The sequence below is a fragment of the Ochotona curzoniae genome, unplaced genomic scaffold (genome assembly GCF_017591425.1).
Source record: "Ochotona curzoniae isolate NIBS_2020 unplaced genomic scaffold, NIBS_Ocur_1.0 contig_3520, whole genome shotgun sequence".
Taxonomy (NCBI): Eukaryota; Metazoa; Chordata; class Mammalia; order Lagomorpha; family Ochotonidae; genus Ochotona; species Ochotona curzoniae.
The window spans coordinates 6,399,102-6,501,732 of NW_024465894.1; the positions used below are offsets into that span (position 1 = coordinate 6,399,102).

The following is a 102,631-nucleotide window of genomic DNA, read 5'->3' on the forward strand; positions in this document are numbered from 1 at the left end:
TGTGTCCCCTTGAGAGGAAGGCAGAGAGGCGCCTGGTGACCACAGCCCTACCTTCCCCCAGGGGGGCCCGGGCGTCAGAGCTAGAGGCCCAGGGAACACAAAGAAGGTGCCTGGATTCCCCAAGGCAGGGAGCTGGCCCCGGGGAGAAATCATCAGGGGTGGCACAGGGGACCTCCCTAAGCCAGAATCGCCCTCTCCTTGCCCCCGTCCTCCCTCACCTGTCCCAGGGAGGAAAGTGGGAAGGAGGCGCCCTCCGGCCCCACGATTTCAGTCTTTGGCGAGGAGCCGTGGGATGGGGAGCAGGCGACAAACCGACTGGGGAGAGACGCCTGTTCCCCCGCGAAGGCACCAGGCGGGGCTTCCTCGGCGGGGCGCCGGCCCTCTCTCTCGCTCCACCCTGGGGAGCGCCTCTCGCCTGTCCTGGCCCCAACTTGCATAAGAGGAGAAGCGGTGCGGCGGCAGCGTCTCTCGGTCCACTGGGAAGCTAATCCCGGAGACGCTAGCCGCTTGGCTCACTTCATCTCTGAAAGGGACTGCAGGCCGGGGTCGGAGCCGGACTGGGGAAGAAGCTAGGGGTGCGAGGATCAGTGCGGGGGCGGTGTCGAGGGGCCAGGACCACGACCCCCGCATGGGCCGAAAGCACTTTGGCCCTTCAACTCCAATGGACACGGACGTGCAGGGGAGCTCAGCCGCCCGGGGCCTCCACCTCCTCTGGACCCACCCCCTCCCAGCCGGGGGCAGCTCGACAGTGGCGCGAAGAGATGTCCGTTGTGTTTCCAGTCACGGAAATATGGGGACGTTAAAAATACACGCGATGTTTCCTGTACACTATGTATAGGCTCGGCCGGCTCTGGGCCCAAGCCGCCTCGGGCCGCCAGGAGCCAGAGGAGCGCGGAGCGAGGCCCGCAGCGGGGCTGGGAAGGGGTAGGGGCCTCGGGGCTGCCTCGGGGTTTCCAGAGGCTCCCATCGCCTCTGCTCCTCGTGCACCTCCTCCCGACCTGTATTGCAGCGTCTCCTCCAGCGGGGCGAGGCCGGGCTTGGCACCGGGGCGGCAAAGCCGGGGCCTCCCCTGACTCCCAGGGCCAGCGCACCACGCCTCTCCGGGCGTGGCCTCGAGCTTCAGGCGGTGGGGTAGGGGAGCCAGGGTGTGGGCACGGGGATCTGTATGTAAACGGTGACAGCTGCGGGGGGCGCGGGCCGGGCGTGCTTGGCCCGGCGGGAGGGGGCGCAGCTCCCGGCCCTCAGGAGTAGATGGTGATGACTTCACGGCCGCCGCCGCGGACCAGCATCACGCGGTCCAGGTGCTCCGTGAGGACCTCGAGGAATTCCATGTCTGCGCGGAGGTCAAGGACTAAGACCCGGCTCCTTCCCACCGCTGCTCTGGTCGAGGTGCTGATCCAGAGGCAGGCCCCGACTCCAGCCCCGGCTCTCCTGCCCCACCCTTCCTTCTCCTCCCCTGCCTCTTGCGCAGGATACAGTTCTCGTCCCCGTTGCGGTTGCGCGGAGGTCCAGGCATGTTGAGCAGAACCAGCTTGGCATCCCGAGACTTCTTCACGATCACTTCATTCAGCCGCACGGCCGTGTGCATGCGCCGCACGTTGGACTGGTTCCTGCCAGGTTGGGGAACAGGTGAGTCACCGGGAGAGGAAGCGTGGGACCGGCTGCACCCCGCTCCCCTGCAATGGCTGGGCTGCTGGGGCCGCGGGGAAGGGTTGGCTCCACCAACCCGAGAGCTCCAAGCTGGGCTGTTTAGAGACTGCGGAGAGGGATTCCCGGTGGTGTGAGCAGGGCAGGGACCCTGGCCAACCACAGAGAGCAAGAGAAAAAAAAATCTGGAAGCACTTACAGATTCTCCCACTCCCTTCAGGTGACAAGAGAGAAGCAAAGAGAAAGAAGAGAGGGAGAGGTCAGAAAAAGATGAAGAGGCTGGGTGGTGAGACCTGCATGTGCACTTGCTGTCCTAGCCCCTTCTCCCTTCACCTTCCCACTGCCTGCACCTGGGGGGGTGGGGGGGCTGACCCTTTGCTCCCAGGCCTGGCTCCCCATGGGGAAGCCAAAGCAATGTCTGGGATGAACTTCCAGCCTATCCCCCCTTCCCCAGGACTCGTTGTGCCATTTGCCAGGGTGAACAAGACCCAGTTGCCAGCCTTCATCCAGCCCCAAGGCTCGTACGGCTTCATGCTGAAGAAGTCCTTGATGCCCTCAGAGGAGACGGGACTGGGGCCCTTGTTCTTCTCTGCCACCGACTTGTCCTTGGTCCAGGTGAGATGCACCTTCTCAGGGTCTGCCTCCCCTTCCCCCTCGGGCTCCTCTCCTGGGGACGGAGAGCTGCTGGGGCAGCTGGGAGCACTCTGGTCATGGATCAGCTGCACCTGCAGGATGAATGAAGGGGCAGCAGGTAACTGCTTGGGTATGAAGGTCCCATACCCATGGGCTGGGGCCACCCCAGCCCTGGGGCTCACCTCTTCCTCTGGCTTCTCCTCACTGTCCCCTGCTGTCTCTTCTGGGACGTTGAGGCGGAGCCGGGTGTTGGCTGGATTTTTTCTCCGGATGGAACCTCGAGACTCGTCTGTGATGCTCTGGATCTAGGGGTGGGACACAGGTGGGCATCAGCTCTGGTTGGGGTCACCGACCAGCTCCTGCAAAGAATCCTCCCTGCTCCACCTGGGACTGCAAGCCAACTGTCTAGAAGCACACCTACTTCTACAGCAAGGCAAGGCTTCCAGACCTAATAGCTGTAGGTCAGCAGGGATGAGAGCCCTGGACCTCCCCATCATCCAGGAGCCAACAAGTTCATTCCCAGCACAGCGGGGCTCTAGGCTAGCACCAGGCTCCTGTGTCAGTTTCTTCCAACCAATGCACATGTCACTTCTGACTGTTTTGGCTATCACCCTTGTGTACTGTTCCCCCAAGGAGATCCATCCTTCCCAGTTCTATGGGGCATCCATCACTCATGTCCCCAAGAAACGTGTTATCCCCTGGGAAACCCATAACCTGGAATCTATCACCCTCACCCATTCACCAATACGACCTGCCACCTCACCCAGTCCTCAAAACAGCCCATCGCCCACTTAGAGCCCCAGGCGTCATCACTCATCCTACCAAGGACTCCAGTCCCTGGAGCGGGTTTTTTCACCATCCTTCAGGGGCAGTGGTCCCACGTGACCTACACTTGGGAGGTCTTGCCCTGACCCCCCATGTAGAACTCAACACCAGCACCCCTGAGAACCCGTCACCCACATCCAAGGAGCTCTGCCCTACCTGCCGCCTGTCAGCCATGTCCCTGAACACCCACTCACCTGGCCCACTCCCTGAGAACCCAGTCTCCTGCCAGGGCAGCTTTGCCCTTGAGGACTCTGCATCCACACACACTTAACACCCACTGGGCTCCCTGTGGCTCCCGCCTGCCAAGGCCCCTATGCCCCCCGATGCAGCTTGGGAGCCTGAGGTCAGGAGGAGGACCAGGGAGGATAAGAATCAGAAGGCAGTGGTACCAATGGGCAAGGGTTTCCACCCCCAGGGCCATCTGCTCCCTGTGCAGACCAGGGCTGGCAGCAGCCTGAGTCTCTCACAGCCCAGTCATGGCAACCTCACCTCCCGCTCCCGCTCATTCTTGGTTAAGTGCATCTGTTTGAGGATCTGAGAGCGCTGCTCCATCACCAGCGTCTTCTCGTAGGTGTAAGCCGAGATGTCGCTCTCGTGCTGTGGGGGTGGCAGGTGAGAGGGACAAGAGAGCACAGCATAAGATCTGTGCCCAGGTGCAAGGACACAGGAAGGGAGACAGACACCTTTCCTTCTGCCAGCCTTCGGCTTCCTTAACGGGTACCTGACCACCAAGGGCTGCAGGAGGCAAGAACAGAGCAGGACAGCTCTCCTAGAAGGCAGGCAGCTCACTCCCTGCCCAGTGCAGCACAGGACCAAGCTTGTGAATGGATGAACTAAGGCATGAGTGGGCTAATTAATCACCTGAGTGAATGGAGGAGGGGAGGAAGAAAGGAACAAAGGGATGAATGAGGACATGAGTGGATGAATGGAGGGGGAATGAGTGAATGAATGAAAACATGAATGGATAGGCAAATGAATGAAAATGCAGAGCTGGGTGGATGGATAAACAAATGAGAGATTGTGGCGCCACTGCCAGGAACAGCGACTTCAGAGTTAACCTGCCTGGGTTCCAACCAACTCTTGCCCCTTCCTGTGTGGTGTTGGGTAAATCCCTGAGAACTCTCAGTGCCTAGACTTTGGAATTTATAAAATGTCCTCTTGCTGGTTGTTGTGAGAACAGATATACATGAGGCACACAGATGAGTTCCCTGGTTAGAGCGAGTGCTGCTGGACAATGGCTGTTCCTAGGTGGAAGGGAGGGATGGAGGGAGGACCCCCAGCATGCTGTGTGATGGTGGGAAGAGATGCCTCCTGCAGCATAGGCTGCCCTGTCTGACGCTGGGGTCACCAGGGAGGAGGCCTGGGGAGCAGGGGTCCCCAGACCCTGAAGGACGGCATCCAGGCACTCACCATCTCCACCACCTCAACCTCCGCAGTGATGCGTAAGTGGTAGAGAAAGGTGGTCAGGTCCTTCTTCATCTGGATGCTGTTGTCATCCATCTGGGCCACGGTGAAGATACGCATCTTGCACTTGCGCCACACCTGTCAGGGACCACGGAGATGCACTCAGCCTCCCCACCTCATTGTCAGACACAAGCAGCCCTGAACTCCTCTGTACTGCAGACTCCCCATCCTGCCAAGACTCCCCGGCTCAGGTCTCAGGTCCCCCAGGAAAGCCCTGCTCCCCGGGGGGGAGGGGATGTTGCCTGCCTTCACAAGGGCACACAGCCAGTACCCCTGAATGGACGGACGGGGTCTAGCACCAACTTCCCTTCCTGGGAGCCCCCAGGACAGAAGGGTGTGGGGGGTGGCCCTGGCCCAGGGACAGGCCCACGTGCGGCCACGTAGGCACCTGGCTGCACACTCACCTTGTGGTGCCGTAGCAGGAAGGGTAGCAGCATGAGCATACCACCATCATGAACGATCCACCAGACATCAATGCTGCCCTCTGAGAAGCGCTCAGGGTTCCCAGGAAACATGGCAACGTTCTTGGTGACCAGCAGGGCCAGGTGGCCAGCAGTGGTTTCCCGCACTAGCTCTGGGAATTGGAGGGTGGTAGAAGATCAGGGTCACCTCAGCACCCCATCCCCCCTGGCTTCAGCCTTGGGCCGAGTCATCAGAAAGCCCGCACAAGCCAGGGCTTCAGCATATGGCAGTAGTTAGGCAGTTCATCTCTCCCTGTGTCCAATGTCAACCTGCCCTTGGGATGCATGACCTCACTGAATCCATCCACTCCCACTTCACCATGGGCTGTCTGTGCCCGAACAGAGGGCCAGACCCCAGCTGACAGGTGCCACTCCAAACCTAACACTCTCCCACTGTCCTGAACTCTACTCTTCTTCCTCCTTCTCCTCTTCCGACACCTCCTTCTCCTTCTCCCAGGCCTGCAAACCCACACCAGTGAAGACCATCTCATTCGCAACTGACTCCCCAGCGGCCAGCACAGCGGCTGCCACGGGTCCAGCTCAGCACCTCATGTGCCAAACCTGCACCGGTCAGTTGGGAAATGTCTCAGACCCAAGAGAAGCACCTGCCCTCCCACCTGCCAGCCAGGCATTACCGATGAAGTTCCTCCAGGTCTGGTGGTCCTCCTTTTGCCGCCAGTTGCGAGGCCAGCCCACAAGCACCGTGTTGTGCTGCAAACCACCGAGGCCTCCGGACTGGATGAGGTGGGACACACCGTCACGCAGGTTAGAGGAGATCACCACCTGGCAGAAGCCCTTCACCTTCTCTGCCTCCATCAGGCGCCGGATGGACTGGGGGAGAGGAGGGGCGCGGGTTGAGATGAGGAGGACCAGCTGGGGCCTCCCTGGCCCTGGCTGTGCCTACAGCCCCTGCCCACTCCCTCTCCTCCATCAGCCCCCACCTCCCCAAAGCTCAGCTCTGAGTACGTCAGCCTCTGGCATCAGAATCACATGTGGCTGGCTGCCTGCCATCCCTGATCCCCACTCCTTCTGGTCAACCAAGCTCTCTGCGACCTTCCCCCTCTGCAGCCCACCACTACCACGCAGCCCTCGGGGCTGACACTGTTGCTCTCCCTGCCCCTTTGTCCCCCTTGCATTCCACTTCCACTAGCCCCACCCAGACCAACATGCAATCAGGCTTCTCTGGATCACACTTGTTTCGACAGTGTGTAAAGGAGCGTAGCATAAGTATTTTCCAAGCACATGCACTGTGAAAGAGGCGGCATTGGGCCCCTTGCATTAGCAAGGAAACTGAGGCTTAGAGAAATGCAGACTTGTCTAAGTATGCACGGCTAGGGTTGCAGAGGGGGTCTGCGCCCAGGACCTCTTACCCCAGACCCACACTCTAACTGCTGCCTTGATTCTAGACACAAGTTCAAGTTCCATCTCCCAGTTCCTAGCTGCATGGCCTTGGACAAATTACCCAAACTCTACAAGGCTCAGCTTTCTGGTCTGTTGCATGGTTGCCTGTCAGTGGCCCTGTGCAGGTCTAGGGAGAACTGCATGGCTGGGTATACACAGGGCTCAGCACATCCCCCTGCCCAGAGCACTGCTCCTGCCAACCTTCCCACCCTGCATCATCCAGCCCCAGACCTTAGGACCACCACCTGCTTTTCAATATGGGCCCCCCAACACACTGGCCAGCCCTGGTACCTGGCACATGGGTGCCTTCCACCTCAGCATGCTGAATGGTGCTGATTGGTTTAGGCTCCCATCCCTGGGCCCTGACAGATTGGTGCAAGCAGGCCGGCGAAGCGGAAGCAGCAACTGTCACAAGCCATTAGGGGTGTTCCTCCCATGCCACCTCACCTCCTTCAGGCCCCTTTTTCTCTATCCAATTCTAGTCACAGCCCTGAGGCCCAGAGAGGCCTGCACAGCAGACAGGGCCCACTTTCTCAGCTGCCCACCAAGCTCCTTGCATCTCTCAATATGCCCGGTGCAGATGGCGGCCGCCGTGCCCCCCACTGGCAGAGCACATGGCCCCGGGATGGATCCCAGAGTAGGTGACATGGAGCCAGGGACTCCAGTGCAAAACCTAACTATGCTTCCAGCCAGCTGAACAGCCTTCTGCCAACCAGTGCCTCCCTGTGACAAACGTGGATACTCCCTACCTGCTAACTCCACACGAGACAAGGGTCAGTGGGGTCCTGTAAGATTTATACTGTAGCAGAGAAAAGTCTGCAGAGGGAATCCAGAAACCCTAACAGGGACCTTGACACTCTCCCTTGGACAAGCAGCCTGACTTGGCTCAGCCTCAGTTTTCTTCTCCACAGAATGGATCCCGCTGCTTCTGATGGACTTTGGCCCTGTGAGTTGAATTCTAAGGAACTTCCCCTTTGTAAGGACAGGATGCAGAAACCAGAGCCCTGTGCAGTCCCAAGTTGGCCGAGGGAGGAAGAGTTTGGAGGGCTCACTGGCCATGTCTTGGCCCTCTGCTCACCTTCCACGGGCTTCCACTCACCTCCTCCGCCCGCTGGGCTTGCGGATGATTGTCCAGGAAGGTGCCCTCAAGGACAGAGCCCACGATGGTCAAGCCCTTGCCTGCCTTGAGCTGGGAGGTCAAGGAGAGCAGCTGAGGGTGTACCACATTCTGGTCTTGGTCCACACGCACCAGCACCAGCAACTGGGGTCTGAGAGAGAGAGAGAGAGCAGAACTATAGCCCCCTGTCCCACTCTCCCTCCCACCACCAGTTCACCCCCAACCCCGCCATCCCATACTCCCACCAACTGATATCCACATCATTTAACCATCTCAGCATCCAGCCAGCCAACCCTGTCCCTGCACATCCATCCATCTGCCTACTCTCTCCATCCACCTCACTCATCTATCTATCCATTTAACCACCCACCCATCTATTGTATTCTTCAGTCATCCTCTCATAGCCATAGGAACTTACCTACGCTTGCATTATTCGCTCAATTACCCACACATCCACCCCCACCATCCATTCACACCCATCCATCTCTTCACCCAGCTGCCCTCCTATACAGATGCACTTACCCATTTACCCGTCCCGGAACCCACCCATTTCCTTACTTCTTTAAGCCACCCCCCATCCTGCTCAGCAGACCACCATCCAGGTGGTCTCTAAACACCTACTCCAGGCTAGACCCAGTGCCAAGCATCTGAGAAGTCATAGGCAAATCATGCACGGTCCCAGTGTCTGTAAGACACAGTTGAGTTGGCATCGGCAAAGGCCAGCCAACAGCGTCCTCTACACACAGTGCAGGGCTCCAGGCCTTCCTCTTGGGAAAGTGGAATGTGGAGAGATGAAGAAGGCACTAGGCCTGCCGGGCACTGGGCGAGAAAGTGCCCAGGGCTCAGGAATAGGGGGCAAAGCTTCGGGTTCCAGTCCTGTTTTTGTTGATTTCTGAGCCCCTCTCTGACCCCTGACATGCCCACTTTCTATGGAATTAATTAGAGGAATTGACACTGCCATAAAGCTGCCTGAGAATCCATCACACTTGCTATAGGAGTGATCCTACTCAAATTAGAGCCAGAGACACCAGGAGGGTGCTGGTGTGGCTCTGCATGGGCCTGTGCCCCCTGCCGCACCTTCACAGGTGCTCTGAACAGACAACAGGGTGAGTATGTGCAGAGAAAGGAGGCTGGGCTGGCAGCCAGGAAAGGGAACAAGTGTCCGGGATTCTGCTCAGCCTTGGTGTGAGAGCAGGGAAGGGATCAGACAAGGCTGCACTCCACAAAACACACAGTAAATGGGACGCATCAGACCCGGTCCCCCAACATGCACCCCATCTCCACTCACCTCCAGTTCTTGGTGTGTGGGGGCCCCTCCTCCAGGCGTAAGAGGGCATAACGAGCAGCACTGAGAGACAGACCTCGGATCCCATCGCCCCACTCCTTTTCTGCCCTGGGGACCAGGAAGGGGAACCATGTGATGCCAGGGATCCAGGAAGAACCAACTCCCTGAAGCTGCTGCCCCTGGGCAGTGCCATTCCTCTTGGGTTCTGAATGGATATGTGTGTGACTGAGGCCACCTAGCTCAGGCAAGGTTCTAGCTACATGGCTCCTAGATCCAGTCTTTCACCATGTCTTTCCGTTCAGGAGCTTCTGACCCTGATGGTGGCATCTAGCTATGTGCCCACTTATCACACAGATATACCAACCCTTATCACACAGTGCCTGCCAGCCTCATCCTCTCCCACTCCTTGCCTCGTCCCCACACCCACCACTCCTGGCACCCACTTCTCCACCCTTCCCACTTTCCCACTCTCCCTGCTCCCCAACCCCAACCCTACCCAGCACTCACTCACCCGCGGTACTCGATGTACTTATAGATGAGTCCAGCAATGAGCATGGCCACTAATGCATAATACCAGGAGCAGATGAACATGAGGGCGAGGCAGAGGCTCATGCCCAGGAAGGAGAGGGTCCTGGACAAGGAGGAGACCCAGCCTGTGAACCCTGCCTGGAAGCTCTGGTGCTGGAACCACGGCTCTGTCAGTGAGCATCGGAGGCCAGAGCCTGGGGGACCCATAGTAGCATCTCCAAGAGTAGGCAGCCATCACCCCACCACACCTGGCTCCTTCCTGAGTCACCGCGCTTTCCTGGCCCTATGCCTCAGACCCTGCCAACCAGCCAGGCCCATAGACGAGGCCTGTGGAGCAGCTAGAAGCTGGACCTCCCCCAAGCAGGAGCCCTGAGATGAGAGGCAGCCCTAGCGCTAGTCCCGTCCTGCCGGGTGACCTTGAGCCAGTCCCTCCTTTCTGGCTGAACCTCCATTTTCTTTCTGTAAAACAAAATGGACCATCTACCCCCCATGGTTCTTGTGGGCACCAACTGCCACGGAGCCAAAGAAATGCTGCGAGCATCCCCAGAGAAGTGTGGCGAGCATACCCATTCCACAAGGTGGGAAAACTGAGGTTTTGAGCTGCGATGTCATCCCCAGACAGTGCAGAGTCATGATTTACTGAGTCCTGCCCCACCCAGTCTACTGCGACACAGGGGTGAGAGAGGCGGGGAACAGTATGGGCAGCCAGGGCACCAGAGCTAAGCATGCTGGTGACTCTACATTTCATCTGGGACTACAAGGAGAACTCTCCCAGGACTTTTTTCATGCTGGCTGAGCTATCAGCTCCAGGGAGAACGGGATGCCCTATTCAGGTGTGGGCAGGAGACGGGCCCAAGAAAGGGAAGGACTGGAGCAGGGGTGAACGAATAGCTTGTCAGGGTGCAGCTGGGGGATGGACACTCACCAGTGGTAATATCGAAAGCGCGGTCTCCAGTTGGGGGTCCTCAGCAGAGTCTGCACTGCACAGGCCAAGTTCACAAACATGTAGCACATCAGGAAGAACCTAGGACACACAAAGGTCCCCGGAGAGACCAAGATGCAAAAGGGAGGCAGGGACACGGGGAGAAAGGAGGAAGGGAAGAGAAACGGGGTGGCTAAACCAGCCTTGGGCAGTTGGGGAAGGACTCAAATCCTCTTACAACACACCCTGACACACATAGGGTGAATCTGCGTAACAAAGGACAGGCTCCTGGGACCAGAGAGGAATGTCCCTGGGTTATTCGTGTGTGTGGGTGATGTTCTCGGGGGGGTCACAGTGGGGCTGATGGGGAGAGCGTGAGGCCAGGCACGCACATAGAGAGGATGGGGGCGACCTCATCGAGGGAGGCGATGAGAATGCCAATCTCACAGATGCAGGCCGTCAGCAGCAGCGCCCAGGTTGGCTCTCCATTGGCTTTGCCATGGCCAAAGACCTGGGGAAAAAGCCACCATCGTGGGGGACTGGTACCTTAAGGACTTCTCACTTCCCCCTGCCACCCCAGTCTTGGGAACACCTGGAGTGTGAACAGAATCCCACATCTATGGTGTGAGGAAGGCAGAGGATGTTCTAGTCCTCACTCCCTAGGAAAACTCAAAGGAGTAGCAGGCTCTGGCTGTGTCCTTCCCACCCTGACACTGGTGCCCCAGTGCACTGACGTTCAATGACCCCAGAACGAGAAAAGAAGCTTCAGCGGGACAGGTGAGAGAGGAGCCAGCAGGTAACCAGCAGCGAATATGCTGTACTCCAGCAACCTGTGCTTTCAGCACCATGGGCCATGGACAGTTCCACCCTTCTTGCCCTTTGGCTACCTCACTGATTCCCTGACCAACCACTAGGCCAAAGGAGGGCAATTTACTTTTTTCCCTGCAACCAGAGAGTGTTTAACATGCTCAGACAGCGCTCATGGCACTGGTCAAGGGCCAAATCCCAAATAAGGCCTATGGCTTCCCCCTCAGCATAGAGGAACCATATCCAGGAGGCAAAAGGCTGGTAGTGACCCTAGGAGGCTCACTGCAAGGCCTCCCTAGGCAGGGGTCTGACCACTTGGTTCACTAGAGTGGGCAGTACACCTGCTAAAACTGACCTGCAGGAAGGGCACTATGCCATCCCGAGAGATGGCCTGCAGCAAGCGAGGGGCCCCTGTGAGGCTCTGCAGCCCGGCCCCACAAGTAGAGAAGAAAGATCCAATGACAATGACCCAGGGAGATGGCCAGGCCAGTGTGCCCACCACGAGGTTGCCATTCACAGCTTCACCAAACCTGGAATGAAGCAAGAAGGGACAGGAGATGCCAGGTGAGCAATGGCACCGACTTTCCAGGGCAGGTCTCCCCACACCAACTGTAAGACCAACTCTGTCCGCCACAGAGTGAGGCTTTGGAGGGGCAACTCTCTAAGCTTTGGTTTCCTGAGCTGTACGACTAGAATAATTACACATCCTTCTCATATCATTAATGAGAGCATCAAATGTGCTAATGTGACTTTGCTAACATTATGTGAGTTGAGACAATCTCTTGGGCCAATAGATTCTCAGTGTCTCCCACTGAAAGATGGGAGTTCTGGCAGGAGGTTTTAAATAGCTATGTTGCCATGTGGGGTGCCTGATTCAAGGCCAAGCTACTCTACCCTCCAAACCGGCTTTATGATAACGCTCATCTTCAGAGGCAGCAGGTATGATTCAAATGCTTTAGACCCTGCCACCACCCACATGGGAGACCCAGATAGAGTTCTAGGGTCCTGTTTTAGCCTAGCCCTGGCTTCTGCAACAATTTGAGAAGTTAACCATTGAATGGAAGATTCACCTCTCTCTCGCTCTCATATAAGATTAAAGTAAATAAATAAAAATGGAAAACATTAAGAAAAGACGGGAATTTTGGCCTCATCAGATAATATGAAAATCAAAGAAAAAATTTTTTAACCATGACAGTGTCTTAAAATGGGAGATGATGCCTCAGCAGAAAGGGCTGTCACATGGGCCATTGCTGTAGGACCCCAGGAGCCAGAGAAAGAGCGGCCCTGGGGCATCTGCTACAAGAATCGTGATTAAATGACATGAAGAGACACTAAGTACCCCAAGCTAAAGGTGTAAAGTGAGCACTGTCTATGTGAACAGGGCACTCCCATGCCGAACTCTCTTCAGTTTCCTCTGTGCTCATGACGGCTCCAATCTCCTGAAACTGAAAATCCCATCTCTAGGTCTTGCTCCAGCCTAGGACTCCACCTTAATTCCCATGACATCATTTCACAGAATTCCAGGCAGTGTCACGGAGGGTGACTCTGAGGAGACTTTCCCTCCATCCTCTCACTGTATGTACACACATGGCTTGGAGAATGAGAGCTCTAGAACCACATCTACGCGCAGACACGCGCACACACATTCCCCACTGCCTGAGGTTCCCTTCCCCCTCCTCATCACCTAACTTCTACTCAACATGGACAACAGACAGGATAAATGAGATATGGTCCCTTCTCAGTGTCACTGTGGATTAGTCCTAGTCCACTCATGGATTCCAAAACCCATGGATGCTCCAGTTCTTTCCATAGGATGGAGGGAGATTGGATTAGCACAGAACCTGTGCACATCCTTCCCTGTCCTTCATCTTCTTCAGAAGATTTAGAATACCTAACACAACACAAATGCTATGTGAATAATTGCTGTTCCTCATTGTCTGGGGAATAGCTTGACAAGAAAAAAAAAGCCTGTACATGCTGACTACAGAAACAATTTGTTTTCAAATATTTTCCATCCGTGGTTGGTTGAATCCTTAGATGCAGAGCCCATGGTAATATGAGACACTTATAGCCTCACTTCCTCTGGGAAGCTTTCTCCCACCCAGAGGACTACACTCAGCCCCCTGGGTGTGCCCAGAGCCCCTGGACTTTCTTTTATGGCCGCCCTGTCACTTCACCTGCAGGCAGACTCAACACCCACAACAGGCTTCTCCTGGATGAAAACCACATGTTATTTATCTTCACCCTGGAGCCTCGGACAGCAGCCGCACAGACATCCAATAAATGTTAGATCAATTAATAAGCTACTAGACATTTAAATAAAAAGAAAGCATCATTATCCTAGAGGAAATGAGACTTTCAAGCTTCCTGACTTGGAGTGACATAAGAAAGATGAAGTTGTAGTGTAAGGAGGTGACTTTGGAAGCAACCCCAGTGGCCTCCCTCCCACAGGATCCTTGCAAAGGTTCCAGTACCTTCCCTCATCCCTCCAACAACCCTAATTCTACTTACTTGTCCCGTAGGACGACCCCCTCAATGCAGGCCCCAAATAGGACAACAGAGCTGATGTCTGCAGTACAGAATGAAGGAGAACCCCCAAGGTGGAATATTCCTCCCACACCAGCCAGTAAGGTGGCAACCTCTGCTGCCACCCCTCTAGCACTGCCCATCCAGGATGGTACCAGTGCCATAGTGAAGGATACAGACAGCAGAGGTGGTGGCGATGGCCAGAATGGTGCCCGTGGGGATGGACTTCTGAGCATCCCGCAGGTCACCAGAGCGGTTGGAACCAGCCATGATCCCTGTGAACAGAAGAGCAGCTAGCATGAGGGCCTAGGCCACAGGAGCCAGAGAGACAGAAGACTCACACAAACTCAGAGTTAAGATGCCTGGGGATTGATCCAAGCACAGTGACTTGAGTGCCTGGTTCCTGCTTGTGTGATTGGGCTGTTGGGCTAAGAACTTCCCAGCATCATGCAACCCTCCCATTCCTCCACTGAGTCTCCCCTTCCCTGAGCCCTCCTTCACCTGTCACAGAGGGGAAATAGATGCCAACCAGCAGAGTGAAGTAGGAGGTCATATCGCTGAAGACATAAGGATGGTCCATGTCAACAGGGGTGCCATCTGTCAGGCCCACCGAGGGCATCCCGCGCTTCTCCACAATCACCCCCTTGGTCAGGTAGGAGCTCCAGAGGTTCTCTGTGCAGAGAAGGGAAGCTCAAGAGGAAGGCCAGAAGTCAGGGACCAGAACTCAGGGTCCAGAAGGTGAGGGTGACCAAAAAGTCAAGGTCAAGGTCAGCCACGCCCAATTCCCCACTTCCAGCCTGGCTCCATGTCACATTTCCGAATTGACTGCTTTGGCAGGCCCCTTCCTCGTTCCCCTGCCCTCAACTGGTCCAGTAAAGAGACACATAAAGACTTACTTGGGATCTCCCAGATTTCTCTCACTACCCACCCACCCCACATCAGTGCTTTTCCTGCATCCTTGATCTCAGTTCAGATCTTGGCATTGCTCTAAATGGCTCTCTCTCCTTCCCCCCTCAAAACCACCCCAACTTCTGTCTGCATACTCTTAGCATTTCTCGATATGTCCCTTCCCTCCATCCTAGCATTTCTGCACCTTGGCACAGGCAACATCTAGGGATAGACAGTTCTTCTTTGTGGAGGAGCTACTCCATGCCCTGCAGGCTGTTTAGCAACATCCTGGGTACTACTCCACACACTCCTCCACTTCTATTGACCCAAACTTGCCCACCATGCAAGGCCTAATGCCTTCAGATGGAGAGCCGCTGCTGCACCTCACCAACTCCATCCCATCACCCTACTTTAGAAAATCATCTCTTCCAGTCTTGCAGCTACAGTCTCCACCTCCTTTCTCTGCCCCTTCATAACCCAGTCACATCAATAGCCAAGTCGAGCTTTCACTAAGAAAGGTTCAACCACGGCCCTCCCTTACTCAAGGCTCTTTGGTGCCTTTGGGATACAGTCCAAACTCCTTAGTGTGACTTCCAGGCCCCCAGAATCTGTCAGCCTCACCAACACCACCTTTTGCTCCTCCTCCCTTTGCACTTTATGCCCCTGTCATCCTAAATTACTTGTGGTTGGAAGGACACAATATGCTCTTGTACATCTGCAGGCTTTTAGGCAAGCTGTTCTGTCTGTAACTCCCTTATTCCCTAGGATAAGTGAAAATCTCTTACTTGTCCTTCAAAGCCCTGTTCAGCTGAGCCCGGGACACCTGGTGTTGCCATTTCAGGCCCATGAGCACCCTCTCCCCGGGAAGGTCTCTGAGGCCAGATCACTGCTCCATGAATGCATGGTCTAGACACATCATCCTTTATCTGCTGATACACCAGTCTCTACCCTCAGACCCCTTGAGGTCAAGGACTGTGACTTATTTATCTCGTGTTACTAGTGCTCAGTTCAGGAGGTGCTGAGTGAACAATTGTCAAGTGGGAGGTTTTCTCTCTGTGAAGGCTGAGACATATTCCTCCTATCATCCCTAGCCCTCTGTGATGCCAAGGACAAAATGCAGCCCAGACTAGATGCTCAACTAAAACCAGCTGCACTGAATTGAATGCCAGGACAGCCCCGACTTCCTGACCGCTTAACCTACAATCCCCACAGCACTCCCTGGGTGCCAGCCCTCTTCCTGCCCCCAGACCTTTGATGAGCCCACTGGCAGCGCCAGGAATGCCCTGGATCTCAGTGACATTGTTCCGGGTGAAGTACTCATCGCAGGTGGCATTGAGGAAGCGGGAGGAGCAGAAAAGGCCCCAGAGCCGTGTGGTCACGGTCTCGTTTCCTTCCCAAGCCAGCTTAGCACAGACATCAAAGCCATGGCGAGATAGTGTGCGATTCCCCAGGAGGCAGATCCTGGGGAGAGAAACAAGGGAGGAAGATGGAGGAGGAACATACCCTTGCCCTTGGCTCCATGATAGAACCATTTGGGGGAGGGGCGCAGAGGGAGAACTGTGAAAAACACAGATACTGGGGCCCACCCCCAGAGATGTGGATTTCATTTGGATGGAACCTGGCCATTGGCATTTTGTTAAAGCTCCCCCAGGCAATTCTAACACAGAAAGGCCATAGGAGGGCAAACCCGTGTTTCAGCACTCTGGACAGCAGTCCCTGGGTGCTGGCCTTCGGGTACTGGAATAAAGACCACTGTCCATAGCAGCAGGATCAACCCAGATCTGAGTGCCTGGGTCCTCTCTTTGCTGGCTTTTCTCATCACAAAGTTGTCTAGCACCAGGAGGGTGAGTCCTTTTAGGAGAGGTTTCCCTAACACTTGAGTGTTCACTCCAGAAGCCCTTCCCACTTTTTCTCCCGCAAGCCCATCCCATCAAGCGGTTAAGCCTTACAAGGGAAGTTGTTCCCACCCACCCTCTGCCAGAAGAGTTAGCCCTCCTCGCGCCAAGGACTCTTCCGCAAAATCAGGATGCTTCCCACGGAAGCTGGTGCCAATGGACCCCACTCAGAGACTGGAGTACAGGGCCTAAAAGGAGGTCAAGGCTCTAGGCTCAGAATGGCAGCACTCACGGGAAATTGGGTGGGTCGAAGGCCGACTTGATGACCCCGGCATAGATGGCCAGGATGGAGAGGATGACACATCCCAGGAAAACCAGAGCAAACTTATTGACGTACTTGACGCCCACAAATACCACGGTGGCCATGCAAGTGAGCACACAGGTGCCATACACTCGCATGTTGTTCAACATGGCGGCTGCCTCCCCGCTGGCATCTTCTGCCTTGAAGATGGCCATAGCTGGGAAGAGGTAAGCCTATGGGAAAGCGACAAAGAGATCAGGAGGGCGTGCAGTAAGAAGCAGCTGAGAATTACCCCTCTCCCACTGGGGAAACCACCTGCACGGGAAGGCCGTGGGAGAAGTAGATGCAGCACCCAGGGATGGCAGTGCCGCCTGGGGTGACCTACAGTGCTGGGGTATGGCCAAGGGAGCCAGAACCTGCCCTGCAAGGACTATGATGCAATCACTTTTTAAAATGACATTGCGGGGCTGGCATGGTAGCATAGTAAGCTAATTCTCTGCCTTTTGTGCTGACATCCCATATGGGCAGCACCCCCACGGGAAGGGCAAGGAGAACAGAGACCTCACCCAGCAGCCCTGTGCTGCCAGCACTGCCCAGCCTCTGCACAGGCCCCTGGGATGGCTCTTCTCTTCAGCCACTCAGAGAGGACTTTAGTCCCTGGCGTGCAGTTGGCAACACAGAATGGTAGCTAGCATCTGACGGTACTATCATTATCTCTGCCTCGACTGGAACTTTTAACCCACCTCTGTCACCACGTGCTAGCTGAGGGACCCTGAGCAGGTCACCTCAGCACTCTGAGCCTCCTCATTTGGAACACATCCCAATGATACTGAAACCTTGGAAGCCTTCAAGAGAACTGGAGAGAACGACTCTAAAAGCTGAGACCTTAGGGGATGCCTGGGGAGCGACAGCTGCTTGTGTTACATAATTGTTGTCGCCTGTCTCACCCACAGGACTGGGAAGCCTGTCAAGACAAAACCCCATCTGACTTTCTCTGTGGCTTTCCTGAATGGCCGGGCCTGCAGGGGGTATCCAGGGAACATGGCTCAACCAGCTGACTCCTCCACTCGTCTCACCAGTAGGATTTCGATGGTTCCCAGAATGTACATGGCCCCGGCAAAGGTCGTGCCCAGGTAGAAGCAAAGGCCCACGGCGCCCCCAAATTCTGGACCCAGAGACCTGGAGATCATGTAGTACGAGCCCCCAGCTGCAGAGAGAACCTGCAGTCAGTGGAGAGGGTGGAGGTGCACAGGGCTGTGGGGGAGGGGGAAGGCAGGGGGCTCCAGGACGGAGGTACAAGGGGGCTAAGGTCCCAGAGAGGAGCCTGCTGGCAGACCTGGTGTGAATGGCACAGCATGGACAACTGTGTTGCTGACTGCCTCAGTGAGGAAGGGGTCACACTCAGAAAACGGGAGCGTAAGAACAAGGGTCACCCCTGCCTCCACTCAATACCAGTGACTGCCTCCTCCCCTCCCCACCAGGGCCAGCCCTTCCAACCCCACAAGGGGCCACAGCCCTGATGCCGCACCCCGCCCCCGCCCCTCCACCACCACCAAAGACCCAGTCATGGTCTTATTACTGACCACTCCCCTTCCTCCGGGAGCCCCGGTCACCTACCAGGCACAACACCGTTGGTGGCAATGGCGCTCATGGAAATGGCCGTGAGCATTGTCTGCAAAGAGACACAGCGGGAATGAGCAGCGTGGCTGGGCCAGGGCCAGGCCTCAGACCCCGGAAACACCAGCCAGACCTACACAGTCTCCGCTGCTGAGCTTCTCCCTGGGCCCTGTCCAACATCTACTCCTGCCAAGTCTGCTCAAGAAAAAAACCCTGATTCACCAGGCATGTGGCAGGAGCAGAAGCCACAGCGTCAGAGCGTGCTGGGAACCCCAGCAGGGCCTCGGATCAGCCTCATGACCGGAGGCCACTCAGTTCACGTCTCCAGCCTCAGCTTTCCCGTCTGCAAAATAGGCATGATTCTTTTCACCTGGCTGCTACATCCCATGTGGAGTCATCTCAGGGTCGTGCATATGTGGGACCACAATTAGGGGTCCAGGAAGTTTCTGAGCTTTTAGAGGGGGTGGGAAAAGCCCACTTGCAATGTTGGTGGTGACACTCACTGCTTTATGAAGTCAGAACAGACCAAAACGTCAACCATTATGGGCGTTGCCCCGATTTTTTCTTCCCCACGCTTTTGAGTTTCATCAATGAACCTGAACTCCTCACACAATCTCTCTCTCTCTCTCTCTCTCTCTCTCTCTCACACACACACACACACACACACACACACACGCACACACACGCGCACACACACACACACAGATCCAGGTAAAACCTGCTGAGCAAGTCATGAGGCACAAGAGGCTCAGGAGGGGCTGCTTGGAGCTAATTGACTCTCAGAAGCCACAGACCTCCTGTGAAAAGCTCAAACCTCCTGCCTCCAGGCAGCCAGTCGGGATGTGCCAAGGGTCGGGTCACTCACACAGGAGCAGCAGATGAAGACCATGCAGAAGGCCTCCATGATGCCTGCGATGCCCACCACCCAGGTGAGCCGCAGGAAGAGGATGACTCCGAAGATGTTCTGCAGGCACGGCAGGTACACGCCCATGAAGGTGCCCATGCGTGGGGCCTGCCGGGGGGAGGGAACGGAGTCACCTCTACAGCCGCACAGCCAGATCTATTCCCCAACCCCCTTCCCCTGCCCTGAGCTCCCTGCCCTCCTGTGGTCCAGCTCCTACCCCTCTGCCTCCCTCCCTGCTTCCCCAACGGCTGCTCCCCCAGAGCCCCCACCTGCACCGGCTTCTTTTTTCCGCCCTCATTGTTCTCAGCTTCTTCATGCTCCCTACTCCCCTGGGGCAGGTTGGTGTAGTTGGCCAGGCCACTGAGGAGGGAGGAGACCATAGGGCTCGTGTCCATCTCCTCCTGCAGAGGGAAGGTGGCTACGTCAGGCTGGGAGGTGGGGAACAAAGGGGCAGACAGGACCGAGAAGGTTGGAATGAGAAGGGAAAGGTAGAAGAGGCAAGGCAGGCTGCAAGAGACAGGGGCGCAGGGTAGGATTAGGAAGAGCAGGGCTAAAGCTAGAGAGGAGGATGGGTCGGGAGGCTCCAGGAAGACAGTGGAGTCCAAAGCAGGGTGGGGAGGAGGGGCTCCCACGCCCCGGCAGCCCACCTCAAACAGGGCCATGTTCTTGCCATCATACTCCTTCCCCTTCTCTGTGTCGGTGCTGTTGATGAAAGGACTGCTCTCCTTGGGGTTGCCATCACCTGAGAAATCAGAGGAGTGAGGACTCGGGCCCTGCCAGTCGGCTGCTCCAGGCCACACACGGGCACATGCTTGTGTGTCCACTGGAGCTCCCCCATCCCCGAGCCCCAGTTTTCACCGTGGGAACATGTCGCTGAGTCCACCTTCCCTGCAAGATCTCAGTGGCCAACATGGACCAAGAGCCTACGGCACAAACACAGCTTGGCTTTGTCCACTAGAGCACCCCACCCTGTTCTTGGCCACAAGTGGTGTGTCAGGATAGAAAATTGTTCTCTCCCAGGGGAGGGGAGGCCCTGAGAACTCCCAGAGGAGTGACCCCCTCTCGCAACTCCTGTGCCCTTCGTTTATCATGTGCCACCGCGCATGTGCTATGCATCTATCAGGTGCCACCATGCAGAATAAAGCACAGAAAAGGCCACCGTCCCTGCGTCCAGGTGGGAGACAGGAGGCAGCTATCACGAATTGCCAATCCAGGGAGGTGCACCTAGTGGTGGAGGATGAACCTGCAGCTGTGGGGACACAAGAGGGGCCCTCAGCCCAACCTGGGAGGTGACAGAAGGCTTCCCAGAGGAAGTGACGTGTTGGCTGAAAACTGAAGGATGAGTAAGAACGAGACTGGGAGGGAGGCGAGCAGGGTGTTCTAGGCAGACAGCACGGCAGAACAGTGTGTTCAGTGGCCCCGAGGTGACAGTGAACAGAGCAGGTTAGAGGAACCGCAAGAAGTATCACCCAGGCTGAGCCAGGCCATCACTGCAGAGGTGGTGGCGGCCGTGAAAGGTATGGGCTGGGTCCTAAAAGATGGACCAAGTTTATGAAGTTGGACCTCCACTCAACGGGCAGTGGGCAGTCACTAAAGAATGTCAAGCAGAGCAGACATCTGCTGAGGAGCAATCATTCGGACCCTCAGCCACGGGAGACACCCAGGAATCCGAGACAGGACCCATGAAGACCCAGAACAGCGTGGGGCGCAAGTGATCAGTACCAGAGGGTTGGGGTGGCGAGGGTCAGAATCTGGGATAGTGTGTGGGGTGTCTCACACAGGCCGATGGGTCAGGGTATGCTGCTGGTTAACCAATGGGAAGAAAAGGAAGAATGTGAGCTGGGGAAGATACCACACTTAGGGAAGGTTAAGGCATTCAAGTTTACACATGCAGACCCAGGTGTGTGGGTCAGGACGACGCAGGAAGGACGCAGCAGGACAAGGTGGGGAATCCACATCAATGGGTGTAGACGGGTGTGGCGAGCCAGGCACCCAGCCGAAGTCACTCAGGAAGCAAGCCTCTTGGACATCAAGGGGAGAGAACTTTCAGCTCCCATGGATGCACTCCCTCCGCTCCAGCCATCACCCACCCCCAGCCCCAGGGCTCAGCCCTAGTTACAGACATCTCCCTGGGTCCTGAGTAAATTCCTCAGGGATCAAACACCAAGAGAAACCAAGACCCTGTGGACACTGGCTCTTCTGTCCCTTCACCCTGGTCACCTCCCCGTCTCTATCCCCGTCTGCTTGGCCAGGACCTGACCCTGTTAGGAATCCAATCCGATCTTGACAGCCAAGGCAGAGCAGGCAAGCGCATATGTCACCTGCTTCGGGAACTCCACCTCGACCATGGGGACCAGAGAGACAGGTGCAAGTCATAGGGGTACAAGCCTGTCCCCTCCACCGTTCCCCCCCCCCCAGGGAGCTCAGCACACAGTAAGTGCTCGGGATGGGAAAAACAGTGTTTTTAGTAAGTTCTCCACGGTTTAAAAACTCCCTAGGACCAGGGGACAGGAGGAAGAAGAGGGCGGGCGTGCCTCCCTCCCCTTACCTGTTTCCAGCACACCAGGATGGAGACTGCAGGGACTTAGGGGACAGGAGGAGCCAGGGAAAGGAGAGCCAAAAGAACCGAGCTCAGCGGATCTGGATTCGTTTTCTCAGTGGGCAAATGGCTAAACTCTGCGAGCCTCAACCTCCTCCTCTGTCAAGGGGCATGACCTGCTCAGCCGGTAGGGGAGTGGGGATTCAAGGAAATGAGGGGCACGCAATGTACGCAGCATGCAGAAGCAGCTACCGCAACCATTACCATTGCGATTATTAGTAACATCCGTGCTGCCCACACAGCTCGGGCTCACCAGCCCGCCCTGTTCAACAGTAACATTGAGGGCGCTGTCTCCCGTGGTGACCTCTCAGTGCGGCTCAAGACCAGAAAGAGTAGACAGGCGAGGCCCTTTCCTTATGCTTTCACACCCTCCCGCTTCCCCAGGCTCTGCCTCCTTCGTGGGGGCGGAAGACGCGTAGCGGGCAGGAAGGTGGGCGTCCTGGCCCGAGACCCCGCAACTTGCGGCCCCGCACCAGTCTCCATGGCGACCGCGCGGGCCGAGAGCGCAGCGCCGATCCGGCCACGCGCCCCGCAGTCGCTTATGTAACGCGGCGCGCAGCGCTGGAGCCAGACTCCAGGCCGGATTCGGGCCAAGAGAGGAGAGAAGGGGAGGGGGGCGGCTTGGTAGGTAGGCTTGTTCTGGGTCTCGCCTTTCCCCTCGCACCCGCCCCGCCCCCCGGGAAGGGCGCCAACCTCCGGGCCTTGCCAGCCAGGGCCGGTGGCATCTCCTCCCTGGGACAACGGACCCATTGGTTGAGGGGGTTGGCTACTGAGCTTCTGGGTGCTCAAAGAACTGGACAGCCGGGGGTGGGGTGGGGTGGGGGGGAGGGCGGAAACTCGCCCTGATTCCCTCGAGCCAGGAGCCAGGGTGATGGTGATGCGGGAGCAGCGCGCGCTGATGCGGTGCAAGACGCTGGGCCAGACCGAGGCTGGGCCCTCCCCACCCCCGCCCCCTGGGAACCCTCAGCCCGAATCGGCTTTCAATTAAGCTGCTGCGGCCAGAGCTCCAGGGAAGGAAACAGGGGAAAGAGGGCTGGGGAGCCTCTCCCCACCCCCAGGGCTTAGGGTGGGCCTGAGGGAATCCCCAGGCCACCTTGGGGTAAGGAGGGGGCGCATCAGATCCCAAGGGAGAACAGGGGCCTGGGGACCAGTGTTAATATCCTTGAGTTCCTCTGCAGTCCAGATGGGCCAGTTCCTGTCTCTGGGTGGTTAACCTGCAGCTCCTGTGGCATGTCCCAAGACACCAGGGCCTCTTGACCTGACTGTCCCTTTTCCTTTCAGGTTCAGAAGGTCCTTAGCAATCCCCACCCTCCCTGTCTTCTCTCTCCCGGCCCAGATCCTACACCCTAGCTACAGAAAGACTGTCTCTGGATGGGCCAGCTACCCTCAGCACCCAGAGACCAAGGGGAAGGAGACAGAACTGAAGAGTTTCAGTCTCTTTCTGGCTTCCAACACACAATAGCCTCCTGTTCCAGGGAACCCCAGAGGCCTGAGGAAGCCTTGGTAGAGGAAGTGGGTGCTGGGGGTTTGGGGCCATACCTTGTTCCTGGGGAGCAGAGATTACCCCAGGGGCTCAGCCCCTTCCTCAGGCATCAGGAGGGGAGGCTGGATGGAAATCCCCACCCCACACCCCAGCGCTGCTGCAGCACACTCCACTTTGGCAACCCCCTCCCCCTGCAGCCCAAGCTGATGGGGAGGAGGTGAGCCCAGGGTCACTGGGGAGGTGGATGAGTTGGCCAGCTGGTAGTTTGCCCCCCTCCCCAGCTACCGCTGGGCAACAAGGCGGCCAGGAGGTTGCGGAGGTGGGGGAGCCTCAGAGCAAGAATCAGGGACCTTGGTGTCCCAAGCAGCCAGAGGTCCCTGACTGAGGTGCAGGGTCCCACGGACCTCAGTGAAGGCTTTTGGTCCCTAGAAGATCTTATTTCTTTAGCCCTCGAGGGCCCCTCAGCCATTTCCCCGGGCTGCGGGAGTCTCGGCCCAGAGGGTCAAGGCATGCCCAGGGGAGCGTTTGAAGGCGCTGAGCGCAGACGGCAGGGGCGCAGGAGGTGCACTAGTGCGCAGGGGACGCAGCGCCGCCCGAGGGTGGGGGGTGGGGGGTGGGGGGTGGGGGCGGCTGACAGCCGTGATGGATGGCTGAGGCCGCTGGGGGGCGGCGGGGGACCTGGGAGCTCGAGGGGGTGGCTGGCCCCAAGACCTCGGAGCGGGGTCGGGGGAGGGGGAGGGGGCGGGGAAAGGGACGCAAGCGGCCACAGGACTCGCTCCTAACCCCTGGGTTTCTGACGAGTCTCCGCACCCACCGCAGCGCGTCCGCAGTGTCCGCGCCACGGCGCCGCTGGGACCCCGTTTCCCAGGCCTCCCTGGGAATGCTAAGCTGAGCTAACTAGCAAGACTCCCCCTGCCTTGCCCTGTAAAGCTCATGGTCACCCTAGGGTACCCAGAGGAGGGGGGGGGGTAAGGGGAAGAAAGGAGGTGAGCCTGCTTCCCGTCCTGAATTAGGAGCCCACGGGGAAGCTAGAAGGAGATTCCGCAAAGTAGCGCTGAAAAATCTGTTGGGGGGAAGGGGGGAAGAAGGCCCGCTTCCCATTGAGGTCGGTCCTTGAGAAGCTTTTGGGGGGAAGGGGAGGTCCCAGATTGCATCAAGTGTCCCCTAAAGAGATACCGCAACCCAGACAGGAGCTGTCATATGGTCCCAGCCCCCCTCCCCCCTTAGCCACCTTTCCCCCCACCTTTCAGCTGTAAGTCTCAGAGTAAGGCACTGCAGCAGACTGCGTCCCCCCACCCCAAGCGCCACTGGTCCGGGCTCTGCGCCAGGACGCCCGGGTCCCTTCCCGGGAGCAGGAGCCCTCTCCCCGCCGTCCAGCTCCAAGTCAGCCCACCCCAACCTTCCCATCCCCTTCCCACCGCTTCCTCGGCTGGGCTGTCGTAGATCTGACCCCCCAAGCCGTGGGCAAAGACCACCCCCAGGCCCCGGGCTCTGCCCCCCAGCGCGGCGCATTCCAGCACCTCGGACAGCGCCTGGCGCATTCCAATGGAGCCGGGCTCCAGGCCGCCGCCGCCTGCGCCCAGCGCGGGTTCGCTGGCAGCTGCCTCGCCTGTTACCCCACAGCTTGCCTGTGTGCCTGCTCTCCTCGCCGCCCCCAGACCACTGCTTACCCGGGTTGGCGCCCCCATCGCCGTCCTCGCAGTCCGTCAGGTTGTTGAGCATGGTGGCGGCGGGGCGCCGGACCGGGGATGGCTGCGCCGCCTCGCCCGCGCCCCTCTGCCCGCCTGCGCCGCTCGCCCGCTCGCTCTAGCTCTGTCGCTCTCCGCTCCACGGAGGAAGAAGCTGCAGTGCCCGCCCGCCCGGCGCACACACACTCGCACACGGACACACGCTCACACCCGCGCGCGCGCCCCCTCGCAGCGGCGGCGCTGCTCACCTCATCCCGTATGCAGGAGGCGTGAGCCACTGGCGGGGCTTTGGGGTGGGGGGGTGGGAAGAGCGAGAGGGAGGGGAAAAGGGGACGAGGGCGGCCAGAGCGCGCCGGGTGGCCCCTTCGCAGGAAAACTGGGGGGTTTGCGCGGGTGGGGTGGATGCAGGGTTGCGGGGGGCGGGGACCTCGCCTCCCTTGAGCAGACGCAGATAACCCCCCCAATCTCCCGGCGCAGGCGGGGCCCAGCACGTGGGCAGGTGCCATCCCGCGCCCTAAAAATAACGGCAGGGAACTAGGTCGCGGCCGCGGGGAGGCGGCCCCGCAGCGGCTGCCTGACTGGGGGTCTGGAGTGACCCCCCTGGGAAAAGGAGAAGAGAACTGAGGCGGCGAGGGTGGGGGGGGGGGGGCGCGCCATGGAACGTGGAACCCTGGGTAGTCGACCTAAAGAGGCCAGCCCTGAAGGGGGCGCCGAACCAGACCCCCTCCCGTGTAGCTATTCAAGAGGTGGGAGCTGCAGGCACGTAGACCCCAGGGACCGGAAGCGAAGCTGTGTACTCTGCGTCGGGGCGGGCGGGGGTGGTGGTGTCAGGCCCTTGGGTTGCCTGGTCCATCCCATCCTTTACTGGAGTTAGGGACCACCTCCTGTCAACTCAGTGACCCTGCGATGAGACGCAGTTTGGAGTAGAGGAGGCAGCAGTGAGGTTCCGGGAGCTCCGACTCCCCAGCGGGGATGCTGCAGCCCGGTCAGAGGCTGGCCAGGGATGGGGGGTTGGGGGGAGGGCCGAATGAGGCCGCCTGTTGGTTGGGGACCAGATTTCCTCCTGGGGAGGCGAGTGTCTAATCCTCTAATCCAGGATTGCTCTCTGAGGCGTCCAGAGCTGACGTGCTCTCTGCACTCCTCCCCCTCCCGAGTGCAGATACACAGAAGCTTGGGCACCCCAGGGCCCCACAGCACCCCTAGAACCCGCTGGAGCCAGCAGTGAACACACCCCAGGAAGCTGCACTGTGGAAAACTGGCTCCTTTGAGTCGCTGGGAAAACTGCCCTCCTATGCAAGGGTGGGAGTAGACATGGCCGTCAGACTCGCCCTCCCTCACAATGCTAGCAGAGGGGCAAGCCCTTGGCTTCCAGTTCCAGCTTCCTGCTAATGCATGCCTTGAGAGGCGGCTCAAGTCTTTGTGTCCCTGCCACCCCACATGGAAGACCAGGATTGAGTTCTGGGCTCCTGATGGCTCTGGTTGTTGCATTTGGGAAGTGTCCTCTGTCTTGTCTCTCTCAGATATATTTGGCACAGTAGCTTAACATGCGGCTTGGAGCATCCACACCCCACTGCTCAACACCTGGTTCGGGTCCCAGGTGGCAGCAGGTGAAGGCTGAAGTATTCAGGTCCCTGGTTGAGTGCCTGGCCCCACCCTGGCTGTGACAGGCATTTGGGAAGTCAACCTTCATGGAAGTAGATGAAATCTTTCTCTCTCTCTCTCTCCCTCTCCTCCCTTCCCTTTCTCTCTCCATCAGCTTTTCAAATGCAATGAAAATAAATTAATTCCAGGAGGCTTCCTGGACTAGATAATGCACAGTTTTCATTTTACAGATAAAAACGTAAATAATCAAGGCCCAAGAAATGATTGTGAAGACAATGGCAGTCACAGAATCCGATCAGGAACCCAGTTCACTTCCCTCTCGTGTGGGACTCGCCTTCATCAACTCTTTTCTAAACTGGTGTTATCTCCAGTAGAAGGGACAAGGACAAAAGTCCCATCCAAGTGGCCCAGCAGCTCCTGGTTCTGGGTTCCACAAGAAGGGAACAGGAATAAGGCCTGAGATGAGCTTTCTCCCTGTTCTGGCACCTGGGCCTCAGAGCTGTGGGCTGGCGCGGCCTCTTGGCTGGCAGCTGGACGTTCAGTGGTCCCGAAGAGCCATGCACAGCCAGCAGAGACTCCGTGGGACCCCTACTCAGACTCCCTCGGACACATCCATCAGTGGTTTCCAGTTGGCTCAGCTGAGTGACCCAACAACCAGGGGTCACGGCCACTCGGTTTTGGGGATGTCTCATGGACTCTCTCAGGTGGAGGGTGAACCATGCAGACCAGGAACAAGCACCGGTATTCTTAGCTGCCCTGAGACAGCTAAGTAAGAACGGTGGGCTAGATTTTGACTGGTGATAGGGCTTGAAGGGCCAGCAGGAGGGCAAGGCAATGTTCAAGAATTTCTGAGCAGCCACTACACACAGTGGTGGTGGTGGAGATGGGAAATGGTGAAACGCATGAGTGAGTGAGTGTGTGTGTGTGTGTGTTTTCAAGAAGAGGGTGAGGGTTTCCGGCAGCCCCAGCTCTGGCCTTTGTCCCTGCGTTTGTGGCCCACAGCTGGTGAGGTTCTGGGGTGGAACCTCTGCCCACTCATGGAGTGAGCCCACCCATAGGCCCCTGGGGACTGCAGAAAGGGTTCCTCCCCGAGTGCTCCCTCTGTCTACACTCACTGGAATTGCCTCAGGAGACAGTGGTTCTATCCTGTCCCCTGTCCCCAAATTCTCTGGGGAAGTCCAGGCTCCTCTCTCTCTGAGCCTCCCTGCCTGCATGATCCTCTCCTGAGCATGCAGTGTTCTCCACCAACCCCAGAATAACGCCACGCATCCAGGGACTACATCAGGACCCCAGACCAAGGGAGGGGATGCGCTCCTCTCACTGGCCGCCCTTCCTCTCCAGAGGATTGGAACTCAGCCTGACTTCCAGCCTATCCTGCATGTAAAGCTCATTGCAAACTTGCCTGATAATGCCAACTTGGTATTGGCCAGCAAGAGGTGACCCCAGCTCTGCGCCCCAGGAATCCGATCCCAGCTCAGTAGCCATCCCCACCCAGAGCCCTAAGGGAACCTTCTGAGGGCAGCAAAAAAAGATGAAGAGCCATTCAGGGGTCCGTTTTTGAGCGCAGAAACTCTCAAACTCATCCTCTCTCCTTCTGTGCCTTAAAGAGGGAAGAATAGAGAAATACCTCCTGGGTACTGGGGTTTGGAAACTGGAAGATAATCTTTCTCTTCCCCCACTTATAGTGAAATTAGAGTCCAGAATGGGAAGGGACACATCTTCTGGATGGGGTGAACCTGTGATCCAGCAAGACTCTAACTCTGACCTCCAGGGCTCCACCCACTGGATGAGGGGTTGTCTACAAGAAGCTAGACCCCATGACTAGGTCCTTTTTCCACAAGAGGCAGGCCCGGGGCTCCTCCCGTACAGTTCAGCCCACCCTGCCCACCCTTAGATCCACAGAATGCCCTGCAGAACCTGGCCACCCACTCCCAGCCTTGGCCTCAGGGAGCCCGACCCCCTCCTCCTTCACCCTCCTCCTTCCCCAGCTGCAACCCCCAAACCTCCAGCAGTGAATTGATGAGTCCAGCACATCACACACTCCCCACACACAGGGCTCGCTGCAGAGCACGTCAAACACCACCGTCTCCGTGGCAACCGGGGGCTTAATTAACAGGCTGCAGCCCCATCACCATGGCAACGGCACCCCCAACAGCCCCCTGTTCCCCTGCAGACTCAGCCCATCTTCCCTCTTTCCCAATCCGGACCCCCTTCTCTTGCACCCACTCCTTGCTCACCCCACCCAGAGGGCTGAGGCCTGCAGATCGCTCCGGTTCATTGAGAAGAGAGACGGAGAGTGGAGGGGGATGAGAAAGAGAGAGGCCTATCACCATAGCAACTGCAGCCCCGTTCATAACCAGTTTGTTGCCATGGAGATTCCTAGGGCTCACCTTGGGCTGAGGTACTGGGCAGTGGGGTTCTGAGTCCTGGCGTGAGGAAGGAACAACTGGAGAACTCCTTGGGCAGAAGGGGAATCTCCATCCAAGCCCATGTGCCAGTACCAGCAGCACTCTTCCCAACTTACAGGTGCAGAGGCTGAAACTTGATTGGTGGGCTGGGGAGGCCAAGAGCTTAGTTTCCATGGTGGGAAGGATCTTCCTGCCGACCTCCTTTACATGGGTAAATTGTGGCCCCAAAACAAGCGTGCCAAGGCCACACCTCAGAGGCGGAGCGCCCTTGAGGGTTATCTGGTGGTGCCGCTGCACCCCTAGGCATGTGTGAGCCCCTCACACTCTGTCATGTTAACTCTTCTCCCTGAGGCACAGCTGGGAGGGCTGGGGAGAAGGGATGATGGAGAGTTTCTTGGGTCGCACCAGCCACTCACAGCTCCATTTGCCTCTCAGTCTTCCCACGTTCCAGGTGAGGCAACTGAAGTGTGTGGGCTGTGGCACAGCCCCGGCCTCCTCTCTCACCTCTGTCAGTGGTGGTCCCACTGACAGCTCAGCCCCTGGGAGCCCCAAGTAAAAGATAAGGATTGCTCTCACACATGTGTGACCTACAAACTCTCCCTCAACCTTTGCTAGTCCAGTGCCTGCTGCCGTCTCTCCCTTTGAGCCCAGCTGACAACCAGAGGAGGCACAGCAGCTCTCTGGGTCCTGAGCGCTAATGTGGAGAAGGGTGGACATCTGGTCTTTCGGTTAGGATGCCAGTTAAGACATGGTGCCCGGGTTGCGTTCCCGGCTCTGGCTTCAGACTCGAGCTCATCAGAGAATTCCTACCCCCCACGTGGGAGACAGATTGAATTCCCATCTCTCTGTTGAGAACCCGGCCCAGCCACAGCCATTGCAGGCATTTGGGAAGAACCAGCAGACAAGATAACTCACTCATTCCCTCTCCTTCCCAAATCCATCGTTTTGGAAAGGACACCTGTGGAAATGAGACCACAGGACCATCACTGTCCCCAGAGAGTCTTCTCCCATGTTTGCATGCTGGGTGTGTAAAGCTGTCCCATGCGTCACTCCAACTATCCTCAAGGTTTGCCCAGGTACCCTGGTGTTCATGCCACAGCCAGACACAAGATTGAACACATCCCCATGGACACCAACAGGCCAGCAGGGCAGGGACACACAGATGAACTGATCCGCTGAGCACCCCACGTGCCAGCAGGGGTAGCATGGGGCATTACTCCCTTCAGACACACGCACAGCCTCCCAGACTCACATTTTGCACACAGCTCTGCACACCCAAGCCTGAAGGCTATATTTTGCTTCGGCTGCGCAGGAGTTTGAGTGGGAAGAACAAACAATCCCCTTGGGACAAGACAGGAGGCCTTGTTACTTCCCAGGCAGGGGCTAGAGCGTGGGAGGAGAGAGAGCAGTTGTGTGGCAGGGAGCCCACGGGAACGGCTCCTTGGAGGAAGGGCCACAGCGCCTCAGCCCCAGGCTCCAGGGCTGGAGCTCAGGACACAGAGATCCAAGGCTGAGGGGCTCCATCACTGCCTCGTGCCCCCCATGGTATACACAGCAGGCTGGGAGCATGGGGAAGTGAAAAGTATTTTGAATGGAGGCAAAATGAGTTGTATGTTACAGCATGAGCTGGAAGAAGGGGTAAACACAGACAGTTGTTGGAGCAGACAGGAAGGAGTTCCATTGACAATTGAAGAACCTGGCTAGGGCAGGACTGGAGGCCACCAAAGCAGCCAGGAGGCTATGGCCAGTGTCCCGAGAGGGACTTGGGAAACAGGACAGTGGCCACGTTCCGGTGAGGTTTAGAGGCCAGGGGCTAGGGGTTCAGTTGGATATGATGGCGTTGCTAACTGCCCATGCCTTTTTGACTTGGCTGTCTGAGAGGCTCTTAGAGCTATTCCTAAACACCAGACAAGAGGTAAACATGATGGCAAACACGGGGCGTGGAAGGGAATTCTGGTAGTCAAGGCCAGCCTATCGGGGGCACGCAGGAGCCTCGGCCCCGGCTTGGTCGCCTGCACCTGCAGGACAGCGGTGGCCACAATCCCTGTCCAAGACCACAGCGCTTGTGGGAGCTGGGGCGCCTGCAGCCCAGGCTCGTTCACCTGCGGCTCGGCAGCGACCCCTGGCGGCCCGGGGAGGCGGCTCCTCCTCCTCTTCCTCCTTTCCCCCTTCTTCCTCCTCCTCCTCCTTCCCCCAACACCCGGACCGCTCCGACCCGATTCGCTTCCTTCCTTCCAGACCCGGGGAGGGAGAAGCCCCAGCTGAGTGCTCCCAGCCGGGGACACTCGCGTACTGCCCAGGGGTCATTGCTTCCCCTCCTCTCCCCTTTGCACCCGGCGGGGTACCTTCCGTTACCAGGCTGTGCCCTGAGCACGCACCACACCTCCCCACCTACCCCGGCCCCTTCCGGAGCTGGAGCAAGAAGGGGGCTCCGTGCGACCGCCAGGACCAGGACTGCAGTCCCCGCGCGGGGTCCCCCTGGGTCCAGCTGTCCAGGCTCCACACTAACTTCCCTGTCTGGGAAGGAGCACACGGTGGCGAATCCAACAAGCACCCACGGACCTGCCGACCTCCCCCACCTCGGGCCCAGCCCCCACCCGGCGCACTGCCATCCCCCCAGGATCCTCCCTTGAACCACGCAGCCCGCGCCCCCTGCCCCGATCTCGCCCCTTACTCTGTAGTCCCCGTCGCTTCAGTGCCCACTCGGGTCCCAGCCCCTCCATCGCCAGGCCCGCCCCTCCGCCGGACGCCCCAACTCATCCCCTGGCCGCGCCCCCTTCCCGGGCCCCGCCCACCTGAGGCTGGCCTCTCCTCCCCCCCTGCACACTTGGGGTTCCGACGTCGGCGGTCTCGGGGTCTCCGCCTCCCGCCATGGGACCCCCCTGGACCGCGGTCACAGCCCCGCCGCCCGCGGCCTCTACCTTTGCCGTCTTCCCCGGGGAGGCGGCGGGGGTCGGCCACCGAGTGCCGCCGGGACTCCGCGTCGGGGGCGGCTCGGGCGGGCCCCGCGGCGGGCAGGGAGGTGACGGTGAACCTGCGGCTCATGGCGCCCAGAGCCCGCCCGGATCGCACAGTGGCCGCCGCCGCCGGGGCTCCGGGCGGGAGAAAGAGCCGATCCCCCCTCCACCCCCCAATTCTCCGCCCGCCGCCCCCCGCCGGACGCGGCGCGGCGCACGGTCCTAGTGCCCGCTGGGCCGCACTGCCCTGACCGCCCTGGCCGCTGGCCGCTGGCCCCGGCCTCCCAATCCCGCGGGCGTCTCCCAGACACCGCGGGGTCCGCTCTTGGATTCGTTCAACGCGTTGTGGGTGGTGCCGGTGTTTCAGGCCCCCTTGGGGGGCTGATCCAGGCACTGGGCGGCCGGAGAGGAGTGTGCATCCGATGGAGGAAAGGGGGCAGAGGGGCTGTGAGTAGGCAGGCAGACTCTGGACTGGGGTGTGCTGAGGGGATAGGGCTGTGCGCCGGAGGAGGACAGAGAACTCCAAGGCCTCCCAGAAGGTGGATACCTGCTCTACAAGGATCTTGGGGGCAGGGGGAGCAGGTGTTAACACCCCGAGGTGGGAAGGAACCAGGCAGGGGCCAGGCAGGGCGATTTCCCCTCTCCCCACGTCTGGAAGAAGCGAGGGACGGGAGACAGCAGACAGCACCCCCGGAGTCTCCAGGCCCTTTGTGGTGACCCCAGGGATGTGTGCCCGAAAGAGACTCTGTCCGTGCGTGCCTCTAGCCACATGCAAGGGAATGAGCGAAATTTACAAGACATCATTCATAAAAGCCCCAAACTGGAAACCACCCAAATGCCCATCAATAGTAAAATGGATCAATTATGGCACATTCACACAGTGGGACACTACATAGGGCCAAGAATGAATCATCTGGGGCCAGCTCGATGCTCCAGAAGGCAGAACTGCCACCTGCAGCACTGGCATCCCGTATGGGCATCATTTCAAGTCCCAGCTGCTCCACTTCCCATCCAGCGCCCTGCTAACAGCCAAGGGAAAGTGTTTGGGATCCTACCACCCACGTGAGAGATCCAGAAGAAGCTCCTGGCTCCGAGCTTCACACTGGCCCAGCTCTGGCCACCGTGACCATTTGGGGAGTAAACCAGAGGATGGAAGATTTCTCTGTGTCTCTCTCTGTAACTCTGACTTTCAAATAAATACATCTGTTTAAGAACAATCTACAATTTACAGGACACTATAGGTAAATTTCGCAAACCCAGCGTTGAGCAAGAGAAGCCAGACACAAAAGCCCACATCCCTCAAAACAGTGTTTAAGGACAGAACCGGCGTCTGTGCTGCGGGGAGTAGTGACAGGACATGGCTGCGGAGCAGCGGCCTGAGGGACGCCACGGGTGCTGAGGTCAGTCCCCCGATCCGGGTGCTGGTGACATGGCTGCATTCGGTTTGGAACAGCTGTTGGAATGTGTATTGTATTAGAGCAGTGGTTCTCGGTGGAGCCACGCTACTCGCCGGGGACATTTGCTAATGTTCAGAGACATTTCTGGGTGTCACACTGGAGGGGGTTAACTGACATCTGGCAGCTGAAGGCCACTGCTGCTGTCTGGGTTTGCAGCAAGGTGAAGTGGCCCTGAGTCACAAGTTGGCCTCCCTGTACCCTGCGCCCACGTTGGGGAGCAGGGAAGGGTTGATGCTGAATGGGGCCTGGCAACTCGCCCACCATCTCCTTGGAGGAAGACGCCTACAATGTTAGGATGGTCCCCACCGACCGTAAACAATTATCTGGCCCCAAGTGTGAGTCATGCTGACGTTGAGAAACTCTACCCAAACATCACAAGTGTAAAGTACCGACTCCTAGATTTGATGATGGAACAGTACTTTCTTTGGTTTGTTTTGTTTTGTTTGAAATTTTCTTTATCTATTTGAAAGAGAATGTCACCTGCTGGTTCTGTCCCCCAAATGCACTGCGCTGAGTGGGGCAGCAGCCAGGAGCTGGGAGTTCAGTCTGGGTCTTACTCATGAGCAGCAGGGGCCCACCAACTTGACCTCAACTTGACCCCAACTTGACCCTTCCTTCCCAGCTGCCTGGCCAAATCTTCAAGAACAGGAAGCTGGATCGGGAGCAGGGCCAGGACAGAGGCCCAGGCACTCCTGCACAGGATGTTTGCATCCCAACCGCTACGCCCAACGCTGGCTCTCCACTCAGGTTCAAGGTTCAACTGGGGCAGACAGTGTGGTCTTGCCTGCAGGAGCAGGTTTGCAGAGGGTTGGGTTGGGCTACGTGGAGTTCAGAGCGGAGGTGAGCACGGGGGGGCCGGGGGGGGGATGAAACCGAAGTCTTTAGCAGAAAGATGCTATTTAAGGTTGTAGGGCTAGACAAGATCACAGGGCAGGAGTGTACATGGAGAGGACTGGGATTGCGCGTAGAGGCACTCTGTCATTTAAAGGATAGAAACAGGAAGGCTTGGCCAGCCCCAGGGGAGGAGAGGGCAGCCAGAGGGATGTGGGGTGGAGAGGGCGTCCGAGGCACCAAGTACAGAAGGAGCATTTTGACAAACAGCATGCCCAGAGCCTGTTGCAGGAGCAGGGGCTGGGATGGGAGCGGCATGGAAGAGGGTTTACAGAAGGGGAGGAGGTGACTCCAGAGGTGTCGGGAATGGGGGGAACCATTGCAAGCCAAACTGGAAGTGGCTGAACAGAGAATGGGGGGGCTGAGGAAGTTGAGGCAGAGTAGAGACCCTGCTTTGGGGAAGTCTCACTGTGAATAGTAACTGGATGGGGGGATGGGGTGCAGGCAGACGGAGAGGTGGAATAATACTGAAAGGCAGAGGTCAGGAGGACTTTTACTGGCCAGTACAGAGGCTCAACAGGCTGATTTTCCACCTTGCAGCACTGCCATCCCGTGTGGAAGCCAGCTTGTGTTCTGGCTGCTCCACATCCTGTCCAGCTCCCTGTTTGTGGCCTGGGAAAGTACCAGAGGATGGCCCAAAGTCTTGGGACCCTATGCCCACGTGGGAAACCCAGAAGAAGCTCCTGGCTCCTGGCTTCGGATCGGTTCAGCTCTGGCTGTTGTGGCCATTTGGGGAGTGAACCAGTGGATGGAAGATCTTCTCTCTGTCTCTTCTCCTTGCTGTGACTCTGGCTTTCCAATAAAAATGAATAAATGTTTAAAACAAAAATGAAGGATTTTAAAGAAGCCATGGCAGGGCCATCTCGGGATGGGAATTTAACCTAGCAGTTGAGACACCTGTGTCCCAACATCCATGCCTGCACTGAATCCCCGACTCCAGCTTCCTGGGAAAGCAGAGGCTGGGCAGCAGCGGGGATGGGTCTAATAGTTAGGTTCTTGCTTCCCATGTGGGAGACCTGGATGGGCTTCCTGGCTCCTGGCTTTAACTTGGCCCAGGTACAGCTGTTATGGTCATTTGAGAGGTGAACCAGCAGATGGACATTCTCTCCAATATTTTTTGAAAGAATGTTTGCAAGCCAATGGGAACAAGTAATTTCTGAGCAAGAAATGGATGACTAGGGTGAGAGAGAGGCAGCTTGGGAGGTGAGCATCTGGGCTGTTTCTGATACTCGCAGAGTGACACGCCAGAAGCCTGGAGACCTGAGCTGGTCTCCTTCACCTGCCACCCTCATGCTTCAGTGCCCAGGCTGTCCTGTGAGGGCAGAGCCATCCAGCTTTGCATTCATTCGGACGTTCTCATCTAGCCCAGGCCGTCATCCCTCCCTCAAGCAGCCCCGAATCCACTCCCCTGAAATCCAGCTGCCACCTCCACACCCGTCTATTCCCCCAAACACTCGGTCAGGAACCCACTTTCCAATCACCAGTGTCCAGCTGTGAGACTTTGGGTGAATTGTGTCAACTTCTCAACTAGGTTTTCTTCTGTGAAATGGTGGGGGAAGACGTGATGACAGCACAATGCAGTACACAGCGGCAGCGGCACCAAAAGGGAGTCATGGAGTCTGTCTCATGGGCGTTTCACCACAGACCCAGACAGTGCCAGGCCAGCCACCATCATCGTGCTGTCTCCCCAATATTTGCTTTATCTACTGCCTTATTGTGCATTTGGGTAGTCCCACTTTCAATAATACTTCTGTCATCAACACCCTTCTATGTGCTGTTTTCCACACATAGAAACATAGCCCTGACTCTTAGGTTTAATGATTCTTCAGAAAACTCCTTCTAAGAAGACCAAGCCACTCGCACAAGAGGAAACTTTGGCTCATCTTCCCCAATTCAGTTCTAGCTCAGGGGTCACCTGGACAGGAAAATGTTCCCTGGCCACAACCACAACGTGGGGGTCGGGGGGATCACACATGTATGGGCACACATGTGCGGGGACATGGTATGTGCATGCGTAAACACTCATGCACATTAGTGTGGAACATCACACACTGGGTTTTGTCCAAGTATGACCCACTCGCCACCCCCTGGCAGATTCCTTGTCGTTGAACTCTCCCTGGGGATGGCACGTGCAGACCACGCTCCCAGCAAGCTCCCAGGTGGCTCCTGTGGGCTCTGAACTGTGCCAACAATTGAGAGGCTCCCGTAGGCAGGAGCAAAGTCCACTCAGCTCCCTCTCCCGGTGCCCAGCTCCCAGGAGGAGCTCCGCTACCCGGAGAAGCTCAACAATTGCATAACGAATGAACAAACAGGCTGACCGCTTCCTAGAGGCAATCGCATCAACACCTTCCCAACAGGAAGGCCCGGATGGGCTGTCGGCTGCGAGGTGCGGAGAGCACTTTAGGGAAATTCAGCACACACGTGTGTGCACACACACATGCACGCACGCACAGACTCCGCTCCAAACGGTTAAAGAATTGAGTTTATTAGAAACATTCCCTCAAACAAAGAAAGGTGAGAAGACAGGGGCCCAGCCCACCTCCACACCTCCCTCTCCTCCAGGACAAATGCCCAGTTTGTGTCCGGCACACTGGCTCCGTCCCCACCAGGGGCAGTCCCCACAGGGACTCGGCCCATGCTGCTGTAGCAGGGCCCCCCGTCTCAGTCCTCAGGGCAGTGCAGGATGTCAAAATTTATGTAGCCCACTTGGTCCACTTTGTTCACCTCGCTGCGGGCACTCACACGCCAGAAGAAGTGGTCCTGGCAGAAGTAGGCTTTCTCTGCAGGCAACACAGTGAGAATGGTGACTTCAGTCCTGCCCTCCCCACCCCCAACACAGACACAAACAAAACCTATGCAATCATTTCTTCTACCTGTTCTAGATCTGAGTTTTTTTTTCTTTCCCTTTTTATTTTTTCTAAAAGGAAGAGTGTCAAAAAGATAACACAGCAGATCTTCCATCCACTGGTCTGCTTTCTACAAGGTCACAACAGTTGGAGCTGAGCTGATCTGAAGCCAGGAGCCAGGAACTTCTTCCAGGTCTCCTATGTGGGTATAGCATCCCAAGGACCTGGGCCACCCTCTGCTGCTTTCCCAAACGCCTTAGCAGGAAGGTGGGGAAGCGGAGCAGCCGGGGGCTCTAACTAGTGATCGGCGAGGTTTGCCCGCCACATCTGCTTCTCCCCTGTCTGCACAGAGCAGTCGAGAACACACTCCACACGTCTTGTGAATCAGCTAACAAGAGGATGAACGGACGGATGATCTATCTCATAATTCATCAACGTCCTCTGAGAGACACACACACGGAGAACTGAAGGGGGGCACAGCAGCTGCCCAGGCAGGGTCTAGGGGGAAAGCAGCTGCCCTCGGCTAGAGATGACCTTGATTTGTTGTAAGAACAGCCGGTGCACAGCAAATAACACGAGTTGTGAGGGGACGGGACCCGATCAGGCTAGCTTCTCTGACCTTGGAACTGGCCTGCAACCACTCCTAACGCCACTGCCCTCCACTCCTAACACCCCTCCCCTCACTGGACAACGGTCGCAGCAGAGGCTGGGGTGTCCACAAAGGAGAGGTGACAAATGGCAGGTCATGTGCCAGTTCTGACAAAACAGTTTTGGTGGGAGAGTTAACAGTTCCCAAAGGGCAAGGGAAAGAAAGCCTAACCCACCTTGCAGAAGAGGAACCTGGGGGTCTACAAAGTGGCCACTCGCTGTGTCCCCAAAGGCAGCTGGGGGTGAAGGGTTTAGCACCTTACCGGGTAACTGTGGTGTGATAAGGGAATTAAAGTCCTCCAAGCCACATAGCCAGGGGGGCAAAGAGACCTGTGTCCAGTTCGGCTGTGCCCTAGCCAAGGCCTCCCCTCTGTGGGGACCTTGTCAATGCTTGGAGCCACACGCTTTAAGGTCCAAGAGCATCAGTCACTCTGCCCCGTTCCCAAGGCGTGTGAGGCCAGCGTGGACCACCCCACCACCACCCGCTGCCACACTTCGTCCAGCCCTCACCTTGGTACTGGAAGATGTCGTGTGTGTTCAAGGGCACCCCTGGGAACATCTGCTCCACGGGAGTGGCACTGCTGGGATCCACCGTCTGCGTCTTCACGTCGAACCTGCAGGCAGACAGACGCTGAGGCGCGGGCGGTGGGCGGCGGGCGAGCGCCCCCTGCCGGCGGCGGCTCTCACCTCCAGAAGCGCTGCCCGCTGAACAGCAGCGCTTTGCCCCCGCTGCGCGGGAGGACGCCAGTGACATGGGTCACCTCCCGGCCCAGACCCAGCTTGTCCAGACGCCTGGGGCCCAGCACTGATGCTCCTGAGTACACCCACACTTGGCGGCCTGCAGGGAGGAAGGATGCCGTCAGCCGGAGGGAGGAGCAAAAGGGAAGCCCTGAGTCCCCTTGCAAGGGGGTGGGGCGGGGAATGGATACCCAGCGTGGCCCCTCGGGGCTGCGCTTCTCTCTGCACCCCAGGTCGGAGCCGCAGGCGACTGCGCGAGGGTGCGGTGTGGAGCCCGGCGGTCACGCAGGCCTCTATCCTCGTGCACCATTGCATCTGCTATGACGGCTTTCAAGGCCCCCCAGTCTGGTGGGGCTGCAGGGGCTGGGGCGGGGGAGGGGCAGGGAAGACGAGAAACGGACCCGAGAAGAAGAAAAGCTTCTTGGTGAGCGGCTCCTCAAAGACGGCGTCCAGCTTGGCGGGCAGTGCGGGCCAAGTGTCTGTGATAAGGAAGGGGCCCTGCGACCGGCGTCCCCTGCCCTCGGAGAACTTCCAGTACCTCCTGCGCACGCGAAAAGAGGAAGATGCCACGCTGGACCCGATTCCAAGGCCCCCGGGGAGGGTGGGGGCACACAGGGACCCCCTCCCTCGCGCACGCGGCCCCACCCTACCCCCTCACCCGTCCTTGAAGACCAGCAGCTGGTTTCCGATCTCGGCAATGGCATCGAAGACGTCCACTACACAGACGTCATCAGCTGGGTCCCAGGGCGCTGTGGGCACAGCCGAGGGGCCGGCCGTGGGCGGCCCGGTAGGGCCAGCTGAGGGAGCACCGGTGGGGCTGGTGGTGGGGGGCTCAGAGGGACGCACAGTAGGGGGGCCAGTGGGGCAGACAGTCGGGGGAGCTGTAGGCTGTGGTTGGGGGGTGGTGGTGGTAGGCTGTGGCTGGGTGGTGGTGGCAGGTGGTCGAGGCTGGGGGTCAGGGTTAGGACCTGGAAGGAGACAGCAAAGGAACTGCTCTGGGGGGGGCTCATCTCACCACCCCCCTTAACTTAACAGGTGCTGTCTCCTGCACACACTTGCCTGGTGGCAGGGGCAGAGCCTGCCTAGGCCCAACCACTAACACTCATTTACCCAAACCATGGGTTGGATCCAGCCCCGGCCACACCCACAGGCAGGTGGGCAAGACGCTTTCTAGGGCTTTCATGAGAAATACAAGTGCCTTGAACAATGCATGCTGCTGGCTGCTCTGGCCTTCAAACGAATGGATGAAATAGGATCGAGAACCTCCTTGTTTTAAACCCCATTTATCTGTGTCTTTAAGAAAGTGAGCCCATTGCAGGTGCAACTCCCCTCACAAGCCTTGTGCCAGGGCTGCAGAGGTTCTGCCCAAAGCCGGCAACCAAGAGCTCACAGGGGGACCCACCTCCACACACCCCTGGCTGGCAGCTGCCATCCAGGGGGGCAGCACTGGAGGCAGCTGGACAGCTCCAGCTCCTCAGATGGGACGCCAGGGGCTCACTGAGGGGTCTGCCCCCTCTTCACTTCAAAATGAGGAATGAATGGGACAGTAATGAGTGACGAGAGCCATGAAACATGAACCCCTCTAGCATGCTTGCTCCATGCCAGCATCCTTCTAACTCACAACGCGCTCACATCTGGTGAAGCAGGTGCTGTGCTCAACCCCCCCTTATTGGTGCGGAAATTGACTTGTCAAACTTCTTCATGGACCCCCCATCTCCACTCAGACAGATGTTTCTGGCCCAACACCTGCAGCCCACCTCTGACCGTTCTCCATTCTCCAACACGGAGTACGGCCCTGCCCTTCCTCCTTCCAGGTCTCACCATACAGTTTCTGGATGCCGTCCACATCATCTGCGTGCAGTGGAGACCCTTCCAGGTAGCGGTACATGGGGTACATGAGCGCCTCTGGAACGGTCGAGTGGTCCAAGCCCAGCGCGTGGCCAAACTCGTGGGCTGCCACAAGGAACAGGCTGTACCCTGTGGGGAGGCCGGAGGCCGTGAGCGCCATGCCCACCGCAGCCCGCCGCCAGCCCCTGCCATCCTCATCATCATCACCGCCCACCTCGGTCAGGACAGAAGCCCCACTTCTTGTCATTGTCGAAGTTGGAGGTGGTGGCACACCACAGGCGCCCGTCTCTGCGGCCCTCGCTGGTACAGCTCGAGTACTCCTTGCCCAGGAAAACGAAGGGGAAGACGCACAATTCCCCAGCTGAGTTGCCCCCAATCACCGTAGAGTCCGCTGGAAAGGACGGGGGGGGGGGGGGTCAGGTAAGCAGAGGGGGTGTAGGGAGGACCGGGAAGAAGCTGCTGAGGGATTCCTGGAGGCCAGCTGCCAAGGCCTAGGGGGCACAGTGGAGCACAGCCAAGGAGAAGCTTGGTGGATGGGGCGGGGCGGCTACTGTGGGGACTCCAGAAGTAGCGCAGAGGCCCGGCCATGCTGGGCAGCGGGGCTGCATACCTCGGGTTGGGCAGAAGCCGTAGAGCTTGTCCTGGTCGTAGCTGGCGGTGGTGGCACACCAGCGGAGGCCGTCGGAACGGCCGTCAGTGGTGCAGGCCGAGTAGCTACGGCCCTGGAAGGTGAAGGGGAAGTGGCAGGGCTTGCCGTCCGCATTGCCGTCCTGGGTGTAGAGTCCTAGCAGGAATCTCGTGGTTATCCACAAGGGCCACCCGGCTCTGTGCTCCCCCAAGGACTCCTGCTGACCATTCTCTCCCTCCTTCCCCCTCCTCATCTCATAGACCGGAGGCCTGGACGCCAGGGCAGGACTTGCAGGCTCCACAGCCCCCACAGTTCTGGACCCTTGGGAGGCTGACGGAGCGAGGAGCGCTCCTGCCTTTTGCCAGGACCCCAAACTCACTTTCGCTGGGGCAGAAGCCAAAGCGCTGGTCAGTGTCGTAGTTGGCCGTGGTGCTGCACCAGAGCATGCCGTCGGAGCGGCCATCTGTGGTGCAAGCGGTGTAGGAGCGGTCCTGGAAAGTGAAGGGGAAGTGGCAGGGGGCGCCGTCGGCGTTGCCGAAGTAGGTAGGAACCACTGCAGGAGGAAGACGAGAGAATCCAGTCAGGGCAGCTGGCGATGGGAGGCGTGAAACTTATGGGCACCAGCAGGACCGGGGGTCTCACCGACGCCCTTGCCCAGGGTCCACAACTCCTCGTCGTCGAAGTGGGCATCTCCCTGGATACCGGGGCCTGGGGGAAAGGCGTGTGCCAGGAGTCCATCTTTGCCGTCGAAAGGGTACCCATCTCCGTGCTCTGAGGATGCGAGTGGAGAGAGGAGTTAGTTCGCCGGGTCAGGACACCACCGCTCTCCGTGGCCCGGCCTCCTCCTCCCCTCCCCCAGGGGTCTCACCCGCAACCCCAAACTGGATGACGATGTCTGCGTCGCGACTGTACACGCGAGTGAAGGAGAGCGGCGTCACCGCGCTCCAGAGCGCAAAGGCGCGGGCAAACGCGTCGTCGATCACGTTGCGCGGCAGGTCTTCCGAGTAGTTCTGAATCCTGTAAGAGGGACCCACACGAGGGGGTAAGGGGCAGGCAGTGAGAGGCCTGAGCGAGGCAGTAGTGGGAGCCCTGCAGACACAGTGCTCCCTGCTCTCAGGGCACTGAGACCCGGGGCACTCAGTTTGCACCTGGGAGGACCTGGTTTACATGACCCAGTTCCCCACAGCGAAAACAGAGGCACTCAGAGCGGCAGCCTGCAGACTAGGTGGTGGACCAGGGGGACCTGCCCAGGCCAGGAGGGCTCACCAATATGTGATGTTGTGGTGGTGCCACTTGAGGTCACCCTCGAAAGTTTGGAATCTGCCCACATCCGGGACTCCGCAACGCGGTGCTCGCATGGCGTCCAGTGTGGCGCTGTCCAGCTCACCCGTCTGGGGCAGGGCTAGCTGCTTCTGCAGGCGCAGCAATGCTGCGGGAAATGCCTGGTTCCCTTGGTGGATGCCAGCTGGCTTGGTGTAACCATAGCGGTACAGGTACTCCTGGATGGGGGGAGGAGAGCGAAGGCGGAAAAACAGATACATACTTGAGCCTTTGGGCTCCCCTCCTGCACCCAGCCCTTGCTTTCCCCACAGGTGCTCAAGGGACTACCGCATCAAACTCCTGCAGACATCCTCAGCCCCTCCTCGCCCCTGGACACCTGCCCCAGGGCTTGCTCCCTCTGTTCACGCCCACGCAAACCCTCCACACACACATCCCACTCTGCATCATTGCTCACCTAGAAAGCCCTACTACTGCTCCTTCCTGGCCGTCACTGTCCAGCACTCCCCCAGATTTCCTCCCCATCACTGCCGACCCCTGGACATCTCTGACCCCCCATCATGCCCTCAAGTCATGCCCTGATCTACCTCTGCCAGCTGCCGGTCGGTGAGGCTGCTTCTCAGCTCTCCAGGGAAGACCACGACGGTGGGCTGGCGGCGAGGGGCAGCAAAGCAGCAGCCCAGCGCGAGGAGGGCCAGGACCACAGGCTGTCCGGGACTCATGGTGAGGGCAGCAGGGTCTGGCTGCAGCAGCCCCGGTAAGGGCGCTTTAAAGAGGCACCCCTAGCTAGGTGACCCCGCCCCGTCCTCCAGGCGAGTGCTGACTCAGGGGCCGGTGGAGGTGGGGGGGGGGCGGGGATAGGACAGCCCCAGCATGAGAAGGCAAACGGGTTTTCACCACCACCTCCTGCAGTCTCAGCTACTGCCGAGTCAGGCAAGACCCCAGACCCACAGGAAACCACATGTCCTCAGGGGAGGGGTTGGTTGGGTTTTGCAAACTGCAGCGTTTGTGGGAACGAGAGGGAGAGGCCCCAAGTGTTCATGGGAGACGAGGAGACGCCCTGGGATCTCCTGAGGACACCCCACTCGGTCCATCCTTGACCTTCTGTGCACGCCCTCCCGCCTGGGTCGGAGCAGTTCTCCCCACCCCCCACCCGCCATGGCCCTCTCCCTTCCCCCCTGGAAAGCCCTTCCCTGACTCAGCTTCCTGCTCCCTGCTGCAGCTGGGCGGAAGGAGTGGGCTCTTGGAGGCAGCACTTGGGGGAATTCCACCGGGACAACCCCGTCTGACAGGCTGCATCCTCAGGGCACTGATGGGGTGCGCTCCGGGCACCTGGGAGCCGGCAGACAGCCACGGGCACGCCACGCAGCCTCACCCCTCTGGACTCCTACCTTCAGTCAGAAGCAGGCCCTCCAGGCCCAGCATGGGATGCACCAGTCAGGGCACTGCTTAGGGTGTCTGCATCCTGCACGGAGTGCCAGCTCTGCTTCTTATCTAGTTTCCTGCTAATGTGCATCCTGGCAGGCAGCAGGGGCTGGCTCAGGTGTCAGATCCAGCGGCTCCTGCCAGCTATGAGGGACACGCAGTCTGAACTACAAGCTCCAGGCTCAGCGCTGTTTAGCCATCTATGAAGTCAACCAGTAGAGAGAAGGCAGCTAGCATTCTCTCCCTGTCTCTCCTCTCCCTCTCTCTCTCCCCAGCCTTTGAATAAAGAAGCCTTTAAAATCATCTCTTTGTGAGGTGAGGATGAACTACGTTTAATACACGAAATGCTTAGCATATGCTATGTTCCTGATGCGTATACAGTTTTAAGGATCAAGGCCCCCACCATGAATCTGACCTCAAACCAGGACCTGTAGTAGGGCTTGGGCTCTAAGCTGAGTCCATACCTTCCCGGTTCTGGGTTCTCCACCAGCCCTCTGTGTCACACCAGTGCTCCAGCCCCACTTGCCAGCACTAGTCCCAGGATCCCGCAGCTTGCACCCCCCCATTCCCTTCCAGGCAATCTTATGTGTCTGCCTTGTAGGTGAAGAAAACCAGCCCCATTGAAATGCTGTGTTTAAAGAGCCTACTACGTGCTGGGTGGTTTCTGTGTTTGTCTAATAAATGCATCTTTATGGAGACGGAAGTAATTAACTTCCTCAATAGGAAAGCAGAAGCTCTGAACTTCACTAATTAGTGAGCAGCTGCTTTGGGGTCACACAGTCCTGCAGTGCAGACCCAGCTTGGCCAGTTCCCGGCTCTGTGACCTTGGGCAAAGTCAGCTCACCTCAGAGACGCCATCAGACTTTTTTTTTGAGACTTGCTGTGGGGCCAAGTACCACAGGCCTCTTTCTCATCCTCACTATCCATGAGGTTGTTTTCTCAGGACAGTTCAGGAACCTTCTGAAAATCACGCAGCAGTTTAATACACAGAACGTGGGCTGGCTGGTTCTGCATCTTTTCGTATTTGTCACCGTGTACAGGGAACTTGGAGACCTGGGTAGGAGGGGGCTTCAAACCCAGCTCCGTCTCTGTGGATGTCTAGCCACCCACAAGAGCTGAGTGGAGGCTCTGGCATTTGGGGGGGATCAGAGGTGAAGACAGGGGGCTCAGGGAAACTACACTGGGGATGTAGGTTATAGGGCAGGACACAAAGTGAGCCATCTTCCAATTTGTGGCTCTTCACCCCGGGGCAGCCGCAGCATTCAGCAGACTCCGTGAGCCACGCCGCCTGCCACCACGGATCCTATGACGTGCGCTGCAGGTGTGTTTCTCACACTCTGCGCTGTTGACCTTTGAGACAGTCCTCTGCATACTGGCATCCCTGCCACTCCATATAGAAGATGCCAGTAGCTCCTCCCCTAGTGCCTTGTGACAGCTAGGGTGACACCCACTACCATATGTCCCCTGCGGGGCACAGAGGTGCAGAATCATATCCCATCCCCCGGCCCGGGGCCGAGGGCATTCATCCAACCACACGGGACAATGCTCAGACCCTCCATGACCGCTTGGTCCATAAACACCTGCTGAGTGTTTCTGTGCCTTTGTGGGTCCATGCTGAGGACCAGAAATCCACCGGTGACAGACACAGCCTTTATGCCTTCGCTCCATGGGGCAGCTCAGAGTCCAGCATGGGAGAAACAGAGTGAGAACTACATACCCCAGGAAAAAAGCATCACCGGAGGGAGACAAACTTCTCTACTCCAGCTAACCTCGCTGCACAAACCAGGACACTGAGGCCTAGAGGGGCCGCAGGGCCACTCACGCTCAGGTGTCAGCTGTGCCCCCGATCTGCCTGTGTGCCTGCAGCCACTGACATCACCTAGAAATGGCCACCATTGCCCTCTCTGAAACACAGGACTGGTGACCGATACCCAGTGCCTGGCACACGGTGCCCTGAACCTGCTGCTACTCTAACCATAATTTCCAATGATTGCCTCTGGAACAGCTGGCTGTTCTCAAACACAGCAAAACAGAGAGAGAGCAGAAGGCCGCGAAGCCCAGAGCTTGCTTCCTGGGGTCAGTCCAAGCAAGAACGTCCCCACCTGCCACCTGCCCTCACTACTTCCACCACTTCCTCTTCACCAGCCCCCGCCCCCCAACCCTGGTCAAGAGGAACTTAGGAGGGATATGCCTTTCAACAGAGGAAGGGGCAGGAAGTGGTCCTGGAAACCACATCCGCTTCTCCACTTCCCCCTCTACCACCTTCCAATACCACAACAGAGTTTGGCCAAGGCCCCAGGAGATCCCTCCCTCACCCTCTCCCCAGCCAGGAAGCTCCTAACAACCTTGACCCCTAATCAGAGTTCTATCCAGGATGCCAAGCCCCTCACTCAGAGGCCCCCTCTGGATGGGGATGGGGGCCTAGCCTGGAGTGTTGAATCACCTGCATGAATGACACAGTGCTGCCGGCTGCTATTAATATCTGCAGGCCCCCAGAACAGTGTCAGCCTCCTGAGATGAGGAGTTGCTCCCCTCGCTAGGGTTGGCTGGGGGGAACTCCAAACTCCACAGAGGAGGGAGAGGCAGTTGGGCTGTGGCGCTGGCAGGACGCCAGGAGGACGCACCCCTGTCTGGCAGGAAACACAAAGGTGTGTGCATCGCCAGGCAGACCATGCCTCGGGGGGGACCATGTCACCCAGTTCCCACCCCCACCCACTGACGTATCCCCCATCCCTGGCCCCAGGGGTGGTAGGCAATGCCATGCTGACTCGCAGGGTCCCTCACGAGACTATGCCGTGCCTCCCACGTACCTGTATTTGGCATCTTCCACAAGGAAGTCATGAAGGTCTGGCTTCAAACCTGACCTTTTGCATTCTAAGCCCAGCTGCCCTCCTTTACCAGCCGTGTGACCTTAAAACAAGTCACTTGGGGCTGGTGCGCTAGCTCAACTGGTTAATCCTTCCCCTCCAAGCACTGCATCCCATATGGACGCTAATTCGTGTCCTAGCTGGTCCACCTTTTGTCCAGCTCCCTGCTTGTAGCCCAGGAAAGCAGTAGATGGCCCAAGTCCTTAGATCCCTGTACCCACATGGGAGGCCCAGAAGAAGCTTCTGGCTCCTGGCTTCAGATCAGCTCAGCTCTGGCTTTTGCAGCCATTTGGAGAGTGAGTCAGAGTGGAAGGGTCTTTTCTCTCTCTCTCTCTCTCTGTAAATGTCTTTCCAATAAAAATAAATAAGTCTTTCTATAAAAATAAAAAGGCAAGTCACTGCCCCTGTGCCCTCATTTCTTCATCTGTAAAATGGGACAAAGAGTGAGCCTCCCTATACAGGATTACAGTGGGACTGGAAAGAGATTATGCAGTGTGGTGCCATGTTTTAACTTTCATTTAACTTGAATGGCACAGACGGAGACTAAGAGAATCACAGATATCCACAATAGCATCCGGGATTGGGCCAAACCAAAACCAGGATCGCAGAACTCAATCCGGGTCTCCCATGACCATAACAGGGACCCAACTGCTTGGGCTATGGCCAGTTGTCCCATTAGCAGAAAGCCAGAGGCAAGACTTGAACCCAAGGCCCTCTGACATGGGAGTCAGATGTCCCTAACAAGTCTTGACCGCTGCACCGCCCTGCTACCCTTGCAGTGCCAGCGCTTAGCTCGGTGCTTGACGTAGGCGAGGTGCACAGAAGCAGAAATCAACTGCTGTGATTCACGAGTGTTCTCACGTTAGCAAGGAAGCACCGAGGCCCGGGGTCTTGGTCAAACACTTAGTGAGAGACAGACAACCTGCCCCCGCTGACCTTCCTCTCCAGACGCTGCACGTGTCCCTGGCCATCTCAGTCCAATCTGTGTCCAAGTGATGTTATCTACCTCTGTCACCACCAAGAGTGGCTCTTCTTGGCTTGCTGTCTCAGCCTCAGCTGTTAGGAGCACTGGGCAGCAGTTCAGAACCTATGGCCTAGCAGTTCAGTGGTCAGCGAGGCCACCCACATTGCACATCAGAGCGCGTGGCTTGGACACCTGCCTCCAGCTTCCAGCAGGTGCAGTGACAGTTAAGGCTCCGGTGCCTGGGTTCCTACCACCCATGGGGAAGACCTGGATCAAGTTTCCAATGGTTTTAGTGGCCATGATGTGCACTTCAGAAGTGTAGACCACAGATGAGGACTGTCTCTCAGTTGCATAAAGGGAGGAAACTCTTGACATTCGCAGAAGGGAGCAGTTGCGAACCGTCTTCCACGAAGCAGACGCAAGGTTCCGAGAGGGGCTTTAGCGCTGACGCTCGCGGGTGAGTGACAGAGCCTCTGCGTGGGCCTTCTGACTCCCAATCTCGTGCTAGGATCAGGTCACCATGTGGCAGAAAGGAAGTCAGGAAGGGAAGCTGCCAGGCTTAGGGAGGGTGGGGCCCTGAAGCCAGGCTGCCAAGGGCTGTCTCTCAGAAGTTCTAAGTGCCCTGTGTAATAGAAACCTCAAGAGGGGATCGATAGAAGAAATAAATGAGGGGACAAAAAAAAATTTAAAAAGCAAATGAAAGATTAAGGCAGATGCACGGGGCAGGAAAAGTCAAGTGGAGTTTCCTTTAAAGAAAGAAGTGATTCCAGGGTCAGCGCTGTGGTGCAGTGGGTCAGCTGCTGCTTACAATGCCAGCAGCTCATAGCTGAGTGCCAGTCCTGGCTGCTCTACTTCCAGTTCAGCCCCCTGCTGATGTGCCTGGAAAGGCAACAAAGGATGCCCAAGTGTTTGGATCTCTGACACTCACGTGGGGGATGTAGATGGGGTGTCTGTCTGTTTATTGTTTTTGACTCCTGGCTTCAGCTTGGTCCAATCCCAACTATTGCGCAAGCATTTGGGGAATGAACCAGAAGATGGAATCTCTCTCTATGCACAAAGAAGGACTTCTGATCCCATTTCCAAGGGGAAGCCAAGGCTCAGAGACAGAGCCACCTGTCCAAACTCACACAGCAAATATCAAAATCAGGTGGGCGTCTAGCCCCGGCTAACTAGAGACTAACACTCTTCATCACAGTATCATAGTTGGGGTCAAGGCTCAAAAAGTTGACAGCCAGGACCTCAGCAGCCCCGGCCAGGCAGAGCAGATTTGGTCCAGGGCCCTGGCAGTGGTCACCCTAAGGCACTGGGCAAGTAGAAGGCTCAAAGCGGCACCTGCTGTAAATGTATGGGGAAAGAGCTCAGGGTTTTCACGGCATCTACTGCTGCCTGTTTCAGCCCCAGTCTTGTTCCATTCCTAAAAAGGGAGACCCCAAAAGCATGCTCCAGGTGTTGGGCCTGAAGCTAAATATAGCCCCAGGTGAACAGAAGTGTGGCAAGTGTCTTTGGGGCCAGCACTGCCGCATAGTGACTAAAGCCAAGGCCTTTGGCAACAACATACCATATGAGTGCTGACTAGAGTCCCAGCTGCTCCGCTTCTGATCCAGCTCCTTGCTGATGTGCCTAGGAAACAGCTTGGGTCCCTACAGCTTCGTGAGAACCCGAATGAAGCTTCTGGCTCCAGGCTTCCATCTGGTCATGCTCTGGCCATCATGGCTGTTTGGGGAGTGAACCAGCAGATGCAAGATCTCTCTTCTGTCTCTTTCTTTCCATCTATAAATCTGACTTTCAAATAAATACATCCTAACGAAGAAAGAGAAATTTAAGAAGCAGAGCAGCCAGGACTGGTACTAATATGACATGCCAGCATTGTAGAGGGCTGCCAGGGGTGTCTTAGCCTCCAGTGCTGCAACATCAGGGCTTTTTCTTTATTCTTTCTATTTTAATATTGATGCCTGTGTTTCATCATGCCCTGCCCCTTTAGATTCTGCCTTTATTGGTATGGGGTACACTGGAAAGAGAGAGAGACAGAGATTGCAAAATGCAGCGCCCCCTGGATCCTGTGGGTGCCTCTGGATTAAGCTGGCCTCACTCGGTATTTCCGGAGGCAGGGGACGTTACCACGTATGGAAAGATCCTCAAGAGAAGCCTGATTCAGTAAGCAGGGGCGTCCTGGCTGAGAAGCCATGAACACAAACAGCCGCTGCTTGCTGCCGCAGTCCCGAGAGGGGTTCAGAGACTGCTCCCCCGCTTCCCGCCCCAGTTGAAGCAACCGAGACCGCTGGCCGGAAGGATGGCCAGCGCGTTTCTGCGCCTCTTCCTTCCGCCGCCGGCCTCCAGAGCCATTGCTGCACGCCCTCCCGCGAGCCCAGGGCTGCGGGTCCCGCTGGACCTGCCCCGATGGCCTGATGAGCCCGTTTATTCTGCGACACCCGGATTTCGATGTCATTTGCGTGTATTTGCATATTAATTGTCAGCATTCCCTCCTTCCCACACCCCTGTGGCATGTTAGGGGAAAAGAAAATTAATGTATGCACAAGACCTGCTGGGATGCGTTCGAACCTGAACTTGAAGCAGTGCTGGGCCTGGGGTATCCCTGGAGAGGCGGGAGGGGGTACAGGGGTCAGGGAGGGGGTACAGTGCTGGAGACTGCGGGAAGGCAGGCAGAGGGGAGGTGCTTCCAGCTCCTCGGTGACTGACAATGAGGGATTTCTCTAGTGGGCACGGTTGGGCAGCCTCTTGTTTCTGGGGTGAGAAAGAAGTTTGCTTAAGATGCGGGACAGCTGGGCCCGGCGCGGTGGCGCAAGTGGTTAAAGGTCCTCGCCTTGCACGCCCGGGATCCCATGTGGGCGCCGGTTCTAATCCCGGCAGCCCCGCTTCCCTTCCAGCTCCCTGCCTGTGGCCTGGGAAAGCAGTCGAGGACGGCCCAGGGCTTTGGGAACCTGCACCCGCGTGGGAGACCCGGAAGAGGCTCCTGGCTTCGGATCGGCATAGTATCGGCCCGTTGCGCTCACTTGGGGAGTGAATCATCGGACGGAAGATCTTCCTCTCTGTCTCTCCTCTCTGTATATCCACCTTTCCAATAAAGAAATAATAAAAATAAATCTTTAAAAAAAAAAAGATGCGGGACAGCTGCGGTGGAAGGGACTGGGTGCTGGAATCTGGCAAACCTGGATTTGAACTCTGCGACCTCAGTTTCCCAATCTCTATAATGGCAGTAATAAGCTCATTACAAAGTGATGCGAATCATCCTTTTTTAAAGATATTTATGTGAAAGAGTGACAGGGAGAGAGAAATTGCTGTTCATTCCCCCAATCCTTACAATAGTTGAGGCTGGCCTAGGCCTAAGCTGAGAGCCAGAAACTCCACCCTGGTCTCCCAGCACCTGTTTCCCAAACACGTTGGCTGGATCAGAAGCAGATGGAGGCCTCCACCGCAGGGGCTCGGATATGGGATGGGTACCCCAAGGGATGGCTTAGCCTGCTGAGCAACAATACTCACGGCTAGCCCTGTCTCCATTTGCCGCCCAGTGTGGGCAGCTCATCAGATACTGATGACCGGCACTGATGAGTGAGTCTTGTGGACATTCCTGCAGTCCACACTGTTGAGCCCAGCAGCTATGCCCTGAGGGTCTGGAATTCTGGGGAGACAGCTGGTGGCAGAGCACAGAATGGAGGTCTCTAACGTCTTCACTTGCATTCCTGCTCACAGCAGTCCTGGGTGTTATTGTCCGTGTTTCCCAGCACTTGACTGAGGTCGCCCAGGGAGGCCTTAGCCCTCCCAAGGTTAGCTGTTTCCCGGAGAGAGCAAGCAGCCTGTGAGCAAATGCCTCTTTGATATACAAACCAACCAGTCCTAAAGCCTAAAGCCACACTCCCCAGGGCCTCCTGTTTCCTTTAGACCAGAACAGCATCCTCCTTTCCCAGCCAGCTACTGGACAAATGGCAACCAGGCTATACAGCCCAGGGCTCAGTCCAGTCATTCAAGCTGGCTGATCCTATCCCTGCCCATCTGGTCACCTGCCCTGCCTGTTCCCTTCCACCAAGGCTACGGTGAATGCCCATGCCCGACTCCAAGCTAACCCCACCTCCTCCTGTTTGCCCTCTCCTTCCCCCAGTGCCTCCCCACGAGGTTCCTCCGGATCCAACACGCTCTCTTGTCTCAGGAAGTGTCTGCAGCCTGCCATCTTCTCAGCCTGGTATGTTGGCTTCTCCGTTCCTGGGTCAAAGACAAAGGCCCAGGTACATTCTGGTACACTGACATCTTTTTCCACACCATCTTAATGCGACAAGTACTTTTCCTACAGGTTATCTCAGGCCTCCCAGACACCATGAGAAGCACCGTCTCCACTGGATTCTCGTGGCCCAAGCAATGGACTCTGCCACTGCTCATGGGGCGGGAAGCACAGCCCAGCTCTGCATGGGAGAAGGGTCCTGAACATGGGATGCTGTCCTTGGTGTTCCAGGGATGGAGGAATATTCTTTCTGGAAACTTCCCCAGGCACAGAGGATGCAGCCCTGCGCCCGGGCTTGGGCCATAGTGTACTCTACTTTAAGTCCTAAGAACTTCTTACTGAGGCGCAGGCCAGGGGAGGCTTTATTTTATTATTTTTAAGATTTTTTTTTATTGGAAAGACAGATATACAGAGAGGAGGAGAGACAGAGAGGAAGATCCTCCGTCCAATGATTCATTCCCCAAGTGACAGCAACAGCCAGAGCTGAGCTGATCTAAAGCCAGAAGCCAGGAGCTTCTGCAGGGTCTCCCACATGGGGTGCAGGGCCCCAACACTCGGGGCCGTCCTCGACTGCTTTCCCAGGCCACAAGCAGGGAGCTGGATGGGAAGTAGGGCCACTGGCTTTGATGGCGAGCAACTGCTACAGCATTTCCTCAGGCCTCCTGGAACCTCCTCCTCAAAGTCCCAGGGCACGTCCAGTGGGACATGTTCCAAATCCAGTCCCCTCACCCCTGCTCCTCCTTGTCCTCCCAAATCCTCCTCCTGCCTTCAGTTACTGGCACTTCTCAGGCCTTCTCAATTCTCTTTCTCACTCTCTTATCAAGATGTATTTTATTTACTTGAAAGGCAGTTATAAAGAGAGAGACAGAAAAGGAAACCCTGCATCTATTGGGTCACTCTCTACATGATCGCAACAGTCAGGGCTGGCCAAGCCAAAGCCAGGAGCCTGGAACACCATCCATGTCTCCCACGTGGATATCAGGGGCCCAAGCACTTGGGCCATCCTCTGCTGCTTCGCCCAGGAACATCAGCACGGAGCTCAACGGGGAGTGGAGCATCCGGGACTCAAACTGGCACTCATACGGGATGCCAGCATCACAGGTAGTGGCTTAACCCGTTATGCCACAACCCAGACCCCCTTCACATATTCCAAATAGTTTGGACGCAAACATACAATTCCCACTCTATCCCAGCCACATCATCATCCAGCCAACAACGTGGATAACCTTTTTAAATCCACCTGCTGTGTGCTTACTACTTTCCTAGAGCTGCCATAACCAAACATTGCAGACTGGAGCTATTGTCTCACAGTCCAGGATCCAGGTGCCCACTGGCCTGGCTTCCTCTGCCACCTCCCTCCTTTATCTGTAGATGTCTGCCTCCTCCCGCGTCACCTGCTCCTCCGTCTGTGCTCTGTCGGTGCCCTCATTTTTCTCTTCTGATGGATGCCAGCCATACTGGATCAGGGCCCATTCTCATGACCTCATTTTTAGTTCATCCCTTTGAAGACCCTGTCTCCAAACAGCCTCATTCAGAAGCACGGGGGATTAAGTTATTCTTCCTCTTAAGATTCATGTAGTTGTTTATTTGTTTGATGGGCAGAGTGACACAGAAAGAAGGGGAGAGATAGAGAGACAGACCTTCCATCAACTTCCCAAACGGTTGGAATAGCTGGGGCTGGACCAAAAGGAAGCCAGGGGCTTGAAACTTCACTTGACATTCCCACGTGGGTAGCAAGAGCCCGGGCATTTGGGCCGTCTTCCACTGCCTTCCCCGGTGCCTGAGCAGAGAGCTGGATAGGAAGCAAAACAGGTAGGGCTTGAACCAAGAGTCTATCATGGGATGCTGATGTTGCAAACAAGTAGTTTAACCTACTATGCCACAACGCCAGTCCCACCAAATTTTACTTCTTAGGTTTTTTTTTTTTTTTTACTTATTTTTTTACAATTTATTTCAGAAAGGAATCTATCTGCTGGCTCACTTCTCAAATGGCTATATTAGCAGGGCTGGACCAGGTTAACCCTACGAACCTGTAATTTAACCTTGCTCTGAAAGCTTCCAGAGCTTCCTAATAACTTGAAGAGAAAGTCTGAACTCCTCAGCTGGGCATCCAGGGTCTTCAGAACATGGCCGCAGTTGTCCTAGCCACCAGGGAGGATGACAGTGTCGTGTGGCACCTTGCTGCTTGCCCCAAGGGTAGGTCGTGGGGAGCCTGCGGGAAAGACGAGATCCCGGGCCCAACCTCACAACTCAAGAGTCAGGACCTGCATCGCTGCCCAAGGTCTCCCAGTAACCCATCCCCAGTAACCCATCCCCCAGTAACCCATGTGCACACTGAAAGTTTGAGAGTTCATAGGCACAGAAGGACTTTGTCCTTGCTGGTCCCAAAACCCAACTTTGCCCCAAAGCCAGCATCTAATTCATGGGAGTGAGGGGTTACAGGTGAATATTCTCAACAAACACGTGAACCTGACTTCCCTAAGCTTTAAGAATTCTAACTCTTGGACCTGGTGCAATAGCTCAGTGGCTAAATCCTCGCCATGCATGCACTGGGATCCTATATGGGTGCTGGTTCATATTTCAGATGCTCCACTTCCCTTCCGGCTTCCTGCTTGTGGCTTGGGAAAGCAGTAGAAGATGGCCCAAAGCCTGGAGACCCTGCACCTGTGTAGGAGACCCAAAGGGAGCTCCTGGCTCCTGACTTCACATAGCTCTAGCTGTTGTAGCCACTTGGGGAATGAAGCAGCAGATGGAAGATCTTTCCACCTCTCCTTCTCTGTAAATCTGACTTTCCAATAAAAATAATTATTTTTAAAAAAATAATAAATTCATTTTATGTTCATTTTATTTTTAATGATGTTTACATAGTTGAGAAGGATGCATGCCCATGTGGATCACCAATAAGGATGGAAAGGATCGAGGAACAGGAGAAACAAATATATATATATTTTAATTCAGGAGACCGCAGTCCCCCACTACCACAGTCATGCAGCTGAGTTTCCCACATTTGGGGGATCGCAGGGTCAGCACATCCGGAGTGCAATGGGTGAGCCTCGCCCTGGGAAACCACCTTCGTGATCATGGTATCTCCCCTGCCAGGTAAGTATGAGAAATAAATATTAAAAAAAAAGATTTTGTCAGGTGTATGTAAATGAAAAAGAGCTCCTGAAATGACCTTCTACTGGGAAAGGCAAGGTTTTCTGCAAACATGTCTTCCGCGGGGCATGAGCCAGGCCGGGCGCTGGGTGCTGGGCAGAAGGAGCAAAAAGAGACAGGAGCTTCCTCCTGCAGGACCTGGCAAAACAGGCGGGGAGACAGTCACAAAGGCAAGTGCAGAATGGCTGGGGTGCAAGGCCCCAGGCACCCCCCCCACCACAAGTCACCCTCCCCTCCCAGGACCAGACTTCCTGCTCCCCCCACAAGCTCTCCCCCATTCTCCGTCTGCACCTCCCTCCGTGGCCTTCGACTTGGCTAAATGCTGCCGGCCACCTACTTGGGAAGGGGGGCTCTTCCCAGCTCCCATGACGCCCGCTTCTCAGCTCCCACATCCCTGTGCCGCGGTTTTCATCATTCACCGTGGATTTCCTGTTTATATATCTATCCCAGTCTGCAAGCTAAGGGCATCCTTGGGGCAGAACCCTTAGCTGCTGTGTTGGCAGTATTCGCATTTTCTTTCTCTCTCTCTGTTTTAATCTATTTGTTTGAAAGACAGAGTTTCACAGAGAAAGAGCCAGAGAGATCTTCCATCTGCTGGCTCACGTTCCAGAAGGCTGTGGGAATCCCAGGGCTGGGCCGAGAACTTCATCTGGGTTTCCCATGTGGGCAGCAAGGGCCCAAACACATTTCTGGCTGCTTTCTCAGGCCATTAACAGGGAGCAGGGATTGGAAGGGGAGCAGCCTGGATATCAACTATTGCCACCTGGGATGCCAGTCTCACAGTTAGTAGCTTTACCTGCAATACCCCAATACCAGTACTTCAGGTATTTCTTAAATATAAAAATGTAACAGTAGAGGCCCAGCATGGTAAGCCTAGCAGCTAAAGTCCTTGCCTTGAGTGCTGGCATCCCATATGGGCGCTGGTTCTAATCCCAGTGGCTCCACTTCCTATCCACCTCCCTGCTTGTGGCCTGGGAAAGCAGTCAAGGACGGCCCAAAGCCTTGAGACTCTGCACCCGTGTGGGAGACCCAGAAGAGACTCTGGGCTCTTGGCTTCGGACTGGCTCAACTCCAGCTGTTGCAGTCACTTGGGGAATGAATCATCGGACAGAAGATCTTCCTCTCTGTCTCTTCTCCTCTCTGTATATCTGACTTTGTAATGAAAATAAAATAAATCTATAAATAAATAATGTGGCAGTAATACTGATGCTGGAGTTAAGCTGCTACCTGGGAAACTTGGACCCCATATCAGAGTGCTGGTTCAAGTCCAGGCTGACCCATCTAATCCAGCTCCTAGCTGATCTACCAAGAAAGCAGTAGGTGGGAGTTCAAGTGCTTGAACCCCTGTTACCACCTGGGAGACCTGGATGACGCTCCTGGCTCCTGGCTCCTGCCTGGCCTAGCCTTGGCTGTTGCAGGCATTTGGGGAGTGAACCGGTGGATGGAACATCTCTTTTTGCCTTTCTAAGGTATTTAATGTAATAACTATTTTAATTTCTCACAACTACCCAATGAGGTGAGCGCTGTAATTTTTCTCACTCCCAAAATGTACATGTAGAAGCCCAAAGTCAGGAGAGGTTAAGTAAACCACCCAAGGTCACACAGTAAGTGGCAGAATAAGAATCCAAACAGAAGCTCCGGCTCCAGGGTGCCCATGGGGTGGGGATGGATCCCGGACTGAGGTCTGAAGCCAGAAAGCCATTAGGCTTCGCAGACCTGAAAGCTGCCCATCAGGGCCATACCTGCCAGGAGCGGTGAGCAAGCTCTGGGCCTTGTCCTACTGGCCCCTCCCTCTGCACTGGGATCCTCTGCAAGCCCAGCCCTGGTGCCCCAGGAGGAAAGCCCAATTCCCCTTTTGTGTGAAGCACCCCCAAACCCCAGTTATGCCCTGCTCAGCCCGGCCCCACTGATTGGGTTCAGAATCCTGCAGCTGCTTTAAGGAAAATGGATCCTGGAGCCCTGTTGTGGGTCAGCGGGTTAAGCTGCCGCATGCTACACTGCATCCCATGTTGATATGCGTGCCAGCTCAGGGCCTCCTCGCTCCCTGCTAATGTGCCTGGGAAAGCAGCAGGGGGTGGCCTAAGCACTGGGCCCCTGCACCCACCTGGGAGACCTGGCTGGGATTCCTGGACCCACCCCAGCCATTGTGGCCATTTGGGGAGTGAACCAATAGATGGAAGATTCTTCTCTGCCTCACCTTCTCTCTCTGTAACTTTTTCAAATAAAACCTGCAAATCTTTTTTTTTTTTATGTTCTCAAAAATAAGTCAATGTGACCTTGTACCACCCACATTGATTTAAACATTTAAAATAATAAGTGTAGTAAAGCTATAATCTCAAAATAAAAGAGGGGCCCTTAAAATGAAATTTAACTTTATGCCACTCTTTTTTCCTTCAGGACTAAGAATCCACAAAAATGTCCCGTTGCAGCTAAGCCCCATTCGCAGCCTGGCTGCACCAGTCACCTGGGGGCTCTAAAAACCGACTCTCCGACGGGCAAGGAGTCCAGAAATAGCGCCAGTCCATGTGGGAATCCGGCACACGGCGCAGGCGGCGCAGGCGGCGGTTTAACGAGGGGTAGGAAGGAGCTGGGGAGAGATGAAGACATTCTTCAGTGTGGTGCGGGTTCAACTGGCTGGCCATTCGGAAAAACTCCAGCTGCATCTCTACGTCGCTGCAATCACCAAAATCAACTCCAGATGGATGGGAGAACGCACTGAAGACGGAGGGGAGGGAAGCAGTAAAAGGATGACACGGGTATTGAGATGTTTTCCTTTTATGATCTGGAGGGAGAAAAGGGCCTTGAGCCAATGTTTACGGGTGCTGGGGCTGTGGGTGGGGACAAACCCAGGAACCGGAACGTGGCTCCACACAGTGAAGATTCCACTGACTGCTCATAAACCCTTGTAAAGCCCTTTGCTTTTAAGACTCATCCTCGAGTGAAGAGAGCACTCCTAAGCATAGAACAAGAACAACAAATCTCAAAGCAGTTGCACAGAACGGCAGTCATTCTGATGACATCAAAATAAATGACAAAACCAAACCCAGTGGTTCTGGTGGGAACCGGAAACAGAGGTACGCTGTGTAAGGGCTGTGAGGTTTCAGGGAAGATAAACACTTAGGAACTAGACAGAGGTGGTGGTTGGACAACACTTGGCATCTCCCAGGTGTTACTGAATTCCAAGTTGTAAGATGGTTGATTTTATGTTCTGTGAATTTCAATAACAACAACAATGCAATTTTATTACTTTTTTTAGATTTTATTTTATTTTTATTGGGAAATGAGATATACAGAGAGGAGGAGAGACAGAGAGGAAGATATTCCATCTGTTGATTCACTCCCAAAGTGGATGCAACAGCTGGAGCTGTGCCAATCCAAACCCAGAAGCCAGGAGCCTCCTCTGGGTCTCCCACGTGGGTACAGGGTCCCAAGGCTTTGGGCCGTGCTTGACTGCCCTCCCAGGCCACAAGCAGGGAACTGGATGGGAAGTGGAGCTGCCAGGATTAGAACCAGCGCCCATATGGGATGCCGGTACACGCAAAGTGAGGACTTTAGCTGCTAGGTTACCATCCCAGGCCCAACAATACAATTTTGAAATAATTGTTATTTTATGCTCTTTGTTTATTTGAAAAAGAATGGAGCAAGAGAAAGAGCTCCCGTTTGTCGTGCTGCGGGGTCGGGGTGCAAGGCTGGGTGGCAGGGATTTATTCTAACAACAGTAGTGTTACAAGCTTATTAGGGATAAATAGTAAATTAGTGTCTAGAGGTGAGGCTAGTTAAACACGGAATAGTAGTAGGAATACAAGAGTGCTGAGTGGTGACAAGGCAGCCTTTCAGCACTCCAGGAGGGCTGCCTCAACCCGAAGCGCAATGCCCACCCCAAGGACAATATGTAAGCCTAATAAGACAAACAATGCCCCCTGAGGAAAAAGGAAAACGCAGCACATAGGAGGGGAAGAATGAAGTTCCTTAATATATAAAGAGTTCCAACGCAGCACTAACGAAGACTCCGGCCCTGGTGAGAGCCTGCAGCAATTGAAAACCTCACCCGTCACTGGTGAGACTTGAAGGGATGGAGCTGGCGCCATGGCACAGTAGGCTAACCCTCTGCCTGCGGAGTTACTATCCCATGTGGGCGTAGTTCGAGTCCTGGCTACTCCACTTTTGCTCCAGTCCACCAGCAAAGCATAGATGAAGCCCCTGGGTCTCTAATATCCCTATGGGAGACCCAGAAGAAACTCCTGGCTCCTGGCTTTGGATTGGCTCAGCCCCAGCCATTGTGGCCATTTGGGGAGTGAACCAGCAGTTGAGAAAATTCTCTCTCTCCTTCTCTCTGTAATTCTGACTTTCAAATAAAAATAAACCAGTTAGAATGTACGTTGTAGCACTTCCTCCGCAGTGGTGATGCCATTTTCATGCACCTGGGCAGGTCAGGCCCTGACCCTGAGGGGTTGGTCTCTGCTTGGTGACTATTGTCTGTTCCAATCCAGGAAGCAAGCGATGCAGGAGGCCCCAGGAGCGTGCCCCACCCCATCCTGTCAAGTCTTGCACCCCAGAGCTCCCAGCCCCTGTGTGTGGAGGACTCCTTCCCAGCTCCATCCTCACAAGGGTGGGCCGACTACCTGCATGTGCCCTTGTAGGCCAGAAATGGGGCCAAGAGGCGGCTGGGCTGGATGGGTGGTGGGGAGGGGAGCTGCTCCAGGGCAGTGGCCTTCAGACACAGGAGGCGGATGGGCCTCTGCTTCCCTGCCTGGGGTCTCACCACCCCCTCCCTACACACTCTGTGCGTGGCAGTTGGCGCCTCCTCGCAATTGAGCATCATCCGCATCCATGTTTATGTGGATTCATCTTCCGTCCCACTCGAGATTTGAAGGCATGCACAAGATTCTGACGGTGGCATGGAGCAAGATGGGATCTAGTTTCTGCCTCTTTCACATAGTCTGTGAGCAGCTCCTCGGCCTAGCGTGGGGAACACGGGAGAAGGAACTGCACGCCCTGGCCTTGCACTGGCTGGCACTGCCTCTGCCCGCTGCCTCTCAGGGCCGGTGCTCGCAGGGTCTGCAGCCCAGCCTTCTGGCTCAGGCCTGGAAGTCCTGGCAGAGGCGGTGAGCGCCCCCTGCTGGTAGCAAGTTTGAGCAGAGTAGACCAGTCCCGGCCTCCCACTGCCTGGCTCATCAAAGGACCTGGACAGGTAGATGTAACGGCGCCCCTCTAGTTCTGCAGAAGTTCCCGCTCACTGAGTGCTTGGTTGGAACTCCGCGGGGGCTCTCGTCCTGATGTAGGCACCCATCACAGCTACTCATTGGTGCCACTGGCCTCAGGGGAGACCTTGGAGGATCAGAGTCCAGCAAGAAGAGTTGGAAGTGGTCCCAGTGGGCAGCGGGCACTAGTGACTGACGGCAGAGGGCCTGGTTGCAGACAGTGTTGGTCCAGCCTTCCTCGCGATTGCATCACTTGCTACCACACTCCTGTGCAGGTCAGCCCCACCTTACAGCAGAGGAACTGAGGCTGAGAGAACAGGCACCTTGACGAGTGGGGCAGCACGACTGGAACCCCCCACAAAATGGACTCCAGGGCCTAGACTTCATCCCGTATCCTGACACCTGGTGAGACAAGGCACTGGGGAAACCGAGGCAGGATAACCAACCGACTGGCCTCAGAGCCTGTAACTAATATGACGGCCCAGAAGGCCCTGTGTGAACAGACAGGATGCTGAACTGCGATGGTGGCATGACTTGCTCAAGGTCACACAGAACCAGTCAGTGGAGAACTGCTTCTGCGGGTGTGTGTGTGTGTGTGTGTGGAGCTGCAGCCGCCAGCCACTTCCCTCTTGTCTTTCTTGTCAGGCATCCCAGTTTGGCGCCGCTTGCTTCTGGGCCCGCGTCAGCACAGCTGTCAAAATCATGTCCTGCAGCTGTCACTCCGTCTGAGCATGGCTCGGCACTGGATCTGTGGCGGATGCTGAGTTCACTCCAGGCTGTGTGCCTTTAGGCCTGGTGTCCTTGGCGGAGTTTCCTCACCACCTAGAACTCCCCTCTCATCACCTCCAGAATGGGAACAGTGGGGCCAGTGTTGTGGCACAGTGGGTATGGCTGCCACTTGCAATGCCAGCATCCTCTGTGGGTATCAGTTCCACTTTGGATCAAGTTCCCTGCTAATGGTCTGGGAAAGGCAACAAAAGATCCAAATGTTTGGGTCCCTGCCAACCACATGGGAGACCTGGAAGAAGCTCCTAGATTTTGGCTTCAGCCTGGCACAGCCCCAGCTGTTGCAGCCATCTGCGGAATGAACCAGTGAGTGGAGGATCTAATGCCTGACTTTCAAATAAATCAATCTGTTAAAACACATAAATAGAATGGGGGTGGTGATCCGTGCCTCGCAGGCTGCGGATATGCCCATATGGGATATCAACGCATGCAAAGTGACGACTTTGGCCACTAAGCAAGCTACTGTGCCGGACCCTCAAATAAATATCTTTTTTTAAAAATAAGATATCAGGACCCATCACGGTGGCCTAGTGGCTAAAGTTCTCACCTTGAACACACCGAGATCCCATATGGGCACCAGTTCTAATCCCAGCACCTCCACTTCCCATCCAGCTCCCTGCTTGTGGCCTGGGAAAGCAGTCAAGGACGGCCCAAAGCTTTGGGACCCTGCACCCACATAGGAGACCTGCACGAAGTTCCTGGCTCTTGACCGGTGCAGCATCAGCCGTTGCGCTCACTTGGGGAGCAAATCATCGGACGGAAGATCTTTCTCTCCGTCTCTCCTCCTCTCTGTACATCTAACTTTGTAATAAAAATAAATAAATCTTTCAAAAAGATGTCAATAATTAAAGAAAAAAAAAAAAACAGATGAGGAAGCAGAAACAGAGAGTTAAGTAACTCAGCAGAAGTTGGGGGCCGAGTCCAGAGTGCGTGCAGACAGGTCTAGACCCTTCTGAGTCCCCTGTGAGTGCCACTGCTGGGCCACTGGGACTCAGAAGACAGCCCATCCAAGGTCACACAGCATGAGCACGTGGGCACTGTCTTGCCGCCTCTTGGGTTCTCTGCCCTTGTCACCAGGAGCTGACTCACCAAGCCATCGTTTTCTGCCCGGCAGATATCCATCAGACCCAGGCCTGGCTAAGGAAGGCTGAGTCCATAGGCGTGGCTGAGGCTGATAGCACCACGCTGTGCGACACGCTAGGACAAAGGCAGGCAGAGGACATGAGCAGAGTGTAGGGTGGACAAACGGCCATCTTTTGGGGAGGAAGCCCAGAAGGCTCCAGGAAGAGGCGATGATGCAGAAAGGACATGGCAAAAAGGAAAGCCTGGTCAGGGCACCTTGGAGGGGTGCTGAAGGGGCACGGTCCAAGGCACCCACGTGACACAGAGTGTGACATTACCAGGGATATAGACAATGTCTCCATGGTGGCAAACCTTCAGAGGTTGAGCCTTGGAAACTGTTGCCTGGTCTCTCTCCCATCCCACCGGCTCAGCCGGACAGTGGCCCTGGAGAGGGATGGGAGCAGCTTTGGAAGGCAGTCAGCAGGTGCAGCAGCACTGTGGCTCCGCCCCTGCCTCTACTGATACCTTCTCTCCATACCTCCACCACCTGCTTTGACAACTATGGGCTATGCCTAGCCCCATAGTTTTTTAAAAGTAGGTTTAGTTAAAGCAGTAGACAGTAGTACCACAGGTCAGAGTTGGGCCCAGAGCATCCACCTGCTGTCTGCCCACTCCAAGCCCTGATGCCTGCTCAGGGCACCTGGCACAGTGGAAGGAGCATTGAACTAAGAGTCATACCAGCATCCCATACAGGTGCCAGTTCGTGTCCCAGGTGTTCCATTTCTATTTTTTAAGATTTTTTTTTTCTTTTATTGGAAAGGCAGATCAGATTGACAGAGAGAAAGGTATTTCACCTACTGGTTCACTCCCCCAGTAGCTACAAAATCTGGAGCTGAGCTGATCTTAAGCCAGGAGCCTCCTCCACTCTCTCAGGGGATGCTGGTAGCTGACTTTGCGGGGCTACAATGCCACCCCTCACTTCAGGCTCTTCAGTTTGAGATGCTTCCCCTTGGGGTGATACCATGGCATAGCAGGTCAGTGCCAGCATCCTATAGGGCACCAATTCCCGTCCCTGCTGCTCCACTTGCTATCCAGTTCTCTGCTCACACACCTGGGAAAGCAGCAGACGACCCATTTCTTCGGGCCCCTGCACCTGTGTGGGAGACTCAGAAGCAGCTCCTGGCTCCCAGCTTCAGGCTGGTCCAGTTCCTGCCATTTAGCAAGTGAAAACCTCTGTCTCTCCCTCTTTCTGTAACTGCCTTTCAAATCCTGCCAGAGTCCGGCTCCAGCCAAGTTTGGAACTGGGGAAGGGTGCGTGGATGAGGCATAAAGAGGAAATAAATGGACCACTAGGATTTCAGGATCATGATGGACAATGCAGGAAAGCTGTCCGCTCTATTTATACAGAAACAGTCAAACTCTGGCCCAGACTTTTTCCCTCATGGTCAAGTGGGTGTTTCTAAGGATAATTTGTTTCACCTTAGAGCAGCATGTTATCCATCCTGACCCTGTGGTCAGGAAGTTCTCAATCGATGGTGCATATCAATCAGTAACACATTCCTACCACAATCCTCATTCTACAACTACGTCTTGAATCAGTTAAGGGAGGAAATGCATCACAGAAGGAAGGACCTAAAGATCAAGGAAAGAGGGAAAGAATAGATTCCCACTACACCTGGGGACGTAACACCCTTGATTAGCATATGGTCAAAGGGGGCAGCAATAATAAAAGGCCCTTTGGCTAAAACGACAACATCAACTTCCAAGCTCACTGGTAGTAAACACTAAATAGATTACAGAATTCTCAGCGGGAATGTCTGGTGTCCATGCAAAGAGAGGAGGAGCTGCTTTGGGTGGTTGTAGAGACATCCCCTGGCCCTGCCATGCAGTGGGAAATTCCTTGCAGCCCCTCCTGCAATGGAACAACACTCTTCACACCTTCCTGTTTTCCACACGGACCCCAGCAAAATCCTTTTAACAAAAAACAGAGGAAGAACTACAGAGATGCGGGGGATCAGAACGGACGCCTCTTTCCCACTCTAGTGCAATGCGTTGAAGGTGGCGTGGCCGAGGCGCCGGATCCTCTTCCTGCTCCCCAACACAGCGGAGGGCAAGCCCAGATCCCCCAGGCCCCTGGACTCGGCTCGCCCGACCCCTTCCTGGATGAGATCCGGCCCCCCGAGCCCCTCCCGCCGGCACACACCAAACCACACCTGGCCTGATTCCGTTAGGTTCGAGCACAGCAAGCCACAGGAACGACACTGACTCCTCTCCCGCCAAACCTGAGCTCCAACGCCAGAAGGCGGCCAGGTCCCCGAGCCACGCCCCCAAACCACGCCCACGACGGCGGCCCCGCCCACCTCGCGTCCCGGGAAGGGATCAGCGTGGCGTCACACCCACTTCCTCTGTAACCCTCCGCCAGGAGGAAAAATAGTCCCCAGCCCATAGCGGGCGCCCCCCGTTGTCCACCCCAGAGAATCGAAATAAAATGTCAGCGTCGTCCCGGTCGCCGCTGTAGGACGGAGGCCACGGAAAGACACGGGAATGCCGCAAATCTGTCTTTTCCCGGAGCCGGCGGCGGAAGTAGTTCCGGCCGACAGAAGGCCGATGGCTCCCTCCGCCGCGGGGGAAGGACGATGGCGACCCCGTCGATGCCGGAGTCGGAGAGGAACGTGGCTGCGAAGGCCTCAGGTAAGCGTCGAGTAGAGTTAGGCCGCTCCGCCGCACACGGCCCTGGCGTGGGACCCCGTCGCGGGAAGCCGCGACAGCGATGTCCCAGGCCGGCGGGGCTGTCCGAACAGGGCCCCGGGGTCCCAGGCCCTTTAGTCGCTCTCGCACTTGCCTGAGCGGAAACCCGGCGCCGCCACAAGATGGCGTCGGGCCTGGAGCTCAGGCAGCGCCGGGGACAGCCCCGAGTCGCCAGGCCCCGAGACCGTCGCTGTCAGCCCCCTCCGTCCGGACCCCAGGGGCGGGGGGGAGCGAACCACTGACCCGGGGGGCCCGCGGGCTGTACCACCGACCCTGCCCCTGGGGGGACCACGAGCCGGACGAGGGGGCGATCGGCCAGAGCGGGAGAGTCACGATGACCGGCCCCTGAGCCAGCCACCCGGGGAAGGGTCCTAGCCTGGGAGGCCGGGCTTCTTGGGCCCCTTCAGGAAGCGGTCCTTTTCATTGCTCGGGAGACTCAGTGTTTGCATCTGCGAAATGGGGGCGAGGGTGCAGCTGGGTGGGCTGTGGTTGCCCGGGGCAGTAAGGTGGCACCGCACTGATTCCAAACCCGAGCATCTCTTATGGCAGAGTGAAAGTTCCAGGCCCCGCACCCTCGTGCCAGGCGATTCCTGGAGCCCATGGAGGAGAACGAGGTGGAGAGCAGTAGCGACGCGGCCCCCCGGCCTGGTGGGCCGGAGGAGCCCTCCGAGAGCGGCCTGGGCGTGGGCACCTCTGAAGCCGTGTCTGCGGACAGCAGCGACGCGGCCGCTGCCCCCGTGCCAGCCGAGAAGGATGACTCTGGCATCGGGCAGAGCTCAGACCACAGCGGCTCTTCTCTGGTAGGCACGGGCATGGGCAGCGTGGATGGAGGCAGGCACCGCAAGCGGCAGGGCCTGGCAGCCAGCAAGGCTCATTGGGGAATGAGATTTAGTTTTGGTGTATTGGGAGCCAGGCCCTGTGCCAACCCCAATCCCCCAGGTCGATTTTCTAACTTCAACTCCAGATCTTGTAAGGCAGGAACAAGTCCCCCACTCCCCTGCATGTCGCAGAAAATGAAACAGGCAGACCCATCCAGGCTTAGAGTCCAGGGTGTGGTCCTGCCTGCCACACCTGCCACTGTCCTTTGAGAGGCAGGTGTCCCTGGGCAGATGTCGGCCCCTCCTTTCTCTCCCTGAGGGAACCCCTGTCCTGTCCCACCTCAGTCTTCCCAGCTGAGAAGTGGAGCAAGCGCACATGCCCCCAGAGGTGCCAGTCAATAGCAACTTGCAGGCTGGGGGATCTGTAGCAGGTTTCCACCATGAGGAGGTATAAACGAAGTAGCACACACCCAGCAAGTAAAACAGTAGCTGGCGCGTAGCAAGCACTCAAGAAGTACCAGTCAAGGGTGGTCTTTTGATGGGGGTGCCCATCCAGGGCCTTCACTTCGGCATCACGGACTTTCATTCATTCTGTGGGGACGGGTCTATATTACTGGACCCTGGAGACAGAGCAGAAGAGGCAGGTACAGACCAGGCCCTGGTGGACAGGGTGTGTGCGGTGACTGTAGTGGGCTGGAGAGTCCAGAACTGCCAGTCCCACGGGGAGGAGGATTATAGAAGTGCCAGCTCCATGGCAGGGAAAAGGCTGGGGAGGAGTTAGCCAGGGGGTGATAACTGGGCAGAGCCCAGGCCATGGAACAATTTGTGCAAAAGCCCCGTGAAGATGGCTCTACCCTGATGTGGGTAGCATGGCTTCCCCCTTATTCTGGGGTGACCCCTTCTCAGAGCCAGGGGCCCTGGATCTTGCACCCTTGGGGTCTCTGACTGGCGGCTGGGGTGCCACTTGCTGCACTCTGGCAGGGACACACTGCTCCCTGAGCATTCTCCCTCCCTGTCTTCCCTCCACCCCCCCAGGAGGAGGTGTCTGAGAGCAGCTCGAGTGCGGCCCCCCTGCCCCATGGCTACCTGCCCGACTCCTCGCTGGCCCCGGAGACGGCACCAGGTGGCCCTCCAGCACTGGTCCACTCCAGCGCCCTCCCGGATGCTGCCTCGCTAGCATCTGACTGCACGGCCTCCTCCTCGGACCTGGGCTCGGCCATCGACAAGATCATCGAGTCCACCATCGGGCCCGATCTCATCCAGAGTGAGTTGGGTGTGGCAGGGCGAGGGGTCCCTGCAGCAGCCAGTCTATTGCACTGGCTGTGGACACAGGCGGTGACCCTACCGCACCAAGCGAGTGACAGGGACCAGGGGTCAGTGACCCAGGGCTTAATGAGACAAGCAGTAGCACCCCTGGCTGTCCTGGGAACTCTTCCACACAATGGCATCCAGCAGCTACTTGGGTTCTCCCAGGAACCTCAGGGGTATATGCTGCTGGGAAGCCAGGGCATGCACCTAACGGAACTGTCGCCAGCAAGCCACGCTGGTTCAGGGCTGGCGGTCAGCAGTCAGACCCCAGAGCTCTTGCTCTGAAGGGCCTTGGGGAGCCTGCTAATGACCAGCATGGAGGCCCCAGAACCTCGGTGCGTGGGGGAGAGGGATTGGCATGGGACCTTGCTCCCCTCAGTAACTTAGGAGAGCCTGGCAAAGCATTCCTGAGTTAGGGATGCAGGTGCCAGGCCTTGGCCTGGGGGAAGTTGGCAGGAAGGAGGAGGACTCTGCAGGCGTGGTGGTACCTGGCAAGGCAGCCTGGGCAGCCTGTGTGACCAGCACGGGACTTACCCAGGCCACCTCTGAGCCTGGCCCCAGAACCCCTGGGCTTGGAGGGGCCCTGCAACTGGCCTGTGGTCTCACGGTGGACTGGAATGGTGCCAGTGAATTTGCACCTGCAGCCAGGACCTCCTCCATCCCGTCTGCCCAGGCTGCATCACGGTGACCAGTGCTGAAGATGGAGATGCTGAGACTACACGCTACCTGATCCTGCAGGGCCCAGATGATGGTGAGACCCTGGGTCATGCTGTGGACAAGAGGAATTGAAGAGAGCAGATCAGCCACTGTTGGCTCTAGGCTCAGCTTCCCTGCTGGCAAAGTGCTCTTGGAGGAGAATTTGTTCTGGGCCCAGCAGACCTGCTGACGAGGGACAGCTGGTGGTACTCCTGGCCAGACCTGCCTTCTGATCCTCTTGCCCCTGTGTAGGTGCCCCCATGACATCACCGATGTCTACTTCCACGCTGGCCCACAGCCTGGCAACCATAGAGACCCTGGCCGACGGACCCACATCTACTTGCCTTGAGACTCCTGAAGAGGTGCAGGCTGTGCCCAGCCCGCCAGCACAGCCGCCCCCAGCCTCTGTCACTGAGGAGCCAGACCTGCAAAGTCTGGAGGCCATGATGGAGGTGGTGGTGGTGCAGCAGTTCAAGTGCAAGATGTGCCAGTACCGGAGCAGCACCAAGGCCACGCTGCTGCGCCACATGCGGGAACGGCACTTCCGCCCAGGTGCGTCCCTGGCTGGCTACCTGGCTACCTGGCTACCTGGCTACCCTGGTGGGGTGGGGGGGTGTGGTGCCAGGAAGCATACATGACAAGCTTGTCCTGCATTCTGCAGCAGCAGCAGCCACTGGTAAGAAGGGCCGTGTGCGGAAGTGGGGCACCTTGGCCAAGGCGCAAGAAGAAGAGGGGCCGGAGGAGGAGGAGGATGACGACATAGTGGACGCCGGTGCCATTGACGACCTGGAAGGTAGGCTGCCGGGGCGCGCACCCCACACAGCTCCTGCAGTTCACATGGAGGGCTTGGCCTAGACACACCCTTGGGTGCCTGCAGTCTCGGAGGACAGGCTGCACCTCAGGGCTTAGCTGTGTGGCTGCGTAGGCTGGATCTGTGCACAAGGGGCTTCTCTGCGCTCACCCAGAGGCTGTGTTATGCAAGCATAGGCACCTGCCATTGTTCACCTAGCAATATTCTTTACTTTTGTTTGTTTGTTTTGTTTCGGGTTTTTTGGGTAAGATTTATTTGCAAGGCAGAGAATAAGAGAGTGAGGCAGAAACAGAAATAAATATACCATCTGATACTTTACTCCCTACATTGTGCACTGGTCAGGGCTGGACCAAGTCGAAGCCAGGAACTCTAGCTGGGTCTTCCCTGTGGGTGCAAGGGCCCATGTACTTGAGCCATCTTCCATTGCTTTCCAGGCACATTGCAGGGAGCTAGATCAGAAGTGGAGCAGCCAGGGCTTGAACTGGCATCCCTATGGGATGTCGACACTGTAGACGAGGTTTTGCCCACTGTGCCACAGTGCCAGCCCCTCCTTTTTTAAATACTGATGTTTGGAAATGCAGGATGAGTCTGACACTTCCATGAGCCTGGCTAGGCTGCCAGGGCGACTGGCACAGGCAGGGGTCAGTGGTTAGCACAGCAGTGTTCCCAGCATGGCGGCCAAGTGTCGGCATGAAGAGGCTGCGCTTTCTCCTTCACACGAGGGCCATGGGAACTCACCATCATCCAGGGACCACCAGCAGGGTTTCCTGGAGGGGACATCTTGGAGGGTGTCTAAAGATTCCACAAGGATGGGGAAATGGGCCTCTTCTCCCACTGACTGCCCTGGCTGCCGTCCCTGCAGAGGACAGCGACTACAACCCGGCCGAGGATGAACCCCGCGGCCGGCAGCTGCGGCCCCAACGGCCTGCCCCCAGCACCCCGAGAGCCCGAAGGAGACCTGGCAGGCCCCGCAAAGTGCGCCGCGTGGAGACCTCGGACCTCCCAGATGGTGAGGAGGTCACAGGAGGGCAGGGTCTCTAAGGGACCTGCCCAGGGACCGAGCATGTGGAGCGGAGCAGCCGTCATTGGAGCTGGGCTGGGCCGGGCTGAGCTGGGCTCTGCCTGAAGTCGCACAGGCAGTGGGGCAGAGCCCAGTCTAGAATCTAGGTCTCTTAGCTGGAAGGTCTATACACACAGGACAGGGCCTGCCGTGCTGGCTGCGTGCCGCACTGCTCTCCATGTCCTGCGGCTTGGGAGCCCGTCGGTGTGTGGCCCCACTGGCTGTCTGGGCTAGCCCAGCTCTTTGCAGTTGTCCCAGTAGTCTTGATGGACTTGTGCCCTGGCACACTTGGCAGGTGTGGATGGAGAGCCCCTGGTGAGCTCCCAGAGTGGGCAGAGCCCTGCGGAGCTGCAGGACGCCGAGGCTCCCAGCTCCTCGGGCCCGGGACGCCTGGCAGCCCCAGACCAGGCCAGCAGGGCCCCCCTGGAACCTGGAGTGATCCAGCCAGACCCTGAGAATACAGCACCCTCCTCCCAGGGGGAGCCCGAGACCCAGCCCCGTCGCCGTTCACGACCACCCAGGCGCTTCCTGGGCAAAAAATATCGCAAGTAAGTTGGGCAGGGGAGGCGGAAGGGTGTAAGAGACAGGCCCCGCAGCTCCTGGAGACCCCTGCCCAGCCAGACCTCTCCCCACCACCCCACGTCGCCTGGCAGGTACTATTACAAGTCGCCCAAGCCGCTGCTGAGGCCCTACCTGTGCCGCATCTGTGGCTCCCGCTTCCTGTCCCATGAAGACCTGCGCTTCCACGTCAACTCCCACGAGTCAGGCGACCCGCAGCTCTTCAAGTGCCTGCAGTGCAGCTATCGTTCCCGCCGCTGGTCTTCGCTCAAGGTGCAGCCCCTGGGAGGGTGTGCCTGGCACCCTGCCCCTGCACGGGGTACCCTCAGGGCCTGGGCGCAGGAAGGTGTGGGAGGTGGGTGGGGGCGTCCCGCCTTGGAGGGGGCTTCCTGCGGGTCAGTGTATCGAGCGCTGTCCAGCAGGGGGCGGCAGCGGGGCTGTTCTTAGAGCCGAAATGCCTGGGTGGCCCCACAGCAGCCCTGAACCTCGTGGAACTTGACTGTGAGGCAGTGCAGGGAGCCACAGCAGTCCACAGTCCTAGGCTGTTAGTTATTCTTAGAATATTTATGTATTTATTTATTTGAAAGGCAAAGGGAGAAAGAGATCTTCCACCTGCTGATTCATTTCCCAGTGACCACCAGAGCCGGGCTTGGACCAGGCTGAATCCAGGATTCAGAACACCTTCCAAGTGTCCCGCGAGAATGGCAGGAGTCCGAGCACTTGGGCCATCTTCCGCTTTCTCAGGCACATGGGCAGGGAACTGGACCAGAAGCAGATTAGCTGGGACTTGAACCAGCACTCCCATATGCAGTACCAGCCCGGCAAGCAGGAGCTTAACGTGCAGCACTCAATGCCAGTCCCAGTGTAGTGCCCCAAGAAGCTGCAGCAGGCCTGGCCCGAGTGCCCTAGCCGGCGGTCATCGTGGGAGGGGTGGGCTTTCCCTATGCAGTGCTTCCTCCCAGGCAGACTGGAGCCTGTGACCCGGAGGTTGTTCTCTGAGCTCCATAGGAGTGAAATCATGTCACAGTGGGAAGGGTGTACACTGGGGAGCCACGCTGCCTGGGTTCAGTTCCCAAGATCCCTGCACCCCGAGGCTCGTTCCTCCTTTGTGGAATGGGGAGTCAGCATGGGGCTTGGCATGGAATGGGTCCCCTGCTGGGCACAGACCCCTGGTGGCAGCACCTTTGGACCCCCGGCCCTGGGAGTCTGTGGGTATCAGCAGGCAGGCTCACCCCAGCGCCTGTGACTCTGCCTCTTCCAGGAGCACATGTTCAACCATGTGGGCAGCAAACCCTACAAGTGTGACGAATGCAACTACACCAGCGTCTACCGGAAGGACGTCACCCGACACGCAGCCGTGCACAACCGGGACCGGTCCGTGGGAGCCAGCGGGGTGGGGTGGCGAGGCTCTGGGTGACCACAGCTCCCAACGTCCAGGCCCCTGGCTCCTCAAACATCAGAAAGGCACAGCCGTTCATCCTAAGTCCTGTGGCTCTAAGCAGGTCAGATGTGCCTGCAGGAGCTGGCCTCTGGGGCCCCTGGGTCAGCTGTGGTGGACACTGAGCCGCGGGGACCATGATGAGCCACCTTGGCTCCGTGGGAAACTGGTTCTCCTCAGGGCTTCCAAGGTTTCTCTCCTTTTTTGCAAATAAAGAGGTTTCTAACCCAGTCAGATTAGAGTCACCTCCCAGTTCGGCAGCTTTTTCCTTCGGCCTTCAGTAGGCAAATGCGATTAGCCATGGAGTGAGGAAGAGTGTCCCAAGGCCAGCCCCCTTTCTCCAGGGCACTCCAGTTGTAAAGCACTGGTCCCAGAGCTGCACTGGGTCTGGTGGGCATCGGGGTGGGGGTCTGAAGTGTGCGGGGAGGAGCCGTGGTCTAACTGCTGGGCCTTTCTCCTGCAGGAAGAAGAGGCCGGATTCGGTGAGTAGGGCCCCGGGCTGGGAAGGGAGCCTGCTGGGGGTCAGGGGTGAGGCTGACTCTCCCCTTCCTGGACTTCTCAGAGCCCAAAGCTAAGCTCCTTCCCCTGCCCGGTGTGTGGCCGCGTGTACCCCATGCAAAAGAGACTGACACAGCACATGAAGACACATAGCACTGAGAAGCCCCACATGTGCGACAAGGTGGGTGTGGGCAAGGGCCATGCGGGGGGTTGCTGAGGGGCACCCCCACTGGCCACCCCCAGCTAACTCCGCCCTTCCCATTGCAGTGTGGAAAGTCCTTTAAGAAGCGCTACACCTTCAAAATGCACCTGCTGACACATATCCAAGTCGTGGCGAACCGCAGGTACCTGGTCCCAGGAAGCCCAGTGGGGAGGGAGAGGGGTGGGGTCAGAGTGTGACTAACCTTCCCATTGCCACCTGCACACAGGTTCAAGTGCGAGTTCTGTGAGTTCGTTTGCGAGGACAAGAAGGCCCTGCTGAACCACCAGCTGTCTCATGTCAGCGACAAGCCCTTCAAGTGCAGCTTCTGTCCCTACCGCACCTTCCGAGAGGACTTCCTACTGTCCCACGTCGCCATCAAGCACACAGGTCAGGCCCCAAGCAGAGGCTCGGCACTGTCCTGTCCCGTGCCACCCAGAAGCCCGAGCCACATCGAGGGACTTGGCCAGTCTGACTCGGCTGGCAGCTTTCTGCACAGCCCTGGCCTAGCTACTTGCCCCCTCTGAGCTTTTCTTAGTCGCAAAATGGGGGGAGTCAGAGGTGCCCACCATATAATGGTTGTGGCAGTCTCCCAAGGCAGTGCAGTCCTGGGATGCTGATGATGGGAACTTGAAGGAAGATGGAGGGCAGAGGGCAGCCCCGATCCATTTCTCTCCTGGCACGACAGTGGCATGTATTTGCTTGCATATGGGAACAGATTATTGGGACAGTCGGTGGGAGAGGCCCCTGGGGTCATGGGGGCTGTCCCAGAGGAGGGCTGTCGGTGGGCAGGGTGGACTCAGGTGTCCTGGACACGTTCTTGCAGGGGCCAAGCCCTTTGCCTGTGAGTACTGCCACTTCAGCACGAGGCACAAGAAGAACCTGCGCCTTCACGTGCGATGCCGGCACGCAAGCAGCTTCGAGGAGTGGGGGCGGCGCCACCCTGAGGAGCCCCCCTCCCGCCGGCGCCCCTTCTTCTCCCTGCAGCAGATTGAGGAGCTCAAGCAGCAGCACAGCGCAGCCCCCGCGCCCTCTGCCGGCTCCCCAGGGCCCCCCGAGGTAAGCACACCATGGAGCTGGGACATACCTTGCAGGTGACTGAGGCTAAAGGGAAGAAACAAGCCAAGCCCACCCACTGCCTGATCCCCGGGAGGTGCATGGGTCTGGCCGCGCCTTCTCAGGCTTTGCCATGCCCCTGCCACACAGGTCCCTCCCGAGGTCGCATCTTTTCAGTCCGCAGAGACCTCACCCCTGCTGTGCTCTGACACCCTGGGTGGCACCACCATCATCTACCAGCGAGGTGAGCTGGGAACGGGGGCTGAGCGCTCTGAGAGCTGGACAGAATGGGAACCATGCTGAGGGAGCGGGGCAGTAGGGCACCCTTGGGCTCCAGTTTGCTAGCGCTTTCTCAGATTTGGGCCCCTTTCCACCTAGGAGCTGAGGAATCCACTGCGATGGCCACGCAGACGGCCTTGGATCTGTTACTGAACATGAGTGCTCAGCGGGAGCTGAGGGGCACGGCCCTGCAGGTGAGCCTGCTGCAAAGGCCCCAGGTGCCCTCGGTGCACTGCTCAGAGCTGGAGATCAGGGAGCCTGGCCCAGCCACAGCGAGCGCCCAGGGTGGGACAGGACAGATCCACTGACTGCTAGCATGTGGAAGAGTTGTCCCCAGGAGACCCTCCCACAGCACAGTGACTGCCACCGTGGGGACGGTACGCGCCACTCCTCACCCTCAGCTTCCTGCGTGGTTCTCATGCTGTGGCCACCCCATGCCTGTGGGTGCTCCCCTAGGGTGTGAGGCAGACTCCCTGCTGACCGAGTCCCTCCTGCCTCTTTCCTCTACCACCCTGCCCAGCTGCCCAGGCCAGCTTCCTGCCCCTCCTCGGCTGTCCCCTCCTTGGCTGAGGCGGCGTACAGTGCGTCATCACCTCCCCTGGCCCCTGGCCCAGCATCCTGAAAAGATGGAGAAGTTCTGTTTAGAAACCTACAGCCAGAGGAGGGTGTGGTGGCACTCCAGAGGCAGGCCAGGGGGTCTTCCCAACCCTCTCTTAGTTTTCACCTTTGGGGTCTCCCCTGGGAAGGTCTCCCCGAGTCTTCCCCCAAGATTGCAGAAGAATTCATTTGTGGGGTTTTCTTACGGTTTCATTGTTCACACTCTGACTCCATGTGGAATCTTATCTTGGGTAAGAATCCTTGTTTTGCTCATCAGTTCAGCATATTGAATTTGTAAAGATTTATTGTTTAATATTTAGTTTGGAAGAGTTACAAAGGCAAAGAGGTCTGTTAGTTCGCTCCCTGGGTGGCCACACTGGCCAGGGCTGGGCCATTTCAAAGCCAGGCTCTTCATCCAGGTCTCCCACAGGAGTGGAGGGGCCCAAGCACTGGGGCCATTTCTGCTGCTTTCCCAGGTGCATTAGCAAGGAAGTGCATGGGCGGTGCAGCAGCCCAGATTTTGAATCAGCACTCATAAGGGATGCTGGCATTGCAGGCAGCAGCTTAACATGCTGCACCACAGCCCAGGCCCCAGGCTTACAGGTTTTCATTAAGCAGTGCTTTGTGTTCCCATAGCGTAGAAGGCACGGTGCCCTGTGAGTGACTTGCCACTTCTGGGCCCTCCCCAGGGGCTGTCTTCTTGCAGCCTCACCAGTGCTGGCTGTCGGCAGTCTGTTAAGGACCTCTGCCAGCCTGGTAGTGGGCACCTTACAGTCCTTGTTTGTAGGATCACAGATGAGGAGCGGGTGAGTGCTAGGGGAATGCTGTCTGGCCAGTGTGATGGAGAGAGAAAGTCTGGAAGGGCAGTTCCTCTGCCATAGGTCCTGCCCATTGTGCCCTTTGGTGCCATTGCAGGTAGCTGTGGTGAAATCAGAGGATATGCAAGTTCAGTTGGATCCCCCTGGCAGCCAGCCATCACCCGAAGGCACCACATCACAGGTGGTCACTCTCCACGTGGCAGAGCCAGGGGGCAGTGTGGCAGCAGAGAGCCAGCTGGGCACCCCTGCCCTGCAGGAGATGGCACTGGCCTCCGGGCCCTTTGCGGGGACTGGCTACAGTGTCGTCACAGCTCCCCCTATGGAGGAGGGGACTTCGGCGCCTGGCACACCTTACAGGTGAGACCTGCCCCTTTGCAGGTATGCTGGGAGGTCAGACGCTGGCCCCACCCACCCACACCCGGAGGCGGGAACAGGATCCTGACCTGTGTGAAGGGGTTGGGAGGTATGTCCTCAGGAATTGAGAGCTGCCATCTTCTGGCACTTAGGAGTTGCAGCACTTGGCACCACAATCGTACCCCCCACTCTGTGGGATCCCGGGCAGCTCAGCCATGGGCCCGAGATCAGACACGCAGGCACTAAGGTCCCTTCACATGCTCTGTGTCCGGGTGGTCCCAGGCATCTCCTATTCTGACGCTCTGAGCTGCCACCTGTTGGTGCACCCAGCTGCCCTGCAGGGGATGAGAGGGGAACAGGAGTGCTGAGGTGTTCATTGGACTCTGGGGCTGTGTGACGGAGCCCTGGTGCCATATGGTTCAGTCGGATTGGGAGTTGGGCCCTGTGGACCCTCACCGTGAGCCAGCCTGAGGACAGACCCATCTTAACCTCCCACCTCCCTGCTCTTGTCCTGGAGGTTGGGGCTCCCTGTTAGCTCTGCAGAGCTGCAGTCACAGTGTGTGCACCCTGCTGCCCTGGCCAGATGTGGGCTAGCCCCACCCCCGCCATACACATCTGGCATCCACCTGCAAAAGAGATGGTAGAGGGCCAACTGGAACAGGGCAGAGCCGGATCTTCTGACCTAAGACCTTCTCTGGTCACAGTCGCCCTCGTTTGATGGCTATTTCTGAAAGGGGGCTCCCAGGGCCTCATAGCCGCCTAGCATCCCACCTCACCCTGTGCCTGCCTCTGCCCACAGTGAGGAACCTGCGGGGGAGGCGGCCCAGACTGTGGTTGTGAGTGATGCCCTCAAGGAAGCTGGCGCCCACTACATTATGGCAGCTGATGGCACTCAGCTGCACCACATTGAGGTAAGGCTCAGGTGGCGGAGCCCTGCACTCCCCCTACCCCCCACCTCCCCGCCCTCACGCCCTCTGGTCTCTCCGCAGCTGACCGCAGACGGCTCCATCTCCTTCCCCAGTGCAGACTCCCTGGCCTCGGGAGCCAAGTGGCCGTTGCTGCAGTGCTCTGGGGGGGTCCCCAGAGACGGACCTGAGCCCTTGTCACCAGCCAGGACCCACCAGGGTGGGGACCCTGAGAGCTCCACCTCCCCTCCCCCTGCAGCCAGTAAAGCCATGGGCCTGGTCACGCCCCGCTCACCACCATCCATAGCTGCAACGGCATCCAAGAAGTTTTCCTGCAAGATCTGTGCTGAGGCCTTCCCTAGCCGAGCTGAGATGGAGAGCCACAAACGAGCCCATGCCGGTCCTAGCGCCTTCAAGTGTCCCGACTGCCCCTTCAGTGCCCACCAGTGGCCTGAGGTCCGGGTAGGTGCTGTGCCCCACCTGCCTCTGCTCCCCCTCAGGAACCACTCGTGTGCAAACTCGTCCTGAGCAACCCCCTGGACCACCTGTTCTATACACCCTGTCCGCCAGGTGCAGCGGTGACTCAGCAAGGGGCCATTCTCAGAGAGCTCACTGCTCTGGAGACACGATTTATGCCACCATGTCCCCAGGGTAACACAGGTGTGCAGGGCACAGGTCATTTGTCTTGAAGCTACCAGAGGGCATGATGGCAGGTGGGGCCCGGTCCAAGGTGAGGAAATCAAATTTCCAGCCCCCCACTCCCACCGCACGGCTCCAGCCACGCACGCCCCCTGCTCCACCATGCACCTGCTGCTCAGGGCTCAGTGAGGGCCACCCTCTCCAGATGGGGAGACAGGCCTGCGTGAGGTTGGCAGGGGCCTCCCTGGAGCCCTCCTCCAGCACTGAGAATTCCCCTGGCTGCAGACTGAGCCAGGGCAAGGTTTTTCATGTGATCTCCATCAGTTTAGCACACATACCCAGCTCCCAGCACCGTGTCACCTGGCTCCCTGGGGTGCACTGACCCTGCCCCTTCCGCAGGCCCACATGGCACAACACTCGAGCCTGCGGCCCCACCAGTGCAGCCAATGCAGCTTCGCCTCCAAGAACAAGAAGGACCTGCGACGGCATATGCTGACCCACACCAACGAGAAGCCCTTTGCCTGCCACATCTGCGGGCAGCGGTGAGGCAGGTGCTGGCTGGGAGGCTGCTGCCCAGTGCCCCCAGTGCAGGCACTGGAGTATCCTCCCCTCTCTCTCAGCTTCAACCGCAACGGGCACCTCAAGTTCCACATCCAGCGGCTACACAGCCCTGATGGAAGGAAATCGGGGACCCCAACCACCCGAACCCCAACCCAGACCATCATCCTCAACAGCGACGATGAGACGCTGGCTACCCTGCACAGTGAGCTGCCCTGGGCTGCTGGTGGGTGGGGGGCCCAGACTGGAACCACTGTCCCAGGAAGCCCTTCTGGACTGGAGCTTTGAGGGGTCCCTGGAATCCCTGGGTGAGCATGCGCCCCTCTTCCCAGATGCTCTGCAGTCAGGTCACGGGGTCCTGGGCCCGGAGCGGCTACAGCAGGCCCTAGGCCAGGAGCACATCATTGTGGCCCAAGAGCAGACAGTCACGAATCAGGTAAGAGCCAGCCCTGGGGCTGCACTGCTGGCAGGTCTGGGGCGGGGCTGGTGGCATACAGCACTGAGGCTGGAGTTGGCTTGGTCCTGGCAGGAGGAAGCGACATACATCCAAGAGATCACTACAGCAGATGGCCAGACGGTACAGCACCTGGTGACCTCCGACAACCAGGTTAGCAGCCAACAGCCTGGGAGGAAGCAGTGCTCCCAGCCACTACAATGGGAGCCTTGATCTTCCCCAGCCCTGTCCTACCTGAACTCATTGGGCAAGCCCCCAGCAGCTGCCTCCCTCCACCCCACTGCCTGCAGGTGCAATATATCATCTCTCCGGACAGTGTCCAGCACTTGCTCCCTCAGGAGTACGTTGTCGTGCCTGAAGGCCATCACATCCAGGTAGGCCTGGGTTGAGGGGAAGGCCCTGAGCAAGCTGCATAGCCTCCGCTGGGGTCACACATCACCTCCCTCTGCAGGTGCAGGAGGGCCAGATCACACACATCCAGTACGAGCAAGGAGCCCCATTCCTTCAAGAGTCCCAGGTAGGGCTCTGGAGTCTGGACGGCACAGGGAGAGCTGGGCCTGTGCAGGGTCCTCCATGGCCAGCTCTCATCCGCCTCTCCCCTCTAGATCCAGTATGTGCCCGTGTCCCCAAGCCAGCAGCTTGTCACGCAGGCACAACTTGAGGCTGCGGCACACTCAGCTGTCACAGGTGTGGGGCTGGATCCTAAGGCGCTGGGAGTGAGGGCGGGGGCCCAGGCACAGGCCCTGGAGCAGCAGGCTCACCGTGCTCCCCTACCCCCGCCCTGCAGCAGTGGCCGACGCCGCCATGGCTCAAGCCCAGGGCCTGTACAGCACAGAGGAACCAGTGCCCGAGCACATTCAGCAGCTGCAGCACCAAGGCATCGAGTACGACGTCATCACTCTGACGGATGACTGAGCCCCCCACGGACTGAGGCGGATCCTGACAGCAGCGTCAGGCCTCCTGGGGCCGGAGAGGTCGCCCGGGTGCACCTCCCTTCCTCCATGTGCCCTACATCCCAGGCAGTACCATCCTGTCACTTCAGGGAGTCAGACCTGTGCTGCCAGGGTGGGGCATCACAGGACCCTCCAGGATGTGCTGGGAACCCCAGCCTGCGGGCAGGCTCTAGAAGAGAGATTTATTTTTGTTTGCTTGGACCCACTGGGCCCTTGTCTGAATAAAAGGACCATAGTCCAGGCCTGGCTGGCTCACTTTGTCCTCTCACTGACAGACTGCCCGAGCAGGAGCTTATCAAAAGCCACTCCAGTGGGGGCATGAAGGACAGGCTGCCAGCCACGCAAGGCCAGAGCAGAGATGTCACCCCAGCACCCTCCTCCCCAGGTCCTCAGAGGGTGGGAAGGTGCTGCACAGAGGCTCTTGCTTGCAGGGCAACTCAAGTACCGGCAGGGGGCTTCCTCTGCTCTGCCCAGCTGGACAAGTCTGCAGCTCTGCTGCCAGCCCCTGGGCACACAGGCCCGGGAGCCAGGCGACCAGCTGTGTGGAGCAATGGCCCTGCAAGCTGAACCTGGAGAGGCAGGGGTGTGGTCCCCAGGGTAGACCTCCTTTGCTGAGATCCTCACACATTTTTGAAGGGAGGGGGTCTGTATTTCCTTTTACAGATGAAACCATGGGGGGTTGGGAGGGTAAAAAGAAGGGTATCGGGCCTATATACAAGGGACTCAGGTGAGTTCAGGGTGGGCAGTTGGGAGCTGGGGCAGGGAGGGGGAACCCCGGCCAAAGAGCCAGAATCTTCCTATGTCCCTGGCAGCCTGAGTCCTGCTGCCACCCCTTGGGGAGGCCCTGGGCCTGCTTGGCCCCCAAAGGTCCAAGTCCCAGCAGTCAATGCCAGCACCCTGGGGTTCCTCCACCCCGCAGGCTGTGTTAGGTGGGGTGAGGCTCGCGGCCCGAGTCCCGCTCCTTGGCCTCCGAGGATGAGGATGAAGAGCTGGAGCTATGGGTCCGACCAGACTGCCGGTAGGCGGTAGTGAGCTCCTGCAGCCGCTCGGGTGTCGGCCCCCACTTGGCAAAGCCGGGGTCATTCTGCAAGAAGATCACGGCCGTGTTGTGGACTGCCTTGTAGTGCATTTCCTCCCTGTGGACACAACAGCTGCTCAGGGCGGGCCAGGGCGGGGCCTCCTCAGCTGGGCCCCCCTCGCCCTGCCCGCCCTGGGCACCCACTTCTTGCAGATGTGCTGGGAGCCGCTGCGGTACTCATGCTCAAAGGCAGGCAGAATCAGCTGGTGGCGCCGGAAGCGGCTCTGCTCCATGCGGGTGAGCGCTGGGGTTGGGGGATCCCGCCACTCGGGGATGAACACAATGAAGGACAGGGGCTCTGGCGAGCTTTCCAGCAGTTTCTGTGGGAGGGGCAGGGTGGAGGTCAGGGGCTGCCCCACTGGCAGCTGGCAGTGCCACCCACACCCCAGCACAGCACAGCAGCAGCACCCCACCTCGAAGTGAGACACCATGGCGTCCATGAGTTCCTCACAGAATGGAGGGTTGGCCTCAAATGAGCCACTCAGCGGAGCGAAGTCCAGGCAGGGCCTGGGGAGAGAGGTGAGCACTGAAGACCTGGGAGGCCCCAGACCCACAGCCAAAACCACGAGCCACATCCAGCCTTGGATCCTTACGCCACAGCAACAGCCCTGCTCTAGCCAGCGACCAGGACTGGCCTGACTCATCCTGTGACGTGCCCTGACCATCTCCAGTGAGCAGGTGCAGCCACAGGATTCAGGCTTGGATGCGCACGGCCCCTGGGCTGGAGTTCTGATCCCATCCTGGGTACCCTGCCCTCAGAGCCAGCCACACCCAGTGTTTCCTGGCCGTGGCCTCTGGATCTCCCTCGTCTAAAGGGTCCCTGGGACCTGTGCCCCATTGCTCTTTGTTCTCTGTACCTGCACCAGAGCTTCCAATACTGCGAAGTTTATTGCGAAACCCACAGGCCAGGCCAGGGGCCCATTACAGTGCCAGAAACACTGAGGCTCCCAAAGACTGGGCACCCTGTCCGAGGTCACACAGCTGCTAAGGTGACGTGGGGTCTGGCCCCAAAGCCCTGACCCACTGGGAAGCAGCTTCCCCGGCTGGACACAAGGGGACCCGGCAGTCCTTCACTCTCACCCTCGGGAGCCAAAGTAGCCGTCTGTGTCAGGGAAGGCAGAGCAGTACTGGCGGAAGTAGCAGTTGAGCGGCGAGGCAAAGCACTCAAAGCTGACGCCAAAGAGTCGGTGGAGGACCTCGAAGACGTGCACAGGCAGCGACCCCTGCAGGCCAGTCCCCTCATAGAGGCCCACGCCAAACATCATCTGCAGAGTGGCCAAGGTCAGCGGCTGGGGCCAGCCTCCCTGCACCTCCAGGGGGTGCTCCTGCTGCAGCCCACAGCCTGCACTGTACCTGATAGCGCCGGAGAAGACACCAGACTCGAGGCAGGAACCTCTCCAAGGCCGAGTCATCCACGCAGCTGTATCGGTAGAGGAGCCACTACAGAGCAGAGAGGTGGGCAGCCTCAGTGGCAGGCCTCCCGGCTGTACCCAGGCCCTGGACCACCCTACCCCAGGGCCCACGCACTTACCAGCTTGCTGAAGTAATTGCGGCTGACCTTGACCATCTCGCCCTTGTACCGGATGCAGACCACGTTATTCTCCAGGTGCATCTCCACGCTGGGCATTGGGGGCGCAGACACGGCCAGCCGTACCGGGTAGCAGTACACCAGGCGGGGCTCCAGCTCAGGAGCCTCGGCCTCTTCTATGGACAGGGAAAGCAGTGAGAACATTGCCCTGCAGCAGCCTCAGGGCTGCCTGACACCAAGAGAGCCCAGTCCTGGCCCAGGGAGAGCCCTGGCCCTCCAGTCCCTTTCTACTAATTCCCAACTCCCCGACTCATCGCCAGGGCTGATGCCTCCTAGGCAAAAAGCACAGCAGGTTCTATCACAGGTCCTTCTGGGAGAAGTGCCCACACTCTGGGGCTTCACCTCGCTCGCTCCTTCAATCAGGGCATGGGACTGTGCTCAGCCCCTACCTGGGATGTTGTTTTCCTTAAGGATGGCAAGGTGCTTTTCTCGGATCCGTTTGACGTAGTCCAGGGAGATATGATAGACCTTGCTGCAGATGCCCTCCACCGAGTCCTTGGCTGCAGCCGACACGTGGGGCCCACACTGCCTCCGCAGGTGCTCCAGGCGGTCCTGGAGGAGACATGCCTGATGAAGAACCAGTGAGACCGAGGGGCCTCCGCGCGGCTGTCGGATCCCAGCAGTCCTCATCTAGAAACTGCCTCTGCTACTTAGCTACGGCACTCACACACATCCCCTGGTGCCTCTGCATCTCGCCCCACTGGCAAGAGGACAGGGCGGCCTGCACATCCACAGTGATCACTCCTGGACTGCCTGAGCCCCTGACATACAGGGAGTGTGCACTAAATGCCAGCTGCTTCTGTCGGGGTGAGGCCGGGCTACAGCCCAATGGCTACCGGGGAAAGGAAACAGATGCGGTCCACCGGGCAGTCGGTTACCCACAGGGTGCTCGGTGGACGCTGCCCTAGGAGTCGCACTGTTAGCCATGGCCATGGATGACTGTAGGCATCTGTCACCTGCCGAACCACACGTGTGCAACTGAGGAGTGAAAATGAGTCACTCTGGCTAGTGAATACACCTACCTTTGTCACTCTCTACGTGTCAAGGACACAGTTACTATCGTGAGGTGCGAAACTTTGTCTCTTGTGAAAAATGGTCCTGAAAAGAAAGCCCATTGCTAGTGCTGGTAGATAGGATTAAGACGGTTTTGGCCAGAACACGGAACTGTTGTGGAAACAATAAGAGCAAGTCTTAACTGCGAGAGGAACACACACGCCCAAGAAAACACACTTTTGTCAACCTTGCTTGCAAAAATCTACTCGAGGGAAATGGCGACCGTTAAGTCAGAAAGGCAGCTACTTGAGATGTGTGGCCAAGCACGGGATCCCGCTCAGAACATTAATGGAAATGCTCTCTGGGAGAAGGCCAGGAGCCAGAAAAACATCTCCATGGTCATGAGTTTGGGGGCAGATGAATGTCAAGGCCTGCCAAATTACACAAGAACTGGCTGCGGTGGAGGCCCTGCCCGGGCTGGACAGGCAGAACAGGCTTCCTGGGGGAAGAGCCTCATCCAGGCCCCACTCACCATGTAGTCCTCCTTGGAGGCCGAGTGGTCTTTCCGGAGCCAGCTGAAGGTGTCCTCTACGTTCCACTTGACCACCTTCCTGCTGTCGGGGGAGGCACTCCTGCCAGCCGAGGGAGGGAGAACAGCCTGAGCCACATGTGGGGCTGCCCTACCCTCTCACCCCAACCCAGGCCGGCAGCATCTTGGCACTGGCAGCCCTGGGTCTGCCTTTGGGAAGCGGCTTACTTCTGCCACCAGGAGCCATGCCAGTACCCAGCGTGGGGACAGGGGCCCACAACCTCCCCTCTGATCACGTATCTGTCCCATGTGGACACCACATTGACACCAGAGAAAGCCAAACCTGGATTCAATGAGCCGCCTGGCAGCCTCGGCATACTTAAAGAGCAGGCGCTTAGCTTCCTCCCGGAACTTGATTCGAGATAACCTGGGAGAGACAGGCCAAGTCAGAGCCCTGCTACCCAGGCCAGAGCTGAGGGCAGGCCACACCAGGGGCTGTACCTGATGGGAATGTCATTCATGATTTCACGGAACATGGAGGGTGACACAACTGGTTCGCAGTTGCTTGGCAACAGGGGGTCGGATCCTTTGTCTACCACCTTGCGCTCCAGCATCCAACGGTTGAAAGACTCTCGAGGAGGCTCGATACCTACGAGATGGAAGGACTACTGAGGGCAAAGCCTCGGGTCGGCAAGACCACACTCACCAGAGCACATTCTGAGAACCCGCACAGAGAGGAGCGTATCTGCAAGGCTGCACGGCTCATGTGGTAATACAAACCAATGACAGTACACAGGGAGCCCACGGGACACAGTCACCCTGCAGCAAAGCAGGCACTCTCATTTTTACACTTTTACAAATGCCTAAAAACGTGCTGAAGAGTGCCTTATAGGTAATAAGTGCTCTAAAATGTCCATGAGCTGCCGATACTATCCCTGTGTTAGGGACAAGCCAGCAGAGCACACAGGGCTTAAGTAGAGAGGCCAAGGGTATGGAGCAAGGCCTGTCTGTCCCAAGACACGGGGCTGCAGCAACCAATGCCGAAGGCCAGCTCTTTAAACTCTGGGTGGAAGCAAGCCTAGGCCAAGGCCCAGGAGGTACTCTCGCTGCTGGCCCAGGAGGCACCTACCCTCTCGCTGCTGGCACAGCTCCCGATAGTGCTGCCGAAGCTTTAGGATCAGCTGGGAGCGCAGTAACTCCACTTCAGGGTGCGGGGGCAATACCTCCGAGGGCCCCCGGTGCTTGATGACGGCATTGGTCTGGATGTCCAGATCCCAGTACACCCTTGGGGTATAGATGAGAGGCGTGAGGGTGTCCTGCCCGACCCTGCCACAGCCCACCCCCAGTCCGGGCAGGCAGGGAACCGCAAGCCCATCAGCAAGAACTCACTCTGTGGGGCGAAGGAGAGCCACCTGCTGTTTGTCTTCAGGGGATGTCCCCCAGATCTTCAGTGTCGGGGTTCCTGGAATGCTCGGGGAGCTAGGCACCGACTGGCCCGTGGCTGCCATGGGGATTTCAATCTGGAGTGAAAGCCACAAAGACATCGAGTCAGGCAACCTCGCTAGCAGGCTGTGCCGCTGGGCCTCTGACCTGGGCAGGCTGCAGACCTGCCAGGCCCAGAGAGCCACGCACACTCACCTTGGGCTTCTTCACACCATTGCCGCTGGGCTGCTCTTCCGAGAGCTGCCGCTTTCTGGGCTTGTTCTCAGCCGGGGGAGTTTCCACCAAGCTCGAGTCTTGGGGCAGTGGGGTCGCATTCAGCCCCAAAGGATCCGACTGGTAGAAGGAGACCAGCAGAGTTGCAACTGGGGTGGCAGCTTAGAAGCCCTGGGACTCTGGCATCCTCACGCCCTCCCGCCCCTGCTCCTCCCCTGCATAGAGGAGCAGGGGCAGCAGTCAATGCTTAGGCAGAGAACCCAGGGCTCCATTCCTGCCTGCTCCTTGCACCAACGTAGCCTTGGACAAGCAACTTCCCTTTCTGAGTCCCTCACCTTGGAAGCAGTTGTGACACCCAGCAGGAGACCAGCACTCACTGGTTTCCTCTCCTTAAGAACAAAGTGAATCAGCCATCAAGGAAGACACTCAAGAAATACTCATTGAGGAAAAAAGGCAAAGCAAGGCCCTGCGGATGGAGCTTCTGTGGTGACACGCGGGCTGTGGCAGTTCACAGGGTGGCCCTGAAAACCTCGTGAGGCACAAGTCCTGTTCCATGCACTGCTGGCTGGGGCCTAGGAGCAGCACTGCCCATCTGAAACTCAGGCTCCACTGCCCCAACGAATAGGGCCCCAAAAGCCCAGCTCCTGCTGGCCAGCCCGCCTGTCCTTCCCTCATTCTGCAGCCATGTCCAGTTGCCAGAAGGTTGTTGGTTCCTCCTACCACGTGCACTGAGCTCACCACTTGCCAGAAACTAGGTCCTCAGAGCACGGGCCACCACTGTAACCCAACTCCTGTCTGTCCCCTTGGGTGGGTGAGGAGACCCCAGGGGCCAGGAAGCACGTCTCCCATGGTCACACCTGCATCCATGCGCCAACGTCTCGCATTGTACTTCAAGTGTGCCCTGTCAGGGTGTAGGTTCCCTGAGTGGGGAGTATGTGGCATCTCGTTTGTCATTGTATCTGCAGGTGTGAGGCCAGGGCTAAACACCCAATGGCTGCTCAGGCTGCCGAGACCCCTGCCCTAGGCTGGCACTCACGATCACATCATGCTGGCCCAGCACGGGCATCTCCCATAGGGACTGGTTGGTGAATCGGTTGAAGTAATAGGGACGGTTTTCCCTCCGGCTCCAGCACTTCTCCCAGCCCGCGTGCACCAGCTCCTCTGCAGACAAGAGGAAAAGAGCCAGGTCAGGGCTGCCTGGGCGCCCCTGTTACCTCCCATCCCCGAGAAACCCCAGTACCTGGGAGGTCCTGCACCAGGCGCATTGGCTTTGGAGAACAAGGCTGACTGGAGGTGCCCGGGGAGTGACTCAGCAGGGATGCCTCCTCCCGGGGGCTGCCATGGTTTTCATTGGCCATCTCAGCACCCACACGGGACCTGCCACACAGAGGCCCAGAGAGTCAGCTCTACCCGTGGCCCAGAGCAATCCAGTCCAGCCCTGTCCCGAGATCAGCACAGGGCCACGGGAGGAGTCCTGGCGTCCAAGCTGCAGTTCACAGCTGTGCAACAGTGCCCTGCTGCCCCTCCAGCTGGCAATGTTCTTCCCCACCTCACCAGTCACTGCCTGGCCCACCCTGGCCTCTCACCCTCCAGGAAGCCCTCCCTGACTTGCCCTTCCTTAGGACAGGTGGCTAGACCCCCCTCCTCAAGGCTCAGAGCACCCCTCTGCCATCTAAAAATTTTCAGGGGGAACTGGGTCCAATGTATGTCTCTCCAGTGCCCTGCCCAGTCACCAAGGGGAATGTTTTCAGTCCTGCAAATATTTACAGGGCCCCCGAGCAGCAAAGGCGACAACACGGGGTCTGCCTGTGAGAAGCTCCTCCTCTTAGGGCGTGGGATTTCCTTCCCCGATCCAGTAAAAGCCGGCTGGGAGGAGGTACAGCTGGGGCAGGAGAATGACTACCTGCATCTCGCACGACATCTAGCAGTCTGCACAGTGCAACCAGGACTATATAATTCCATCCTGATCCTCAGGTGAGCAGACCACCACAGAGACCAGCTCCCTCTGAGCTGTAGCCTCTGCTCCCCCGCTCACACACACCAAAGCACACTGAGCCCAGGCATCCTGGGACGGCCCAATTCCTAGGGAAGCCATGGGATCGCAGATGCTGAGGTACCCACAAGCAAGCAAGCAAGCACACCTTCCCACAGTGAGACATCCATCATCTCTATGCTGACGTTTCATCAGCACAGCGTGGCCATGGGGCCCATCTCACTCCTCAGGAGTTCTGACTGGCCCTTGACAGCATTAGAGGAACCCCCGGACACAGGCTCTAGTGCACACTCAGTCGTGGACGCCTTTGGTTAATAGTCACATCATCAATATGGCCTAGCAGGTAAAACTGCAGGGGCAGCAAGACACACAGCAAGCAACTGAGTTGGCTGGCAATGCTTGCCACCGCCACGGAAAGCTGCTCCGGTTCTCAAGAGGACGAATTCCCAGAGCCCACGGGAGTGCAGCCTCCCGGCCGTTCTCTCACCCTCTGGGGTCTGCGATGTTAGCATGAGAGGGATTTCTTCTCCGGCCGGCCGGACCCACTTCGCAGGGTCCCACAGAAGCGGGATGAGGCTGCAGAAGAGCTCAGCACAGGTGGGCGGGCTGGTCAGCACTGCAGTGGACAGGGGCTCAGGGGACTCCTGGTATCGGCTGCTGGAGAGAGACACGAGACAGATCACGGGCCTGCTGGGAGCTGCAGGGCAGGGACACAGAGCAAGCTGGGCACGCCCAGTGACAGGCAGGGGACCCATCGGGGGACCCCCGAACTCAGGGCATCTCCAACCAACAGATTCACTCTCCTGGGCATACGACCTTAGGTGTACAGGAGTCCCCCAACTTAGCTTCCTGCCCTTTTGTACCCACCGTGAAACACTGAACAATTTAACAAGGACCCCACCAATTCTGTGGTCAGTCCTACCAACCCAACTAAGAACAACAGCAGGTCTTGGGGCCGCTTGAAGGACACACAGCGATGTCTTGAGTAAAATAAACATGCAAACGCATTCTACAGCACATTTTATCTTTATTGAAAACTATTTTCCCAACAGCTTCCTGCAACCCTGCAGCGCAAAAGCAGTGCAGCTTGTGTGAGGTCACAGGGGGGTACAGCAATTACGACCCAAACCCACTGCGTTTCATGAGCAGCTCAGAATTTCTCATGAAAAAGAACAATAAAAAAGTCAGACTTCGAATCCCAAGAATTAGGACGGGCAAACGCGACGACTAAACTCTTAATTTTTTTCTCGACTGCTTGTTTTGGGGGGTCACGATCCCATGGGACTTGGGTGCAGCCGCTGAGTGGGCGGAGTCGCATGTCCAAGGGTGCAAGGTTTCGATTTCCAGGCCTTTCCGGCTAACCCGTCCACCTCTGCCCAGCGCCTCAGTAGGAAGTGAAAGCTCTAAAATACCGGGGAGGGTTTCTTCCCGTCCTTTTGTTTTCCTACTCTGCGGCTCCCCGACCACCCAACGCACACCGCCGCTAAGCCTGGCGCCCCACAGGACCATCTGCGCAACCCCAAGAACCCACCAGAAGGAACCGGGTCCGAGGTCGGGATTGGAAGGCGATGGGGCGGGAGCGTTTCAGCAGCGCGCCAATCACAACTCTCGGGCCCAGGAGGGCGGAGTCCCGAGGCAGGCGGCGTGCGCAGGCGCGCCAGGGACGCGCCCAGGAGGGGCCGGGGCCTCCCGGCGCGCGCGCACGCGCCCAGCCCTCCCTCCCTCCCGGCGGGGCGGGGGCGGCAGGGCGCGCGCGCGCCGGCCCCTCTCCGGGCTCCGCCTCCCGCCCCGCCGCGCGCTCCCGCCCCCGGGTTGAGGCGACTCAGAGTCGGAGCCCGACACAAAGGCGGTGGCGGCGGCGGCAGCGGAGGTGCCCGAGAGGCCGCTCCGCCCGCGCTCTCCGGGCCCACCGCGCTCATCCCGGCCAATGGCCCGGTTGTCCACCCGCGGGCCTAAGATGGCGGCGGCAACAGAGACCTGAGCAAGCGGCAACCCCGAGCGCAGCACGCCGGAGGGGCCGCCGCTGCCCGATTTGGGATCCCCGGACCCCGGCTCGACTTGCTGCGGGACCATGGCTCCTTCGGGCTCTTACCTTCCCGGAGAGGACTCGAGAGGACACGATTGCACGTTCTGCTCGACCGCCCGTTTTGCCGCCTCCGCCTCGCCCTCCCCAGCGCCGCTGCCGCCATCTTGTGTCCCGGGCCGGGACTGCGCGCTGCGCATGCGCTGGTACCGCCTCTGAGGGAGCTCGCCGTGGCCGCGCCGCCATCTTGAGTGTGGCAGAATCGGCTGGCTTCCAAGCTTTGCTTGCTTTCGTTCCCCTCCCCATCCTCTCCTTGCCTGCTGTTGCATGTGGATTTGATGGCGGGAGGGGCAGCTCTGCTGCGGCTTGGGTGTGGGCTTAGGAAAGGCTGGCCCCACAGGCATGTTGCTTGCCTCAGTTTACCCCAGAAGCAAGGGCCAGAGGGTCTGGACGTGGGTGCACTAGGAGGCGAGGGGATAGCTTGGAATGCTCTGCGGGGCTTGGACTCTGCCGCAGGCTTGAAGGGCCGGAGCATGTTCACGTAGAATCGGCCTGCCGCAGGGACCTGGGTCCTAGCTTCCACAAGGTTCTGCCACTTCCTGCCAATCTGCAGCTGTTTTGCATCTTGCCACAACTTTACCCCAAATCCGAGCTACGTGCAAATCCAGCCTTCTGCCAGAATGACCCTGCACAAGTAATAAGTGCTGCAGTGTAGGATAAACAGGACAGCTGGGGCAAAGGGGAGGACACATGGTAAAGATGATTTTGTGAGAAGTTGAGAATTTTAGATGCCTCAGAGGGACGTGGCAACACTGACCTAGCTGTAGCAGTCAGGCTGCAGCGCGACGTCCCAGGGGGACCAGCTGCAGAAATGAGCCAGGATGGAGACTAGGCCGGACAGGCTTTGCTCAGTTCCCTGCGGGGTGCTTTGGTAGAAGCCAGTAGGAGACTGAATAATAGCTCCACCCCTTCTGGCCTCCCCAGGCGTCTGACCGCCCAGTGCTAGCTTGAGAAGAGGACAAGCTTGTCACCTGCTGACAGAAGAGAGGCTGTGGGTGCCCCAGAGGGGCGGCTGCGAGCACCAGGGGCAGGGTTGCTCCTGGATGAGTTTGTTGGAAAACTAAGGCAGGAGTATGAAAGTATTGACTCAGAAGAATTCAATGAGGATAAATCCATCTGCCTCTTAGCTAAAGGTTTGCAGAGGACTCTGCACAGCACCTGGCCCTTCAGGGCCCTAGGAGGAGCTCAGCCCTTCCGAGAGTTGGCTGCTGCCAGGTGCAGCTTCTTGCCTTCACAGAGCAAGCATATCCATAGTGGAGACGAAGCCCTGCTTTGTGTAGCTGTCCTGGGTAGTCCAGGGTTCGAATCCTGACCCCTTTCCAGTCCCAGCTTGCTACTAATATGCATTGGGAATGCAGTGGGTGAGGAAGCTTGGATCCCTGCCAGCCACCACGGGGCTAGGCCTCACCTGTGACAAACACTTGGGAAGTAAACCAGCAAGCAGATCTCTGTTTCTGTATTTCTAATAAGTTGAAAACAAGTTTTTAAATGAAATTTGCTTTAAAAAATATGTCAGGCATACAACAGGAAGACCCCAAATTACTAGTAGTGTCTCCTCAAAAATGCCCTGGGGCCAGCACTGTTGCATAACAGGCTAAGCCTCCATCCGTGGCACCAGCATCCCAAGATCTTAGAGGTTTTTCTAACCATGGTGTTCAGTATTTTCCTTCACTTAAAAAAAAAAAAAAAAAACAGTCATGCCATTAGTCCACTCCTCAAATGCCCACCCTGGAAAGTGGTAAGGGAGCCTAGAACTCCATCTGGGTCTCCCACATGGGTGCAGCAGTTCAGGTGCTTGGACTTGGTGCTGCAATCCCTGGGCCCGTAGCAGGGAACTGGATCAGAAGTAGAGTGGTGGAGACTTTAGCGAGCATCCCTATGGATGCTGGTGTCACAGGCTGTAGCACCGCAGCACCAGCCCCAAGTCATGTTATTTACTTTTGGAAAACCATTTTATGAAGACCAGTACGCAGACATACACATAAGGGTAGTCATTTTTGAAGGGAGATCAAGATCTTCACTCTTTCGGATCCTGGCAGAGGTCCCAGAGCTCGACGCATGCTCGCTGCAGGGCACTGGTCCGACCCCTTTTGCGGTCATGGCCACCTGGCTTCTTTCTAACATTTGTGCCACCTGCATATGCATCTCTATAGCAGATTTTTATCTGTTCCTTGAGCCTCATATAAATGGAGTTATAAAGAATAATTTTGTACCCGACCTCTGGTCTAGCTTGCATAGGGAAGACACATCCATGTTATTGAGTCCAGCAATGGCAAGCCGCACTTGGCACTGTATTTTAAGATTTATTTTATTTATTTTTTTAATTGAAAGGCAGATATATAGGAAGAAGCAAATACAGAAAGAAAGCTCTTACATCCACTGCTTTACTTCCCAAGTGGCCACAACAGCCATAGCTAAGCCAATCCGAAGCCAGGAACCAGGAACTTCTTCTGGGTCTCCCACATGGCTGAAGGGTCCCAAGGCTTTGGGCCATTCTCCACTGCTTTCCCAGGCCACAGGCAGGGAGGTGGATTGGAAGTAGAGCATCCAGGACATGAATCGGTGCCCATATGGCACATGCAAGGTGAGGATTTAATCACTAGGCTATTGCACTGGGACCAAGATTTTATTTATTTGAATTGAAAAGGCAAATTTACAGAGAGAAGGAGAAACAGAAAAATCATCTTTCCAGTGGTTCACTCCCTATGTGGCCACAATGGCTATCGCTCTCAGCCAATCCTAATCCTTCCTTTTTTTTTTTAAGATTTATTTATTTTTATTGAAAGGTGGATATACAGAGAGGAACAGAGCCAGGAAGATCTTCTGTCTGATGGTTCACTCCGTCCTGATGGTTCACAACAGCTGGAGCTGAGCCAATCTAAAGCCAGGAGCCAGGAACCTCTTCCAGGTCTCCCACGTGGGTGCAGAGTCCTCAGGATTTGGACCATCCTCTGCTGCTTTCCCAGGCCACAAGCAGGGAGCTGGATGGGAATTGGAGCTGCCAGGATTAGAACCAGCGCCCATATGGGATCCTGGCGCGTTCAAGCGAGGACTTTAGCCGCTAGGCCACGCTGCTGGGCCCTAAAGAAATTTTTTTAAGATTTATTTATTCTTATTGCAAAGTCAGATATACAGAGGAGGAGAGGCAGAGAGGAAGATCTTCCGTCTGATGATTCACTCCCCAAGTGAGCGCAACGGCCGGTGCTGCACCAACCCAAAACCAGGAGTCTGGAACTTCCTCTGGGTCTCCTACATGGGTGCAGGGTCCCAAAGCTTTGGGCCGTCCTCGACTGCTTTCCCAGGGCACAGGCAGGGAGCTGCATGAGAAGTGGGGCCACCGGGATTAGAACGGTACCCATATGGGATCCCAGTGCATTCAAGGCAAGGACTTTAGCTGCTAGGCCACCGTGCCAGGCCCTCTGTCTCTCTTTCTCTGTAAAATCTGCCTTTATAATAAAAATAAATATCTAAAAAAGAAAAAAGCAGGCCCGGCGAGTTAGCCTAGTGACTAAAGTCCTTGCCTTGCATGCGCATGATCCCATATGGGCACCAATTCGTGTCCTGGCTGCTCCACTTCCCATCCAGCTCCCTGCTTATGGTCTGGGAAAGCAGTCAAGGACGGCCCAAAGCCATCCCCAAGTGACTACCGTGGCTGGAGCTGAGCTGATACGAAGCCAGGAGCCCCACATGGTTTTCCACATGGGTACAGGGTCCCAAGACTTTGGGCCATGCTCTACGGTTTTCCCAGGCCATATGCAGGGAGCTAAATGGAAAGTGGAGCAGCCGGACCACCAACTGGCACCCATATGGGACCCTTGCACTCGAAGAGGGAGGATTAGCCGGTTGAGCCATTGCATTGGGCCTGTACCCATTTTTGTAGTTCAGACAAAATGGCCAAGAGCCAGAATGTCTAAATCCAGATAAGCTGGATCTGCAGAATTAAATGCCAGACTTCTTCTCCATTTTTTTTTAAAAGAAGAAAAGGAAGCTAGGGTGCCAGCTGGCAGTTTCCTGGAAGTTGGAGACCAGAGGACCCTTTGACCTAGAGAGAAGAGACAAGGAGACCCCCAGCTGGCCTGGGTCCCCCGCTCTGACCAGGAAAGATGCGTGTGACAGCTTCACTCTGGGATTACAGACCGTGACGATCACCTGTCTCCAGGACACAATTCCGTGACCTTTGTACATTTACAGAGTTGCAAAACCACTACCACAATTCAATTCTAGAACAGAAAGATCTCTCGGGCCCATATGCACCCCTGGGTGCACGGCTCAGCCTTCCGCCCTGGATCGGCCTTGTTGGGGCATCTCCTGGAAGTGGAAGCACACCACCTGTGTTCACTCTGCAGTGTTTCTGAGATGTGGCCATGTTGAGGTCAACAACAGCTCCTTGTCATTGCTAATCAGAGGGTGCCTTCTTGCGATGAACCACATCACATTGCATTCCTCGCTTTACCAACCTTGGGCTGCTTCCGCTTTGTGGCCCTAGGGAGGGTACTGCTGTGCATTTCCACATACATGCGTTTGTGTGAACACGCGTTTTGCTTTTTGTTTAGATGTTTAGGAGTGGAATTTTTTTAACTTTTTTTTTTTTTTAGTTTGTTTTATTTGAAAGGCAAAGAGAGAGAGAGAGAGATGCAAACAGAGATTTTATCCACTGAGTCACTCCCTAAACAGGCATAATGAGCCAGTCTGCAGCCAGGAACCAGGAGCTGCTTCTGGGTCTCCCACATGGGTGCAGGGTCCCAAGGCTTTGAGCCGCCCACTACTGCTTTCCCAGGCTGCAAGCAGGGAGCTGGATGGGAAGTGTGGCAGCGAGGGCACAAACTGGCACCCATATAGGATATTGGTGCTTGGAGGTGAAGAATTAGCCAGTTGAGCCATTGCACCAGCCTTAGAAAGCAGAGTTACAGAGAGACGAAGAGAGAGAGCCTCTGTCTGCTCATTCACTCCTCAGATGACTGCAATGGACAAGACCCAGGAACCTGGAACTCTATCTGGATCTCCTATGTGGACAGGGGTCCAAGCACCGGAGCCATCCTCCACTACTCGTCTAGGTACATTAGCACAAAGCTGAATGGGAACCAGAGTGGCTGAGACTTGAACTGGTGCTTAAAGGGGTTGCTATCTTTGCAAATGGCCGCTTAGTGGGCTGAGCCACAAAGCTGGCGCCAGTCATTGTGGTTGTCTTCTTTTAAAAATATCTTCTACAGGGCCCGGCGCGATAGTGCAGTGGTTAAGGTCCTTGCCTTGCACACCCAGGGTCCCATATGGGTGCAGGTTCTAATCCTGGCAGGCCCCGCTTCCCATCCAGCTCCCTGCCTGTGGCCCAGGAAAGCAGTCGAGAATGGCCCAAAGCTTTGGGACCCTGCACCCACGTGGGAGACCCAGAAGAGGCTCCTGACTTCAGATGAGCATAGCATCGGCCGTTGCGCTCACTTGGGGAGTGAATCATCGGATGGAAGATCTTCCACCTTTCTACCTTTCCAATAAAAATAAAATAAATCTTAAAAATATATATATATCTTCCACAGAACTTTAAAACAAACGAACACTCACTGACACCTGGGCCCCGTCCCAAATCAATCAGTCTTAGGACTGGGGTCCAGGCATCGATATTCAGAACAAAACAAGATTCAAAATGTCCCTTCTTTTAAAGCTGCTACTGTGCAAAAGGGCTGAGAACTGGTGATATAACTTCAGGTCTGCCCTGCAGGGCACCGAAAAGGAGGTCACGCTGGCTAGCAGTCTCTCCCATTCCCAGAAGCCCACGGGCTTGGGGGTGAGAGACGAGACATCCCTAACGCCTGGTGCTGCCAAGCAGTCACAGGCACAGTCTTGGGCAGAGCCGCCTGGGGAAAGGAGTGGGGAAAGGGCCCAGGGGTGGGCTGGGCAGAGAGGCCCCAATTCCTGCACACCCCACTCAGATCCCGAGGGATACCTCCCACAAGCCTGGGGATCCAGGCCTCCCAGAAGATTAGGAAAATATGACATTCTTGGCTGCAGCCTGGCTCCAGATAACCCTGGAGAAATGCAACGTGATTGGTGCCGGCAGGAAGCTGATAGCATAGGTATTCAGCGGAGCACTAGGCCCCCAATTCCTCCCAGGAACCACCTCCTTCAGAAAGGTCTGCAAATGGTAATGACAGCCTAATTTATATATATATTTATATTTAAATCTTTTAAAAAGCCAAATTACAGAGAGGGAGGGAGAGACACATAGAGATAAATCTTCCATCCTCTGGTTTACTCCCCAAATGTTCATAGCAACCTGGCCTGGGCCAAGCCGAAGCCAGGAATTTCTTTTTCTTTCTTTTTTTTTTTTTATTTTGATAAACTGTACATAGTTGATTAGGAAACAAAGGGTCAAGGATTACAGGAAAGTGGGTAAGACCACTGCTTGCACATTTTGTGTGTGTGTGTGTATCTAGGGTAACGAGGTAGAGAAAGGGAGAAGTCCCACCCAATCTCCCATCCCATCCCACCCATCCCAGGGTCCCCAACATGGGCCATGCTTCAAGGGCATTGCTCAAGTGGTTTCAATATTTCAATAGTTCTGAACTGCTGCCAATCTTGCCACTTCGAGCATAATGAAATTTCTCCAGAATCCACTGGCTGACATAATCCACCTTAGGGTCCTGTTGTGGTACCAGCTGTCCTCTGCAGGCTCCGATGGACCGCCATTTCCTCCGTGTGCACTTGGATATACTGTCCACTGTTCTGTCTGAGCCACCAAGGAGGCTCAGCTCTGACACCTGCCCTCCATGGTCAGATCATGGAACCTGCAATTCTCTTCATGATTGGGGTTCTGGGATCAGCAGTTCAGTTGGAGAGATCCCCAAAGAAACTTTGTCTGAGGTGATCCCAGATCTGATTCTTGTGTGTGAATGCCAGTACAGGGTCTGGCACAGTCTGTTGCCCCCATCAGCTTATACCTATGCTGGTGGTTGCAATTGCTGGGTCAGTTCTGTTTCCAGACCTGTCAAAGCCAGGAATTCTGAATTCTATCCAAGTCTCCCATGTAGAGGACAGGCACCCCAGTACATGAGCCATCAACTGCTGCCTGCCTGAGGCACCAGCAGGAAGCTGGGTGGGAGGCAGAGTAGCCAGGACTCCATCCAGCACTCCGGCGCACTACAGTGCCTAGTCCACTAGCAACAGTCTGGAACTCATCCAATATTTATGAGCAGGTGCTTGGTTACTGGGGTCAAGTTGCCCACTTAGGATACCTGTGTGGGTCCCATGTGGAAGTGTCTGGGCTCCACTTTCTTTTTGTTGTTGCTAGTGCTTTAGAGATTTTTTTTTTTTTTTTGAAAGGCAGATTTATAAAGGAGAAACAGAAAGATCTACCTGCTGGTTCGTGGGCACAATGGAGTTGAGCCTATCCTAAGCCAGTGGTCTCTTCTGGTCCCTCACTGCTTTCTCAGGCCATAAGCAGGGAGCTGAATTGGAAATGGAGCAGCCAGAATTAAAATTGGCATCTATATGGAATGCAAGCACTATCGGAGGACTCGCCTGTGAGCCGCCACATGGTTTTTGGACTCCACTTTCCGTTCCAGCTTTCTGCGAATACACACCCTGGAAGGCAGCAGGTCAGGGCTTACATACTAAGGCCCTCCCACCCAGGGGGGAGACCCAGGAGGAGTCCTGGGCTCGTGGCTTCATTCCACTGCAGGCATCTAGGGAGTGAACTGGTAAATGGAAAACCTCTTTTAGGCTGATGATGGTGATGGGAAGTCCTTATCTCTTGTTGCCCCTCCCTTCAGTAACTGAAATGAAATCCAGCCATCTCCATGATGTCTGCCAAGATCCTCCAGCCACTTCCCTCCAAACAGGGAGGGGCCGAAAATCCTCAGGAGTCCAATGAAGACCAGAGTTCGAAGACTCAGGGGGTCCCAAAGCAAGGGACACCCATGAGTCAGGGTCAGCCAGCAGGCTCAGGGAGGTACAACAACCAGAAAGGAAGCTGAGAGATGAAGAAGGAAAAAAAGGAAGACAAGGAGGAGGAATTCAGAGAGGGAAGTGTGAGCTGCCAGGGTTCACACCAGAGCTGGGCTGAGAAAGCCACACATGTGGGTGTGTACCTGATCCCTGGAGAAGCAGATGTAGAGAAAACCTTTGCACCCTCAAATTTATTCTTTAGATTTATGTATTTTTCATAGAAAGGCAGATTTATAGAAAGAAGGAAAGACAGAAAGATTCTCCATTCGCTGGTTGCTCCCTAAATGGTCACAACAACTAGAGCGGAGCCGATGGAGCCAGGAGCTTCTTCTGGGTCTCCCACATGGGTGCAGGGTCCCAAGGACTTGGGCCATTCTCCACTGCCTTCCTAGGTCATAAACAGGGACAAGTTGGATTGGAAGTCGAGCACTTCCAAGACATGAACCGATCGAAACCCATATGGGATGTCAGCACGTGGAGCTGGAGGAATAGCCAGTTGAGTCATTGCGCCAGGCCCAGTACTCTCAAATTTCAAACATGCAAAGGCCTTTTGGGACAGACCCCCTCCGCAGATAAAGGGATGGAGCCTCAAGGAAGAATGAGGAAACAGAAGGACGCCACCCATATCCAGGCATCCAAACACTCTCAACAGCTCTATCCTGGCTGAACTTTGAAAGCCTATCTCCCTTCTCCCCGTCTGGGGACTATTTTGTCCAGCTGCATTCTGGAACTAGCTGGTGTCTGCCCTGCTTGGAGCTGTGTCATCAGTCCTTGCTGGGTTGACAGCTGTCCCCTCTCACCCCCCACTGGATTTCATTCCCCTATCACATGTTCCCAGTAATGCCCAAGATACCCAGCATAGCCATGTGAATTGCGCCACCCGGGTCAGGCAGAGTAAGAGGGGTGGGGAGGTCATTCCCCTAGGGGTACCCTGGGTGGGCCTTGGGTTAGCAGGGGAGGTGGACTGACACAGCTGCACACTGTGTGGGGATCCAAAGAAAACACAACCAGAGACAGCGAGAGAGAGCAGGGAGCCAGATGATACATGCGAAACTCTTGGCCAGCATCCAGCTTAGCAGCCTGTGCTAAGTGAAACTTGTGTTTACCCACTTGACCAATGACTTGGACCAATGACTTCCTCCTGCTGTGTCTCAAGACAGGCAAGAGGGGCTAGTACAAGAGTTTAGTGGCTAAGGTCCTAGCCTTGCATGTACCAGTATCCCATATGGGCACCAATTTATGTCCTGGCTGCTCCACTTCCCATCCAGCTCCCTGCTTGTGGCCTGAGACAGCAGTAGAGGACAGCCCAAAGCCTTGGGACCCTGCACCTGCATGGGAGACCCAGAGGAAGCTCCTATTTCCTGGCTCCGGATTGGATCAGCTCTGGTTGTTGTGGCCACTTGGGGAGTGAGCCAGCAGATGGAGATCTTTCTGTCTCTCCTTCTCTCTGTATATCTGCCTTTCCAATAAAAATAAATAAGTCTTTCATAAACAAACAGAGGCAAGAACTGGTGTCCCAAGGGATTTCTATGAGGACTAAATGAGATGATTAAACAAGACAAACAACAGAGTTTAGTAACTGAAAACCTGGCATCCATAGCCAAACTGACTTGAGCTAATTATTTCGCTTCTCCACGCCTCAGTTGGGTCTGTGTAAAATGCGATTGGAACCTCATAAACACTTTCTTTTTTTAAAGTTTCATGTATGTATTTTATTTTTTTTAAAGATTTATTTATTTTTATTGGAAGGGCAGATATACAGAGAGGAGAGACAGAGAGGAAGATCTTCCGTCCGATGATACACTCCCCAAGTGAGCACAAAGGTCGGTCGATGCTATGCCGATCCGAAGCCAGGAGCTTCTTCCGGGTCTCCCACGCGGGTGCAGGGTCCCAAAGCTTTGGGCCGTCCTCCACTGCTTTCCCAGACCACAAGCAGGGAGCTGGATGGGAAGCGGGGGCCGCCGGGATTAGAACCAGCGCCCATATGGGATCCCGGGCGTGCAAGGCGAGGACCTTAACCACTGCGCCACCGTGCCGGGCCCCATGTATATGGGCCGGCAGATGCTACAGCATCCTGTCTCACAGATGTGGAAACTGAGCCTTTTCTTTGTGTCTTTGTTTGTATTGGAAAGTCAGATTTACAGGGGGGGGGGAGGAACCCACCATGGGGGGAGGGTTAGGGGAGGGGTGGGGGGAATCCCAGTGCCTATAGAACTGTGTCACATAATATAATGTAATTAAAATAATAATAATTAAAAAAAATATTTACAGAGAGGAAGATCTTCTCTCTGTTCACTTACTCCTCAAGTAGCCACAACTGATCCAATCTGAAGCCAGGAATCTCTTCCGGGTATTCCACATGGGTGCAGGGTCCCCAGGCTTTGGCTGTCCTGGACTGCTTTCCCAGGCACAAGCAGGGAATTGGATGGGAAGTGGGACAGCTGTGATTAGAACCAGCGCCCGTATGGGATACCAGGGAACACAAGATGAGGATTTTAGCTGCTAGGCTGCTGTGCCAGGCCCACATGTGGTTCCTTTGAACACTGTTTTTGGACAGGTACATGCTCTGGGATCAGAGTGTGCAGCTGTGACTGAGCCCAGGGGCCCCCAAGAGTTTCAACTGCATGTTCTCTGGCCCTTTACGGCACAGCTGCTGACAGTGGCTCCAGCGAGGGCAGAGGGGTGAGCTGGACCTGCTTCAGCACTGCGTGGACCTGCAGATCATAGTGTCGGAATCCAGCTCCAGCTGAGTTCGGAACTCGAGAAGGGAGCAGGGAGTAGGCGTAGAAAAGAGATAGACGACTATGATTTCATGACCATAATGGACAAATGCAAGTAACCTGTCCCCTTTATTTATACAGAAGCAATCACAAGCGCTGGCACAGCCATTTAACGTCATGGTCAACTGGGTGTTTCCAAGGAGAATTCTGCCCTTTGTTTTACCTTAAAACTCTCAATAGAAGTTCTCAATAGATCGTGCATATCAATTAGTAACACATTCCTCCTACAATCCTCATTCTACAACTTAATCTTGAATCAGTTAAGGGAGGAAATTCATCGCAAAAAAAAAAAAAAGTGGGGGGGTACCTAAAGACCAAGGATGGGGCAGCAGAGACAGAGACAGCATGAACAATAAAAGGCCCTTTTGCAGTTATCAGCAAGTTCACATTGGTAGTAAAATACCAACTCCACAGCAGTACACAATGCCTGAATGGATCACAGAATTCTCAGCAGGGTGGTCCATGTCCACACAAAGGCAGGTGGAACTGCCGTCAGGTGGTTTGTAGAGACATCCCCTGGCCCTGCCATGCAGTGGGAAATTCCTTGCAGCCCTGCCTGCAATGGAACAGTTCGCCACACGCCTGTGGCACAGACCCCAGCAACATAGCATCTTTGCTAGCCTGATACTTTGGATGTAACCATGCTGCCTGTAGAACACAGCCCACAATGCCGGTATCCCAGAGAAGTTCCAGGTCATGTGCTGGCTGCTCCACTTCCTATCCAGCTTCCTGCCGCTGTGCCCGTGAAAGCAGTAGAAGGTGGCTCAAGTGCTAAGTGTCTGCACAAACATGGGAAACTTGGGCGAAGCTCCTGGGTTTGGCCTGCTCCAGCCTGGCCCTTGCAGACGACTGAGGAACTAACAGATAAGCGATCTTCACCTCTCTTCCTCGCTCTCTGTAACCCTGACTTTTCAAATTAATAAATACATTTGTTAAATGAAACAAAGCCAGGAGTGATTATGGGAGTTTGGGAATTCTGACCTCTGTATTCTTTTTCTTTTTTAAAGATTTATTTATTATTTTTATTGCAAAATCAGATATACAGAGAGGAGAAGAGATAGACATGAAGATCTTCCATCTGATGATTCACTCCCCAAGTGACTGCAATGGCCAGTGTTGCACCGATCTGAAGTCAGGAGCCAGGAACTTCCTCCAGGTCTCCCATGTGGGTATAGGGTCCCAAGGCTTTGGGCCGTCCTTGACTCCTTTCCCAGGCCACAAGCAGGGAGCTGGATGGGAAGCTGAGCTGATGGGATTAAAACTGGCGTCCATATGGGATCCCAGCGTGTTCATGGCAAGCACTTTAACTGCTAGGCTATTGCGCTGGGTCCTATAAATATTAAAAAATAAAAGTTAAAAAATAAGGGCAGCATGGCTCTGACAGAATGCAAAAGGGCAAGAGAGGAAACAGGCAGCTGCCCTAAAACATGCCTGTAAACCATGGCATGGAGCCAGGAGCTCCTCCTCAGGAAAGCAAAACACCACTCCTGGGCCAGTGCTGTGGCACAGGGGGTTAAGCCGTGGCTTGCAAAGCCAGTGCTCTCTGCTAGAACATCTTTTGAGTCTGCTGCCATTCCCTTGGGAGGCCCAGATTCCAGGCTTTGGCCATTTGGAGAGCGACCCGGCAGATGGAAGATTTCTCTTCTCTCTTTCACATAAATAATTTTTTAAAAGATTTACCTATTTTCGTTGCAAAGTCAGATATATAGAGGAGAGACAGAGAGGCAGATCTTACATCTATTGATTCACTCCTCAGTTGACTGCAACGGCTGGAGCTGTGCCAATCCAAAGCCAGGTGCCTCTTCTGGGTCCCCCACATGGGAGGGATGGTCCCAAGGCTTTGGGCTGTTGACTGTATTTCCAGGCCCCAAGCAGGGAGCTGGATGGGAAGTGGGGCACACAGCCGCACTTGGGAGCTTCCTGGGGCTGTGGTGGGGAAGGCAGAGGACCAGATGCTTTAAGAGATAAAAATGATGCAAAGATGGAGCTTTCACTTCTTCCCTGAGATTAAAGCAAGCTGCCCCCCACCAGGTTTCCTGCCTGGGCCAAGCTCAAGGGGGGTTACTCAAGTTCAAAGGCTCAGGCTTATTTCCTGCCCTGGCCTTGCGCACTTCAGCACTTTGTCTGCAACCAGCATACACCCTTCCGGCTTTGCTTGGGCTCTGGGGCCTTGATCCGGACAGCTAGCACGTAGGTGGCACTCATGGTGAACCTATGCCATGACATGTTGCACATTTGGCCTTCCCTTGCTGAGGAGATGGGGCTCCAAACACTTGTGGGAGGGCCCAGGGTTCTACACCAGCTTCCGTGGAAGGGAATGTTGGCCTCGCAGACAATCAAAGCTGTGATCATCTGGGCTGTACAACCTACTGGTCTGAGATCTACCCACAGCCGAGGGAAGCCCCCAGCAGCAACCCCGAGGGTCTCTCCGCCTCTCATTTCCTACCAGACTTCACAGCAGTTCCCGTTCAACAGGCAGCTTAAAAACTGAAGTAAGCTGGGGTGGATGCTCTAGTGGCATCCCAAATGGGCAACGGTTTCTGTCCTGGCTGCTCTGCTTCCCACCCAGCTTCCTGCTTATGGCCTGGGGCAGCGGAGGATCCCCCACCCCCCCCCCACCCCGTGTTTGGGGCTCTGCATCCACATAAGAGACCTGGAAGAAGTTCCTGGCTTCAGATCAGTTAGCTGTGGCTATTGAGGTCACTTGGGGAGTGAACCAGCAGGTGCCAATCTCCCTCTGTCTCTCCTCTCTGTAAATTTACTTTTTCACTACAAATTTTAAAAAGACATGTTTTATTTTCATCGGAAAGGCAGATTTACAGAAAGAAGAGGCAGAGAGAGAGAGAGAAGTCTTCCATCCACTGACTCACTCCCCAAATGTCTGCAATGGCCAGAGCTAAGCTGACCCAATCCGAAGCCAGGAGCCAGAGCTGCTTCTGGGTCTCTCAGGTGCGGAGTTCTAAGGCTTTGGGCTGTCCTCTACTGCTTTCCCAGACCACAAGCAGGGAGCTGGATGGGGAATGGAGCATCTGGGACATGAACCAGTGGCCATATATAGGCTAGTGCTTGCAGGTGGAGGATAAGCCTGTTCAGCCACCATGTCAACTCCTAAAACAAATCTTGGGAAGAAAAAGAAAAGCTGAATTAGGTTTTAGTGACCAAGTGTCCTGGTTTACCTGGGATTGAAGGCGTTCCCAGAAAGCTTCCAGATAGGAAGGGCCTGGGGCAAATCAGGCTGAGGTGGCCACCTGCCTGCCTATTTTCTTTCTCAAGAAGCTCACACCATGTGCCCCACTCTATAGGCTGCTGATGGGGAGCTTCC

At 56.7% G+C, this 102,631-nt stretch overlaps 4 protein-coding genes and 1 pseudogene across 11 annotated transcripts; 1 reads left to right on the top strand and 4 right to left on the bottom strand.

Annotated features, from left to right (window-relative positions):
• Nucleotides 1-1,149: 1,149 nt before the first annotated feature.
• Nucleotides 1,150-32,016, bottom strand: SLC12A5 (solute carrier family 12 member 5). Of its 3 annotated transcripts, none has more exons than XM_040981062.1 (26): nucleotides 31,863-32,016; nucleotides 19,809-19,903; nucleotides 19,431-19,562; nucleotides 19,123-19,269; nucleotides 18,258-18,312; nucleotides 17,717-17,847; nucleotides 16,632-16,873; nucleotides 15,754-15,965; nucleotides 14,118-14,288; nucleotides 13,793-13,891; nucleotides 13,602-13,659; nucleotides 11,446-11,620; nucleotides 10,676-10,794; nucleotides 10,287-10,385; nucleotides 9,345-9,464; nucleotides 8,837-8,941; nucleotides 7,531-7,699; nucleotides 5,666-5,861; nucleotides 4,974-5,143; nucleotides 4,516-4,647; nucleotides 3,595-3,702; nucleotides 2,463-2,585; nucleotides 2,173-2,372; nucleotides 1,847-1,861; nucleotides 1,477-1,610; nucleotides 1,150-1,333 (listed from the first exon to the last, which is right to left on the bottom strand). In XM_040981062.1, exons 1-26 carry the CDS (start codon nucleotides 31,984-31,986, stop codon nucleotides 1,242-1,244), a joined length of 3,423 nt encoding a protein of 1,140 aa, XP_040836996.1. In that variant the 5' UTR covers nucleotides 31,987-32,016; the 3' UTR covers nucleotides 1,150-1,241. The 3 variants fall into 3 exon arrangements, with proteins under 3 accessions (XP_040836996.1, XP_040836998.1, XP_040836997.1); XM_040981064.1 differs by lacking the exon at nucleotides 31,863-32,016 and adding an exon at nucleotides 24,914-25,216; XM_040981063.1 differs by lacking the exon at nucleotides 1,847-1,861 and having other exon boundaries at nucleotides 1,242-1,333.
• A 4,694-nt stretch (nucleotides 32,017-36,710) lies between these two features.
• MMP9 (matrix metallopeptidase 9) lies at nucleotides 36,711-43,325 on the bottom strand. Its single transcript, XM_040981388.1, has 13 exons — nucleotides 42,820-43,325; nucleotides 42,221-42,453; nucleotides 41,823-41,971; nucleotides 41,597-41,725; nucleotides 41,334-41,507; nucleotides 40,937-41,110; nucleotides 40,541-40,717; nucleotides 40,300-40,455; nucleotides 39,137-39,446; nucleotides 38,880-39,019; nucleotides 38,428-38,578; nucleotides 38,251-38,354; nucleotides 36,711-37,026 (listed from the first exon to the last, which is right to left on the bottom strand). The coding sequence occupies exons 1-13, from the start codon at nucleotides 42,952-42,954 to the stop codon at nucleotides 36,908-36,910; spliced, it is 2,151 nt and encodes a 716-aa protein (XP_040837322.1). The 5' UTR covers nucleotides 42,955-43,325; the 3' UTR covers nucleotides 36,711-36,907.
• Nucleotides 43,326-54,674: 11,349 nt separating this feature from the next.
• On the bottom strand, nucleotides 54,675-54,826 carry LOC121157512 (annotated as a pseudogene).
• A 9,450-nt stretch (nucleotides 54,827-64,276) lies between these two features.
• Nucleotides 64,277-78,911, top strand: ZNF335 (zinc finger protein 335). 3 transcript variants are annotated; one of them, XM_040981389.1, is made up of 28 exons: nucleotides 64,277-64,615; nucleotides 65,222-65,472; nucleotides 66,526-66,754; nucleotides 67,472-67,549; nucleotides 67,747-68,046; nucleotides 68,156-68,287; nucleotides 69,168-69,314; nucleotides 69,661-69,913; nucleotides 70,019-70,196; nucleotides 71,185-71,297; nucleotides 71,825-71,843; nucleotides 71,924-72,040; nucleotides 72,127-72,203; nucleotides 72,288-72,448; nucleotides 72,885-73,117; nucleotides 73,265-73,358; nucleotides 73,493-73,587; nucleotides 74,906-75,165; nucleotides 75,962-76,073; nucleotides 76,152-76,529; nucleotides 77,106-77,248; nucleotides 77,327-77,469; nucleotides 77,597-77,700; nucleotides 77,794-77,871; nucleotides 78,009-78,092; nucleotides 78,170-78,235; nucleotides 78,324-78,405; nucleotides 78,506-78,911. In XM_040981389.1, the coding sequence occupies exons 2-28, from the start codon at nucleotides 65,272-65,274 to the stop codon at nucleotides 78,631-78,633; spliced, it is 4,005 nt and encodes a 1,334-aa protein (XP_040837323.1). In that variant the 5' UTR covers nucleotides 64,277-64,615; nucleotides 65,222-65,271; the 3' UTR covers nucleotides 78,634-78,911. The 3 variants fall into 3 exon arrangements, with proteins under 3 accessions (XP_040837323.1, XP_040837324.1, XP_040837325.1); XM_040981390.1 differs by lacking the exon at nucleotides 64,277-64,615 and having other exon boundaries at nucleotides 64,845-65,472; nucleotides 67,747-68,061; nucleotides 68,159-68,287; XM_040981391.1 differs by lacking the exon at nucleotides 64,277-64,615 and having other exon boundaries at nucleotides 64,845-65,472; nucleotides 67,747-68,061; nucleotides 68,162-68,287.
• On the bottom strand, nucleotides 78,840-88,722 carry PCIF1 (phosphorylated CTD interacting factor 1). Of its 4 annotated transcripts, none has more exons than XM_040981392.1 (17): nucleotides 88,601-88,722; nucleotides 86,996-87,165; nucleotides 85,756-85,892; nucleotides 85,552-85,676; nucleotides 84,498-84,635; nucleotides 84,249-84,379; nucleotides 83,989-84,143; nucleotides 83,361-83,508; nucleotides 83,203-83,286; nucleotides 82,863-82,962; nucleotides 81,727-81,889; nucleotides 81,281-81,453; nucleotides 81,103-81,189; nucleotides 80,830-81,014; nucleotides 80,163-80,256; nucleotides 79,894-80,069; nucleotides 78,840-79,807 (listed from the first exon to the last, which is right to left on the bottom strand). In XM_040981392.1, exons 3-17 carry the CDS (start codon nucleotides 85,871-85,873, stop codon nucleotides 79,597-79,599), a joined length of 2,088 nt encoding a protein of 695 aa, XP_040837326.1. In that variant the 5' UTR covers nucleotides 85,874-85,892; nucleotides 86,996-87,165; nucleotides 88,601-88,722; the 3' UTR covers nucleotides 78,840-79,596. The 4 variants fall into 4 exon arrangements, with proteins under 4 accessions (XP_040837326.1, XP_040837327.1, XP_040837330.1 ...); XM_040981393.1 differs by having other exon boundaries at nucleotides 86,996-87,162; nucleotides 88,601-88,712; XM_040981396.1 differs by lacking the exon at nucleotides 88,601-88,722 and adding an exon at nucleotides 88,040-88,212 and having other exon boundaries at nucleotides 86,996-87,162.
• Nucleotides 88,723-102,631: the final 13,909 nt, after the last annotated feature.

Coding starts and splice junctions, on each gene's coding strand:
- SLC12A5 (XM_040981062.1), bottom strand. CDS start 31,986: ATGAGCCGCAGGTTCACCGTCACCTCCCTGCCCGCCGCGGGGCCCGCC. Junction 19,904..31,862: donor CCCCGGGGAAGACGGCAAAG/GTAGAGGCCGCG, acceptor CTGATTTCTCAG/GTGATGGCAACCCCAAGGAG. Junction 4,648..4,973: donor TCCTGCTACGGCACCACAAG/GTGAGTGTGCAG, acceptor GGTCCCTGACAG/GTGTGGCGCAAGTGCAAGAT.
- MMP9 (XM_040981388.1), bottom strand. CDS start 42,954: ATGAGTCCCGGACAGCCTGTGGTCCTGGCCCTCCTCGCGCTGGGCTGC. Junction 41,111..41,333: donor TGGCTTCTGCCCCAGCGAAA/GTGAGTTTGGGG, acceptor GATTCCTGCTAG/GACTCTACACCCAGGACGGC. Junction 39,020..39,136: donor CTGCTGGTCTTCAAGGACGG/GTGAGGGGGTAG, acceptor TCGCGTGCGCAG/GAGGTACTGGAAGTTCTCCG.
- ZNF335 (XM_040981390.1), top strand. CDS start 65,272: ATGGAGGAGAACGAGGTGGAGAGCAGTAGCGACGCGGCCCCCCGGCCT. Junction 65,473..66,525: donor ACCACAGCGGCTCTTCTCTG/GTAGGCACGGGC, acceptor CCACCCCCCCAG/GAGGAGGTGTCTGAGAGCAG. Junction 78,093..78,169: donor CTGAAGGCCATCACATCCAG/GTAGGCCTGGGT, acceptor CTCCCTCTGCAG/GTGCAGGAGGGCCAGATCAC.
- PCIF1 (XM_040981392.1), bottom strand. CDS start 85,873: ATGGCCAATGAAAACCATGGCAGCCCCCGGGAGGAGGCATCCCTGCTG. Junction 85,677..85,755: donor CCTGGTGCAGGACCTCCCAG/GTACTGGGGTTT, acceptor TCTTGTCTGCAG/AGGAGCTGGTGCACGCGGGC. Junction 80,257..80,829: donor GGCTACTTTGGCTCCCGAGG/GTGAGAGTGAAG, acceptor CTCTCTCCCCAG/GCCCTGCCTGGACTTCGCTC.